The 144,179-nt window shown below is 38.4% G+C and overlaps 1 protein-coding gene across 1 annotated transcript; it reads right to left on the bottom strand.

Annotated features, from left to right (window-relative positions):
• Positions 1 to 47,684: 47,684 nt before the first annotated feature.
• LOC133096173 (protein piccolo-like) lies at positions 47,685 to 125,849 on the bottom strand. Its single transcript, XM_061197658.1, has 7 exons — positions 125,648 to 125,849; positions 124,347 to 124,444; positions 54,213 to 54,306; positions 52,909 to 52,980; positions 51,169 to 51,349; positions 49,384 to 49,585; positions 47,685 to 48,101 (listed from the first exon to the last, which is right to left on the bottom strand). The coding sequence occupies exons 5-7, from the start codon at positions 51,262 to 51,264 to the stop codon at positions 47,950 to 47,952; spliced, it is 450 nt and encodes a 149-aa protein (XP_061053641.1). The 5' UTR covers positions 51,265 to 51,349; positions 52,909 to 52,980; positions 54,213 to 54,306; positions 124,347 to 124,444; positions 125,648 to 125,849; the 3' UTR covers positions 47,685 to 47,949.
• Positions 125,850 to 144,179: the final 18,330 nt, after the last annotated feature.

Here is a 144,179-nt window from a genome sequence, read left to right as displayed (position 1 = left end):
GAACCCATGTCACCTGCATTGGCAGGCGGATTCTTAACCACTGTGCCACCAGGGAAGCCAGTATCCCAATAATATCATCTTTTTAAGGTAAGATGAAGATCATGTTCCTAAACATTTTATTATAAGTTAATCATCTTTGTTATATTATGATTTATAATCTTGTTTTAATATAAAGGAATTGCTGTATCTATGACTGCATATCCCTCATCCTGCAAAACAATATCTTTTTTAAAAGCTGAAATATAAGCTGATTTACAATATTGTCTTAGTTTCAGGTGTACAGCAAAGTGATTCAGTTATACATGTATATATTTTTTCACATTATTTTTCACTATAGGTTATTACAAGATATTGGATATAGTTCCCCATGTTGTACAGTAAATCATTTTTGCTTATCTATTTTATATATAGTAGTGTGTATATGTTAATCCCAACCTACTAATTTATCCCTCCCCCCCCTTTCCCCCTTGGTAGCCATAATTTAGTTTTCTATGTCTGAGTCTATTTCTGTTTTGTATATAGATTCATTTGTATTAATTTTTAGATTCCACATATAAATGATATATAATGTTTGTCTTTCCCTGTCTTAGTATGATATTCTCTAGGTCCATCCATATTGTTGTAAATGGCAATATTTGATTCTTCTTTGTGGCTGAGTAATATTCCATTGTGTGTGTGTGTGTGTGTGTGTGTATCACATTTTTTAAAGCAATCATCTGTTGATGGACATTTAAGCTGCTTCCATGTCTTGGCTATTGTAAATAATGCTGCTATGAACATTAGGGTGCATGTATCTTTTTGAATTACAGTTTTCATCTTTCTCAAATATGTGCCCAGGAGTGGGATTGCTGGATCATATGGTAACTCTATTTTTAGTTTTTTAAGGAACCTCCATACTGTTGTCCATAGTGGCTGCATCAATTTACATTCCCACCTACAGTGTGGGAGGGTTCCCTTGTCTCCACACCTTCTCCAGCATTTATTATTTGTACACTTTTTGATGATGGTCATTCTGTCTGGTGTGAGAGGATACCTCATAGTAGTTCTGATTTGCATTTCTCTAACAATTAGCGATGTTAAATGTACCTGTTGTCCACCTGTATGTCTTCTTTAGAGAAAGATCTATTTAGGTCTTCTGCCCATTTTTTGATTGGGTTAAAACAGCATCTTGTTTACAATAAAATAATGTTTTATTATTATTATTTTTTAAATTTTTCTTAACCATAGGTACAGGCTATGTCAGTTTTAAGAGGACTGATAATGCAGTGCATCCAAGATTGTAAATCTACTGTGGTGATATATGTTTAGCAAGCAGAAGCCGAAATAAAAAAGAGTAAAATGTTGAATTTCTGGAAATAGTCCCCATGCCACATTTGAAAATGATACGCTAAATGAATTATCCATTAATACTTGATGAACTTTGAAACTTTTTTCACGTTATTATAGAATATCAAAACACATTTCAGAAATTTATTCTAGCCCTCTGTTCTGTATTTCATTCCAAGCAAAACTCTTCTACCGTTTCTATGTAATAAGTAGTTATCATACTTATTTTTATTATTATTCTCATTAGTTATATTCTTTATCTATTTAAAAAAATTCCCTTTAATACTTAGTAGAAAATTTTCTAGCATCTATTTAAGAGGTTTTTTTGTGTGTGTGTGTTTGTTTGGCCATATCCTTGACTGCTCCATTCCGATTCATGGATTTCAGTACATTTTTGAAAGTATACACAGATATATTCTAACATAAATCTCTTATTTTATCTTTCCAGTATCCCTTGTCTTCTTCTATCACTACACTGGGAATGTCTGCCCCCAAATCCAAATGGGTCTGTTAGGTTGAAAACCACCATATTTCATTTTCTTTGCCACAGTGATTGTTCCAGAGGTGGTCATCTGACCCACGTAGGAAAAAGCAGAGTCCTTCACTGATGATATTTGAGACATATTCTCTCTTTCCTTTCAGTCAAGAGCTTAAAAGTGGGTCCCAGAACAGCTGGGAGCTCTGTCCCAAGCCTCATGGAACAGCCTGAGTACAAGGCTAACTTGCAGAGAAAACTGAGAAAAGAGTTGAGAATCTAGAACAGGCTGGAGGCTGGTATTTCCTGAGGATATTTCCAGCTATGAATTTCTCAATTATAGCAACCTATAAACATTCTTTTCTTTTAAGTTAGTTTGTGTTGTTATCTGTCTCTCAACAGTGAAAGATACTGCCTTATATAGGTATAGTTGAGGAAATATCATGTTAAAAAATTGCACCCTAGATGTAATGAACAAATAAATGTCAAAATTACTCAATATTGTTTTCTAAAAATTTAAAATACTTAGGTAGGTTTAATGGAGTATCAATAATACATAGTAAGCAGTCATGTAATGACAGGCCAGCTTAAGAAATAAAACATAAATTCTGATGAAGCCAATTATGGAACACTTCCCCAATTGCATCTTTCTCCACACATCCCCAAAGTAATCATTATTAATTTGATGAGTATATTTTAATACGATTACTATGTATACATGTATCATCTAAGCACTTCTTACTACACTGGACCCTAAACCTGGTCTGAGACATCATCATCTGTTCCCTGGATAACTGCAATAAATACCCATCAGTTCTTCCTTCTTCTGCTTTTCTTCCCTGCAGAATAGTCTCAAAAGAGTAGTTGGGATGAACCTTTTAAAACTTAAGTCAGACTGTTGCATTCCTTGGCTCAATACCCTCCAACAATGTCCCGCACCACTTTCAATAGGAGACAAAGTTCATGTTGTGTTCTCCTAGGCTCCTGTTCCTCCTCTGAACTCCTCACCTCTGCTCTTCCTTGCCACACTAGCCCCCTTTTCATTGGATGTGTAGGGCTCATTTCTCCTTAAAAACATTTTGTTCTGCCTGGACAATTCTCCCCCCAGGTATCTGCATGGCTCTCTCTTTCATCTCCTCCAGTGTTGACACAACTGTCTCTCAGTTAAGCTTTCCCAGAAAATACTATTCCCAACTTTTTTTTTTAACTCTAGGTGCCCAGAACTGAGCTGCTCACACTCCTCAACTCATAGCCCACAAGTACTCAATCAGCATTGTCTCTGCCAGGATCCTTCTTTGTTTGATATTTAATTATCTTTAAAGTTTTCCCTTTCATCCCAATAACTTCAACTCATCACCCTCCTAACCACAGCCACCCAATCTTGTGTATTTACTACAATCCTTTCAATCCAACTTCCATATATTTGTTTACATGAATATTTACATAATGATGTAGCTATAAAAAATCTAGTATTACTTTGTATTTATTTATTTCTAATGGAAATAATATTGTGTCATAAATCTCTTTCTTATGACAAATTATATGCCAACAAATTTGACAACCTAGAAGAAATGGACAAGTTTCTAGAAACATACAGCCTAGAAGAGAAATAGAATCTGTAATTCAAAAACTTCCTACAGACAAAAGTCCAGGACCAGAGGGTTTCACAGGTCAACTCTACCAAACAAGCAAAGCAGAACTTATATCGATCCTTCTCAAACTCTTCCAATATCTTTAATGAATATAGATGCAAAAATTCTCAACAAAATATTAGCAAAACAAATTGAACAACACATTAAAAAAAAGTCATACACCACGACCAAGTGGGATTCATCTTAAGGTCACAAGGATGGCTAAACATACACAAATCAATCAATGTGATACACCACATAAACAAAAGAAAAGCCAAAAACCACATGATCCTCTCAATAGATGCAGAAAAAGCATTTGACAAAATTCAACATCCATTCATGATAAAAACTCTTACCAAAGTGGGTATGGAGGGAACATATCTCAAGATAATAAAAGCTGTTTATGACAAACTCACAGCCAATATAATACTCAATTGTGAAAAGCTGAAAGCCTTTCTGCTAAAATCTGGAACAAGACAAGGATGTCCACTCTCACCTCTTCTACTCAACATAGTATTGGAAGTCCTAGCCACAGCAATCAGACAAGAAAAAGAAATAAAAGGTATCCAAATTGGAAGGGAAGAGGTAAAATTGTCATTTTATGCAGATGATATGATACTATATAAAGAAAACCCTAAAAACTCCACACAAAAACTACCACAACTATTAAATGAATTCAGCAAGGTAGCAGGACACAAGATTAACATACAGAAATCAGTTGCATTTCTTTACACCAACGATGAAATATCAGAAAGGGAATGTGAAAAAACAATGCCTTTGAACTTCCCAGGTGGTGTTGTGGTTAAGAATCCGCCTGCCAACACAGGGGACATGGGTTCGAGCCCTGGTCCGGGAAGATCCCACATGTCATGGAGCAACTAAGTCTGCCTGCTGCAACTACTGAGCCCATGCACCGCAACTACTGAAGCCCGCTCACTTAGAGCCCGTGCTCTGCAACAAGAGAAGCCACCGCAATGAGAAGCCCATGCACTGCAACAAAGACTAGCCCCCGCTTACTGCAACTAGAGAAAGCCTGCGTGCAACAATGAAGACCCAATGCAGCCAAAAGTAAAATATAGATAAATAAATAAATTTATTTTTTTAAATGCCTTTTAAAATCAGACCCCCCAAAATAAAATACTTAGGAATAAATTCTCTGACATAAATAATATCAATGTTTTCTTAGGTCAGTCTCCCAAGGCAATAGACATAAAAACAAAAGTAAACAAGTGGAACCTAATCAAACTTACAAGCTTTTGCACAGCAAAGGAACCCATAAACACAATGAAAAGACAACTTACAGAATGGGAGAAAATATTTGCAAATGATGAGACCGACAAGACCTTAATTTCCAAAATATGCAAACAGCTCATACAACTCAACAACAAAAGAACAAACAATCCAATTGAAAAGTGGGCAGAAGAACTAAAGAGACATTTCTCCAAAGAAGAAATACAGATGGCCAACAGGCACATGAAAAGATACTCAACATCGCTAATTATTAGAGAAATGTAAATCAAAACTACAATGAGGTACCATTTCACATCAGTCAGAATGGTCATCATTTAAAAAGTCTACAAATAACAAATGCTGGAGAGGCTGTGGAGAAAAGGAACCCTCCTACACTGTTGGTGGGAATGTAAGTTGGTGCAGTCCCTGTGGAAAACAGCATGGAGGTTCCTCAGAAAACTAAAAATAGAATTACCATATGATCCAGCAATTCCACTCCTGGGTATGTATCCAGATGAAACTCTAATTCAAAAAGAGACATGCACCCCTATGTTCATAGCAGTACTATTCACAATAGTCAAGGTATGTAAACAACCTAAATGTACATCAACAGATGAATGGATAAAGACGTGGTACATATATACAATGGAATACTACTCAGCCATAAAAAAGAACGAAATAATGCCATTTGCAGCAACAAGGATACAACTGGAGATTATCATACTAAGTGAAGTAAGTCAGAAAGAGAAAAACAAATACCATATGATATCACTTACATGTGGAATCTAAAATATGACACAAATGAACCTATCTATGGAACAGAAACAGAATCACAGACATAGAGAACAGACTAGTGGCTGCCAAGGGGGAGAGGTTTGGTGAAGAGATGGAGTGGGAGGTTGGGGTTAGCAGCTGTAAGCGTTTATATATAGAATGGATAAACAACAAGGTCCTACTGTATAGCACAGAGAACTATATTCAGTATCCTATGACAAACCATAATGGAAAAGAATATTAAAAAAGTAGAATGTATATATATATATGTATAACAATCACTTTGCTGTTCAGCAGTAATTAACACAACATTGTAAATCAACTATACTTCAATAAAAAAATCTCTTGTTACTCATTTCCTTCCCACTCAAAGTTATGTTTTTGAAATCTACTGATTTTCTTATATGTAAATCTAGGTCATTTTTTTCTGACATAGTATAGCATAGTATTCCTTTACCTGCATATCATGTGATTTATTTATGCATTCTTCAGCAATGTACACATATATTGGCTCTAACTTTTCACAGCCACACACACACACACACACACACACACACACTACACACAAACTGGAAAACATTACTTTACTAATGCCTTTGTAAGTCTTTACATAGCAAATAACTTATGTTTCATCAGTAGTATTTAATGTTTTATTTTTGCCTTTAGCTTAAGAAAGCAATTATTCTTAATTGTCCTTGAGGAAAAAAAAAAACCTTCAGTGACATAAGCTAAGAAATGCTTCCATGTATCTCTCTAACCCTCCGTCTCTTCACCTCAGTCATTTCAGCTCACAGTCTGGTGAGGAGATAGAACTTAACAAGATCATTACAATACAATTTGGTTAATGCGATGATAGGGGCGCTGAGGGTACAAACAGGAGACTTCCCTAACAGGGCCAGTGGGAGTGTGTGCCACAGATAGCTTCTTGGAAGAGGTAAGGTGAGGAGTGGACCTCAAAGGATGAATAGATGTCTTCCGAGATAAAGCCATTTGAGAAGCGGTGATCAAATTAAGTAAAGAAAACAGCATGAGCAAACGTAAGCAATTTTGATATAACAGGATATAGAGTGGGAGAGGGACCATGCCAGGAGATAAACTGGAGAAGTAGAAGGAGGGGCTTGTTGTATTAGAACCTTGCTAGGGTCAGGTAGCCAATAGGGGTCCCCAGAAATGTTTTATACTGAAGAGTGACAAAGCCAGATTAGACAGTGCCATCAAAGATGATTTTGAAGATGATGATACTATAGGCGAAGAGAACAATTAGGAAACTAGGAAGTTCTCTGGGTGAGCTGTGATGAAAACCTAAAATTGGGCAGTCATTGGGATGGAAAAGAGGGAAGACATTTAAAAACTACTTAAGAGGTAAAATCTTCAAGAATTTGGCAATTGCCTAAGTGAGGAAATGAGAAAGTGATTGGAAGACTAATGCAACCAAACCTGAACTATAAAATATAGAAAGAGGAAGAGTTTATAGGTTAAGAGTTGTAGTCTTCCATTCTATCTTCTAGCAAAACAAAACAAAACTACACTAAAATCTGATACATTGGGTTGGCCAAAAAGTTCGTTCGGGTTTTCCATAGCATCTTACGAAATATATTTTGCGTAAACATTCACCTCAATTTCACAGGTGTATTACTAGGCTTGATTTATCCTTTAGTCTCTTGGAGTCTTAATGTTTTGATTCAAAAAGTATTTATTGTGTGGGTATTTTGTAGAAGTCTCAGTGCTAGACATTGGGAATATCATAAATATTATAATATCTATTTTAGAGGGTTATTGTGAGAATGGAGCTGCCAAATTTTTAAAGATCCCAGCAAAATGTTTAGCAAATAAATGTCAGTTGTAATGTTGCTGTGGTTATTGCTGTTAAGGAGGATGTGTTGGGTTTTTTGAGAGGATGAGTCATCAAGTAGAATGAATAATATGTATATGTATATATATTTATTTATTCAATAGCAACAATGTCGCAATAAAACATGTAAGGTAAAGCCCTGTTACTGCTACTTAGTATTTCATACACCAGTGATAGTTGTCTGCGCTTCAGAGGGTTATGTAAATTACAGAAATCACAGTGGTATGTTATTTAATGGATAAGAAGCATCTTCTGTGATAACAGTCTAAAATTGCATTTGCTTGGTAGAGGAAAATACTCAAATGCAAAAGATGACTTGAGTAGATAGCAAAGCATATTTTTAAAATTAAAGATTTAAACAGGCAAATGCTTCTTTTCTACAATTGTATTGTCGCAAAGCAAACAGCAGAATATATTGATTTTTTTAGAGACTAACAGTCACTTAATAAAGAAGCAGTGTGGACTTTCCTCAGAGTGTATTATCTCTTGTCTGGGTTACTTTCTTATCTGTAAAATTGGTTCCTTTAGGCAAAGTGTTACTTGGTTGAGCAAGGGCTACTTTTGTGAAATGTGCTGTTTTTGTGGGGTTTTTTTTTTGTCAGTTCTACTCTTTTTTACTTAAATGTAGGGTTTTTTTTTTTCCTGTAGAAAGTTATATAAATTTCCAAATGACTTTCTGGATAAAATAAATCAGAATGTTTCAGTTAGAGAAAGTAACTAATAATCTAAATGGTAGAAAAATGAATTATCTTCAATGAATTTTGCATTTTCCAAAATTCTGAAATTTATTTCTTGCTGGGCATTTAGAAAATTCATTCCGACTTTTCAGTGAAGTGAAAAAAAGGTTAAAACTACTTGGTAGTTTGAATTCTACAGCATTTTTTCCCCAGAGATTTTGTATTTTATTGTTATTGGTTACAGTTAAATTTCTTAAAAGTGAACAAGCTCCCTGTGTATAGCACTGGTGCTATCAGAATATCTTTAATGAGTATGTTAAACAGAGTACTTAGTTGCAATAACTATTACTAAAAAAGTTTTAAGAGAATGGATATTCATAATCATTTAGGGTAATAATAGGAAATTATTTATTACAAACTGCCACTTTTTTTCTCATACTTGTTAACACTGTTTGATCATTATCCCTCATTTTTTATTTCCTCATATATCAAAAGATTGAATCATTTTACATAATTTTATGACTTCTTTTTCAAAAATCAATTCTCCCTTGGCCCAACTCTTCATTTCCCCAAACCCTTAATAAAATTGCCAAGAAAAATCTACTGTCAACTCTTTTTATCTGTTTCTCTGGTTCTTTATATTCACATTTCTCAGAATAATTTTGTGTTGCCTTCATAATTTATTGATATTTAAATTTTGGTAGATGAAGAGTTAGCCTTCCTCCTCCTTGACATATAGTTATGTTACAATCTTGATTAAACTAATGTTTGGAATTTACATTAATGTGACTAATATTGTTCACTTCTGAGACCACTGGGTATTTCATGGAGTTGTTTACTTAAAGATTTCTTTTGTGTTTTATCCTCAAGTTATTAATTACTGTGTTTTACAATTTGCTTTGATTTCTATGTACCTATTCCTAACTGTTCTCAAAATTTCCAAGAGTACTTAACCGCTCTGAAGACCATTTTTCACTTGGCTAGATACTGACGCCAATCAATTCCTCTTTTCCTTCCCACACTAACACCTCACTCGTCATCCTCTTGCAGCTAGAACTCACCATATCTGATCAGATTTTCCCACGTGTTCTCTCTGCCTGCTGCATGACTACTGTCCTTAGAATCTCCTCATTTCACCATTGACGTCCCCTCTTCTTTTCTCTACCCTTCTTGTCTCTTGGCTCCCAAGTTGTGTGTGTGTGGGGGGAGAGGGGTCAGTGTGTGTTTGAGTGTGGTTTATTCTCTATGTTGGTGGAACATACCCTCAAGTAACTTCCAGATAGGTAGCATGGAGACCTAAAATTTTTTGAGACCTAGACATCCCAAAATGATTTTATTCAACCCTTATACTTAATGGGTAGTTTGTGGATAGAATTTTAGTTTATACTCTCTCCCACTTGGAATTTCAAGGGCATTACCCATGACCCTCTTTTAAGTGTCTATTATTGCTGTTGAGACATCGTATGGATTCTTAACCTTCCTTTGTATGTAATGTATTTTAATTAGGTTTATAGGAATATTGGAATCTTCTTTATATCTCTTGCTGTTTTGAGTACAGTAATTTTATGGACATTTTTAATATCAGATAGAACAAGATTTAAAATGGTTTTATAAGCTACATAGTACCTATAATGTAATTGATATTAATCTTAGTTAACTGGCCATAATCATCAACAATGTTATTTTTCTTTCCAATAGTTGCAGCTAGTTTTATAAATTTATTTTTCATGCAATAGCACTGTAACCATTAATGTTAAACAATCTTGGAAAGTACAGCAGGCAAGAGTCAGTTGATATTAGATTATATATCTGTAGATTTTAACCCACACTGTTTAATTAATTGACTCTGGGTGAATGGTGTCATTGTTCTACGTCTCTGTTTCCATAACTTTAAAATCGAAATCATTATTCTATATTTATATCCCCTACTGTTTTGTGACAATGACCCGGATAATGTAAAGGCATTTAGAACAAAGTAGAACTATATATCTGTAATATTTATGTCTTGTTTTGTTAATTTTCTACAACTATGCTAAGAGAATATTCTTAGTTTATATTCATTCACTACCCTTTGTTATGTTTTAATGTCCTTATCTTGACTCAAAAGCCTCTCTCCCATAAATAAATCAGAGCACCAACTCCCAACGCAAGCAGTTTGGGGACTTCTAGGCAAAGAAGACATTTTCAAAAAATATTAAAAACTGCCATTAGAGATATTAATCCCTAAAAGTCTAAAATATTCTGGGCTTAAATTTAGCAATTGCCGATTCTTTGATGTGCGCTTAAGGCTAAGAAACAGTCAAGATCTATTCCAGAAATTTAATTCATTTAATTCGTTTTTAGTGGTCAATTAATAACCTCCACTGATGAATCTGGCTCACAGTAAAGACCTAGAATTATTTTTTATTTCAATAATAGACAATTTTTAGGATATGCTTTCAATGTTAAATTCCCAGTGAGTAATCAAGGACTAGAAATCAGTAGCACTGAATTTTAAACTCAGGCTATTTAGTAAAGCATAATAAGGTCTAGAAAAGACATCCTTCATAGAGGGGAGGCATTACTATACAAGGGATCACATCAGATATATTCTGGGAAGAAGAGTAGTTTGAAATACTGTAATAAATATATGTATCATCTTTTCAAAACAAACTGGAAAATGTAGGACCTTGAAAACGTCTTTTCTGGTGGAATGCCAAAGGCAGAAAAAGAAACCATTTTAGAAAACATGAGTTTAAAAGTCTTGGGGAAAATCAGGTCAGAAGTATTCACTTACATGATATAGGCAATGACTGGGACAATGACCGCTAGCATTTATTGACTACGTGCCAGCCACAGTGCCTAGCGCCTTACACTCGTTATTTCCATGAATCCTTGCAACACACTGATAAGGTAAATACTATTGTTATTTTTACTTTTGTAGACTAGGAATCAGAGACTTAGAGAATATGAGTAACTTGTCTAACATCATACATATAAAAATTGTCATGTGCACATTGGCATATAAAGATATACCATGTCCATGAGTAAGAAAATATTTTATGTAACGGTGTCAATTCCCTCAAAATTATATTAGAATTTTAATACAATTTCAAGAAATATTCATGTGGAACTTCCTTTGCTTCTCAACAAAGAGAGTTTTAAAGTTTTTAAAAATTATTTATTTATTTTTTAACATCTTTAGTGGAGTATAATTGCTTTACAATGGTGTGTTAGTTTATGCTGTATAACAAAGTGAATCAGGTATACATAAACATATATCTCCATGTCTCTTCCCTCTTGCATCTCCCTCCCACCCTCCCTATCCCACCCCTCTAGGTGGACACAAAGTACCGAGCTGATCTCCCTGTGCTATGCAGCTGCTTCCCACTAGCCGTCTATTTTACATTTGGTAGTGTATATATGTCAGTGCCACTCTCTCACTTCGTCCCAGCTTACCCTCCCCCCTCCCTGTGTCCTCAAGTCCATTCTCTACGTCTGCATCTATATTCCTGTCCTGCCCCTAGGTTCTTCAGAACCATTTTTTGTTTGTTTTTAGATTCCATATATATGTGTTAGCATACGGTATTTGTTTTTCTCTTTCTGACTTACTTCACACTGTATGATAGTTTCTAGGTCCATCCACCTCATTACAAATAACTCAATTTCATTTCTTTTTATGGCTGAATAATATTCCATTGCATATATGTGCCACATCTTCTTTATCCATTCATCTGTCAATGTCAAGTTACTTCTATGTACTGGCTATTGTAAATAGAGCTGCAATGAACATTGTGATACATGACTCTTTTTGAATTATGGTTTTCTCAGGGTATATGCCCAGTAGTGGGATTGCTGGGTTGTATGGTAGTTCTACTTTTAGTTTTTTGAGGAACCTCCATACTATTCTCCATAGTGGCTGTATCAATTTACATTCCCACCAACATTGCAAGAGAGTTCCCTTTTCTCCACACCCTCTCCAGCATTTATTGTTTGTAGATTTTTTTGATGATGGCCATTCTGACCGGTGTGAGGTGATAACTCATTGTAGTTTTGATTTGCATTTCTCTAATGATTAGTGATGTTGAGCATTCTTTTGTGTGTTTGTTGGAAATCTGTATATCTTCTTTGGAGAAATGTCTCTTTAGATCTTCTACCCATTTTTGGATTGGGTTGGGTTTTTTTTGATATTGAGCTGCATGAGCTGCTTGTATATATTGGAGATTAATCCTTTGTCAGTTGCTTCATTTGCAAATATTTCTCCCATTCTGAGGGTTGTCTTTTCATCTTGTTTGTGGTTTCTTTTGTTGTGCAAAAGCTTTTAAGTTTTATTAGGTCCCATTTGTTTGTTTTTATTTCCATTTGTCTATGAAGTGGGTCAAAAATTATCTTGCTGTGATTTATGTCATAGAGTGTTCTGCCTATGTTTTCCTCTAAGAGTTTTATAGTGTCTGGCCTTAAAGATTTTTCTTCAATATTAAAAAAACAAATGGGTAAAAACAGTCTAATTTACAAAAAAACTGAAAATAAAGTGAGAATAACAATGAGACTGGCACTGACAGATACAAATAGACTGAAAGGTCAATGAAATATTCCATAAAGTTCATTACCAGCCATGAATATTCTTGAAAATTTTGAGTATGATTGATATGGTATTTCATATTAGTGAGGAAAGGAAATCTTATTCAACAAATGTTTCCAGAAAAATTTCTTGACTATTACCTCATCACATGGAATAAGCAAAATTTATTTAAATAATTCAGTATTACTTTTCACTCCACAAAAAAGCTAGAAGAAAATAGAAATCATTATATACCTAATATCTTCTGTGTGTGTAAAGAATATCTAAACAAATGATTAAAGAAGAAATGATAAATAAAATTACATATAAGTTTGATCCCTCATATTTTTGTATTTAAGTTTAGGGATAAAAGTCAGGGATTTAAATTGTCATTTTAAAAGGACTGGACGCAAGCTTTTGTTAACATGTTATATTACTCACACCTTGGACTGAACAAACGCCCTCTGCACTGTTCATTCTTCTCAGTAACTTCAACAACTTCTAACTCCTGGGAGGCAGCACTGTGCTGGTTAAAAGTATGGACTTTAGTATCAGACACAACCGGGTTTGGGTCTTGACTTTGCCCCTAATGGCACTAAAATCCTCTGATTTTCAATCTCCCTGTATGACTTGCAGGGGGAAAAAAGTCTATTAGATGTTACTGAGATTTTTCTTGTATTGGTGGTTGCAGCTTGGAAGGGATAATGCTCCTCTCTGCTCCTGGTTCATGTTAAGTGCTCCACAGATGTTACTACCTGCATAATTGAGACCTATATCCTGAACTCTAGATTCACAGTCCAACTATATAATATGCATTGTTTCTACTTGGATAGCCTATATTTACTTCAATCCTTGAAAAGTCCTAAGAGGGGATTTGAATAAAAAAGAGGTCTACATTTGTTCTTCCATAGAAAATTCAATATTGTTAAGTGTTGATACTGTCTAAATTCCTCATTAACATTTAATAGTTTCGCACTTTCATAGAAGCATTGAACTCCCTTGTCTGATCTAACTTTGTACAAGTTAGATCCAATTTCTCTGCTCTCCCTGGCACGCTTTGCTCCAGTTGCACTGAATTACCTTTCCCCTACATACCCCTAATCCTTTCTTCCATTTGTATCTTTCCTCAGATTGTTCCCTCAGTCTGGAATTTGCCTCTCCCATTGCCACATGTTTAGAGCTTGTCCACCTTCCAAAGCAGTCACCACCTGTTACCTCTCTCACAAAACCATGCCCCCTGACTCCTACAGGTTTAGCAATGCTTTCAAATCTCAAAGCACATAATTTGCTCTCTCACTTATGAATTTTCATCCTAATTCTTCCTTGCATTGCTGTTATTAAAGGTGATAAAATAGTTAACAAGGGGTATGGCACAGTGTCCGACCAATGCCATTGCTCAATGACTGTACACACTGGTTAAGCATGCATGCCTACTGGTTGATGATGAGACAGGACCACACTAGATCGTAAGCTCCCTCAGATCCGCGTATACATTAAATTGACCTCTGTAGCATCCAAATTTTTAACACAATGTCTTGCACATAATAGACATATTGATCACTAAGCAACTTAAAAAATATAAAAAAGAAGATGACGTATCAGTCAAATTAGGGCAACAAACTCACAAACAACTAAACATATTCAGTCGATGGAAAACAATTTTACAATATAATGTGCACGGTGGTTGGTTTTTAAAGACAATATGTGTAGGACAAATAATCAAATGACACAAAAGAATCCACTAATCACATTGTTTTTGACAATATCCTGACCTCAAAATTGAGGTAAAAATCAGATAACATCACAATTCCTTGTTAATTTTAACAACACATCTACAATATAAATAGGTTGTCAATAAATTTTATCTATTGTCAGCTTTAGTAAAACGGAACAAAATACAGATACTTTTTAAGTTAAAAATTAACTCCTTGAAAGAGCATTCTTGACCTCGGTAAAATGAAGAGAATTAGGAAACTTCCAAAATGATAAAAGGGGAAGTGATAGAAGACACAAAAAAGGCATTACTATTTAATTTGAAAGTTCCTTGATTTAATTAGAAACAGAGCCTGAAGAAATGGGAATGTCTGGAGTCGTCATGAATTTTTCTTCAGTAACAAGAGTGTTAACTATAATCTGAGTTGTGGGAACTCTGCTGGAAGCTTCTGGAGGCCAAGGATTATGCCACATTCCAAACTGCATCCCCAGGGCTAATCCTAGTGCCGTTAGCCACAGCATTTGCTGAGGGACTCTCTGGATGCCCTAGTAACAGTTGCTATTCTGTTCTAGTTGGGGGGTCTTCCAGAATGGTTTTGTATTTTTGCCTTTGCAAGCTAATTTTTAAACAACCCAGTTGGACAGGGAAATGAGGAAATTAAATGAGTATTTTACATAGAGCACTTGGATATTCCAATCTACAACCCCCTAGAGAGATAACTATCATTTACTCCATTTTCTTTTCCCTATTTAAAAAGAGAAAATACTTGGAGAAAATACTTTTAAAAACCTTTCTTTGTGTATTTATCAAAACAAGACAACAAGATAGAGGACTCCAATCTTGGGGCCTAGATTTTTCTTGGTTTAATTCAGGAAGTCATTTCTGTTGTACACTTGCTTCATGGACTTTGCAAAATATGTCCATTCACCTAACAAGGATTCAAACTAATCACTGTTAGAGCTATGTATGAAATATATACCTATATAAAATAGACTTGAGATGCCAGTTAAAATGAGATTGTTGTGGTTATTATAGATTTCCATTATTTCTACATAAATTGTTATGTTTTTTTTTAAACCCACTTCCAATAAGATATTAAATCAAATCTTGTTCTCTACCCTAAACCCCTCCACACCACATCCTTAGGTGATGTGCTTTCACACACTCAAGTATCTGAACACATGTGTGAGTAGACCTTAGCATATTTCTACAGTAGTAGAGGTTTATTTGTTCTGGCCCACTGAAAATTGAAATTGAGTAATTAAATTCAGGCTTCCAAAGATACTTAAGAGAATAAATGATGTATTAGGGTTATTTGTTCTTTAAATGCACACACCCAGGCAAATTAAGTTTCATACAAAGTCGCAATCCTAATGCCTGCTGCTAAAGCTTGTGAACACCTGGTTTAGAAGAAAAAGTGGGTCAAGTCAGTCACTGTATGTAATATACATGGATGCCCACCAGCAAAGATAACACAATTAGAAATTTTAAAAACGTGGGAAAGAACCAGATCGTCTATTTTGAGGGTATTCGAAGTTTTTAAGGTAAACTGGGAAAACACTTGTCAGACTTGGAAAGTCTAAAGGATTTGATCTAAATCTTTAAAGGAAGTGCTCTAGCTCTTCCAAGAAGTGCATATTTTGTCTTAACTAATATCACTCTTTTGGATGGGATTCAAATGGCTCTCTCTTATATCCACTTCTCATTTAATAATAGCTACAATTTAAAGAACGTTAATCACGCGTCACACATGTTCCTTACTCGCTCTTTACATTGTGCACTTACTTAAACTGTGGGCGTTCAACCACTCATTAGTAGAGATAGTCCACAAGACTATTACTATTTTCCACTACAACTTAGGTCAGAATTCCAGAACTTTTTTTTTTTTTTAATTTATGGCTGTGTTGGGTCTTCGTTTTTGCGCGAAGGCTTTCTCTAGTTGTGGCAAGCGGGGGCCACTCTTCATCGCGGCGCGCGGGCCTCTCACTATCGCGGCCTCTCTTGTTGCGGAGCACCGGCTCCGGATGCGCAGACTCAGTAGTTGTGGCTCACGGGCCGAGTTGCTCCGCGGCATGTGGGATCTTCCCAGACCAGGGCTCGAACCCGTGTCCCCTGCATTGGCAGGCAGATTCTCAACCACTGTGCCACCAGGGAAGCCCAGAATTCCAGAACTTTTGATTGATCTTATATTCTGACCCACTGAATTAATCTCATGCTAGGATTAAAATTTATAAGTCACTGCTCTGTACAGAAGATGTATCATTATTAGAGAAAATGATTAAGAGGAAAATAGATTTTTAAAAATCAGAACCCAGAATAAGTTGACTTGCTCAATAAGTAGAATAAGGACACAGCTATTTAGCATTAAAAAAAAATCTCAACGTGCTCAACACAAAATTTCAGTCCCATAAAACATTACTTTTTGCATTCTGTACACTATAATTCCAAAACAAGAATAAAAATTTTATGAAAACAGACTGTCTAAAGATGATTACTTAAAATCTATGATATATTTCTGATTTAAAGTATGACCATTCTAGGGCATATCATTGTAGATCAATTTCACTTATAGTTGACCAAGGTGTTCACAAAACAAAGTGCTTAAATGAATAACATGAAAGGCTCAAGATGAAGTGGAACATTGCCATATTTACAATCTCAAGAAAACTGTACTAATCTACAAAGAGACACTATTTTTCTGATGCTATGGTGAAGAATTAAAAGGAGGAAAATTCTGGTCAGAAAACTATACATTATGTTTAAAAACAAATTGGGGGGGGAGGGGCAAGATGGCGGAAGAGTAAGACGCGGAGATCACCTTCCTCCCCACAGATACATGAGAAATACATCTAAACGTGGAACTGCTCCTACAGAGCACCCACTGAATGCTGGCAGAAGACGTCAGACCTCCCAAAAGGCAAGAAAATCCCCACGTACTTGGGTAGGGCAAAAGAAAAAAGAAATAACAGAGACAAAAGAATAGGGACAGGACCTGCACCAGTGGGAGGGAGCTGTGAAGGAGGAAAGGTTTCCACACACTAGGAAGCCCCTTCATGGGCAGAGACTGCGGGTAGCAGAGGGGGGAAGCTTCAGAGCCACGGAGGAGAGCGCAGCCACAGTGGTGCGGAGGGCAAAGCGGAGAGATTCCCGCACAGAGGAGCGGTGCCGACCAGCACTCACCAGCCCGAGAGGCTTGTCTGCTCAGCTGCCGGGGCAGGCGGGGGCTGGGAGCTGGGGCTCGGGCTTCGGTGCTAGCCGGGAGGGAGTCCGGGAAAAAGACTGCAGCTGCAGAAGAGGCAAGAGACTTTTTCTTGCCTCTTTGTTTCGCGGCGCGCAAGGAGAGGGGATTCAGAGCGCCGCCTAAATGAGCTCCAGAGACGGGCGCGAGCCGCGGCTATCAGCGCGGATCCCACAGCAACAGGGACGCAGAGGGGAAAACGGAGAGATTCCTGCACAAAGGCTCGGCACCGAGCAGCACTCACCAGCCCGAGAGGCTTGTCTGCTCACCCGCCGGGGCGGGCGGGGGCTGGGAGCTGAGGCGCGGGCTTCGGTTGGATCCCAGGGAGAGGACTGGGGTTGGCTGCGTGAACACAGCCTGAAGGGTCTAGCGCACCACAACTAGCCGGGAGGGTGCACGAGAAAAAGTCTGCAGCTGCCGAAGAGGCAAGAGACTTTTTCTTGCCTCTTTGTTTCGCGGCGTGCAAGGAGAGGGGATTCAGAGCGCCACTTAAACGAACTCCAGAGAGGGGCGTGAGCCGCGGCTATCAGCGCGGACCCCAGAGACGGGCATGAGACGCTAAGACTGCTGCTGCCGCCACCAAAAAGCCTGTGGGCGAGCACAGGTCATTCTCCACACCGCCCCTCCCGGGAGCCTGTGCAGCCCGCCACGGCCAGGCTCCCATGATCCGGGGACAACTTCCCCGGGAGAACGCATGGCACGCCTCAGGCTGCTGCAACGTCACGCCGGCTTCTGCCGCCGCAGGCTCGCCCCGCCTCCTCTGTACCGCTCCCTCCCCCCGGCCTGACTGAGCCAGAGCCCCCGAATCAGCTGCTCCTTTAACCCCGTTCTGTCTGGGCGGGGAACAGACGCCCTCAGGCGACCTACATGCAGAGGAGGGTCCAAATCCAAAGCTGAACCCCGGGAGCTGTACGAACAAAGAAGAGAAAGGGAAATCTCTCCCAGCAGCCTCAGAAGCAACGGATTAAAGCTCCACAAACAACTTGATGTGCCTGCATCTGTTGAATACCTGAATAGACAACGAATCATCACAAATTTAGGAGGTGGACTTTGGGAGCAGGATATATTAACTTTTCCCCTTTTCCTTTTTTTGTGAGTGTATATGTGTATGCTTCTGGGTGAGATTTTGTCTGTATAGCTTTGCTCTCACCGTTAGTCCTAAGGTTAGGTCCGTCCGTTTTTTTCTGTTTTTTTTTTTTTTACTTAAAAAAATTTTTTTTCCCTAATAAATGTTTTCTTAATAATTTTTTCCTTATTTTCTATTTTTAAAAAATTAAAAAAAAATTTTTAATAAGTTTTTTCATATTTTTTATTTTTAAAAAATTAAAAAAAATTTTTTTCTTAATAAATTTTTTCTTAATAATTTTTTCTTATTTTTAGCATAAAAATTAATAAATCTATTTTTAAAAATTAAAAAAATTTTTTTCTTAAAAATTTATTCTTAATAATTTTTTTTCTTATTTTTTATTATAATTGCTTTATTTTATTTTATTTTATCCTCTTTCTTTCTTTCTTTCCATTTTTTCTCCCTTTTATTCTGAGCTGTGTGGATGAAAGGTTCTTGGTGCTCCAGCCAGGCATCAGGGCTGTGCCTCTGAGGTGGGAGAGCCAACTTCAGGACACTGGTCCACAAGAGACCTCCCAGCTCCATGTAATACCAAAGGGCGAAAATCTCTCAGAGATCTCCATCTCACCATCAAGACCCAGCTTCACCCAACGACCAGCAAGCTACAGTGCTGGATACCCTATGCCAAACAACTAGCAAGACAGGAACACAGCCCCATCCATTAACAGAGAGGCTGCCTAAAATCATAATAAGGCCACAGACACCCCAAAACACACCACCAGACGTGGACGAGCCCACCAGAAAGACAACATCCAGCCTCATCCACCAGAACACAGGCACTAGTTCCCTCCACCAGGAAACCTACACAACCCACTGAACCAACCTTAGCCACTGGGGACAGATACCAAAAACAATGGGAACTACGAACCTGCAGCCTGTGAAAAGGAGACCCCAAACACAGTAAGATAAGCAAAATGAGAAGACAGAAAAACACACAGCAGATGAAGGAGCAGGGTCAAAACACACCAGACCTAACAAATGAAGAGGAAATAGGTAGTCTACCTGAAAAAGAATTCAGAATAATGATAGTAAGGATGATCCAAAATCTTGGAAATAGAATAGACAAAATGCAAGAAACATTAAACAAGGACGTAGAAGAACTAAAGAGGAACCAAGCAACGATGAAAAGCACAATAAATGAAATTAAAAATACTCTAGATGGGATCAATAGCAGAATAACTGAGGCAGAAGAACGGATAAGTGACCTGGAAGATAAAATGGTGGAAATAACTACTGCAGAGCAGAATAAAGAAAAAAGAATGAAAAGAACTGAGGACAGTCTCAGAGACCTCTGGGACAACATTAAATGCACCAACATTCGAATTATAGGGGTCCCAGAAGAAGAAGAGAAAAAGAAAGGGACTGAGAAAATATTTGAAGAGATTATAGTTGAAAACTTCCCTAATATGGGAAAGGAAATAGTTAATCAAGTCCTGGAAGCACAGAGAGTCCCATACAGGATAAATCCAAGGAGAAACACACCAAGACACATATTAATCAAACTATCAAAAATTAAATATAAAGAAAACATATTAAAAGCAGCAAGGGAAAAACAACAAATAACACACAAGGGAATCCCCATAAGGTTAACAGCTGATCTTTCAGCAGAAACTCTGCAAGCCAGAAGGGAGTGGCAGGATATACTTAAAGTGATGAAGGAGAAAAACCTACAACCAAGATTACTCTACCCAGCAAGGATCTCATTCAGATTTGATGGAGAAATTAAAACCTTTACAGACAAGCAAAAGCTGAGAGAGTTCAGCACCACCAAACCAGCTTTACAACAAATGCTAAAGGAACTTCTCTAGGCAAGAAACACAAGAGAAGGAAAACACCTAAAATAACAAACCCAAAACATTTAAGAAAATGGGAATAGGAACACACATATTGATAATTACCTTAAATGTAAATGGATTAAATGCTCCCACCAAAAGACACAGACTGGCTGAATGGATACAAAAATAAGACCCATATATATGCTGTCTACAAGAGACCCACTTCAGACCTAGAGACACATACAGACTGAAAGTGAGGGGATGGAAAAAGATATTCCATGCAAATGGAAATCAAAAGAAAGCTGGAGTAGCAATTCTCATATCAGACAAAATAGACTTTAAAATAAAGACTATTACAAGAGACAAAGAAGGACACTATATAATGATCAAGGGATCGATCCAAGAGGAAGGTATAACAATTGTAAATATTTATGCACCCAACATAGGAGCACCTCAATACATAAGGCAAATACTAACAGCCATAAAAGGGGAAATCAACAGCAACACAATCATAGTAGGGGACTTTAACACCCCTCTTTCACCAATGAACAGATCATCCACAATGAAAATAAATAAGGAAACACAAGCTTTAAATGATACATTAAACAAGATGGACTTAATTGATATTTATAGGACATTCCACCCAAAAACAACAGAATACACATTTTTCTCAAGTGCTCATGGAACATTCTCCAGGATAGATCATATCTTGGGTCACAAATCAAGCCTTGGTAAATTTAAAAAAATTGAAATTGTATCAAGTATCTTTTCCGACCACAACGCTATGAGACTAGATATCAATTACAGGAAAAGATCTGTAAAAAATACAAACACATGGAGGCTACACAATACACTACTTAATAACGAAGTGATCACTGAAGAAATCAAAGGGGAAATCAAAAAGTACCTAGAAACAAATGACAATGGAGACACGATGATCCAAAACCTATGGGATGCAGCAAAAGCAGTTCTAAGAGGGAAGTTTATAGCAATACAAGCCTACATCAAGAAACAGGAAACATCTCGAATAAACAACCTAACCTTGCACCTAAAGCAATTAGAGAAAGAAGAACAAAAAAACCCCAAAGCTAGCAGAAGGAAAGAAATCATAAAGATCAGATCAGAAATAAATGAAAAAGAAATGAAGGAAACAATAGCAAAAATCAATGAAACTAAAAGCTGGTTCTTTGAGAAGATAAACAAAATTGATAAACCATTAGCCAGACTCATCAAGAGAAAAAGGGAGAAGACTCAAATCAATAGAATTAGAAATGAAAAAGGAGAAGTAACCACTGACACTGCAGAAATACAAACGATCATAAGAGATTACTACAAGCAACTCTATGCCAATAAAATGGACAACCTGGAAGAAATGGACAGATTCTTAGAAATGCACAACCTGCCAAGACTGAACCAGGAAGAAATAGAAAATATGAACAGACCAATCACAAGCACTGAAATTGAAACTGTGATTAAAAATCTTCCAACACACAAAAGCCCAGGACCAGATGGCTTCACAGGCGAATTCTATCAAACATTTAGAGAAGAGCTATCACCTATCCTTCTAAAACTCTTCCAAAAAATTGCAGGGGAAGGAACACTCCCAAACGCATTCTATGAGGCCACCATCACCCTGATACCAAAACCAGACAAAGATGTCACAAAGAAAGAAAACTACAGGCCAATATCACTGATGAACATAGATGCAAAAATCCTCAACAAAATACTAGCAAACAGAATCCAACAGCACATTAAAAGGATTATACACCATGATCAAGTGGGGTTTATTCCAGGAATGCAAGGATTCTTCAATATACGCAAATCAATCAACGTGATACATCATATTAACAAATTGAAGGAGAAAAACCATATGATCATCTCAATAGATGCAGAGAAAGCTTTCGACAAAATTCAACACCCATTTATGATAAAAGTCCTGCAGAAAGTAGGCATAGAGGGAACTTTCCTCAACATAATAAAGGCCGTATATGACAAACCCACAGCCAACATTGTCCTCAATGGTGAAAAACTGAAACCATTTCCACTAAGATCAGGAACAAGACAAGGTTGCCCACTCTCACCACTATTATTCAACATAGTTTTGGAAGTGTTAGCCACAGCAATCAGAGAAGAAAAAGAAATAAAAGGAATCCAAATCGGAAAAGAAGAAGGAAAGCTGTCACTGTTTGCAGATGATATGATACTATACATAGAGAATCCAAAAGATGCTACCAGAAAACTACTGGAGCTAATCAATGAATTTGGTAAAGTAGCAGGATACAAAATTAATGCACAGAAATCTCTTGCATTCCTATATACTAATGATGAAAAATCTGAAAGTGAAATTAAGAAAACACTCCCGTTTACCATTGCAACAAAAAGAATAAAATATCTAGGAATAAACCTACCTAAGGAGACAAAAGACCTGTATGCAGAAAATTATAGGACACTGATGAAAGAAATTAAAGATGATACAAATAGATGGAGAGATATACCATGTTCTTGGATTGGAAGAATCAACATTGTGAAAATGACTCTGCTACCCAAAGCAATCTACAGATTCAATGCAATCCCTATCAAACTACCACTGGCATTTTTCACAGAACTAGAACAAAAAATTTCACAATTTGTATGGAAACACAAAAGACCCCGAATAGCCAAAGCAATCTTGAGAATGAAAAATGGAGCTGGAGGAATCAGGCTCCCTGACTTCAGACTATATTACAAAGCTACAGTAATCAAGACAGTTTGGTACTGGCACAAAAACAGAAATATAGATCAATGGAACAGGATAGAAAGCCCAGAGATAAACCCACGCACATATGGTCACCTTATCTTTGATAAAGGAGGCAAGCATATACAGTGGAGAAAAGACAGCCTCTTCAATAAGTGGTGCTGGGAAAATTGGACAGGTACATGTAAAAGTATGAAATTAGAACACTCCCTGACACCATACACAAAAATAAACTCAAAATGGATTAAAGACCTAAGTGTAAGGCCAGACACTATCAAACTCTTAGAGGAAAACATAGGCAGAACACTCTATGACATAAATCACAGCAAGATCCTTTTTGACCCAGGTCCTAGAGAAATGGAAATAAAAACACAAGTAAACAAATGGGACCTAATGAAACTTAAAAGCTTTTGCACAGCAAAGGAAACCATAAACAAGACCAAAAGACAACCCTCAGAATGGGAGAAAATATTTGCAAATGAAGCAACTGACAAAGGATTAATCTCCAAGATTTACAAGCAGCTCATGCAGCTCAATAACAAAAAAACAAACAACCCAATCCAAAAATGGTCAGAAGACCTAAATAGACATTTCTCCAAAGAAGATATACAGATTGCCAACAGACACATGAAAGAATGCTCAACATCATTAATCATTAGAGAAATGCAAATCAAAATTACAATGAGGTATCATCTCACACCGGTCAAAATGGCCATCATCAAAAAATCTAGAAACAATAAATGCTGGAGAGGGTGTGGAGAAAAGGGAACCCTCTTGCACTGTTGGTGGGAATGTAAACTGATACAGCCACTATGGAGAACAGTATGGAGGTTCCTTAAAAAACTAAAAATAGAACTACCATACGACCCAGTAATCCCACTACTGGGCATATACCCTGAGAAAACCATAATTCAGAAAGAGTCATGTACCAAAATATTCATTGCAGCTCTGTTTACAATAGCCAGGACATGGAAGCAACCTAGGTGTCCATCATCGGATGAATGGATAAAGAAGATGTGGCACATGTATACAATGGAATATTACTCAGCCATAAAAAGAAATGAAATGGAGGTGTTTGTAATGAGGTGGATGGAGTTAGAGTCTGTCATACAGAGTGAAGTAAGTCAGAAAGAGAAAAAGAAATACAGTATGCTAACACATATATATGGAATATAAGGGAAAAAAAAAAGGTCATGAAGAACCTAGTGGCAAGATGGGAATAAAGACACAGACCTACTAGAGAATGGACTTGAGGATATGGGGAGGGGGAGGGGTGAGATGTGACAGGGTGAGAGAGTGTCATGGACATATATACACTACCAAATGTAAAATAGATAGCTAGTGGGAAGCAGCCGCATAGCACAGGGAGATCAGCTCGGTGCTTTGTGACCACCTAGAGGGGTGGGATAGGGAGGGTGGGAGGGAGGGAGATGCAAGAGGGAAGAGATATGGGAACATATGTATATGTATAACTGATTCACTTTGTTATAAAGCAGAAGCTAACACACCATTGTAAAGCAATTATACTTCAATAAAGATGTTAAAAAAAAAAAAAAAGTGACCCCAGAGAGCTCCCTCGCCCCTTCTTCCATGTGAGGACACAGTGAGAAGTTGGCCATGTATGAACCAGGAAAGGGCTCTCACCTGACTGTGCTGGTGCCCTGATCTTGGACTTCCAGCCTCCAACTGTGAGCAATAAATTTCTGCTTATAAGCCAAAAAAACAAAAAAACAAAAAACAAAAAAACAAAAAAAAAACAAATTGAACTAACTGTTTTGTCTGTTCTTTGTTTTCCCATGAATTGGATGTTTATGTTGACTGACAACAAAAGGAACTGAAAGCAATCCTCTGGATCACTCAAAACTGACAATATTTACATTATACATATACCTCAAGTCCAAGACAAGGTTGAGTCCATATTTCTATGGGGACAAAACAAAATCTTACACTTTAAATTGGTATCTTCTTCTTATCTGCTTAGAACAAATAAATTTCTGTCTGATTCAATAATTTTCTCCCCAACCTCTGCCCATTTATTCTTCTTAATGTAAAATTGTTTGTAAAGGTTTTTTTTAAAATATCTTTATTGGAATATAATTGCTTTACAATGGTGTGTTAGTTTCTGCTGTAAAACAAAGTGAATCAGCTATATGCATACATATATCCCCATATGCCCTCTCTCTTGAGCCTCCCTCCCAACATCCTTATCCCACCCCTATAGTTGGACACAAAGCACCGAGCTGATCTTCCTGTGCTATGCAGCAGCTTCCCACTAGCCATCCATTTTAAATTTGGTAGTGTATATATGTCAATGCTACTCTCTCACTTCGTCCCAGCTTCCCCTTCCCCCACTCCCGTGTCCTCAAGTCCGTCCTCTTCATCTGCGTCTTTATTCCTGCCCTGCCACTAGGTTCATCAGTACCGTTTTTTCAGATTCCATACATATGCGTTAGCATATGGTATTTGTTTTTCTCTTTCTGACTTACTTCACTCTGTATGACAGACTCTATGTCCATCCACCTCATTACAAATAACTCAGTTTTGTTCCTTTTTATGGCTGAGTAATATTCCATTGTATATATGTGCCACATCTTCTTTATCACACTTGTAATAAATGTTTAACATTTACTCTTCTCACTAGATTGTAAGCTCCATGAGGGCAGTCTGTCTTAATCATTGTATGTAGCACAGTACTTCGCACATAGTATTTGCTCAGTAAATATTGTTGTCTGACCATAGTTTAAAAGAAAACTATGTTGAAATATTATTTTAGATTTCTTTTTAAAATTTACTAATGATATGAAAATTTTATTACATGAAGAGCATAGTGAAAAGGTCTTAATGAAATGATTTATAAAATGAATCTATACTAAGTGTTTTGTCTCCTTACTTAGCTATTTCCTTTGATATGATCAATACCAATTTGTTTTGTGTTTTTGTTATACTATTTCAAAGTAGGGGACTTTCTAGTGCATTAATTGTAAGTGTACACACTACACCCTGTGAAAAATAATACAGAAAAACAAAGGAAGGTGAAAATGAAAAAGAATTTTTTCATAGATTTTGAAGACTCGACTAAATAAGTGGAGAAATTTTTGTTCCATTTTAAAGCTCCTACAAGTATAATGTATATTTACTTGGTATCTAAGTAAAATTTCTTCACTTGGGACTTTAATCATCACAGTACTTCACATGGTACTTTTTTGTTTGTTGTTAGACATGGATGCTTTCTGACTCTGGCACGTGGCTAGGCCTAACTGAGATACCCCTCTCTGTTGTATGCTACTGTTCACGCAGGGGCAGGGACCCTGCTGCAGCCAGGGCACTGCTAGCCCACTGGCAGCCTCTCTGAGGCCAGAATATCCCTGTAGCTGGTCCAGGATATACCTGCTGGATTTTGAAGTACAACTTTCCTATAAAGGTTTAATATTTATTGCAGTTTTCTTCTCCATATTATTAGCAATCTCTTATGTATCTCTTATAGAACTACTCATAACTTCACATAAATGTGTTACTTGTAAATTTGCTTATTGTCAAAATGTCATAAGTAACTCAGTCAAAAATAATTTGTCCAAAATATTGCTGCCAAAAGGGCATGACTCACATTACATTACATATTCCATATGGTTCCCATCCTCAACTCCCACCCCTCTGCTCAGTAACTAATCTGAGATTAACTGTTGATAAGGGTCAGTTCACTAAAATATAAACACATTGACTCATAAGTTTAAATAAAATATAAAGTAGCCTACGACTGGCTTCTTCTTAGAAAACAAGCATGTTTTGTGTGAGACTGATAGGAAATAAGAAGGCAGCATTAGGATGAACAATTTCTATTCTTTTCTAATGTTAACATCTATACTAAAATAATTTTATTTATAAACTTTAAGGTTAAGAGAAAAATGAAGTTAAGTAGCTAAAACTTTTGGGGGAAAGCGCCCATGAATTGCTTCTCTGTATACATGAATTATAGAGTCAGATGAAAATCAATGGCCATTACTTTAATATAAGATTATATTGTTTATTCATTCACTTAAACATTCTTGAAGCAACTTTATGGGCAAGGCTTTTTGCTAAGTGTTGGGACACCAAGATGAATAAATCATAGCTCTGGTCTGAGAGTTGTTCAGCCTTATGAAGGAGACAGGCATAGAAATGGGTAAATTTAAGTCAAAGAACAATGATAACACAATATGAAAATTATGGTATAAATAGGCACAGATTTTGTGAGTGATAGATGAGTATAGGAGGAGAAGGAGGAAAAATTGAATTCAGGGCATATGTAGTTTGATGCATCTATGGAATTTCCAGGTAAAGTATTGTACCAGCCTTATGCCTGTGCGCCCTTGGATGCATCTTTGGTCTTTCTCTGCCCTGCTTTCAGAAGAGCTGCTCCCTAGCATGTTTTCCAGGCTCCCCTGTTAGTTGGCTTCCAGCTGATTTGACCAGGCCCTGGCAAAGGCTGGAAAAGGGGAGGAAGGGAGAAACTGGGATATTTCTCCCCATCCTTGTCTATCTCAATATATATTTCTATCTTTTGTTGTGTTTCTTCCTTACCTCCTGATCCCAGCAGACAGGCTTATCTTGGTTTCAGTGCTCCCTGTCCTCCAGCCTTTAGGGACAGTAGCTTTCTTCTGCTACCTCTCTACCCCCTGCTGGGTTTCTCAGCATCTTCTACATGTATATAATAATTGTCAGCCATAAATGTCCTATTTTTAAAATACGTATATTTTCAATATGGTTTCTATTTTCTTGGTTGGGCACAAATGCCTGGTGGACATTTGAGTCTGAATTCCAGTGAGCTTGGATGGCAATCAACATGTAGACAAGAGTTGATGAGTTTATGCCTAGTCCTACGCCTACTCCTGGCTGTTTTATAGGCTCTTGCCCATTCTGCCCCATCTTTCCTCTGTTTAAAAAGGAAATAAAAGTTTACATATTCAATTATGATCCTAAATGCAAATGAGGAGTCCAAGTTTGAAAAAATAGAATGACATCATATATTCAGACCTGCAACAAATTACTTGAATGGCAAATGTTGTACAATAAATCACTCTATATCATGTTAATTTTAAAGTGGAAATTTGTTTATCATTCCTATTTAGTCCAAACATAGTACCTCAAAATTCAGTGTCCTATTCATGGACTCATTTATCAAAGACACGACCATCATGAAATCTTCAAATTTTGTTTTAGAATTGGTTTTTTTTTTTCCTGCCATTTTTAACTCAAGAAGGAGAAGGGTTTTTTATATCTCCACACTTTGTTATGATGAGTTGTACACATCCTTTGGTGAGAAGGGAAATTTTGAATTGAATAATTTATAAATATAATATTGTAATTACATGGATTATTATTTCTTTCAGATCCTTCCTGTGTTTTCAGCTGTGTGTAGCACATTGACTTTTGAAGTCATACAGCTTGGTTTCTACTTCTGCCTTTGCTCCTTTATGCTATAGGTCATGTAAGGTAAATCTTTTAATCTGGTGAAGACTATTTCTTCTTTTGTAATTTAAGGACAGTAACATGAGCTACCATTTGGTTACGGGAAAATCACATGGAAAATGTATGTAAGTGCTTAGCATAGTGTCTGAAACATCACAATATTCAATAAATATAAAATACAAATAGGTACATATGTACATAACAGCTTTAGAATTCAGCCAAAGGCTGCAAACCATTTTTAATTTCAGCCTTAAACTTCTTGGAAGGCCAAACAGATGAACAATTCATTATACTCTGAGCCTTGTGAGTTCAGAATATTGATAACGTAAGAGCCAAAAGATTATAGGTCACTTCTTATTTCTTCAGAGAAAAAGCTACATGGCGTACAAAAGATTTGGAAGTTGCCTTTATATGTAGTTATATAAGACGTTCTAGAAAAATGGAATAAAAATACTTAAGTGTTAAAAATAGTGCTTGAACAAAGGAATGTCTTGATACTATACTTTCTAGACAATAATTCAAACATAGCAGTATTTACTAACAATTCATTCATACTCTCACAAAAATATTTAGTTTGCCCAACCAGCTGAAAATGTAACCATACTTATTTCTTAAGACTCCAATTAGATCTTACTTGAAAACTGCTCTAAAGATCCTCTCATTTCATTCTACTGAAATGGTTCTTCACATAGTGAAAGAGGAACTGATGTAAATTCAAAAATCATTTTATCTTGAAAGCCATTACACTGTTCCAAGATGACAATTCTAGGTCAAAGTTTTAAACACAAATTTTTATTAAGTGATTATGTGAAGGATAAAGTGCATGAAGAAATGTTATAAATTATATATATAATTATATATAGTTTGCATCTGAATATATACAAAAAAGACTTGATTAAGCAATGCACAAAACTTCAATTTGTGTAATTACTTCAATGAGATTCAAGACAAAGAGTTGATAAATTAAAAAAAATTAACTTTGTCTGCCAGGATTAGACATGGAGAAAGCTTAATAACTTAGTAGCAATCTCACCTTTAGCAGTACACTATACAAGCAGAGCGGGCCAAAACACATCCAGTTACTGAACCAAACTCAAATGAAAGTGAGGATCATTTTAGTAGTGCTAATCGAGTAGATGAGAGTACTGAAAAATTACTATCCTATACTATGCCAAACTTTAACAAAATAAGTATAATTTTTAGTAATTGTAATAAAAATTTTTTTGATAATTTTTATTTGATCTTGAGGCCTACATTTCATATTTTAATGATGCTATTCAGCTGCAGTATTTGCTTCTAATGAAAACTGATCTTAACATTTGGTATTTAGCCAAAATATGTATTAGGTGCATTTCTAAGATTATACAGAAAACTTGCTGCACTGTGAAGCTAAATGAAGTACAAAGGAAATGTAACTGTGGGTCATAAAGGATGCAGTTTTTCTGAATTCCCAATAAATAATCTTAATCTCAGAACATTCTGACTGCACAGGTTATAATTTATCTTTGTTAAACAATCACCAAATAGTTATTGAACACTTATGCTAACCCAAGCAAAACTGTGTTAGATACAAAGAGAGATAGAAAAGAACCACCAAATACTGCTTTTTACTTATATCCTGTAATGCTTTAGAAAAGAGAATTTTCTTTGTGCTCATATGGCAAAAACAATAGCCTCCTACGCAGTTCTAAAAGCTTTTGATTTACAAGAGAAACAGGAAAATGGGATAAAGCAAAATTGAAATGTGGTTTGTATGTAAAAAGAAAACAATCTACTTCTACTTCAGACATTCAGATATTGAGGAAATAATGTATTTTATGCTCTGAAAGTTATAACTTTATCATCAGTGTTAGGTTATATATTTTGAAAGGTACAGATAAATTGGAAGGATAGTAAGTGATGTGTGGTGCAAAATCTTTACAAATTTATATGATATTCACAGCTTGGAGAGAGAGGAATGTAATGAATTTGTAGAAATTCTCTTCAGTTAAATTAGATCATCAGAGTCTGCGGACTAATGAGATCACACTCCTTTTAGAAATAACTGCCAATAAAAAAAGAACTGATTAAATACAAATAACTCCATTGAATCCACAGCCTAGATCTCAAAAAAAATAGACAGATAATCCAATAATTAGTCAATTTAAGTAGGAAAAATGTAACCCGAAAATCACAAAATAAACATAGTTTTCACCTTACAAATCCATTTTCCCCATTATTTTGCTTTTATAAACTTGAGCCATTATCTAAATATTAGAACTATTCTGGAGATCAAAAGGAAAGATTCATAAAAAACTGTGATATTAAAACAAAGAGAAATAGAAGTTCCACTCCCAGAGATGGTTTCACTTAACAGAGAAAATGAAAAAGACCCTCTAACAAGGGCCCAGACCAGGGATCTTCAAACTCACTTTGCAAAGGGCCAGACAGTGAATGATCTGAATGGTCCCTGTTGTAATTATACAAGTCTGCCCCTAGAGCACAGACAACATTAGGCAACACATAAGCAAACTGGTGTGGCCGTGTTCCAATAAAAGTTAATACATGGACACTGAAATTTCAAATTCATGTAATTATCATGTGTCACAAAATGCTATTCTTCTGGGTTTTGGGGAAACATTTAAAAATGCAAAAGCCATTTTTAGTTCTTCACAGACCTTACAAAACCAGGCAGCAGGCTGGACTCACCCTGGGCTAGATCCTGGAGCTGCATGGCCCAATGGTGTTTTTGAAAACTTAGAAAACTAGTTACTGGGGAAAGTCAGGAAGTTTAGATATTGATATTGGAATAGAGATAACATATTTATCTTGGATTTATCTTGGATGCTGCTAGATTTTGCCACCGATATGACTAAACCCATTCTAACACATTTTAAATACAGTCTGCTTTAGTTTTGCATTTTATTTGCAATATGATTTTCTCGAGGCTTAACGTATTATAAATTAACTTTATTCCAAGAGTATCTATTTGGGGACCTATGTACTGCTTGTTATTTGTTCTAGAAAATAGGGATCCACTTCAAAACCTTCCATTTTAATGGTAGAGGAATTTATAGTTGAAAAGTCTATATGAGTAGCCCAATGTGCTATTTCAAATGTGATATATGAGTTCTTTAAATATGTTTAAATATCTCCTGATTCAAAATCAATTAATCTATGCATTATACGATTAAAGCATCCATGCATTACTGCTGCTGAACTTGATTCAGGCATAGCTAAGTTATTATTATTTTAGCAGTTTTTCTATTAAATACAGAATGCACTGATTAAGTAGTCCTGGTGGTGACCAGCATTCATGCTTAGAATTCACTAAATTAATCCAATCTTTCCTGAACAGTCTATTTTTTACATAGGCATAAACAGTTGAAGAGCTTCAGGGACACTGACTCACACTTGGATAATTATCTAGTTATTTCCTTTTCAATGTTAAGAAAAGCTTACTCATGATGCTGTTAACTTTCCAGTGGGGAAAAAAAAAACCCACCACTTACATCCTTGGAATAGGAAATAGATTAGTGTCCCCTGCAGTGCTGCTGCTTCCTTCACTGTCCACGCTATACCCACTGCCAAAGCTGCTGCCCGAGGAGCCAGTGGACACGGAGCTTTCTGCAGGCCGGTGATTGGTGGGCTTGGCTGCATGGTGTGGGAAGAGTCAACACCACAGTCAATCAATGAACCTCCCATTGATCTCCGAATGCATACTTATATGTTTTCTTCATTTACGTGTGTAAAGAAACAGCTCTAGCAAGAACTCCACATCTCTTAACCTGCCTTTCATTTTCTTTTCCTTAACCAGTAACTCTCAGTGGCAACACTGAAGCCCTTGATTGTTTTTGTTGGATATAAAAGAAAAAAAAAATTAATTTCTAGGAATCAACCATCAGATTTTTAGACTGAGTTAAATAGTATTATTATTACTTGTGATTTCTTTATAGAGTATTGCAATAACGATATGGCAAACAAATAAGAATTGTGGCTATTTCATGGAGAAAGGAATTTAGGAAGACTTGGGTAGATAGAAATGATAGAATATGTGAAAATTGCTTAATTATTTCCCATATTAATAACCAGTACTTTGTTTTTCTCCCGAGAAATGAAGATGCAAAATAGAATAGATAATTTCAGGAAATGACTGAAAATCCTGGACTTGTTTGTATGTAGCTCTACCAACTACCTCCAGCAGGTTTTTAAATTTGAAGATATTTGTTTCCCCTTAGGCATGTCCTAGTTTGTGACTAGAACTTGTTTTAAATAACCCATGAGTTTGATTTTTTGTATATAAAAATCCATATTCCCATAGAAGAGTTATGAATTTGTGTTATAAATTATGCAATAAGAGAATGGTAATATTGTTAGCAGAGTTCTAGATTAGAGATTTGGGAGGAAATTCTGATGCAAAAGGAATGAAAAGAAGGCAAGTGTAGGCAATTGGGATTGACATGTATACACTGATGTGTATAAATAAAACAAATAAAAACAACTAATACTAAACTTTCTTTGGGTTATTTGTATGGAAATATGTTAATATAAATGTTTCAGACATTACATAAAATCTCTAAAAATCTTATATGTTCTGGTATAATGTTATAAATCATAATTCTAGTTATTACTTTAAAATGTATATCTCAGAAATAACTAAAAAAAAAAAAAGAAGACAAGTGTTTCCTCTTTTTTTGTGGGGGTGGAGATTCTCTAGGCAAATTTTTGTAATTGTCGTTTGTCTTCTGCCACATGGTCAGAGTTTAAGAGCATGAGGTCTGATCACACGGATCTGGTTTTGAATCCCAACTCCTGCTGAAGTTAACTCTAGGTGGTCTCAGTTTCCTCATTTGAAAATAATGGGGTCAGTAAAGCCCCCCTCATAAGACTGTGATTATGAGGAGTGAGATAAAACAGGAACTCAGTAACTCACTCTTCTTTGTCTTGTGATTTAATTTGCTGTACCCCCAAGCTCTTCTTCAGGGCTTTATTGTCAATGGCTGTTCCTCACTGAACAGCGCACCTAGTCCCGGACAATGAATTCATCTTGATTCTCTTCTAATTTTAGGTGTATTCTAGGCTGCAAAGTACTTAAGAGTCTCTCTCCTCCATAAATACTCTCCTCCTGTTCACTCAGGAGTTTCTCAAGCAGTTGGACAGATCCACACAACTGGGTAAAGAGTTGATAATCATTTAATGATTCTAAATTATCAACATTTTTCTTAAGGAAATGTATAAAAACACAATGACAATCCGGTGGAGTTTTAACCAATATACCCAAATAAAGTGAAAAGCGTAGATACTGTGAGGGAAATCATCTGAGGGCAGGAAACTCTCCATCAGATTAGCCAGGATCAAGTCTTGCAAAGGCTTTAGCTTTTCCTCACTTCTTCCCTTCTATTTCTGAACTAGCAGTTTCTCTAAAGCCACCAGAAATTTTCATACTATCTATTCCAGTGATAGTAGGATTCCTTTCCCAGAATAGAGAAGGAAGAAATGTTTGATAATTAGTTATATATCAGGTATCTATAAATTGGGAATAGCTAGTTAGAAAAGGGTCTGAATCCTGTTAAATAGCCAGTCACCAGTGAATTAAGAGTAACTCATAGGACTAGATTTCCAGGAAAAGAATAATAGTCATAATGTTTGTTTAATATTTTCTTCAACTTATGTAGAAGAGACCCAGCTGACGTATTTAGTGTTAAAGACCTTTTAAAAGGATAGTTAAAAAATGTAAAGGTAATATGACTGATATAAAATTATGAACATTATAAAGAAGATTAAACTGTATAACCAACCACATAATGAGTCAGATAAGTCAACTGATTGTAAACAAGGAAAAGCTATCATACATTTTGATTGTCATTATATAATCCAACCTACTAGATTGTTATAATTTTTAGTATGATATTGAATGTAAAAATTTAATTTCATCAACTGGAAAATCTCAATTTACCATTTTCAAAGACAAACCTTAATTTAATAGACATTAATTTTAAAATCAATTTATGTTTACTAATTTAAAACTTTTTCTTTATCCCAGAGCAATCTCACAATATATCAAAATATCCACATTATAGAAATGTGTCTTCTTATTTACATATCAAAATATCCAATCTTTTCTTTTGCAAACTTTGATTTTACCTGATTCAATTTCTAGTTCTATTCATCTTCTGGGAAATTTGAGAAATGTGAACAGAATGTAAAACAATATAATAATAGAAAAGGAACAAGGATAGAAATAAATTTAAGGAAAGCCAGTTTTGTCATACTGCCTAGGTGAATAGAAATTTCATTTGGAAAACCTGTGCAAGTGTTGTCAATATTTTAAACGCAAACAAGTAATAGTTTATAAGAAATATTACAAGAAAGAAAACTAAATATAGGGAACATATACATATTTCAGAATAAGTCTAAGTCTACCTTAACACCTTTGCAAAACAAAATTACATGTAATGTTTAATCTAAAGAAATTTTGGGCGGTTAGGTGAATAATTTAAATGAGTCTAGATATTTGGCATTATCTCAAAACATCTGGTGCATGACTGAATTTTTTTATACTTAACCTGGTATGTAAGCGTAGAGATAGATAGCCTGACATTTAGTTAGTTTCTGAAAATGACTTAAACTAAAATGCAGAGTGGATCTTCCCTGTACAGGGCCATATATACATAGCATAAAATGAGATTAAAAATACAGAAATGATGAGGTTTTGATAAGCTGGTGCTAAGAGTCCAAATATTTTTAAAGTTCTTTTTCAGTTACTTGAAACAACACGTCTATTTGCTAATTTCTTTTAATTGAATCGACCCCCACATAAGAAACCATCAACTCAATTAAACTGAACTAAATCTGTATTACTGCAAACTTCTTAATGAATAAAGTGCTTTTAGGATTTAATATTGGAGGCCAGATCGTATGCAATTTTAAGACATCTCACGATTTCAGTCAAATTCTTTAGTTTGCCTCTCGAAGTCCTTTATCGTCTGCTCCTTTCCATATGTACTTCCCATAATTTTCCTTTGTATACCCTTCATTGAAGCCCATTCAGACTACTCACTCTGAATCCCTATGGTTTGGCTTTTTTTCTCCTGAGCTCTAGCCAAGCCTCTTCTTTCCAGTTTTGTTATACCCTCCTCTGACCCTGTCACTTTCTCATATCTAAATTATACTCATCTGGAAAGGCTCAGCTCAGATAGAACCTGCTTCATACATTTTCCTCATCTTTACAATCAGAAGTGAACTTCTATACCTAGACTCTCATAGCACATAATTTTTGTCTTTTATGACAATTGTCACTTTCTATCTTTAATTGTAGTTGTTACATTCATGTGGCTATTGGAAACAGAACCTACCTATGTTTGCTCCATGGTAGCCTTCTTAAAAGCTTAATCCTGGGACTATGCTTAAGCAATATTTAATAAATTGATAGTAAAATTATAATAATGATAACATATTAATAATTCTTTCCTTTAACCAAACAACTTAAAACATCTGAGTGATTTAGTAGATTTTTCATTTTTAATCCAGTTCTGTTGATACAAATCAAAAAAATCTCATCAAAGATGCCACAATATAGGTTTATTTAACCCCACGTTCTTTGTCAATGAAATTTTGGGTAACCTAGTTTTTTTTGGTAGCTTTTAAAATCAGAGATTCAACTTTAATCTGTCATAGTGTATATAAAAATGTGATCACTCAACCAGATGTTCTGTTATCCCAATTCCCTCAAAACTGGTTTGACTGAAAAAAATATTTTATGATAATACATGAAACATGGGAGAGCATAGACTTATGAATTAAAAAAATCCATAACAGACCATGAATATTATATATATATTTCTAAATTGAAGTGACAAAATAATTTGTATGGTAACATTCCATGGGAGGCACTAGATGGTGCTAATACAGATACTAGTACTTAGGCTGATTGCACCTCTTGGTATACAGACAGGTGGTGAGCTCTGGTTTATATTTCAGTGTAATGTCTCTTTTTCTATGTTCTTGTAGAAAATATTATTTTAAAACATTAAAACTAAATATGACTTTCCATAATTTTATGATTTCAAAATTAACAATTTAAAAATATTCTATCTGCTTTATTTTTCCAAATCTTGAAATCAGAATTTCAGAAATCATGTATTATGCACCTGTGTATTACATATGAAAATATTTATTTTACATTAGAATTGAGATTTATTTAATAATGAAAAACATGTTTGGAGCCATTTTCTTAAAGAGTTACATTTTGGGGGGCCTACTTTCTTTTTGAATTTTTATTTGTACTATTAAGTACCAACTAGAGAAAAGAATATATCATATAAATATGTGATGGAAGAAGTCCACTCCTATAGAGAGGGTCCCTATACGCTAGAAGAATAAATACTAGCATGTTGAATCATTTTCTGACTCAGTTATTGAGGGGGCATTTCAGGTAAACAAATTTTATTTTCTGTGAGGCAATTCAATCTGTTTTAAATTATTCTTTGACCTCTTCATTTTCTGCGGCTGCTAAGTGGTTAGAAAACATTTTGTTTTATTACTCCTCTGTGGCTAACCTTAATTAAACCTGGTATTGTCTCTTTGACTGCATATCTGTCTTCAATTAGTTTGCTCTGTTGATTTTTCCCCTCTACTATATATACATACTTAAAAAATGCAGAACTATCACTGTGCCTACCACGCGATGGCAGCACCATGCGCAAAGTCTCGGATCAGAATTGTAGATGATTTTATAATTGTGGAATCATGGAAATTAAAAGCTGGTAAGGACTCTAAAGATAACCTGTTCCAGAACCATCATCTTGCTTATAGAAAAACTAAGCTCTGGAAAGTTTAAGTGACTTGTTCCAGGTCACAAATCAAAACTAAAAAGTGCTCATCTACTTTTCTATCATATTGAATTGTCTCAAATTAAGAGAGGTTGCCTACCTTAGAATTCAGTGCTTGGAATGTATGAAGCTTCACTTCCATTGGTTTTATATCTTTGGTCTAGCTCAAAGGTATTTCCAAATATTTCAGGAGTAATTTATTATGTAGGTAACCTGTAATTTCCCAAATTACTTGGTTGATGCAGTATTAGTATTATCTTCATAGATACAATGTATAGGATTTTAGGATCAAATGCTTGAAATTAAGAGAAATCAATCAATAACTCTTTTGTTTATTCCAATAGTATAATGATGGAACTGAAATAATTACCTGGTTATTTTAGAAATTATATACTTATAGCATGCTTTTTTTTGGTTCTTTAGCTAGTTTAATTTAGCTGGTATTAACTTTAGTGACCTTTTCTACTTTATCTCCTTTACCTTTCACTCTTTCTATTTATCTATCTATCTACCTTTTATTATTGCTGTTGTTTTAGTTGTTGTATTTACTAAAGGGATTTTACAGTTTTATCTCATTTGTTGATTGGATTTGGATGTAGCCCTGAAAAATGTCAACTTTTGGTTTCCACTGTTACCAGTATTGTTGGTAGGTTTCCCCTTGAATTATGTGCAATAACATTTTTAGGTTTTCTACTATCATCCAGGGGTATTAAGAAGGGGTGTTGGGCTTCCCTGGTGGCGCAGTGGTTGAGAATCTGCCTGCCAATGCAGGGGACACGGGTTCGAGCCCTGGTCTGGGAAGATCCCACATGCCGCAGAGCAACTAGGCCCGTGAGCCACAACTACTGAGCCTGCGCGTCTGGAGCTTGTGCTCCACAACAAGAGAGGCCGCGATAGTGAGAGGCCCGCGCACCGCGATGAAGAGTGGCCCCCGCTTGCTGCAACTAGAGAAAGCCCTTGCACAGAAACGAAGACCCAACAAAGCCAAAAATAAATAAATAAATAAATAAATAAATAATAAAAATAAAGGAATTCCTTTAAAAAAAAAAAGAAGGCGTGTTGCATCTTACAAGGACTTTAGAAATTTAATATACTTTATTTCTGAATTTACTTCAGTATATTCATTATCCAATTTGGAAAAATTTAAAGGAAGACACTAGAAAAATGGCATAGGTAGCTTCAATACAACTATTTGTAAGAGTGTTCACATACCTCCAAATTACGAGTTTTCACAAATAAAAGTATTTAAAATAGACAACTCTGATTTCTACAATATATCAGTCATTTGTAAACCCTTGCATGGGGTCAGTGAAAGGAAGGATGTCATTGAAATATTTTTTAAATGAAAAATTATTGGTGATTATATTACTTCTCTCCCAGGGTCGTTGAGGATGAAATTAACACTAACACTGGGCTTGGTCACTCAGAAAAAATAATTATATATATCAGAAAGTTATAACAAACTTATAAAAATCAAAATATGTCCCTCAAGATATTCCATATTATTCACATAGTAGCTTCTTTCAGAGAGGGAGATGAAGATGCGATGCCTCTATTTTCTATGTCCTGGGAAAGGTGGTAAAGCTTTAAATCATGTTCGCACTCTTCCCTCTCCATCCACATTGGCCTTACAACTGACTTTTTCAAGACATTTTAATAATCAGTTCAATCTTTTTTGATCTAATGCATCACCATTTTGCAGCTGTCTCCCATTCACTCCCTAGCTTTACAGATAATAGGATCAATATCACTTTAGGGAACAAAAGTAATAGCATATAACTTCAGTACAACACATATTTGAAATGAGAGTAAAGTTAGCTTAATAACATGGTAGAGAGGATTTTTTTCTTACATAAATACAATATGTGATGGCTCAGTGTACTATAGTTCTTGCATTTATGCTATAATGTTGCCTTTTAAGTGTGTCTTCCTTTCTAAAGGTGTTTTTGGTTCAGAACTTATTTTGGAAGAAGACACTTAAAATAAATACAGTTTAAGTGGGGATGAAAATTTCAGAGTAAATAATGGATAAAAGTTTGATTAAGACATCATAAAGAAAGTAAATTCATTTTATCTTTAATAAGTTTAGTTTATAATTCCAGTTATGTCCAAATAAATAGAATGAACAAAGAGTTTATCAAAGACCAAGTTTTGGTTTTGTGCTAAAAAAATGCTAACACAATTAAGATCTTTACCTTTAAAAGATTAATAGTAAGGAGAATCATATTTGAAAGAAAAATATATTCAAGATCTACATCAATTTTTCAAGGGCAACTCAACTTTTCAATATTTATTTCACTCTCCTTTGAAACTGAAATATTCTCTCTCACAGTTTGCTTGCAAAACAAGTGGTCCTGTTTGAGTGAAAGTAATTATAAAAACAGTTTTGAAAAATGTTCTTACATAATCCTGAAACTGATCACCTAGATCATGAATACTAAGATAACAAGGATGTTATCTTTAAACGGAATCCAAATAATTTGATTTATATAAAAATCCTGCCCAAAGGAGACATTTCCAGTGTAAACAAATACAAATTAATAATAGCATACTAATTTACATAGCTAATGCTACAACAAACACTGAGTATTATTTTTTATATCATTCAAATGTAGTCAATGTCCATAAAGTAAAGAGGAATTTGGACAATTATTTGGTAAACACATGTCGAGTCCCATGGAATCCAACATCTCTAATTAATTTCATTAATATTCCTACCTTCTCCAAACAGATCATTTTCAAACACTTTCTCTCCTCCTATACTTGGTTATATCCCAGTGAACTGTAAAGATTACGAGAGAGAACCAGACCAGAACAAATAACGAAATAATTCTGTTTTCAGATATTTCTAAACATGATGGTGTCTGTGCATATAAACTTATCAATGACTAATTGCAATGTTCTACTTCAATTTCAGTTGAAGACAGACAAAACTCATGCTTTTGTCATTCTTCAAATTTTTCCCACATATCTTTAATTGGTTATTTGATAAATATTACTAGGATGGGAGATTTATGGGGACAGTGATTTTTGTCTATTGTGTCCACTGCAGAATCACTAACACTTTGAAGATTTTCTGAAACATACTATTCATTTAAAAAAATGTGTGTATGAATGTGAATAAATGATGAGCAACTAATATGGGTAATTCAGATAATATTTTCTGTAAATGATAAATACATATTTTCAGAATTCCCTTTTTAGCTTTAATTATTTAAAAACACAATAAATTACATGTTTGAAATTAAGAATCAAGGATTAGGTAAGAGGTAAGAAACTTAACGTTTCCTCAAATTTGAATCAAAGTGATGATCTTCAGTGTTTCTATTGTTATTTATGCTAACAATGAATTTGCAATGTATAGGACCAGTAATATAGATAATACAATAGAAGATTAAAGAAACAAATAATTTATAAATGTTTTTCCAATAAATTTTATCATCAAAATAAGGACACAAATAAAATGTATTCTACCTTTGTAATACTCCCTCTCATTCTACCTTAGGCTAGGAACAACTTGATTAAAGTTGATAGACAACTTACCAGTCAAACTGCAAATGTAAATAATGAATATGGGCATATAATCATAACTTAATCTAAATCATGCCCAATAAAATATTTAAAATAAGAATATAAAATGAAAAATCATTTGTCAATCTTAAATTATAAATTAACATTAAATAAGAAAAGAAAGTAAGGGTTCCAAAATGCAATACAAGATATAAAAGGCATAGAAAGTTTAGAGGCAAATATGATAATTATATCTTGTAAGAAATTTCTAATTATCCAACATCATTGACTATTGGAAAAATTATGATTGTGCCCAGGTATAGATCAGTGGCTCTTAAATATTTTGGTCTCAAGACCCCTTTTCCAGTCTTAAATATTGTTGAATTTCTTAAAGAACTTAGCTTTATGTGTGTTATATCTATCAATATTTATCATATTCAAAATTAAGAAAAATTTAACATAAGTAGTTGAGAAATACATATTCCATTAGCCATCAAAGCAATGATGTCATGACATCTCATGGAAATGTGGGAAAAGTCCACTGCACACTAAGGAAGGAATGAGAGTAAAAAAGGCAAATAACATCTTAAGAGTCTTAAGAATTTTTTGACCTTGTAGAGTCCTGAAAAGCTCTCTGGGACACCTAGGGATCAATGGACATACTTTGAGAATCACTGGTCTACATCTACAGTGATGAAAATGAAGTATGAACTGTGAAAATGAAAAAAAAAAAAGAAACAATTAGCACCAGATTTTTTTGACCATCATCTTAAACCAGTATATACATGACAATCATTCTATGGTGTCTTTTATTTTTTATTTTCTGCACTAAAAAAATCAAGTTCTAACACCTTACTTGAAAAGATTTATTATTATTATCATCATCCTTTTAATTTCTCTAAGCTTCTTCAGAATTTGTTTCACCCAGAACTTCACAACTCTAGAATTATAAGGTCTAAATTAAATATTATATGTATCATAAAAATTTGTCTCTTCTATTTTTGCCTTAAAAACCCCACAAAAAACTATATTACACAGAAATCCAGAGTAAATAATGAAATTTGGCAGGCATAAAACAATGCAAATTCTTCCCAAAACAGCTTTTCTCTACATTAAGTCTCTTCAATTTTCTTGTACATTAATAGTTGGATGGAGCCAAAGTAGTTATTTACTTGAAAAATGTCAGTAGCAATGAGAATGCTTTACAGTAAACTAAAAGTATATATAGAAAGTATATATATATCCATATAGAAAGAAATTTGAATTGTGTAGTATAAAAATTACATCTTCTCTCTCTCTAGATTCCGACCTCATTTTACCTAAAGTCAGATAAAAATATAATGTGACCTGTATGTATAACTGAATCACTTTGCTGTATACCAGAAACTAACACAACATTGTAAATCAACTATACTTCAAAATTTTTTTAAGAGAAATAAAAGCTATAAGATCTCTGAAAAAAAATTAATGTGACCTATAGAACTTAAAATAATGTGGTTTTTAGTTTCAAATGTCTTAATGAGGAAAAGTAGATTTTGCTTCTGTGTTCTTTTAAGAACAAATAAAGTAGAAGTAGAAATTTTATTCCATTGTCTTTCTTATGTTTAGAAATAGGGACTTACTTCCTGACTTTTTCTTATTTTTTTAATTTTTTTTTTTTTTTTTTGGCTGCACTTTGAGGCTTGTGGGATCTTAGTTTCCCAACCAGGGATTGAACCCGGGCCCTTGGCGGTGAGAGTGTGGAGTCCTAACCACTGGACCACCAGGGAATTCCTACCTCTTGATTTTCATCAAGCATTTTCTTCTTAAAAACTTACCTGTTCTTGTTTGATTTGTAATATTAATATTTTGATTAGTTTCTGTTCAAATGATCATTTAATTAATTTTATCTTTCAGTATTTTAAAACACATTGAGGTATAAAGCTATGGTTCTATCTACATTATTTCTCTGTATACATCTGAAAACCATAATACCCCAATCAAAATATTGCTGAAATGTTTTCATTTGAAATCCGAAAGTTTTTTTTGTCACCTCAATGATTAAAATATATATTTACAGACTTAACAAAGTAATAAAATAAAAAAGGCTATTTTTCACAGTCTGACTCATTATACATAAAGATTCCTTTCATCCTATCCCATCCCCATATGTCCCCCTCCTTCCCAAAGATTATCTTGCACAACAGAGAATGGGTGAAATATCATGATTTTACATAATGTAGTACATTCGGATGAAAAGTGGGAAAAAAATCAAGTAATTCATGGATAGATATCTGGAATTAGGCAATGTTGTTAAGTAGCTACCTATTAGCCTTTGGCATTCCTCCACCTCTCCCCAGGTGGCATTTCACCCAGTTCCAGGATCCTTCCTACCCAGCTGATAACGTTCCCAGCCCAAAGCTCAGATTGTACCCTCTGTCCATGGTCCCGCACTGTGTCCCCATCAGCCTTCTCATGCTCCATGCTTCTCATTTCTTTCCTCCATCAGCATTTACTTGCCTGTCTCATTTGCTCTGGGTCCTGCTCTCTGCTGGTAATTTGATAAATTAACATTTTGAAAATAAATTTGTTTACACCTAAAATAAAATAATTTGCAATCCAAAAAGTAAGTTTAACTTTGTTAAAGACATGTCATAAATAGCATTTAAGGGACTTTGACATGTTAAAAATGAGGCCTTTCTCTTCTCGGATCATGTATTAATAGTCCCGCTCAATCATATAGGCCCATAGTTAGATCACGTGACAAAGGCACAGCAATACTGAAGCCAAGTTTGATACTTAGATAGGCCAGTTGGTCCTGCTATTCATGTCAGATGAAATGAACATAGAAGTCCTCAGTATGAACCAGTACTTCTTTACGTTGAAGGCTTGACACACTCATGGCTACTACTAGAAAAGAACAAAAGTATCGATTGATGATACGTCAGTGAATTCACCTTTGGGAAGGAAGGTGCATAAACAAGAGACAGTATCATATGTTCAGAGCTATATATTTACTGTCTGTGCCTCTGCATGTGCAGCAGAGATATTTCTGGCAATGAATGTTAAATGACTATAGAAAAAGCATAACCAATCTTTCTAAGAAAATATGGAAACTCTTAAAAACCCAAAACTTTAGAAGAACACTTTAATTTTCACAGACAACAAAGAAATACAACCCTTGCCCTCAGAGAAATAGGCAGAAAACTTTGAAAGCTGAAATCCAATTTGATTCTCTCAGATTTTTACTGGCTATTTGCTGTGTTCGCATCATTACAGCTTGTTTTCTTTTTATTTTAAACTATCCAAAGTTTCCTTTTTAAAGCTTTTCTCTGCTGCCTTTCTTTTCTTTGCACAAACACATTGAAATGAGGAATGTTAAGTCTGTTTTTATTAACCTCTTACACACATTCCAGAAGACTTCACCTCCAAATGATCTCATTCTGATTTCTTTCCCTTTTGAACCCTCTCCTTTCCAGAAACAGAGAACACCAAATTCCTTCTGATCAAAAGTGACCGTCTGCTTCCGGTCAGAAGAGAATGGACCACTGATCAGCTACTGCCTTTGTAACTATCACTTCTCTCCACTCCCAGTGCCCGCCCTGTTTCCCAACCCAGCCACCCATACCACTTGCCCAAGACAGCAGCTCTCACAGAGAGATGGCTTAGTCAGAGTTCACCACGGCAATATGGAGAGGAAACTCTTCTTTGACAGGTGCCGCAAAGGAGCCTTACGGAAAGTGGAGTTTCCAGCAGCGGTCTGTGGAAGTAGCTTCAGGACCTTTTCCTACAATTCGGCCACAACAAGGGACCTTCAGTCATATTTCCTCACACAACTCAGACAATGATTCATCTTCTTACTAACCTCTCCAAGCTCTCAACTTATTGCCCAGGGTGGAGGGATACTTCTATCCATCCTGTATGAGTGTTTCTAAACTTAAAGCTTACCTAAAATCTCAGCATCAAACAAAAACAGCTCAGGAATTTAAAAATGCCCTTAATATACATATAAAATGTAATATATTCCATAGCAACTAAATTAATTTTCAAGATTTTAAAAATACTTCAATTTGTTTTAGTTTGGGTATGGTTTTAAAAAACAACCTATTTTGAAACTCTTTTCCCTGGTTGGCGTTACCTTCTAAAACAGCTGGGCCTATAGTCCACCAAACCAACTGGCTTGGAAAAAAAACATTTCCAGGGATTTCTAAATACAAACGGAGAGTTGTTTAGGTATCAGGATGATCTGGCACAATCTGTCTAAATCCTGTCCTTCAGGTTTCCTAGCATGCAACTAAACCCTGGAGGGAGAGAAAAAGTTCCTCCTGGCTTACTCCATAATTCTTACCTGACCCATATTTTCTTTTTAAATTTTTTTTTTAATTTTTTTTTATTTTTTATTTTTTTAATGCTATTCTTGTCTGCTTACATTCTTTTTATGTATGTATGTATGTATGGCTGTGTTGAGTCTTCGTTTCTGTGCGAGGGCTTTCTCTAGTTGTGGCAAGCGGGGGCCACTCTTCATCGCGGTGCGCAGGCCTCTCACTATCGCGGCCTCTCTTGTTGTGGAGCACAGGCTCCAGACGCGCAGGCTCAGTAATTGTGGCTCACGGGCCGAGTTGCTCCGCGGCATGTGGATCTTCCCAGACCAGGGCTCGAACCCGCGTCCCCTGCATTGGCAGGCAGATTCTCAACCACTGCGCCACCAGGGAAGCCCTGACCCATATTTTCTGCTACTTCAAGCAGAAATCTGCTGAAAAGCTCACCAAAAGAAAAAATATATATATATGAAAAGCTCTTTAGGGACAATTTCGTCACCCTTGATAGAAATGACTGCAGATGTACACACAGCCTCCTCTACAGAGCCTGCTTACTGCTGCACTCGGCTTGTGCAGTGGGAGGGTTTTACTCCCCTGGTTTGTGGCAGCTTAATTATCAGCCTTCAGAAAAGAGGATCAAGTAGGTAGACCAAGTCTAAATTGTATTCCGCCATAATTTCTAGCAACCTCTAATCATTTGTAAGGACTGGAGTGTAAACAGCAAATTAGTAAATGACAATTGTTTTTAGTGAAATCAGGAGAGTTTGATTTCAAAGGAGCTAACGTATTTAAAAAGCAAAGGCTTATTAGGTGCAGTCATAAACACGGGTTAGATTGCCGATTCTGACAATTTCCAGCTATGTGTTCTTCATCAGTCATGCTGCCACCCGCACACCCCGACTCTCTGATGGCTCACTCAGAAAACAGAAATGAAAATATCTGCAACGAATCCCTCATCCACTAGGTGTGACAAAATGAGAAAATGGGTGATGAAACACTTTGCACAATGTGAAGAGCTATTCTAAATGTATGAGAATATCCATTAGAGCATTATTCAAAGAAAGGGAGTTAAATGCATTTTGCTGCACATTTTAAGACCCACACCTAGGAAAACTCAGACAAAGTATCATAGGAATACTTAAATCATGATAATTAAAAATAGAGTGAAATAAGAGAAGCATTTGACTACTGTGATATTTACAATTATGAAATATTTGCAGTAAGAAAATGAAGTAAGAAATCAACTGAACTTATTTGATGGAAAAAAAGGTGAGAGGTGGAATTTTAAGTACTCTTGGACAGTACTAGTAAGGCTAACTAGAAAAGGGAAACTGCTTTGGTGATAGTCTATAAACTGGGCTGAGTAAATGCATATTCACAATTATCTTAATATTTAAGCTGTTTCCTTAACTGCCTGCTACTTCAAGGAACATCACAGTGGTTTGCCCTTTGTACTGCCACATACATCCTCCATTGCTCCTAAATATCTGATTAGTTGGGACAAAAGCATATTAAATTTTAAAAATTTCTGAGAATACAGAGAAATGCAATAAGAAAGTACAAGTCTTAATTTTAGTTTTGTGGAAAGTATAGAATCATAGAATCAAGTGTTTTAGGGCTGGAAGGGACTTAAGGGGGCAAACACTGCTATCGTTTTTTTTTAATCCTTTCTTTGATATATGTTTTTGAATTAAAATTAAAACTAAATTTGAATTACAATGAAGATAATTTTATAATCACCCTGGTTTGATCCCTGTCACTGGCAGTGAGTGGCATTCTTTCTTGGGGAAAATTCCACAAATTGTTGGTGTCAAGTTAGGGACAGATATTAACTTGCTTTCCTTCCTAACAAAGCCATGGAATCAAGTCTAGGTGCCTGTCCGGAGCAAGACTCATTGGATTTGTCTTCGTCTATCCAGAAAGCTGAGAAGATTGTGAAGTAGATCACATGTGCAAGAAAGGAAGAGTGGAAGCATTGCCTAGGGTAGCCCAAACCCATTATTTATTTACGTTTATGTAAGCTCTGGTCCTTTTACTTGGTATAATTCCCCATCTATCTTATGCTTCCGACATGAAACTTTGTCCTGCAACTCAATATTCTATCATTATAGCTCGCACTAGCAACGAACTAGCAACTTTAAATTCTCTATTGCGAGGAATCAAATGAGAAAGCAAAAACTGACACACTCATTTTAAGCTGTATCATATAACAATGGCTCAGAACCCAGTGGTTTATGAATGAAATAAAGATAATTTATTTATTACACAGGCACTTGGATATTCACATGCCCAACACATGATACACTTGACAACTACAGAAACATGAGTGGAAAAAATGTGTTCGTAGGATCAAGAAAGAACTTTCACCATGTAAAGGTGAATGAGTGCATTAACAATTTTTTCCTTTACTTTCCTCTAAGAATTTCCAAAATCTACTGAATTTTTTTTAAAAAGTTACACTTGAAATAATATTCAACAAAAACTGATCTACATTCCAACTGGTATGCTAACTCGAATTGTGAGCAGTTTAAACTTTTATCACAGTGAAACATATTTATAGTCATGCTTGAACAGATTAACAGTATTCATATTGCAGAATGGAACGCATGCTACTAACCTAATCTATTTCCCAACAAAAGTCAAAAGATGCCCAGTGCGTAGAAAAATACAAATCACTGTAGCCAATATATTATGGGACTGATCTTGGGACTTACATGGTGATGATGAAGTCCTGAAATGCCATGCCCGCAAAAGCACATTAAAAAGTGGATAAACATACTTTATCAGACAATCTCTAAAAATTAAAAGATGAGGGCTTTAAATTTGGGGGATGTTCTTGCTGTGTGCTTTGAATAGTGCCTTTCTGCTCACCTCCTTCTGGCTTGACTGGTCCATCAGACATCACCTTCCTGAGGGCTAGCTGGCTTTGGTCTTGGTTGCCATTAGCTGGTGGAGGCAGATTATCAGACTGAGTTCTTTGAATGGGGAGGACTCCTGCTATGCTGTGTCTGTGCTGCTTCCTGGCATGATTAGACTGACCGCTTTTATGTGCTGCTGTGGTAGTGTGGGTGAAATGGAAACCCAGAGCATGTATCCTCAGATGGAACCAGCTTGAATGTTATTCATGCAAACAGAAGTGATCTTTTGCTCTATCGAAGTAAGTTGTGTTTTCAAATGCCAAAATGACACCACATGCACAGCACTAAAGCGGGTTAAAACTGGCTGTTTCTTTGGAAATGATGACTTTGGGAGATGGGGAGAACATTCATCTATCTCCGTTGTTTGGCTGATGCCTCTTGGAAGTAACAGTGCCCCTACATTTTTAAAGTCTCTGTACTCACTAAGTTCTTATATAATTCTATCAATTGAAATTACAGCAGTTAAGATGGGTGAATTGTTATGCTTTGATATCTTAACTTCCAAAGGATTTCCAATGGTTTGAAAAAAGAATAACCCTATAAATTCTCTTGTATCATATACACAGTGTGATCCAACAGAATGGACCCAACTGTGCTCCTTAATGAGGTAACATGGCCTCATCGAATATGCTTAGACATATATTAATACTACATACTTTTTGGAGAATATGAGAAACATTATTTTCTTTACAGATTTTTTTTCCCAAAAGACTAGAAAGTTTCTCACACGGAAAGCTTCATTATTTCACATGCATAATTTATTAAAAATTTTAAGTGTAAATGGTTTTTCCATTTCCCCTAGGTTCTAGAACTTGACTGTTGGTTACATGACTCTTCTGCCTAAAATTTTTTAGTGTTTTTCAGAGGTGAGACTCTCATTGCTAATCTGCTCAAAATGCTTATGTGTGTGCCTTTTTTTGGTGTAATGCCTGGAAAACCGGCAGCCACTTGTGCTTGTAATTCCTGTATTCTAAAGGATATTTAAGTGCACACAAAAAGGATACACAACATAGTTTTGCCTGCACGCATCACAGACACAGCTACCAAATACTATGAGCCAGGTTGGATGGATGGTGGAGACAAAGGAGAAACAGCCAGTTTTATTTCGTTCTATGTAAATTAAAACAAAAAAGAACTAAATGAGAGAGAGCATATTTATGTATCGATACTGTTCCTACACAGACAAAGGGACAGAGAACAGAGGGAGCAGGGAATGCACAAAACAAAGCAAATGGGGAAGGACAGCAGGAAAGAAAGGCAACAGATGAACATTAAGCTGCCATGCTGAGGAATTTATTTGCGTCTTTTACTTGGTTGAAGGCGGAGTTGTTGCACGGCGGCTTCGGCAGCGGCTATAGCAGCCCCTGCATCTTCCAGGTGGGTCTGAGTGACGCTGGTTTTGCTTTGACTGCGAGATGGTCCATGAGAGCGGAGATGAGGAGCGGCCTTCGGATGAGGATTTCGAGCTACCGGGACTACTATGGGATTTCTCAATGGTGGGAACCTGCATGTCTGGTTAAAAGGGTAAAACATGAGTTAAAGTTGCTCCAGCGTTCCTCCTGTCAAGCTGGGTCTCACATAATTTGAAACCGTCTAAGATTTATGTTAATTCTGTTTCTTTTTTGGCGCGTTTATGCAACTGCTCACCATACAGCAATGCGATTCAACATTTGGGAGGAAAGGCAAGAGGATGATAATCTTGAGAAGAGAGGGTTGAGAAGAGGAATACATTCCAAGTAGTCTCATATAAATGAATATATTAACTTATAGTTTCACCAAGCAACTCTGCTAATTCTGGTAGGGACCAGGTAAGAAACAATAGGCTGACACTGCCACAGGAGGAGTTTTAAGTAAAATTCCTGGAGGAAGGTGTGTGAGTCACTGGGATACATGGAAGTGGAGACTGTATTATATCATTATCTCAGGTGATTTTACAGAATGTATATATAAGATCACACATTTACTGTGATAGTCATAGAGAGAGAGGTCTTTATACCAATCATCTTCCAGAATGTTAATTGGTGAAGAGTTGATCTGGTTAAGTGGAATCCAGAAATGATCTATACAACTCATAAGTAATCTATAGCACTTATTGTAGTCAGTGGTTTATTGTATCAACTCAGTGGCCTCCTGGACATGACCTCAGTTTTTCATCTCCTAGAACACTTGCATTTCCAATCCAAATTGCAAAGAACCACTTTTCAATTAGCTGTACTTCCTGAGAAGAGGTGAAAAGGAAGGAATACTCAGATCCAATATAAAAATTTTTATTTAATACTTATAAATAGCTCAGCATATCCTGGAAAGATACTACATGGTTCTCTCATACAGGCAGTAACTCATTTTATGATGAAGATTACTGTTGTGTTGTAGGATAACTGGTTAATGAACCTCCCAAAGGAAAAGCTCATTCCAATGGGAAAGCTGTGCATATTGCCAAACACAATGTATGATGCTGCAATTTAAAAATAATAATAGTAGTTAAAAAATATCATAGAGTTAGTTTAAATGCACCATTTAGGAACGGTTTAAGTAATTTTCAGCATACCAATTGTTTTGATGACATGAGGAAAATGTTTTTGATATAATTAAAAAGCAGAATGCAAAACTGTTTATGTTCATATATTACATATATGATTTATGAGTAAGAATATACATATGAAAAAATAGGGATTTAAACAGAAGAAACATGCATAAATGGTAATGATGATTATGTCTAGTCAATGAACTGTTGAGGATTTTTATGTTTCCTTTATGAAATACCCCAAAGTATTTTATAAAATCATATTAACCTAGATTTTGAGAGATGAAAAAGACCCAGTAGCTCATATAACCCAACCTCCTCCATTTTATAGGTTGAAAAACAGAGAAGCAGAGAGGTGAAGATCACAAAGGCATCAACCTAATTATGGGCTGATCTGAGACTAAAGCCCTTTTCTCCTGATTCCATATCCATTACTCTTTGCATGATATTATATTAAATATTTCCCAATATAATACCTTTCAAAAGATATTAAATATACAGGCACTCATATTCAAGAAGATACTGAGTGAATAAACAGACAAAAGCTTTTTCTACTTGAAATATCTCTTACCCTTGGATGGGTCAGGGAAGATACCATGGCTTCTGCTTTTGATGACAGACGGCTTTGGGGACTGCTGGCTGCTTTGACTGGAATGGGACTTGCCATGATCAATGCTTTCAGTCTGTTCTTTGAGAGGATACCACCTAGGCATGTTATCGAGGTGAGATGTGCTAGATTAATCAATCAATACCTGAAAACAAGTGCAATAAGTGAATAAAATTTATGGATTAAGCTGTAATTCACTTGTTGTTTGTTTCTGTGATCTGAAATTTATTCAAGGACGTAAGTCAAAGGATATAGTATAACCTTTAAGATGATGAAGTCTTCCTCATTTTTCTTCACCCATGATACTGAGAATGTCTTGTGCATACCAGATGCTGTATAAACGTTTGGTTAAATCGAACTGTATGACATCTCTATTAATTAAATTATTGGGAGATGATGCAAAAAGGTAGAGTCACAAGTCAATCTCTTTATGAAATAAAGTCTTCTTTTGTTAAATGGACACATGATATTCTTAAACTGGGCTAGTGTTTTTTTTGCAGATTGTTTGATTTTAGTTACAAGAGGGACAAAATGAAAAAGAATGGCTAATTTTCAATTACTAACTTATTCCCTCTATTTTAAAACATACTTTAGTTCACATTTGAAACAGAGATATTACCAACAGTTTACAATAAGAAAGTGCTGTGTCATGGTTTAATTGGCAATATTTTTTCTTTCTTAGTGGTACATAAACAATGGTGCATTTTACAGTAGTTGGCATCTTAAATTTGAGCAGATATTAAAAAATAAAACCACACAATGGATATATGTTTTAGGTTCATGTGAACAATAAATTATAAGGACTTCAATAAATCAGATTTTTGAAATAGGACAATAAATCAGATATAACCATACTCTAGAGTAGTTCTGTCTAAGACCAAGATTAGTCCAAGTGGCTATACCACATGGAGCCTGCAGGTGAAGTTCAAATGATCTAGTTTTGATGGGAAAGAGGTATAGAGTGTAGGAACCAAACAAGGCCTCATGTCACCCAGACTACTCAACTGTTTTCTATTGTCTCTATCAAAAGGATATTGTATTTTCTAGGTGTTATATATTTTTGGAGATTTATTTTTTTAACATTAATTCATAACTTCAGCTTTAAGCAAAGATCACTAAACCAAATATGTATTTTTGGAATATGATAGATGAAAGATATCACAGAATCTGACCATCCTGCCATATTTCATAATTAGGTTACATTCCTTGTGAATTTATAAAAATTGTTTTTACTGTTTTCTCCTACTTCTAGTTTTGCTTCTTAAAATATTTTGAGATGTTTTGTGGGACACTTAAAAGAAATAAGAATGTAAAATGTCACATCAAGTCATTCATACGTGCAATGAGGAATAGCAATTAAACTGAAAATGCATTTGAAAAAAATCCAGCTCATTTTATAATACAATAAATTTATCTCAAATCTTTTACATAATCATTTGGATTCACAGCATGATTATATAACTTTCTATCAAAACAATTAATATTTCATCTTGCAAATTAATTATAAAGTACAAGTGGTAAAGTGAAAATTATTTCTTCAGTTGCTATTCATCTATTCAAAGAGTCATTCATAAATAAATTCTATCCACCAAAGAATTTCATCCAGAAATAGTTATCTTATACACTTAAGAAATATGTTTTCCATAAAGATTTAATTGATGGTTTATAATGAAGCAAATAAAAAAAAGGAAACCATAGGCTCACCTCACCAAGAAAATCATTGGAAGAAAATCTATCATAATCCCAGACTGTCACCTCCAGTGTTTTCTTCTTGAGCTACAGTTCAAATCAAAATGTCATTAACCTCATTTCTCATCATAAATTTTCATTATACTCATATAATAGACTCATTTATATTTTCATTCCTTGAACTCTTTCCGCTTATGTAAAAATACTTTAAGTTTATATAAAACTGTACACTTACATTCAATATTATGTAAACTGTCAATCATTTTGTGGTCCAACCAAGTATTTGATCATAAGATACCTCACCATTTTACAAAAAAAAAGGTGATTTTTACTTATTTCCTGTTATTCTACCCCTGCCCATTATTAAAAGTACCAAGCAGAATCTATATATACTCTTTAAATACATGAAATTCATAGGTTGCAAAAATGTCTAGGTTATTCAGGGTATTTGGATTATAGTTTTTCCTTTCAGTAAATTGCCAAAACACATTAGTATCACTGTCTTATTTCTGCAGGTGAATTTAACGTATTTTAAATTCAAGAACCCAGATCACAATTTATATCCAGCTTCAATTTCATAGTCAAATTAGAAATCTTCCAAAGGATAAATTAGAAACCTCATTTTGAAAGACAACTCATCTGTACATTGTTTTCATGGATGTCTTCTTCCTATTCTATTTGTATTCTTTTCTCTCTGAATTCATCTTTATAAACCATCAGTTGTTTTCTATTATTGATACAAAGTTATGACATGAAGATTTTCAGAAACACATTGATGTAACTTTGCTTAGAGTCATCTATTTGTTGTGATAATCCTTTACACTAGTCTTCTTCATGCTTTCTTCTGTACAGTTTAGTTGCACAATGCCAGATCTGTAGGAAGCCTCAATTTAGAAAAGAGATGTTCCCTAAATTGTTGCCAGGAGGGGTAATTCATTTCAGTGCATCTGAATCTTGTTTCTTCTTTGTTTATGAAAGTCAAAATACAGCTAGTTGGAAAATATTTTCCCTCAAAATATGATAAACAAAGCCCAGTCTATTGAAATATTTAATTTTGAAATAATCAGGGGAAAATGTCCCACTAGTCTTACTCATTTTGTTTATTTTTTAGCTGTTTTGTCAAAATGTGCACATTTTCTTTCAATGTACCTTCGAACTGCACCCAGTTCCTTTTACTGGCTATATTTCTTGCATGTATTTTACTTAATTTTTTTTGTTTGTATGGAAAAATTGATATGAATCACAATCTTTCAATAATTCTGTCATCACTATTTTTATATTAGCCTGAATCTGTCATATAGAAAATAATCATTGCATACCTGTTCCATGGAGATACTTTTATAAATTACTGTTTGATTCCACTCAGGATTAAGACTTTTCTGAACATATTTAGTCCTTCTCTTGTACTCAGCACTGAATTGGAAAAAAAGAAAGAATTACCCTGATTATTTACCTTGACCGATGACTTCATAGTCAACCTGAAGGGCATGCAGACATCTAAAGGTATTTTTTTTTAAACATCTTTACTGGAGTATAATTGCTTTACAATGGTGTGTTAGCTTCTGCTTTATAACAAAGTGAATCAGTTATACATATACATATGTTCCAATATCTCTTCCCTCTTGCATCTCCCTCCCTCCCACCCTCCTTATCCCACCCCTCTAGGTGGTCACAAAGCACCGAGCTGATCTCCCTGTGCTATGCGGCTGCTTCCCACTACCTATCTATTTTACGTTTTGTAGTGTATATATGTCCATGCCACTGTCTCGCTCTGTCCCAGCTTACCCTTCCCCCTCCCCATATCCTCAAGTCCGTTCTCTAGTAGGTCTGTGTCATTATTCCCGTCTTACCACTAGGTTCTTCATGACCTTTTTTTTTTTTTCCTTAGATTCCATGTATATGTGTTAGCATACTGTATTTGTTTTTCTCTTTCTGACTTACTTCACTCTGTATGACAGACTCTAACTCCATTCACCTCACTACAAATAACTCAATTTCGTTTCTTTTTATGGCTGAGTAATATTCCATTGTATATATGTGCCACACCTTCTTTATCCATTCATCTGATGATGGACACTTAGATTGCTTCCATGTCCTGGCTATTGTAAATAGAGCTGCAATGAACATTTTGGTACATGACTCTTTCTGAATTATGGTTTTCTCAGGGCATATGCCAAGTAGTGGGATTGCTGGGTCATATGGTAGTTCTATTTTTAGTTTTTTAAGGAACCTCCATACCGTTCTCCATAGTGGCGGTATCAATTTACATTCCCACCAACAGTGAAAGAGTGTTCCCTTTTCTCCACACCCTCTCCAGCATTTATTGTTTCTAGATTTTTTGATGATGGCCATTCTGACTGGTGTGAGATGATATCTCATTGTAGTTTTGATTTGCATTTCTCTAATGATTAATGATGTTGAGCATTCTTTTGTGTGTTTGTTGGCAATCTGTATATCTTCTTTGGTGAAATGTCTATTTAGGTCTTGTGCCCATTTTTGGATTGGGTTGTGTTTTTTTTTGTTACTGAGCTGCATGAGCTGCTTGTAAATTTTGGAGATTAATCCTTTGTCAGTTGCTTCATTTGCAAATATTTTCTCCCATTCTGAGGGTTGTCTTTTGGTCTTGTTTATGGTTTCCTTTGCTGTGCAAAAGCTTTTAAGTTTCATTAGGTCCCATTTGTTTATTTGTGTTTTTATTTCCATTTCTCTAGGACCTGGGTCAAAAAGGATCTTGCTGTGATTTATGTCATAGAGTGTTGTGCCTATGTTTTCCTCTAAGAGTTTGATAGTGTCCAGCCTTACATTTAGGTATTTAATCTATTTTGAGCTTATTTTTGTGTATGGTGTTAGAGAGTGTTCTAATTTCATACTTTTACATGTACCTGTCCAGTTTTCCCAGCACCACTTATTGAAGAGGCTGTCTTTTCTCCACTGTATATGCTTGCCTCCTTTATCAAAGATAAGGTGACCATATGTGTGTGGGTTTATCTCTGGGCTTTCTATCCTGTTCCACTGATCTATATTTCTGTTTTTGTGCCAGTACCATACTGTCTTGATTACTGTAGCTTTGTAGTATAGTCTGAAGTCAGGGAGCCTGATTCCTCCAAATATTTTGTTTTGAATCACTATGTAATCGTCTCATCATCCTCATGTCTTAAACTGTATTTTAAGTTGAATGCACAATGACAATTTAAAAATATCTTGGATGCCTTTAGTTTTATTTTCCCTAAGGTATTTTTTTTAAAGAAAAGCTTTTAGGTGTTCTAACTAGAATACAGTTTTAGAAATCTTAATCTCTCCTGAATGTGTGAGATAATTACATGAACTATACAGTAACATCAATATCTTCTTGTCCTCTAAATAATAATTTGATATTTAACTTTCCAATAGTTTTGCAACTGATCATGTCAGCAAAGCCAAATGGTCTTTCAATTCATTTTTTTCTATAAAAAGCTGAAATAACTGTACTGACTGAGGAAAGGATGAAAAATGGCTGTTGCTATAGCTGGGATTCCATGAACATTTGTTACCTTATATTTATAGTAGATTTTGACACTCTTCGTAAAGTAGAATACTTAATCTAGTTATGAAACAATCTTAATTAAATACAAATTCTTGGTTTATGTCAATAGCTTATGTTACAAATGATGAACCAAATCAAAACTTTTCCTCATTCATTATAACTTGGGGCATTTCAGTTTATCCTTGACTCTTCCATGCCCTCTGGTCACCAGTTAGAAGCTTATATCTTACACGTTTAAGCATAACTTATTTTCAAAACTTATTCTAATTAAGTCTGACAAAACATTTATAACTGGCATCAACCAGCTAATGGGGTTGGAATTATTGCTACTTGCTATGAGCCAATGGTGCCCACATAGACAAAGCTTTTCTCTAACACTCACTGGCTTTTTCCAAATTTTCTGCCTAGAAAACAAACCTACTTGTTTGGGGTCCATTCATGTGCCTGGACTTCATAAACTGCCTTACCCTAAAGGTACTGCATCCTGACCCTGGACCTGTAGTTCTATTCCCAACTGTCGGCAGACCAACTCTTGTTATATTCCTGGTCCCAAGCACTGCCAAATTCTGGAATACCTACTATTGTTCCCCAGATGCTAATTTACTTATTCATTCTAGATAAAACTATTAAGAATCAAGCTCCAGTTCACCACTCACTTTTAGAGATGGGTCTACAGCCCAGTATCTTTTTTTCTCCCTCTGGCTTTATTCTCTTTCTTATCAGACATACACAAGGGCAATAATTTCCAACATTGACTGCATATTAGGATCATTTTGGGATCTGAGTTCCAAGGGTGGTAGGTGGGGCAACTAGCACGGCACCCACATCCCCCTGCCCTTCACCCCCAAGGAGAGTCTTATTTAACAGGTCTGGGTTGAGACTTGAACATCAGAATTTTAAAAATGATCTAGGAAAATCTAAAGTATTGCCAAGATTGAGAACCACTGAGAACCACTGAGCTCATGTCTCCTAAGACCTCACATTTCAGCCACTGTGAACTGAATCCAATTTAAGAAATGAAGCAGCACTATTCTCATTTGTAACCAACCTATCTGAATGTACAAAAAAAGAGAGTAGGATTTGACAATTTTGTCATTCAGCACAAAGTGCAAATAATTCTAGGGAAATGTATAGGCAATGATTCAAAGACACAGGAACTTTCATAGACTGTGGACAGAAAGTATACATTTGTACATATACTTTTTAGGTAAATTTGTCTGTTTAGTGAAGTTTATGCACTCAAGTACCCAGAAAATTCCACTTTGACTTAATTCCACTTCTACTTTAGAGAAATTCTCCCACATGTACAAAAGGAATTTGTTAAAGAACATTCATTGTTGGAGGGAGGGGCAAGATGGCGGAAGAGTAAGACGCGGAGATCACCTTCCTCCCCACAGATACATGAGAAATACATCTACACGTGGAACTGCTCCTACAGAACACCCACTGAACGCTGGCAGAAGACGTCAGACCTCCCAAAAGGCAAGAAAATCCCCACGTACTTGGGTAGGGCAAAAGAAAAAAGAAATAACAGAGACAAAAGAATAGGGACGGGACCTGCACCAGTGGGAGGGAGCTGTGAAGGAGGAAAGGTTTCCACACACTAGGAAGCCCCTTCATGGGCAGAGACTGCGGGTAGCAGAGGGGGGAAGCTTCAGAGCCACGGAGGAGAGCGCAGCCACAGTGGTGCGGAGGGCAAAGCGGAGAGATTCCCGCACAGAGGAGCGGTGCCGACCAGCACTCACCAGCCCGAGAGGCTTGTCTGCTCAGCCGCCGGGGCGGGCGGGGCCTGGGAGCTGGGGCTCGGGCTTCGGTGCTAGCCGGGAGGGAGTCCGGGAAAAAGACTGCAGCTGCCAAAGAGGCAGGAGAATTTTTCTTGCCTCTTTGTTTCACGGCGCGCAAGGAGAGGGGATTCAGAGCGCCGCCTAAACGAGCTCCAGAGACGGGCGCGAGCCGCGGCTATCAGCGCGGATCCCACAGCAACAGGGACGCAGAGGGAAAAACGGAGAGATTCCCGCACAGAGGCTCGGCGCCGAGCAGCACTCACCAGCCCGAGAGGCTTGTCTGCTCACCCGCTGGGGCGGGCGGGGGCTGGGAGCTGAGGCGCGGGCTTCGGTTGGATCCCAGGGAGAGGACTGGGGTTGGCTGCGTGAACACAGCCTGAAGGGTCTAGCGCACCACAACTAGCCGGGAGGGTGCACGAGAAAAAGTCTGCAGCTGCCGAAGAGGCAGGAGACTTTTTCTTGCCTCTTTGTTTCGCGGCGTGCAAGGAGAGGGGATTCAAAGCGCCACTTAAACGAACTCCAGAGACGGGCGCGAGCCGCGGCTATCAGCGCGGACCCCAGAGACGGGCATGAGACGCTAAGGCTGCTGCTGCCGCCACCAAACAGCCTGTGGGCGAGCACAGGTCATTCTCCACACCGCCCCTCCCGGGAGCCTGTGCAGCCCGCCACGGCCAGGCTCCCGTAATCCGGGGACAACTTCCCCGGGAGAGCGCACAGCGCGCCTCAGGCTGCTGCAACGTCACGCCGGCTTCTGCCGCCGCAGGCTCGCCCCGCCTCCTCTGTACCGATCCCTCCCCCCGGCCTGACTGAGCCAGAGCCCCCGAATCAGCTGCTCCTTTAACCCCGTTCTGTCTGGGCGGGGAACAGACGCCCTCAGGGGACCTACATGCAGAGGCGGGTCCAAATCCAAAGCTGAACCCCGGGAGCTGTACGAACAAAGAAGAGAAAGGGCAATCTCTCCCAGCAGCCTCAGAAGCAGCGGATTAAAGCTCCACAAACAACTTGATGTGCCTGCATCTGTTGAATACCTGAATAGACAACGAATCATCCCAAATTTAGGAGACGGACTTTGGGAGCAGGATATATTAACTTTTCCCCTTTTCCTTTTTTTTGTGAGTGTAGATGTGTATGCTTCTGGGTGAGATTTTGTCTGTATAGCTTTGCTCTCACCTTTAGTCCTAGGGTTAGGTCCGTCCGTTTTTTTTTTTTTTTTTTTTTTTTTTTTTTCCTAATAAATGTTTTTTTAATAATTTTTTCCTTATTTTCTATTTTTAAAAAAATTTTTTAATAAGTTTTTTCATATTTTTTATTTTAAAAAATTAAAAGAATTTTTTTCTTAATAAATTTTTTCTAAATAATTTTTTTCTTATTTTTAGTATAAAAAATTAATAAATCTATTTTTAAAAATTAAAAAAAATTTTTTCTTAATAAATTTACTCTTAATAATTTTTTTTTCTTTTTTTTCTTATTTTTTCTTATAATTGCTTTATTTTATTTTATTTTATCCTCTTTTTTTCTTTCTTTCCATTTTTTCTCCCTTTTATTCTGAGCCGTGTGGATGAAAGGCTCTTGGTGCTCCAGCCAGGCATCAGGGCTGTGCCTCTGAGGTGGGAGAGCCAACTTCAGGACACTGGTCCACAAGAGACCTCCCAGCTCCACGTAATACCAAACAGCGAAAATCTCTCACAGATCTCCATCTCAACATCAAGACCCAGCTTCACTCAACGACCAGCAAGCTACAGTGCTGGACACCCTATGCCAAACAACTAGCAAGACAGGAACACAGCCCCATCCATTAACAGAGAGGCTGCCTAAAATCATAATAAGGCCACAGACACCCCAAAACACACCACCAGACGTGGACGAACCCACCAGAAAGACAACATCCAGCCTCATCCACCAGAACACAGGCACTAGTTCCCTCCACCAGGAAACCTACACAACCCACTGAACCAACCTTAGCCACTGGGGACAGATACCAAAAACAACGGGAACTACGAACCTGCAGCCTGTGAAAAGGAGACCCCAAACACAGTAAGATAAGCAAAATGAGAAGACAGAAAAACACACAGCAGATGAAGGAGCAGGGTCAAAACACACCAGACCTAACAAATGAAGAGGAAATAGGTAGTCTACCTGAAAAAGAATTCAGAATAATGATAGTAAGGATGATCCAAAGTCTTGGAAATAGAATAGACAAAATGCAAGAAACATTTAACAAGGACGTAGAAGAACTAAAGAAGAACCAAGAAACGATGACAAGCACAATAAATGAAATTAAAAATACTCTAGATGGGATCAATAGCAGAATAACTGAGGCAGAAGAACGGATAAGTGACCTGGAAGATAAAATGGTGGAAATAACTACTGCAGAGCAGAATAAAGAAAAAAGAATGAAAAGAACTGAGGACAGTCTCAGAGACCTCTGGGACAACATTAAACGCACCAACATTCGAATTATAGGGGTCCCAGAAGAAGAAGAGAAAAAGAAAGGGACTGAGAAAATATTTGAAGAGATTATAGTTGAAAACTTCCCTAATATGGGAAAGGAAATAGTTAATCAAGTCCTGGAAGCACAGAGAGTCCCATACAGGATAAATCCAAGGAGAAACACACCAAGACACATATTAATCAAACTATCAAAAATTAAATATAAAGAAAACATATTAAAAGCAGCAAGGGAAAAACAACAAATAACACACAAGGGAATCCCCATAAGGTTAACAGCTGATCTTTCAGCAGAAACTCTGCAAGCCAGAAGGGAGTGGCAGGATATACTTAAAGTGATGAAGGAGAAAAACCTACAACCAAGATTACTCTACCCAGCAAGGATCTCATTCAGATTTGATGGAGAAATTAAAACCTTTACAGACAAGCAAAAGCTGAGAGAGTTCAGCACCACCAAACCAGCTTTACAACAAATGCTAAAGGAACTTCTCTAGGCAAGAAACACAAGAGAAGGAAAACACCTACAATAACAAACCCAAAACATTTAAGAAAATGGGAATAGGAACATACATATCGATAATTACCTTAAATGTAAATGGATTAAATGCTCCAACCAAAAGACACAGACTGGCTGAATGGATACAAAAACAAGACCCATATATATGCTGTCTACAAGAGACCCACTTCAGACCTAGAGACACATACAGACTGAAAGTGAGGGGATGGAAAAAGATATTCCATGCAAATGGAAATCAAAAGAAAGCTGGAGTAGCAATTCTCATATCAGACAAAATAGACTTTAAAATAAAGACAATTACAAGAGACAAAGACGGACACTATATAATGATCAAGGGATCGATCCAAGAGGAAGGTATAACAATTGTAAATATTTATGCACCCAACATAGGAGCACCTCAATACATAAGGCAAATACTAACAGCCATAAAAGGGGAAATCGACAGTAACACAATCATAGTAGGGGACTTTAACACCCCACTTTCACCAATGGACAGATCATCCAAAATGAAAATAAATAAGGAAACACAAGCTTTAAATGATACATTAAACAAGATGGACTTAATTGATATTTATAGGACATTCCACCCAAAAACAACAGAATACACATTTTTCTCAAGTGCTCATGGAACATTCTCCAGGATAGATCATATCTTGGGTCACAAATCAAGCCTTGGTAAATTTAAAAAAATTGAAATTGTATCAAGTATCTTTTCCGACCACAACGCTATGAGACTAGATATCAATTACAGGAAAAGATCTGTAAAAAATACAAAAACATGGAGGCTACACAATACACTACTTAATAACGAAGTGATCACTGAAGAAATCAAAGGGGAAATCAAAAAATACCTAGAAACAAATGACAATGGAGACACGACGATCCAAAACCTATGGGATGCAGCAAAAGCAGTTCTAAGAGGGAAGTTTATAGCAATACAAGCCTACATCAAGAAACAGGAAACATCTCGAATAAACAACCTAACCTTGCACCTAAAGCAATTAGAGAAAGAAGAACAAAAAAACCCCAAAGCTAGCAGAAGGAAAGAAATCATAAAGATCAGATCAGAAATAAATGAAAAAGAAATGAAGGAAACAATAGCAAAAATCAATGAAACTAAAAGCTGGTTCTTTGAGAAGATAAACAAAATTGATAAACCATTAGCCAGACTCATCAAGAGAAAAAAGGAGAAGACTCAAATTAATAGAATTAGAAATGAAAAAGGAGAAGTAACCACTGACACTGCAGAAATACAAACGATCATAAGAGATTACTACAAGCAACTCTATGCTAATAAAATGGACAACCTGGAAGAAATGGACAGATTCTTAGAAATGCACAACCTGCCGAGACTGAACCAGGAAGAAATAGAAAATATGAACAGACCAATCACAAGCACTGAAATTGAAACTGTGATTAAAAATCTTCCAACACACAAAAGCCCAGGACCAGATGGCTTCACAGGCGAATTCTATCAAACATTTAGAGAAGAGCTAACACCTATCCTTCTCAAACTCTTCCAAAATATTGCAGAGGGAGGAACACTCCCCAACTCATTCTACGAGGCCACCATCACCCTGATACCAAAACCAGGCAAAGATGTCACAAAGAAAGAAAACTACAGGCCAATATCACTGATGAACATAGATGCAAAAATCCTCAACAAAATACTAGCAAACAGAATCCAACAGCACATTAAAAGGATCATACACCATGATCAAGTGGGGTTTATTCCAGGAATGCAAGGATTCTTCAATATACGCAAATCAATCAACGTGATACATCATATTAATAAATTGAAGGAGAAAAACCATATGATCATCTCAATAGATGCAGAGAAAGCTTTCGACAAAATTCAACACCCATTTATGATAAAAGTCCTGCAGAAAGTAGGCATAGAGGGAACTTTCCTCAACATAATAAAGGCCGTATATGACAAACCCACAGCCAACATTGTCCTCAATGGTGAAAAACTGAAACCATTTCCACTAAGATCAGGAACAAGACAAGGTTGCCCACTCTCACCACTATTATTCAACATAGTTTTGGAAGTGTTAGCCACAGCAATCAGAGACGAAAAAGAAATAAAAGGAATCCAAATCGGAAAAGAAGAAGGAAAGCTGTCACTGTTTGCAGATGACATGATACTATACATAGAGAATCCAAAAGATGCTACCAGAAAACTACTAGAGCTAATCAATGAATTTGGTAAAGTAGCAGGATACAAAATTAATGCACAGAAATCTCTTGCATTCCTGTATACTAATGATGAAAAATCTGAAAGTGAAATTAAGAAAACACTCCCGTTTACCATTGCAACAAAAAGAATAAAATACCTAGGAATAAACCTACCTAAGGAGACAAAAGACCTGTATGCAGAAAATTATAGGACACTGATGAAAGAAATTAAAGATGATACAAACAGATGGAGAGATATACCATGTTCTTGGATTGGAAGAATAAACATTGTGAAAATGACTCTGCTACCCAAAGCAATCTACAGATTCAATGCAATCCCTATCAAACTACCAATGGCATTTTTCACAGAACTAGAACAAAAAATTTCACAATTTGTATGGAAACACAAAAGACCCCGAATAGCCAAAGCAATCTTGAGAACGAAAAATGGAGCTGGAGGAATCAGGCTCCCTGACTTCAGACTATATTACAAAGCTACAGTAATCAAGACAGTTTGGTACTGGCACAAAAACAGAAATATAGATCAATGGAACAGGATAGAAAGCCCAGAGATAAGCCCACGCACATATGGTCACCTTATCTTTGATAAAGGAGGCAAGCATATACAGTGGAGAAAAGACAGCCTCTTCAATAAGTGGTGCTGGGAAAATTGGACAGGTACATGTAAAAGTAAGAAATTAGAACACTCCCTAACACCATACACAAAAATAAACTCAAAATGGATTAAAGACCTAAGTGTAAGGCCAGACACTATCAAACTCTTAGAGGAAAACATAGGCAGAACACTGTATGACATAAGTCACAGCAAGATCCTTTTTGACCCAGCTCCTAGAGAAATGGAAATAAAAACACAAATAAACAAATGGGACCTAATGAAACTTAAAAGCTTTTGCACAGCAAAGGAAACCATAAACAAGACCAAAAGACAACCCTCAGAATGGGAGAAAATATTTGCAAATGAAGCAACGGACAAAGGATTAATCTCCTAGATTTACAAGCAGCTCATGCAGCTCAATAACAAAAAAACAAACAACCCAATCCAAAAATGGGCAGAAGACCTAAATAGACATTTCTCCAAAGAAGAGATACAGATTGCCAACAGACACATGAAAGAATGCTCAACATCATTAATCATTAGAGAAATGCAAATCAAAACTACAATGAGGTATCATCTCACACCGGTCAGAATGGCCATCATCAAAAAATCTAGAAACAATAAATGCTGGAGAGGGTGTGGAGAAAAGGGAACACTCTTGCACTGTTGGTGGGAATGTAAATTGATACAGCCACTATGGAGAACAGTATGGAGGTTCCTTAAAAAACTAAAAATAGAACTACCATATGACCCAGCAATCCCACTACTGGGCATATACCCTGAGAAAACCATAATTCAGAAAGAGTCATGTACCAAAATATTCATTGCAGCTCTGTTTACAATAGCCAGGACATGGAAGCAACCTAGGTGTCCATCATCGGATGAATGGATAAAGAAGATGTGGCACATACATACAATGGAATATTACTCAGCCATAAAAAGAAATGAAATGGAGGTGTTTGTAATGAGGTGGATGGAGTTAGAGTCTGTCATACAGAGTGAAGTAAGTCAGAAAGAGAAAAAGAAATACAGTATGCTAACACATATATATGGAATCTAAGGGAAAAAAAAAAAGGTCATGAAGAACCTAGTGGCAAGATGGGAATAAAGACACAGACCTACTAGAGAATGGACTTGAGGATATGGGGAGGGGGAGGGGTGAGATGTGACAGGGTGAGAGAGTGTCATGGACATATATACACTACCAAATGTAAAATAGATAGCTAGTGGGAAGCAGCCGCATAGCACAGGGAGATCAGCTCGGTGCTTTGTGACCACCTAGAGGGGTGGGATAGGGAGGGTGGGAGGGAGGGAGATGCAAGAGGGAAGAGATATGGGAACATATGTATATGTATAACTGATTCACTTTGTTGTAAAGCAGAAGCTAACACACCATTGTAAAGCAATTATACTTCAATAAAGATGTTTAAAAAAAAAAAAAAAAGAAAAAAAAAAGAACATTCATTGCAACATTGTTTCTAATAGTGTGTTAATAGTATAATAAATAAATACATTATGATATATTTATTCAATGAAATTTAAGCAGCAGTTAAATTAAATGAAATACACCTTCATTTATCAAGACAGATAAATCTTAAAAAAAGTCTTGAGCAAATTATTTGCAGAAGAAAACCTATCGTAAATTATCATGATATAAAGTTAAAATTACATGAAATAATACTGTAAATTATTTATGTCTACTTGTATATATGTATGACAAACATTAATATCATAAGACAGCTTGGGAATTATAGATGTTAAACTCTATTTTGTGGTTATCTCAGGAGGACAGGGGAATGGTTTCAGAGGACTTCAGGGGTACCTGTAATATATTTTTTATTAAAACATATCTGAAGCCAATATAGCAAAATGTTATGATTTGATAAAATTGGATAGCAAGAACACAAGTATTTGTGACAGTATTTTCTATAATTTTCAGTAAGTTTAAAATATTTTATAACAACATTCAAAACTATTTTAGCAAATTATGTCCCTTTATACTTTATGATTTTGATTCTTTAAATTAATGACATAAGAAGAATGAATATGACCACTTTTAAGTTAATATCCAACTTTGGTTGCTACTTTAGAGTTCATGGCTATTCCTGTAGTAGGTATACTAAGAAAAAAACACATTGTGTAGTATGAGCTTTAAAGTTTCTATTTGTTTTGGACTTAATTATCCAAGTGGTGAGATCATGGGAAAAACATATTAGGGATAAGAGTCATAATACAGTGAACAGTGGTAAAATTGTTATTTTTTTCAAATTCTGAAAAATTGAATGCACAAAATTTTAAAATAAGATTGAAGATGGAAATTAATGTCAAATGCAAACTCATGTGTTTTTACTAAAATTCTAGATATGTCAGTATATATTAAAATACTCTGAACTATTGAAATGTCTTCAAAAAGATGTATTAGTCAACATATTTAATTTATAAATACTAATAATTGTTGTATTTCACATGCATACTTTAGTCATTTTTTCACCCATATGTAGCAAAATTATTGAATGCCAGCTCTGCACCAGGAATTATGCTCTATCAAAATGTACAACTGCAAAACTCTTAATTGTACTGACATACCATTATGTCATGAGAAGCACTTTATAAAGTAAGCACATTGAAATAATAACAGCTAACATTTACGAAATGCTACTTTTCCACAGGCAGAGTTCTAAGTGCTTTTCATGTGTTACATTATTTAATCCTCAAGGCAACTCTCTGAGTCCAGTATTATTTATTATCCTATTTTATAGCTGATAAGAACTGAAGCTCAGAGGAATTCAGGCATGTTGGCAAGGTTGCATAGTTATTAATTCATAGGACCAGGTTTCAAACACAGGGAAACTAATTTCTTGCTCTGAAACATGAGCTATATGAACTCAATTGATGAGGCCCATCATAAAATTTCTTAATTGCAGGTTTCATTAGCTGAAGTGTCTAGTTTGTCTTCTTTATTTTACAGTCAAAAACTGTACACTTCAAATTAAATGTTTTATATATACAACATAAATTATTTATAGTGTGTGTATATATACACATATCGAAAATGAGGACAGCTTTAGAGTTGCCTAGGGAAATATTGAATGGTATATCCTAAGACTAAGAGAGTGCTGTGGAACAACTAGGGATAATTATAAAAATTTACTTTTGCTCCGATACACTCACATATAACCCCAATTAGTTGGGAAAAATCTAGATGTTCACTTTACTAGGTTACCTTAATCTTACTAATAAGTTTGAATCTCTAGTTCTCTCAAGACTCAAGGTCTGTGTCCTTTAGGGTTAACGAGGGTAAACACACCTTTCTCCTGATCCTGCCTCTACCAGCCCTGGTTGACCTGTGTAAGTGTCAATGAGATCCTTTGCAACCTTTTCTCACTTGAATTTCCTGACACGCAGAGATGGCCACACAAAGCTCTTCCTTCAAGAACCCTTGTTTCATAGCTACCATGTACTGACCATCTTGGGCATGATGTCAATGGGCTGTGTTCCCACTTTACACAATTGAAAACTCCACAGTTCTCATTGCCATATCAAAATCTGTGGATTTACAAGTTGAAGGTGGCCAGGTAAGCAGAGGGATTCTTGAATGTGAGCAGAAATCCAGGCTGAGAAATAAGTGGAGTTCCTTTTCCTTTCCTACCATGTCTTTTAAACACACTACAATCCCTCATGGGAAGACTGCAATAATGACATTATTTTAGGACAATTAAGCCATATGTAATAATCAGAGTTTTTTAATAAGGGAAAATAAAAAGTCAATTAATCAAGATGGAACACGGTGATTATCAAACAAAAATCTAGGGACTTCCCCGGTGGTCCAGTGGTTAAGACTTTGCCTTCCAATGCAGGAGGCGTGGGTTCGATCCCTGGTCGGGGAACTAAAATCCCACATGCCGTGGGGTACGGCCAAAAACTTAAAAAAATCTAAACCTTTATTTCCTTAAAGTTTTGACTAATTTCTTTTTTCTTTCTTTCTCTTTTTTATTATTGGACAATCATTTTCTCATAGGTAGACATGATTTTAAGGCTGGCAGAAAAAGGTATTTAAAATTCAATTACCCTCTCCTAAACCAGCAGAAAAAAAAGTTCTCTGAGTTTCTCTGTAAAAAAAATTGAGAAAGAAGAATGGAATGTAATGGCTTGGCTGTTCTTAACCTTCATAGAATTATCTAAAGTACTGAAGGTCTTCATTTCTTTTGTTTTTTCTTGATTGGAAAAAATACATATATATTTCTTTATTGAAAAAATATATAATGAGTCCAATAAAGATATATATATATGTGTGTGTGTGTGTGTGTGTGTGTGTGTGTGTATGTGTGTAGTTTTTTCAAAATTACTCCTCTGAGGATGTTGCCTTTAATTTAGAAAGAAGCACAGAGCATATCCCATTTTATAAGCTCTGTTTCTCTGTGTGCAATAGTGCATTTATGGGCTGTCACTTGATTGTCCTCTGTGCTCCTTGAGGTCTGACACTATGGCTGTGTTCTCAATTCCAACCCCAGCACAGAGTCTGGAGCAGTCTGTGCTAAATAAATAGTTTTTGGATGGATCTTTAAAACATGTTTGTACTTCTCTTCTTCCTTTAAAATCTATTGAAATAAAATGTTTTGGCCTTCAAATTGTAAATACATACAACACCTGAATCTGCTTTACATTCTTTCCAGAGGAAATAGTTTGAGATGCTAACAAGGGTGTTTAGAGAAAGTCCAGCCAGGAATTAGGCTTCCAGGTATCATGACAGCAAAAATCAGCTTCAGTCATGGCAAAATCTCATTAGTGGGAAAACAATCTGTACTTTGTCCAACAGTGTAATGAGAGAAAACCACAACGAAATCCTTCAGATATGCTCATTTCCATTTCTTAATTATCCGGGGACAAGTTTTGAGTTCATGGACTCTTCAGGCTATTTCCTTGTCTTTCTTTCACCTCATCTCGGCTGACATTTGGGCTGTCAGAGCTTATGAGTATCTTGATTAAATGATGGCAAGAGGAAATGAAAGGAGACAAGAAAACTGGACCAGTGAAATTCTTTTAGTTAACACGACATTTTTAAAAAAATTTTAAGAATGAAGGATGTATTACACTTATTATTGAAGAAAAGTTGTTTGATTTTCTATACAGTGTTGTTAAATAATTTGGTGTAGTTCAGTAGCCCAAGCATTCTGCATTTCTTTTTTTTGCAGGGATAACTGACCATTGGCTACATGAAGTTTATTATACATATTTCTAGCAATAATAGCAACTGCCATTTATTGAGAGCTTATTACGTGCCGGACATTATGCTTATCATTTTTGGTGCATTCTCCCTGTGTTTCACAAAAACCCTGGGAGGGGGGCTATTATGATTCCTAGGTGGAAGAGGAAATAGTTTTAGAGAAACCTCACAACTTCTAAGTGGCAGGGCTGAAATTCAAATCCAAGTTCTTAAGGACTTCGCTTATTGGCCTCCTCAGCTTAACTTACAATGTCAGTACCTCATCAGTATAATTCCTTTTCACATTGACAATTCTCGAAGAGATGATGAAAGTCATTTCAAGATGAAAGATATGATGAGAAAGTGACTCTAGATCTTCTAAATTGTAATCTAATACATCTCAGATTATTCTGACCATTATTTACATTTACAGAAAACATGTTCTCTTCTAAGTTAAATATAGACAATCATTGTCATTCTGACAATTTCCCCCTGGTTTCTCTGGATAAAAGAGAGGAAGCTTCTGAATAAAGTGACTGATAACGTCTGTTGTAAAATGACACTATTTCTTTGAAACAAAACTCATTTCGCGTATCAGTCTGAGAGATCTGGAGATGAGAGAGCCAGTCATAACAAGCAACCTTTCTCAGTAACAAATTTTACTGGTTGCCATAATTATGTGGTTTCAAAGAAACAGAAAGTTTCTGGGCACCAGAAACGTTGTAGTGACTAATACTATTCTTTGAGATATTTAAATATCTAAGCCTTTACAAATCAGAAACTGCCTCTTTTGGGCAACAGCTTGTCAGGTTTAGTAAAGATGATGAATTTTAATGTCACAGACAAAAATCCTGTACCACTAATATTCTGGGTGGGACTAAAATTCCCATCACCCTGTTGCTACAGGTGGTACAAGATTCACCTCCCCAACTAAATAACACATTTAATTTATAATGCAATGAGATGTGCAAAAAAATGCTTTTGGCTATGTGTTAAGAAATATCCTTAGCTGACAATGTAATGATGCAACATGCTCTAGAAGAAAACAGACAAACCAAGGAGGTTGCTCTTATGCTGCTGCTAACACCCTAGAGCAGGCAGATTATGGCATCCTATATTACACAGCAATAATTTTGTGGTACAGAAGGTATAAAGGCATGAAAATGTTTCAATATCAGGTCTAAGTGAGGGTAAAAGACCAGACAGCTATCATCTTTAAGATGAGATACACACCTAGTACTGGTCATCCAGAAGATCAGTTAATTCCTTTTGAAAATGACTAGATTTTTTTGTTTGGTTGTCATAGAAGACTCAGAAAAATCTGAGCCATGATTTTTGCATGAGAAGCTAAATGAATTTTAGCAGACAAATTATAAATGAAAAATTTAATTATATCTAATTTCAAAGTGATAGTTCCTTATTCATACCTTCCTATGTTTTTACTCTTTTCTACTTTTCTGGACTCCAATGCACATACCTGCTACACATATTTAGTAATGCTGTGGTCAGAATAGTCTGCTATTAGCCTAATTCAATTGATACCAACATGTAGAAAAATAAAAATTATAGTCGAAGTTGAACTGCAGGTGAATGTACTTAAAAGAGAAACAAGAGAACTCTAGACATTTCATTGAAGTGTGACACTGAAAGAGAACCAACTCAACCTTGCATTCTGGACAACCATGACTTGACTGCATTGATTCCAAGAGCGAGAATGAAGGATAAAGCAGAAAAGTCGGAAAGACAGGAAGAAAAAAGTTAGGAACAGAAATAAGGAAGAAAATGTGAGAATAAAAAACTAGAGGAGCTATACCATAATATATTAACAACATGAGGCAGAAAATAATCTTAGAACTAAAGGGAAAATAATACCTCACAAGTGTAGTAAATTCCAAGGTCTTGGCCACTGTAATAATTAGGAGTAATTTAATGAAAGGGCTAGGAATTGAATACGAGTAGCACATTAGCCTGCTTTTTGGTCAAATTCCACCCAGAAGGCATGTTTTGTTTGACAAATGGCATGGGGATAGCTTTAGGTGGGACCTCACTCTTCATTTCACTGTAGTTCCCACCCTTCTTTCTCTGTTACCTACTGCGGAATGGACTGACATATTCATGCCACCTGCCTGACCTTTCCGGTTATTCAAGTTTGCAATAGTCTAATTGAAACATATTCTGTAACAAATAAAAGATAACGACTCTCTTATAGTATAAAAAGGTGATACTAAAGGATATTAAAGAAGATAGAAAATAGAAGACAGTGCTTTATTTTCATTCATTCATTAGCAAAGGCTGATTAGAGATATACCCTTGGCAGTCATTTCCTCTTGTCCCATAATACTGTCATTAGATAACACTGAAGGTCTAATGACCCAAATCAAAGGCAGAATGAAGTTATCAGTTTGTTATATTCATGTTAAAAAAAATAGTGGTGGGATGAGGGATAAATAAGGAGTTTGAGATTAGTAGATACAAACTACTATATATAAAATAGATAAATAACAAGGTCATACTCTGCAGCATAGGAAACTATATTCAATATCTTCTAATAAACTATAATGGAAAAGAATATGAAAAAATATACATATATATGTATAACTGAATCACTTTGCCGTATACTACAAACTAATGCAACATTATAAATCAACTATACTTCAAAAAAGTAGACAAATTACAGTTATAACTACTACATAAAGACATAAACTAACATAAAATAAAAACTTCCCTTTCCTGTTCTATATGGATAGTTGGTAATGTCTGAATTAAATTCATTTCTGCCTGCAGAATTCTCTTTGTATTTCTCAAAGGGCAGTTCAGCTGGGAAAAATGTTTCTCAGATTTGTTTTCCTGGCAATGTCTTATTTATTTATTTAACATCTTTACTGACACAGGCTGACAATACTACACTGCAGCACTATTTACCCTAGTCAAAACTTGGAACAACCAAAATGTCCATCAACAGATGAATGCACAAAGAAGAAGTGGTCCATGTACACAATGGAATATTACTCCGATAAAAAAAAAATTAAATATAAAAAACAAACATAGGTAAGGAGACATATGCTTTGGGGGTTTATCCGGGCACATTCCACTCTAATTTACAACCAAGGTACACTACTTCCAGGAAGGTACTGTTTCCCTAGTAACCAGTGTGGAATGTAGAAATGCTGCCGCCCTGTGGCCGATTGCCGCAACAGCAGCTTTAAAACCCGTGCTAAAGGTCACTTCATATTCACAAGGACTGCACGGTTATAAATGACACCTGCCAACAAAATGTGTTGAGGGAGGTAATGGCCAAAAACATTCAAAATATGATGCATACTTCAAGAAACCATTTAAATAGGTAAGCTGTACTCACTCTTTAAAAAACAATAAAAAAGTACAGGGCTATAAACTCAATATAAGGAATTATTAGACATATGCAAATCCAGCCACAAAAAGGTATCAGCTCACACCGGTCAGAATGACCATCAGCAAAAAACATACAAACAATAAATGCTGAAGAGGTTGTGAAGAAATGCATACCCTAGACTTTAAGTGGCTCATAAACTGGTAAGTGCCGCTAATGAAAACAGAATGGAGGTGCCTTTAAATGGTAAACAATGAGATACCATATGATCCCACAGGCCCACTCCTTTGCCTATAACCCAGGAAGACAGAAATGGAAAGACACAGGCAGGCAAAACTGCACTGCAGCAATATTACAATAGCCAAGACATGGAAACAACTAAAAAGTCCATCAATACACAAATGGACAAAGAAGAACTGGTACGTGTACAGATGGAAAATTAGCCATGGAAATAAAATGAAACAGTGCTGTTTGCAGCACCATAGATGAGTCTAGAGGTAATCACAGCTTGAAGTAAGTCAGAAAGTGAAGGACACACATCCTACGATATCATTTAATGGTGTTACCTAAACATTGATACAAATGAAGATTTTTCACAGAGAAAGGCAATCATAGATTCGATCAACAAACTTATGGTTAACTAAATAGAAAGTTGTGAGGATTGGATAAATTAGGATACTGCGGTAAAGAGAGATGTACCAACACATGTGAAATATATAAGCACCAAATACCTACAGAAAACCAAGAGAAGACTACTCAACGTTGTGTCATAACCCACATGGGAAATGGATCCGAAGATGAATAGATATAAGTATATGTGTAAAAGAACCACATCTTGCACACCTAAAACAAACAAAACATTGTAATCAAATTTGCTGTGATAAAAATTAAAATTAAATTAAGAAAATCAACAAGAAGTAATGAGACATAAACTTATGGGAGTTTCTACTGGCACATTCCATTCTAACTTACTGGTTGGAACATTACAGCCAGGAAGGCTCTTTGCCCTAGTAACCAGATTTGGGAGTGCAGAAATGTCACAGACTTGTGACCGTCTCCTGCAAAAGCAGTTTTAACAAAGGGCTAAGGGTCACTTAATCTTCACAAGAATTGCAGCTCTGTAAATGACACCTGCCCTCAAAAAAAATACTGGGTTCGAATATCGAGGAAAAAATTCAAAACAGGGCAACCTTTCAAGAAAACAATTTCAAGAGACATCTTTAACTCACAATTTTTTTTCCTTCATTTTTTTTGTTTAACAAAAAAGGCCATGGAAAAAGCTCAACATCAGAAATTAATAAAGACATGCAACTCCAATCTACAAAAACTTCTACCTGACAAAAGTCAAAATGATAATCAGCAAAAATCTGGAAACAATAAATGCTCAAGGGATTTTAGAGAACTGGGTACCCTCTAGCTGCTGGTGGGATGTCAAATGGTAACAGCAAGTAGTGAGAAGAGAAAGGAGGTACGTTTAAAAGTAAAAATAGAGCTACCATATGATTTCGTAGGCCCACTACTGGGCCTATCACCTGAGAAGACCAGAAACAAAAAGCCACAGGCACGCCAACGTTCAGTGCTGCTCTGTTGACAACAACCTCGACTTGGGTACACCTTAAATATCCCAGGAAAGAGAAAAATGGATAAAGAAGTGGGGTACTTATATACACTGGAATATGACTCAGCCATGAAATCAATGTCATAAGGCTAGTAGCAGCATAATGACTGGATTTAGGTACGATGATTCTAAGTGAAATAAGTCACATGGAAAAAGAAACTTATCATAAGATATCACTTAGAGAGGGAAGGTAAAAATCGCTACACATGAACTGAATTCCAAAACAGAACAGAGTCACACATTTAGAAAACACACTTACGGCTGCTAAAGGGGAAAGGAGTGGTGGTGTGATGCATAAAACAAGAGTTTAAAATTAGCACAGACACCGTTCCATAAACCAAATATGCAATACACAAGACCTACTCATGGCTAAATACACTGGACTCAACACACTCTATTCTCCGCAGAAGCATATATCTGACTAGTAAGAATCTTAAAACAGTATTTATTGATATCTCTATGTAAGTGAATCAAGTGGGTACAAAGCGGCATAAACACAGCAGTGAAAATCAGCTAAACCCCATTATAAAAATAAATTACAAAAAAAAAAAAAGACTGTGAAAGAGAGAGAACTTCTTACAAAATTCGTTCAGGGGATGTGATGCAAACAGGATTGAGCACATCTAGACCCCCAGCTGGATGAGACATAAGGCTGGACACTATTGGGGCTGAAAGGATTGTTGAGGTTGCGTGAGCAAATGCTGACCATTTAAAGTAATACTGCGTGGTATCCATTCCAAGGGTCCCAAATCTCCAGGTTCAAGGGAATCTTCCTACAGCGACAACATGCCTGGGAAACCCAGAGGATGGTACACCGTGTGATCGGGAAAGGTTTCTAAAACGCACGTCATTTTTCATCTCCTGTTGCTCGAGTTCGCCATTCCAGCTGCCTTACTAACAATCTCCCCACTTGGAGAATCAGCACCTTTAACCTCCTTTTTCGTACAGTTTGCAATTTGTCCGGAGAATGAAAGGGAAGAGGGGGAACCCATGAGAGACTAGCTCTAGGTGTTGGGACAGGCACAGGTCACTCTAATTTCCCATCAGGAAGAAGAATTAACCACAGGTTCAGCCTGCCCCCCGGAACCAGAATAGGGCCTGAAGCAATCCTGCGGTTTTGCGGCCAGCTCCCAAAAAAGCGAATTGAAAAATGGAGCTCAGGAGCACTGCAATTCACAAACCTGCAGAGTTATAAATGATAACTATCATCCAAAAAAATATTGAGGGAAGGCAACGAAGAGGATTGGAAAGCAAGGCAGAGTTGCAGGAAACCGATTTCAGGAGGTAGATTCGACTCGCCTTTAAAGCACATGAAAAGCAGGAAAACGTCGACAATGATGCCCTTGGCCAAAAAGGGCGTATGCGTTTTTTCCTGAATATATTCAGGAAAAAACGCATACGCCCTTTTTGGCCAACCAAACAAGCCGGAAATGCAAATCAGCACTACAAAGAAGTCTCACTTCCCATCGGTCAAAAGGGGCATGCTGAAAAAAGTGTAAAAACCAGAAATGCAGGACAGGCCATGAAGAATAGGGAGCCTTGTTACGCTGATGGGCGGGATGTAAATGGCCAACGGCCACTCTGGAGAAGTGTATGGTGTGTCCTAAAACATCTAAAAAACACAGATAGAGAGCATAGGGCACTTCCACTCATGGGCGTATCAGTTGGGAAAACTAAAAATCAACAAGACACAGGCACCCCAAAGTTTAGGGCTGATCTGTTTACAAGAACCTCCACTTTGGTACACCTTAAATATCCCAGGAAGGAGAAAAATGGATAAAGAAGTTGTGGTACTTATGTACAATGGAATATCACTCAGCCATGAAATAAATGTCATAAGGCTAGTAGCAGCATAATGAGTGGATTTAGGTACGATGATTCTAAGTGAAATAAGTTACACAGAAAAAGACACTTATCATAAGATATCACTTATAGAGGGAATGTAAAAATCGCTACACATGAACTGAATTACAAAACAGAACAGAGTCACACATTTAAAAAACACACTATGGCTGCTTAAGGGGAAAGGTGAGGTCGGGTGATGCATAAAACAGGGGTTGGAAATTAGCACAGATAGCGTTCCATAAACCAAATATGTAATAGACAAGACCTACTCCTTGCTCAATGAACTGGACTCAGCACCCCCTATTCACCGCAGAAGAATATATCTGACTAGTAAGAATCTTAAAACCTATGTATTGATATCTCTCTGTAAGTGAATCAGGTGAGTGTAAAGCGGCATAAACACAGCAGTGAAAATCAGCCAAACCCCATTATAAAAATAAATTCCAAAAAAAAAAAGACGGTGAAAGAGAGACAAATTCTTACAAAATCTTTCAGTGGATGTGATGCAACCTGGATTGAACACATCTGGATCCCAGCTGGATAAGACATAACGCTGGACACTCTTGGGGCTGAGAGGATTGTTGAGGTTGGGTGAGCAAACGCAGACCCTTTAAAGTAATACTGCATGGTATCCATTCCATGGGTCCCAAATCTCCAGGTTCAAGAGAATCTTCCTACAGCTAAAACATGCATGGGAAACCCAGAGGATCGTACACCGTGAGATCGGGAACGGTCTCTAAAACGCACCTCATTTCTGATCTGCTGCTGCTGGGGTTCGCCATTCCAGCCGCTTCACTAACAATCTCCCCACTTGGAGAATCAGCACCTATAACCCCCTGTTTCGTACAGTTTGCAATTTGTTCGGAGGATGAAGAGGAAGAGGGGGAACCAATGAGAGACTAACTCTAGGTGTTTGGAAATGCACATTTCACTCAAATTTCCAATCAGAAAGAAGAATTAAGCAAAGGCTCAGCCTGCCCCCTGGAACCAGAATAGGGCGTGAAGCAATCCTGCGGTTTTGCGGCCAGCTTCCAAAAAACCGAGTTGAAAAATGGAGCTCAGGCTTACTGCAATTCACAAAGTTGCAGGTTTATAAATGATAACTATCGTCCAAAAATATATTGAGGTAAGGCAAGAAAGAGGATTTGAACGTAAGGCAGAAATGCAGGAAACAGTTTTCAAGATGTAGATTGGAATCGTCTTTAAAGCACATGAAAAGCGGCAAAACGTCGACTATGATGCAGTTGGCCAAAAAGAGCGTATGCGTTTTTTCCTGAATATATTCAGGGAAAAACGCATACGCTCTTTTTGGCCAACCAAACAAGCAGGCAAGGAAAATCAGCACTACAAAGAAGTCTCACTTCGCGTTGGTCAAAAGGGCCATCCTGAAAAAGTGGAAAAACCAGAAATGCAGGACAGGCCTTGGAGAAACGTGAACCTTGTTAAGGTGATGGGCGGGATGTAAATTGCCAAAGGCCACTCTGGAGAAGTGTATGGTATTTCCTAAAACATCTAAAAAACAGAGCTACAGAGCATACAGCACTTCCACTCATGGGCTTATATCTTGTGAAAACCAAACATCGAGAGGACACAGGCACCCCAATGTTTAGGGCTGCTCTGTTTACCTGAACCTCGACTCGGATACCCCTTAAATATCCCAGGAAAGAGAAAAATGGATAAAGAAGTTGTGGTACTTATGTACAATGGAATATTACTCTGCAATTAAATCAAGAAATAAGGCCAGTTGCAGCAACTCGTGGAGACTTAGGTATGATCATTCTACGTGACATAATCAGACATAAAAAGAGACGTATCATAAGGTATCACTTATAGATGGTATATCAAAATGGCTAGAGATGAACTAAATTACAAAACAGAAACAGAGTTACACATTTAGAAAACACACTTATGTCTGCTAAAGGAGAAAGGTGGGGTGGGGTGATGCATAAACCAGGAGGTTGAAAATAGCATAGATACGGTTCCGTAAACAAAAGAGGTAATAGACAGGACCCACTGTATAGCTCAAAGAGCTGGACTCAGCACACTGTTGTCAATGGAAAAGGATATATAAGACCGGTAAGAATCTGTAAAATAATTTATTGATGTCTCTCTTTAAGTGAATCAAGTGGATAGATGTAGAGCAGGAAGAAACACAGTATTGCAAATCAGGTATACCCCATTACAAAATTAAATAACAAGAACCAAAAAAAAAAAGACAGTGAGAGAGAGAGAAATTCTTACAAAATTTGTTCAAGGGCTGTGATGCAACTTGGACTGACCACATCTAGACACAAAGCTGGATGGGACCTAAGGCTCTACACTCGTAGGGCTGAGAGGCTTGGTGAGGATGGGACACCTAATGCAGCCCTTTTAGAGTAATAGTGCCTGGTCCCCATTCCATGCGTCCCATATCTCCAGGTGCAAGGGACCCTTCCTACAGCTGAAACATGAATGGGACATGCATAGGATGGTACACCGTCTGTTCGGGAAGAGTTTGGAAAAGTCACCTCATCTCCACTTCTCCTGGTATTCGGTTTCCCCCTCCAGCTCCTTTCCTTAGAGTCTCCCCACTTTGGGAAGGCAGCACACTCAACAGCCGGTTCTGCACAGCTTGGAATTTTCCGGGTGAAGAAGGGGAATGGGGGGATGGAATGAGACACAAGCCCTAGATGTTTGGACAGGCATATGCCACTCTACTTTCCTAATCTGGAAGAAGAATTTCCCTGTCCTTCAGGTGCCCCAGAAACCGGAATGGGTCTGTAGAAATCCTGCCCCTTTGTGTCTGCTTCCCAAAACAACAAGTTGAAAACTGGTGCTCAGGGGCACTGCAATACACAAACATGCAGGGTTGTAATTGACACCTCGAATGGAGTCATTTCTTGAGCCAAGTATTCGTAAAGGACTTGTAAACAAGGCAGAATTGCAGGAAAGGGATTTCAAGAGGTACTTTGCGCTCGCCATTAAAGCACATGCAAAGCTGCTGAACATCGCCAATGATGCAGTTTGCCAAAAAGGCCGTATGCGTTATTCCTTAATATATTCAGGAAAAACCCTTACTCCATTTTTCGCCAACAAAACAGGCGGGCAATGCAAATTAATACTACAAAGGGGTATAACTTCGCACCAGTCAGAATGGCCAACCTCACAAAGTGTAAAACCTGAAAGGCAGGACAGGGCATGGAGAAAAGGGAACCCTGACAAGTTGATGGTGGGAATGTAAATTGCTAACAGCCACTCTGGAGAAGTAGATGGTGATTCCTTAAAAATCTAAAAAAACAGAGTTTCAGAGCATATGGCGCTTCCACTCTTGGGCCTGTATCTTGGAAAAAACGTAAATTGACAGCACTCAGGCACTCCAAAATTTATGCAGCCCTGTTTACAAGAGCCTCTACTTGGAAGGTACCTAAAAGTCCTTGGAAGGAAGAATGGATAAAGAAATTATGCTAGATATGTACAATGGAATATTACTCACTCATGAAATGAATGAAATAAGGCCATTTGCAGCCACTCGGAAGGACCTAGATACATTCATACTAAGTGTCAAAAATCAGACAATGATAAATATCATATGATATTACTTATTGGTGGAATCTAAAAATTGATACAAAGGTACTATCTTACAACACAGAAACAGAGTCCCAGACTTAGAACATAAACTTATGGTTAAGAAACTGGAAAGGTGTGTTGGAGGCATAAATCATGCAGTTGGAGTTAGTATATACATATTTACAGAGAGAAAACTTGTAATCAACATGGACCTGCTGTAGAGCACTTGGAACTCTTCTCAACACCCTTTAGTAACCTCAATGGGAAAATAATTCTAAAAAGAAAATATAGTCATCTCTGTATAAACGAATCATGTTGGTGTATATCAGAAACGAACACAACATGGTAAATCAACTATACTCCATTATAAATTTAAAATTAAATTACAGAAAAGAAAAATGATCACTAAATTCGTTTAGTCGCGGTGAGCGTGCTAGGGTCACATCCTTGGACACAGACCAAATTTGGTCCCAAGGCTGGACTGTTGTGGGCCTGAGGACCTCGGGAGGATATGCCAGCTAATTCGCCTCCCGTGAACATGTACTACCTGGTCCCCTCTGCATGGAATCACAATCTCCAGATCTAAGTGTGCCCTCATACTACTAAACCAACCCTCTGACACCCAAAGGATGCTGGACTCTCTGGGCTGGATGACATTTGGAAAATCACCTGCTCTCAACATATCCTGGTGTTTGGGTTCCAACCTCCAGACTCCTTCGTTAGGGTCATCCCACTCTACAAGACAGCACCCTCAACAGGTGATTTTGCAGGGGTTTATACTTGTTCGGGGGATGAAGGGTAAGGGGGAAGAAGGAATGGGACAGAAGCCCTTACATGTTTGGTCAGGCACATTCCACTCTAATTTAAAACCCAGGAACAGGCCTTTCCCTACATCTAAGGTGGTGTCAGTAACCAGAGAGGGACAGTAGAAATCCTGCCGCCTTCTGTTTCCCATAACAACAACTCTAAAACTGGACCTTATAGGCACTTCATATTCACAATGCCTGGGGAGCTGTAAATGACAACAGCCTTCCTAAAATGTCTTGGGGTAGGTAATCGAAATAGACTTCAAAACAAGGCAACCTTTCAATAACGCTTTTTCAAGGGGTAAATTTTACTCACACTGTTTAAGAAAAAAAAAGCACATATGAAGATGCTCACCATTGCTTTATGTTGGACAAATGCAAATCAGACGTACAAAGAAGTATCACCTGGAACCACTCAGAATAGCCATCATCACAATGTCTGCAAACAAGAAATGATTCAGAGGGTGTGGAAAAAAGAGAAACCTACTACTTATTATTATTATTTTTTAATCTGCGTTGTGTCTTCATTGCTGCACGCGGCTTTGCTCTAGTTGCAGCAAGCGGGGGCTACTCATCGTTGTGGTACGCAGCTTTCTCTTTGCGGTGGCTTCTCTTTTTGTGGAGCACAGGCTCTAGGCACACAGGCTTCAGCAGTTGTGGCACGTGAGCTCAGTAGTTGTGGCTCGTGGACTCTAGAGCACAGACTGAGTAGTTGTGGCGCATGGGCTTAGTTGCTCTGCGGCATGTGGGATCTTCCCGGGCCAGGGCTCGAACCTGTGTCCCCTGCACTGGCAGGCGGATTCTTAACCACTGCCCCACTAATACTACACTATTGGTGGCAATGCCAATTGGTAACAGCCACTATGGAGCACAGAATGGAGGTTACCAGAGTAAGGAGAGCCAGCAGGGATAAATTGGAAATTGGGATTGACATATACACACCACTATATATAAAAGAGATAACAAATAAGGGCTTACTGTATAGCACAGGGAACTCTACTCAATACTCTGTAATGACCTGTATGGGAAAGGAATCCAAAAAGGATTGGATATATGTATAACTGCTTCACTGTGCTGTGCAGCAGAAAGTAACACAACATTGTAAATCAACTATACTCCAAAAAAATTGAAATTGAAATGAAATGAAATAAAATAAAATAAAATAGAGCTACCAGATGATCCAGCAAGTTCACCCCTGTGCACATATCTGGAGGAAAGCATAAATCGAAAAGAAACATCTTCCCCAATGTTCACTGGAACACTATTTACAATAGTGAAGAAATGGAAGCAACCAAAATGTCCATCAACATACGGATATAGGTAAAGAATACGTGGTACATATAAATAATGGAATATGACTCAACCATAAAATAGAAGAAAATAATGCCAATTGCAGTAACATGGATGGACCTAGAGATGATTGTACTAAGTGAGGTAAGTCAGACAGAGTAAGACAAATATTGTATGATATCACTTCTAGGTGGAAGCTAAAAATTGATACAAATGAACTAAATTACAAAACAGAGACACACTCACAGACTTGGAAAACAAACTTATGGTTACCAAAGGGGAAAGGTGGGGGGGTAGGGATAAATCAGGAACTTGGGGTAAACATACAAATACTACTATATATAACATAGATAAGCAACAAGGACCTACTGTATAGCACAGGGAACTCTACTCAATATTCTGGGAATACCTTTATCAGAAAGGAATCTGAAAAAGAATGAATATATGCATATGTGTAACTGAATCACTTGCTGTGCAGCTGAAACGAACATAACATTGTAAATCAACTATACTCCAATAAAATTTAAATTAAAAAATAAAGAAAATCACCTATATTTCAAAAGAAAAAAAGAATTCCCATATATTTTTATGGCTTGATAGCTTACTTTTTTAGTGCTCAATATTATCCTATTCCCAGAATATATTAATACTATATCATTTCTTTCACCTATTGGAGGACACCTTAGTTTCATTCACATTTTGGCAATATTGAATTAGGTGCTATAAATATCCATATGCAGGTTTTCGTCTGGACGTATGTTTTAAACTATTTTCAGTAAATATCCATGAGAACACTTGCTGGATTGTACAGTAAGGGAATGTTCAATATTATAGCAAGTGTCAATCAGACTACCAAATAGCTGTATTATTTTTCATTTCCACAAATAACAAATGACATTTCCTATTGTTCCACATCCACTACAGAATTTGTTCTTGTCATTTTAGCCATTCTAAGTGTTACATAGTGGTATGTAATTATATTTTTAATTTGCTTTTTCATGGCAGCATGTAATCTGGATGATTCTTCTGTATACTTATATGCATATGTCTATTTTCTTTGGTGAGGTGTCCATAAAGTATATTGGTCCACATTTTATTTAGGCTGCTTTCATTTTTTTCTACCCAATCTGTATTTATTTTATTTATTTTCGTGCCTTATTGCATTAGCAAGGACTTGGAGTAAAATATGGGAAAGGAGTCATGAAAGGGGACATCCTTGCTTTTACCTGAACTTAGTGGAAAAGCTTCATGTTTTTGACCATTAATCATGATTTAAGATAAAAGTTTCCTGTAGATCTTTCTTATCAACTTGAGAAAGCTCCAGTCTATTTCTTTAACTGACAGTTTTTATGAAGAATGGGTGTTAGATGTTTTCAAAGGTCTTCTGAATCTATTGATATGCTAATGATTGTCTTTAGGGTGTTCATATGATGGATATAATTATTTCATTTTAGAATGTTGAACCAGCCTTGCATACCTGGGATTATTCCCTCTCATTCATGATATAAAATTCTCTCAAAATATTGTTGGATTACATTTGTTAATATTTTGTTGAGGATTTTTGCATTGATGCTCCTGAGAGATATTGGTCAATTTTCTTTACTATTCATATTTTCCTCTAAGTTTGGATGTTGTGGTTTTAGTGTCAGACATTCATTTGGGGGGATTCTCAGTCATTTTTTAAAAAATATTTTCTGTTCTTTGTTATCTTTATTCTCCTCCTGTTATACCCATTACATATAGGTCACAACATTTTTCATTGTTCCACAATTATTGATTACTCTGTTCTGTTGATTTCTTTCCTGCCCATTTTCTCTTTTCTTTTGAGATTTAAAGGTTTCTCTTGATATGTCTTCAAGCTCACAGATATTTCTCCTCAGCCAGCTCTTTGACTGCTAAAACAAAATACGAGAGACATGGTATTTTATAAACAACAGAATTTTTTTTTCCCATAATTGCTGAGGCTGAAAAGTTCAAGAACAAGTTACCAGGGGCTTCCCTGGTGGCGCAGTGCTTAAGAATCCGCCTACCAATACAGGGGACACGGGTTCGAGCCCTGGTCCGGGAAGATCCCACATGCCATGGAACAACTGAGCCTGTGCTCTAGAGCCCACAGGCCACAACTACTGAGCCCGTGCCACAACTACTGAAACCTGCACGCCTAGAGCCCATGCTCCGCAACAAGAGAAGCCACCCAATGAGAAACCCGCCCACCACAACAAAGACCCAACGCAGCCAAAACATTAATTAATTAATTAATTAATTAATTAATTATTTTTTAAAAAAGAACAAGTTGCCAGCTGACTTAGTGTCTGGTGAGGGACCAATTTCTGATTCATAATGTGGGTCTTCTGTCTCGGCAATGAAATCATGTAATGCGCATAAGATCTTCTGTGTGCTCCATTTATTAGGTCACTAATCCCATGTTTGAGGTCTCTGGCCTCATGACCTAATCACCTCGCAAAAGCCCCACCTCCTAATACCATCAACATGGGAGCTGGGTTTCAAAATTTTAAAATTAGAGGTACAAAATGTTTACATTATAACAGTGACCACAGAGTTAATTGATTTTTCCTTTCATGTTAAAGGTTTGCACATTTATATTTATTATATAATCCCCAAAGCCTTGGTTTTTTTTTAAGATTGTTTTCCCGTATAGGCCAGTACAGACCATTGAGTAGAGTTCCCTGTGCTATAAAGCAGGTCCTTATCAATACTTATCTATTTTATATATACGAGTGTGTATATGTCAGTCCCAATCTCCCAATTTATCCCTTCCCCACTTATTCCCTGGTAACCATAAGTTTGTTTTCTATATCCATGACTCTATTTCTGTTGTGTAAATAAGTTCATTTGTACATTTTTTTTTAGATTCCTCATATAAGCAATATTATATGATATCTGTCTTTCTGTGTGACTTTCTTCACTCAGTATAACAATCTCTAGGTCCATCCATGTTGCTACAAAACCATTAATTGTTAAAGATAAGTCTCAATTTTTTCCAGTATCATCAGCAATTCTTTCTGGCAGACATGTGATAACACTTTTTAAACAAGGATATTGAGACCAAGGCTACTGACCTGCAAACAAACAAAACATCATTCATATAGTGAAAACTTTGCACATCAAAGGATGAAAGCACTTGGTCTAAATGCCTTTGCATCCACTGCTGACAGAGGGCAGAGGAGTTTGACTCACTAATCTTCCTTACGTGCACTTCTTCCTAATGGGGTATTCCATCTAAAACTTATAAGAAGCGGGAATGCATCATGGAACACACCAGCCTCTACTACAGATTCTGAAGCAGCAAAAAAAAAAAACAAATAAAAAAATACATGATGAATCCATCCAAAGGGTTCTGTCCACATTGTTACAGGAGTTTCCCTCGCACTGTGAACCCTTTTCAAACCCTATCACTTGAACCTATTTTTATTTTTTTTCAACAAAAATAATGTTAATCTGCAGTCACATGCTCCAATAATATTACACTATCCCTTGTGCAAGTATGTAGGTATTTGAGGAGCTATGTGAGGCCATCATGAGAGGTTGCCTAGAGTAATTAGGACATTTCATTTAATGTTGGCTCTTCTCCCTAAGACGTCTGCTGCCCTCTTCTTTTTGTAGTTACTAGCATTGAGAAAGTGACCAAGATAAGGCCCTTCTCTTTTATTGCCCATGAATGCAGCTGTGATTAACCCCACAGACCTTGGTGCTTCCAAAACCCCTGAACCTACTGACCCTCCATGCATGGCATCACATAGATAAGGATGGTGACGTGTATACTTGTATAAAGCATGCTATAAAATTTTCGACTCTTCCCTTCCTCATAATTCCAAAGAATAGATTTCTTTGGATTTCTGCTTAATGCTGCTGGTGTTGGTATATAAGTTGAGGGAGGTATCAGGGCACACCAAAAGAGAGGGTAACTGCACAGAAAATACAAGCAGGTACATTTCTGTGTAGTTTCAAGTAGCTTATTTGCTATATCAACCATGGTGACATGTTGACCCTTCCTCTTTCTACTAGTAGTACAACAAACAAACATAAAGGATATTTAGGCTGCTTGTTTTATCCCCACCTCTCACAATTGATCTGCATTCATATATAGGACAATGAAGGGCCCTTTCTACCATCTTCACCAATACTTGAGAACTGGAGAATGTCCAGATTTTTCTGGGGATTATTTTCATATTCCCCAATCAGGCCTATGAAGGAATCTTACCTACTGTGTTTAATGAAGTCATATCTCTGACGGCATCCCATCATCAACAAAACTGGAAAGAAATTTGAAGGGTCTTCGATTTTACCATATTTGAAATTCCAATATTTTAGCCTGACACGCTTTTGGATTTTAGAAAAAAATATTTTAAATGAGACAAAAAATCATTTTTATGACACAAAAAGACAGCAATAGTTTTATATTTTTATCTGTTCCACTTGCACACAAAAGTCTCATGCGGTTATGTAAAGCAGTCCTGTTGGGTGCTGTGCATGGTGCAAGTATGGATTAAAGTTTAGGAACCTTAAGCTTCAGTCACCTGAAACTCTTAAATTAGGATGCAAGCAATCTTGTCCAACATTTGAAAAGAGCAAGACACTGTCTTTATTTTATTTGTCAGGTAATTAATCTGTCTTTTGCCCCAAGGAGAGAAACAACTGGCATCTTCAATCAATGTGTTATACAAAAATCTTTAGCAGAGAGTGCAAGCAGAGGCTGTTACAAGATGTAAAAAAAAAAAAAACAAATGAGAGACCCTTGTGGCATTTTCTCCTAACCTATGAAATCTCCCATTTAAAATGTGGGAATAATCAATCTTCTGAGGAAAAAGGCCCAGGGAAGGTTTTTGCTTTCGTGGAATAATGGGATTGCTAAAGCTTTCAGGACGCAAGAAGAATTAGTGAGAATGACCATGAGAAATCAGAGAAAAGTCAGATCCATGGATGAAGTGATGTTTACCTCTGTGAATCAATGAGAAGTGGGAGCAAATGAAAAGAAAGCTGAATACAACATTTTCTGAATAAATGTAACCTTTCAGCTGTCATAGAAAAATTAATATTCACTATGATACAACATATTTAGTTTAGAAAGTTAACTTAAATTTAAAGCTTAATAGTTAGATTTATTGAAGAAATGAAAACATATTTGTGGTTTAGAATAAATAATGTGTTCTGCTACAGATAAGAAGACTACATAAATAAATAGAAATAAGACTAAATAAATAAATAAATAAAGAGGAAAATAACAAATTAGATGTTATTAACATTAAAAACTGACACTCATCTAAAGAAAGAGAAGGAGAGACAGAAAGAGAGAAGAACTCCTATCAAGCATATATTTAAAACTCCTAAATAAGAAGTCTTCAGATGTTAAAAAAAAAAGAAGTCTTCAATAAGAAGATAACGTAATAGCAAAAATGGGGAAAATATACCAAAAGATATTTCAAAAAGAGAGTACAGAATGTTAAATAAACATATCAAAAGATGCTTGGCTTCTTAATAGTCAATTAAATGCAAAAAAGTGATATCTGGAATTATCACTCACCAACCAGAAAGCTCAACAACCAAAGCTCAAGTTCTAGAATTTATATACCAGTGCTGTTCTCAATAGACACAAACTGAAAATCACTCATATTGTAATACACATTGGAATAAATTAATTAATAGTTAAATATTTAGACTATGGAATCCTATGCAACAGTGGCAATGCATGACCACAACTACAGGCAACCATATACGCATATTCACAAACAACATAAAATAAAAAAGTCCAATCCAAAAGTGATTTTACTGTGCCATAACATTTATATAAAATACAAAATACAGGTAAAGTGATGTTTTTGTTAGATACTAAAACAATATTAAACCTTAAGGGGAGTCACTAGAATGGGACCAGGGGATCTCTGAGTATCTGGCAATTTTCTGTCTTTATCTAGAAGCTATGTATAGAATGTATTCAGATTCTGAATTTTCTGTAATTTATCATTTCCTTACAAACCATGCATGTTTTTAGTTGTTTTTTATACATAACAAAAAGGAAGAAAGATAGACTAGGGAAGGTAATTATATTAGCACTTTAATATCAATCCTTTTCAAGGCGGAAGTGAAAGGTATTAAATACTTAACATTGTGATTACTTCTTAAAAGTAAGGTGAAAATTTGAGATTAATAAATAAGACATACTTCTTCATATATAATCCTCAAAGAGGAGGGGTAGAAAGGAGTATTATTTCTTTTTATTTAATATAGAATAATTAAGATAGAAAATAATGAAAACAGACTAGGTTTAAAAAAGAGCACACTGGACTTTCCTGGTGGCACAGTGGGTAAGAATTTGCCTGCCAATGCAGGGAACAGGGGTTCAATCCCTGGTCTGAGAAGATCCCACATGCCACAGAGCAACTAAGCCCGTGTGCCACAACTACTGAGCCTGCGCTCTAGAGCCTGCAAGCAACAACTATTGAGCCTGCATGACACAACTACTGAAGCCCACGCACCTAGAGCCCATACTCCACAACAAGAGAAACCACCGCAAGGAGAAGCCCGTGCACCACAACGATGAGTAACCCCTGCTTGACACAACTAGACAAACGCTGTGCAGCAACAAAGATGCAACACAACCAAAAATAAATAAAATTAAATCTTTTGACTTCTGAGATGACTCATTCACGTGGCTGTAGGTAAGAGGCCTCAGTTCCTTGCCACATGTATCTCTCCTTAGGGCTGCTAGAATGTCCTCATGACATGGCAGCTGGCTTACCCCAGGATGAGTGGTCCAGCAGAAACCAAAGCAGAAGCTACAATGTCTTTTATACGTTTGGAAGCTGCACTTTGTCATTTCTGCAATGTCTTATTAGTTAAACAGTCAGCCCTTTTCAAGTGCAAGGAGCCACACAGGTGCATGAAGACTGGAAGATAATTAGGGGATAATTAGGGCCATCTTGGAGGCTGGCTACCAAAGTGGCTGACTAGCCAAAGACTAAATTTTGTTTTCTTCACTGATGGAGCGAAAATGGTCAGTGAATCTCATTGGTGGTCTTTGAGATGTACCAAGGCTACCTCTTGCTCTCACCCCCAGCCGTGTGGCTGACAGGGTCTTGGTGCTCTGGCCGGGTGTCAAGCCTGTGTCTCTGAGGTGGGAGAGCCGAATTCAGGACATTGGTCTACCAGAGAACTCCGGCACCTTGTAATATCAAATGGCGAAAGCTCTCCCAGAGATATCCGTCTCAACGCTAAGACCCAGCTCCACTCAGAGACCAGCAAGATCCAGTGCTGGACATCCCATGCCAAACAACTAGCAAGACAGGAATGCAGGCCCACCCATTAGCAGAGAGGCTGCCGAAAATCATAATAAGGTCACAGACACCCCAAAACACACCACCGGATGCGGACCTGCCCACCAGAAAGACAAGATCCAGACACACCCACCAGAACACAGGCACCAGTCTCCTCCACCAGAAAGCCTACACAACCCACTGAACCAACATTAGCCACTAGGGGAAGACACCAAAAACAACGGGAACTACGAATCTGCAGTCTGCGAAAAGGAGACCTCTAACACAGTCCCCAAAGCCAAATGAGAAGACACAGAAACACACAGCAGATGAAGGAGCAAGGTAAAAACCCACCAGACCAAACAAATGTAGAGGAAATGGGCAGTCTACCTGAAAAAGAATTCAGAGTAATGATAGTAAAGATGATTCCAAATCTTGGAACTGGAATGGAGAATAGACAAAAAACGTTTAACAAGGACCTAGAAGCACTAAAGAGCAAACAAACAATGATGAACAACACAATAAATGGAATTAAAAATTCTCTGGAAGGAAACAATAGCAGAATAACTGAAGCAGAAGAATGGATAAACTACCTGGAAGATAAAATAGTGGAAAAACTACCACAGAGCAGAATAAAGAAAAAAGAATGAAAAGAATTAAAGACAATCTGAGACACCTCTGGGACAACATTAAACGCACCAACATTCGAACATAGGGGTCCCAGAAGTAGAAGAGAAAAAGAAAGAGACTCAGAAAATATTTGAAGAGATTATAGTTGAAAACTTCCCTAATATAGGAAAGGAAATCTTTAATCAAGTCCAGGAAGCGCATAGAGTCCCATACAAGATAAACCCAAGGAGAAACATGCCAAAACATATATTAATCAAACTATCAAAAATGAAATACAAAGAAAAAATATTAAAAGCAGCAAGGGAAAAACAACAAATAACATACAAGGGAATCCCCATAAGGTTAACAGCTGATCTTTCAGCAGAAACTCTGCAAGCCAGAAGGGAGTGGCAGGACCTATTTAAAATGATGAAAGGGAAAAAGCTACAACCAAGATTACTAGACCCAGCAAGGATCTCATTCAGATTCGACAGAGAAATTAAAAGCTTTACAGACAAGCAAAAGCTAACACAATTCAGCACCACAAAACCAGCTTTACAACAAATGTTAAAGGAACTTCTCTAGGCAGGAAACACAAGAGGAAGAAAAGACCTACAATAACAAACCCAGAACAATTAGAGAAAATGGTAATAAGAACATACATATCAATAATTACCTTAAATGTAAATGGATTAAATGCTCCAACAAAAAGACATAGACTGGCTGAATGGATCCAAAAACACGACCGGTATATATGCGGTCTACGAGAGACCCACTTCAGACCTAGGGACACATACAGACTGAAAGTGAGGGGAAGGAATAAGATATTCCATGCAAATGGAAATCAAAAGAAAGCTAGAGTAGCAGTTCTCATATCAGACAAAAAAGACTTTAAAATAAAGACTATTACAGGCGACAAAGAAGGACACTACATAATGATCAAGGGATCAATCCAAGAAGAAGATATAACAATTGTACATATTTATGCACCCAACATAGGAGCACCTCAATACATAAGGCAAATGCTAACAGCCATAAAAGGAGAAATCGACAGTAACACAACCACAGTAGGGGACTTTAGCACCCCTCTTTCACCAATGAACAGATCATCCACAATGAAAATAAATAAGGAAACACAAGCTTTAAATGATACATTAAACAAGATGGACTTAATTGATATTTATAGGATATTGTATCCAAAAACAACAGAATACACCTTTTCTCAAGTGCTCGTGGAACATTCTCCAGGATACGTCATATCTTGGGTCACAAATCAAGCCTTGGTAAATTTAAAAAAATTGAATTCGTATCATGTATCTTTTCCGACCACAACGCTATCAGACTAGATATCAATTACAGGAAAAAATCTGTAAAAAAATACAAACACGTGGACGCTAAACAATAAACTACTTAATAACCAAGAGATCACTGAAGAAATCAAAGAGGAAATCACAAAATACCTAGAAACAAATGACAATGAAAACATGATGACCCAAAACCTATGGGATGCAGCAAAAGCAGTTCTAAGAGGGAAGTTTATAGCAATACAATCCTACCTCAAGAAACAAGAAACATCCCAAGTAAACAAGCTAACCTTACACCTAAGGCAATTAGAGAAAGAAAGAAAAAAAAACCCAAAGTCAACAGAGGAAAGAAATGATAAAGATCAGATCAGAAATAAATGAAAAAGAAATGAAGGAAACAACAGCAAATATCAAAAAAAACTAAAAGCTGGTTCTTTGAGAAGATAAACAAAATTGATAAACCATTAGCCAGACTCACCAAGAAAAAAAGGGAGAAGACTCAAATCAACAGAATTACAAATGAAAAAGGAGAAGTAACAACTGACACTGCAGAAATACAAAAGATCATGAGAGATTACTGCAAGCAACAATATGCCAATAAAATGGACAACCTGGAAGAAATGGACAAATTCTTAGAAAAGCACAACCTTCCAAGACTGAACCAGGAAGAAATAGGAAATATAAACAAACCAATCCCAAGCACTGAAATTGAGACTGTGGTTAAAAATCTTCCAACAAACAAAAGCCCAGGACCAGATGGCTTCACAGGCAAATTCTATCAAACATTTAGAGAAGAGTTAACACCTATCCTTCTCAAAATCTTCCAAAATATAGCAGAGGGAGGAACTCTCCAAAACTTATTCTATGATACCACTATCTCCCTGATACCAAAACCACACAAAGATGTCACAAAGAAAGAAAACTACATGCCGATATCACTGATGAACATAGATGCAAAAATCCTCAACAAAACACTAGCAAACAGAATCCAACAGTGCATTAAAAGGATCATACACCATGATCAAGTGGGCTTTATCCCAGGTATGCAAGGATTCTTCAATACATGCAAATCAATGTGATACACCATATTAAAAAAACTGAAGGATAAAAACCATATGATCATCTCAATAGATGCAGAAAATGCTTTTGACAATATTAAACACCAATTTATGATAAAAACCCTCCAGAAAGTAGGCATAGAGGGAATTTTCCCCAACATAATAAAGGCCATATATGACAAACCCACAGCCAACATCGTTCTCAATGGTGAAAAAGCGAAACCATTCCCAGCAAGAACAGGAACAAGACAAGGTTGCCAACTCTCACCACTGTTATTCAACACACTTTTAGAATTTTTAGCTACAGCAATCAGAGAAGAAAAAGAAATAAAGGGAATCCAAATCAGAAAAGAAGAATTTAACCTCTCACTGTTTGCAGATGACATGATACTATACATAGAGAATCCTAAAGATGCTACCAGAAACGTACTAGAGTTAATCAATGAATTTGGTAAGGTTGCAGGATACAGAATTAATGTACAGATATCTCTTTCATTCTTATACACTAAACATGAAAAATCTGAAAGAGAAATTAAGGAAACACTCCCATTTACCACTGCAACAAAAAGAATAAAATACCTAGGAATAAACCTACCTAAGGAGACAAAAGACCTTTACTCAAAGAACTATAAGACACTGATGAAAGAAATCAAAGATGACACAAACAGATACAGAGATATACCATGTTCTTGGATTGGAAGAAGCAACATTGTGAAAATGACTATACTCCCCAAAACAATCTACAGATTCAGTGCAATCCCTATCAAACTACCAATGGCATTTTTCAGAGAACTAGAACAAAAAATTTCACAATTTGTATGGAAACACAAAAGACCCCGAACAGCCAAAGCAATCCTGAGAAGAAAAACAGAGCTGGAGGAATCAGGCTCCCTGACTTCAGACTATACTACAAAGCTACAGTAGTCAAGACAGTATGGTACTGGCACAAAAACAGAAATATAGATCAATGGAACAGGAGAGAAAGCCCAGACATAAACCCATACACATATGGTCACCTTATTTTTGATAAAGGAGGCAAGAATATACAATGGAGAAATCACAGCCTCTTCAATAAGTGGTGCTGGGAAAACTGGACAGCTACAGGTAAAAGAATGAAATTAGAAGACTCCCTAACACCATACACAAAAATAAACTCAAAATGGATTAAAGACCTAAGTGTAAGGCCAGACACTATCAAACTCTTAGAGGGAAACATAAGCAGAACACTCTATGACATCAATCACAGCAAGATCCTTTTTGACCCACCTCCTAGAGAAATGGAAATAAAAACATAAATAAACAAATGGGACCTAATGAGATTTAAAAGATTTTGCACAGCAAAGGAAAACGTAAACAAGATGAAAAGACAACCCTCAGATGGGAGAAAATATTTGCCAATGAAGCAACTGACAAAGGATTAATCTCCAAACTTTACCAGCAGCCCATGCAGCTCAATATCAAAGAAACAAACAACCCAATCCATAAATGGGCAGAAGACCTAAACAGACATTTCTCCAAAGAAGATACACAGATTGCCAACAAACACATTAAAGAATGCTCAACATCACTGATCATTAGAGAAATGCAAATCAAAATTACAATGAGATATCACCACACACAGGTAAGAATGGCCATCATCAAAAAAATCTACAAACAATAAATGTTGCAGAAGTGTGGAGAAAAGGGAACCCTCTTGCACGGTTGGTGGGAATGTAAATTGATACAGCCACTATCGAGAACAGTATGGAGGTTCCTAAGAAAACTAAAAATAGAACTACCATATGACACAGCAATCCCACTACTGGGCATATACCTGGAGAAAACCATAATTCAAAAAGAGTCATGTTCCACAATGTTCATTGCAGCTCTATTTGCAATAACTAGGACATGGAAGCAACCTAAGTGTCCATCAACTGTTGAATGGATAAAGAAGATGTTGCACATCTTCAATATAAAATGGAATATTGCTCAGCCATAAAAAGAAATGAAACTGAGTTATTTGTAGTGAGGTGGATGGACCTAGAGTCTGTCATACAGAGTGAAGTAAGTCAGAAAGAGAAAAACAAATACTGTATACTAACACATATATATGGAATCTAAAAAAAAAGAAAAAAAATGATTGGGAAGAACCTAGGGGCAGGACAGGAATAAAGACGCAGATGTTGAGAATGGACTTGAGGACATGGGGAGGGGGAAGGGTAAGCTGGGACGAAGTGAGAGAGTGGCATGGACTTATATATACTACCAAATGTAAAATAGATAGCTAGTAGGAAATAGCTGCATAGCACAGGGAGATCAGCTCAGTGCTTTGTGACCACTTAGAGGGGCGGGATAGGGAGGGTAGGAGGGAGACGCAAGAGGGAGGAGATATGGGGATATATGGATATGTATAGCTGATTCACTTTGTTATAAAGCAGAAACTAACACACCATTGTAAAGCAATTATAGTCCAATAAAGATGTTGAAAATAAATAAATAAATAAATAATTTATGCCCCTCCCAAATTAAATCTTTTTAGAAAATAAATAAAAAAGAGCACTCTATAACATGGTAACACTAAACCTAAGTATTTTCAGTACCATAGTAAATGTAAATGGATTAATATCTCCTATTAAAGTAATTTTTTATATTATGTGCAACTAAATTTTTTTCCCAATATACAGGTAGAATAAAAGAATTACATTAGAAAGGAGAAAACATTCCATGTATTTAACAACAATAAAATGGTAAGCATATAATATGCATCTTAGATAAAGTAGTCTTTAAGTTCAGAACAATTTGTCATTATTGTAATTAGTATTATTATCCCAATTTCTTAAAAATATTTCAATGCTTTTTCTATTTGAGAAAATATTTCAATACTTTTTTCTTTGCTCTTTTGTGGTCTAATACATGATAAGTATTTAGGTACTAACATAACCTAAAAATATATGTTGTTTTTTACAGCCGAACAAAACTGAATCAAGAAGAAATAGATAACTTGAACAGACTGATCACTAAAAGCAAAGTAGAATCTGTAATTTAAAACAACTCCCTACCAACAAAAGTCCAGGATCAGATGGTTTCACAGGCAAATTCTACCAAATATACAAATCAGAACTTACAGTGATTCTTCTCAAACTCTTCAAAGAGATTGAAGAGTAAAGAATACTTCCAGAGACATTCTATGAAGCAACCATCACCCTTATATCAAAACTAGATTGGGGGGACTTCCCTGGTGGCACAGTGGTTAAGAATCCATCTGCCAATGCAGCGGATATGGGTTCGAGCCCTGGTCCAGGAAGATCCCACATGCCGCAGAGCAACTAAGCCTGTGTGCCACAACTACTGAGCCTGTGCTCTACAGCCCATGGACCACAACTACTACTGAGCTTGATAGCTACAACTACTGAAGCCCGTGCACCTAGAGCCCATGATCTGCAACAAAAGAAGCCACTGCAATGAACAGCCTGCACACCACAATGAAGAGTAGTCCCCGCTCGCCGCAACTAGAGAGAGCCCGAGCACAGCAACGAACGCCCAATGCATCCAAAAATAAATAAAGAAAGAAATTTACTTAAAAAAAAAAACAAAATAAAACAGATGGGGACTTTTCTGGTGGTCCACCAGTTAAGATTTCGCCTTCCAGTGCAGGGGGTGCGAGTTCGATCCCTGGTTTTGGAGTTAAGATCCCACATGCCTCACAAAGAAGAAACCAAAACATAAAACAGAAGCAATATTGGAACAAATTCAATAAAGACTTAAAAAAAAAAACACAGAGAAAGACACTACCAAAAAAGAAAACTGCAGGCCAATATCTTCGATAAATATAGATGCAAAAATTCTCAACTGAATATTAGAAAACCGAATCCGACAACACATAAGAGGATCCTACACCATGACCAAATTTGATTCACCCCAGTGTCACAAAGTTGTTTCAACATATGCAAATCAATCAACATGATACACCCCAACAACAAAGGAAAAACACAAAACAAACAATCATCTCAATAGATGCCAAAAAAGCATTTGAAAAACTTCAACATCCATTCATGATAAAAACACTTACCAAAGTGGGTATAGAGGAAACATATCCCAACATAATAAAAGCTATTTATGACAAACCCACAGCCAATATAATACTCAATGTTCACAAGCTGAAAGCCTTCCTGCTAAAATCTGGAACAAGACAAGGATGCCCACTCTCACCTCTTCTCTTCAACATAGTATTGGAAGTCCTAGCCACAACAATCAGACAAGAAAAAGAAATAAAATCTAACCAAATTGGAAAGGAAGAGGTAAAGTTGTCATTATATGCAGATGACATGATAATATATATAAAGGAAACCCTAAAAATTCCACACAAACACTACTAGAACTGATAAACAAATTCAGCAAAGTAGCAGGATAGAATATTAAAATACATAAATTGGTTGCATTTCTTGGTTTTTCTTTCTTTTTTTTTTTTTTAATTTATTTTGGCTGCATTGGGTCTTCATTGCTGGGCATGGGCTTTCTCTAGTTGTGGCCAGTGGGGACTAGTCTTTCTTGTGGTGCGCAGGCTTCTCATTACAGTGGCTTCTCTTTTTGTGGAGCATGGGCTCTAGGCACGCAGGCTTAAGTAGTTGTGGCACATGGGCTCAGTAGTTGTGGCTCACTGGCTCTAGAGTGCAGGATAAGTAGTTGTGTCACACAGGTTTAGTTGCTCCACGGCATGTGAGATCTTCCTGCATCAGTGCTCAAACCCGTGTCCCCTGTATTGGCAGGCGGATTCTCAACCACGGAGCCACCAGGGAAGTCCCTGGTTGCATTTCTTTACACTAACAATGAAATATCAGAAAGGAAATGTAAACAAGCAATCCTTTTTTAAATGGCATCAAAAAAATAAAATGCTTAGGAATAAACCTCACCAAGGAGGTGAAAGACTTATATGCTGAGAACTACAAAACATTAGTAAAGGAAACTGAATATGATTCAAAGAAATGGAAAGACATCCCACGCTCTTGGATGGGAAGAATTAATACTGTTAAAATGGCTATACTACCCAAAGCAATCTACAGATTTAATGTGATCCCTATCAAATTACCCATGACATTTTCCCCAGAACTAGAACAAATAATCCTAAAATGTATCTGGAAGCATAAAAAGTCAGAACTGTCAACACAATCCCCAGGAAAAAGAACAAAGCAGGAGGCATAACCCTCCTAAACGTCAGACAATACTACAAAGTTACAGTAATCAAAGCCGCATGGTATTGGCACAGAAAGAGATACATGGATTAATGGAATGGAATAGAGAGCTAAGAAATAAACCCACACACCTATGGTCAATTAACCTTCGACAAAGGAGGCAAGAAAATACAATGGAGAAAAGACAGTCTCTTCAGCAAGTGGTGTTTTGAAAGTTGGAGAGCCGTATGCAAATCAGTGAAGTCAGAACATACCCTCACACCATACACAAAAATAAATTCAAAACGGCTTATATGCTTAAATATAAGATAGGACACCTTATAACTCCTAGAAGAGAACATTAGCAAAACATTCTCTGACATAAGTCATACCAAAGTTTTCCTAGGTAGTTCTTAGGCAGTACAAATACAGTAAGTCACCTGCATACGAACCTTCAAGTTGCAAACTTTCAAAGATGCAAACGTCCATTCGCATGTCCAATCATGTAAGTTAGTTCACGTGTCTGGCATACATTGTGCGTGCTTCCTCTATATGTGGTTGTGCTTTTGTGTACTTTACAGTACTGTATAGAGTACAGTAGTACAGTACCTTTATTTCAAACCCAAGATGTCTGGAAGCAAGCGTAAAAGCAGAGGTGATGTAACTGGTACTGTTAAGAAGCGCCAAGCGATAATGAAGGAAACAAAAGTGAAAGTAATTGAGAGTGGAGTGAGGCAAAAAGATGTTAGACATCGCTCATTCTTATAACATGAATCATTCAATCATTGGCATGAATCTAAAGAACAAGGACAAGATCATGGAACATGTGAAGTCTGCTGTGCCGACAATGTTGACAAAATATCCAAGAAGCATGGAAAAGTGATGGAGGAGATGGAGAAACTTCTCAGTGTGCGGATGCAGGATCAACATCAGCTCTGAGTCCTGCTCAACTTAATGCTGATTCAAGAGAAAGCTAAAAGCCTTTATGAAGACTTGAAGAAGAAACACGGCAAAAAATCAGAGGGCGCATCTTTTAATGCCAGCCATGGCTGGTTTCATCGGTTCAAGGCTAGAGCCAACCTTCACAATGTAAAAGTAAGTGGAGAGGCAGCAAGTGCAGATAGGGGAGCTGTCCAGGAACTTCCAAAAACACTTTGAGAAATTGATGATGGTGTGTATTTACCCAACCAGGTTTTTAATATGGATGAGACACAACTGTACTGGAAGAGGATGCCAGACCGAAGTTACATCAGTAAGGAGGAAAAGTTGATGCTGGGCTGTAAAGCAGCAAAGGATAGGCTAACCGTTGTTTGGTGGCAATGATTCCGGTGAATTGAAGCTGAAACCTCTCTTAGTTTATTATTCACAGAACCCAAGAACCCTTAAAAACATAGCCAAGGGCTCTCTTCCTGTTGTGTGGAAGTGTAACCCCAAATCCTGGATTACACAGGCCACGTTCCAGGATTGGTTTTGCCACCACTTTATCCCAGATGTAGAGAAATATTGCTTGGAGAAGGACGGCCCAGCAAAACATTCTGTTGCTGCTCGACTATGCTCTGGGCCACCCCCCATTCATGGATGACTTTCATCCCAACGTCAAAGTACTGCATCTGTCACCGAATACTATGTTGTTCATCCAACCTATGGACCAGGGAGTTATAGCAACTTTCAAGAAATATTATTTATGTCACACTTTTTGTCAGGCAGTAAAGGTAAGTGACAAATCAGGAACAACCTAGGGACAATTTTGAAAGGACTATAACATCTACAAGACCATAAAAAACATTGACTTTGCATGGTGTGAGGGTATGGCGGTCACCATGAATGGGGTTTGGAAGAACTTTTGCCCACAGTTTGTTCATGATTTTTGTGGATTTGAGAAGGTAGATCAGAAGTCCGAAGAGGTCTTCAGCAACGTAGTGACCCTCAGCGAGAAGCTGGAGCTAGATCTGCAAGAGGACGATTTCGCTGAACTCCTTGCTGTGCAACATGAGGAGCTTACTGATGGAATTGGAGGCCCAGAGAAAGGATGAAGAGGGACAGGAGGAAGAAGAAGTAACTGAAGAACTGAAGAGATTCACGACACAGAAAATGGCAAGGGAATCTTCGTTATTTGAGGAAGCACTGTTAGTTTTTGAGGCACAGGACCCGAACCTAGAATGGGACCCAAAGGTGGCAGCAGACATTCAGAATGCAATCCAGTGCTACCTTGTCATCTATGATGAGAAAAAAAGAGCTACTACCCAGACATCAATGGATCATTCTTTCAAGAGGGTAGATAGAATTAAATCCAGCAAGGAACCAGAACCTTTGCCATCAACGTCAGGTATGAGTGAAATTGCAGCTTGCCCTCTGTCTCCTACTGCTGATAATCCTTCACCTCTACCATCTCCCACCTCCTCTCCCTCCTCCAATCAGTAACTCTTCTCACCTGTTCCCTCGATGCCAGCCCGAGTATCCCAGCTGTTGTACTGTATTACTGTACTTTTCAAGTTACTGTACTGTAAGATTAAAAATGTTTTCTTTGTTTTTGTGCTTGTTTTTTATGTATTGTTTGCATGAAAAGTATTATAAACCTATTACGGTACAATACCATATAGCCGACTGTGTAAGTTGGGTACCTAGGCGAACTTTGTTGGACTTACAAACAAATTGGACTTACAAACGCACTCTTGGAACAGAACTTGTTCATATGTAGGGGACTTACTGTAAAAGCAAAAAAGAAACAGGAACTAATCAAACTTATAAGCTTTTGCACAGCAAAGGAAACCATAATCAAAATGAAAATACAACCTATGGACTGGGAGAAAATATTAGCAAATGATGAGGCTGACAAGGGCTTAGTTTCCAAACTATACAAACAGCTCATACAACTCAATAAGAAAATAACAAATAACTCAATGGAAAAATGGGTAGAAGACCTAAATATACATTTCTCCAAAGAAGACATACAGATAGCCGATAGGCACATGAAAAGATGCTCATCTTCACTAATTATTAGAGAAATGCGAATCCAAATTACAATGAGGTACCACTTCACACTGATCAGAACGGCCATCATTAAAAAAATCTACAATTAACAAATGCTGGAGGGGGTATGGAGAAGAGGGAACCCTTTTACACTGTTGGTGGCCATGTAAGTTGGTGCAGCCACTATGGAAAACAGTATGGAGGTTCCTCAAAAATACTATAAAGACAGTTGCCATATGATCTAGCAATCCCACTTGTGGACATATATCTAGACAAAACTATAATTCAAAAAGATACATGAAATCCTATGTTCATAGCAGCACTATTTATAACAGCCAAGACATGGAAACAACCTAAATGTTCATTGAAAAATGAATGTATAAAGAAGGTGTGGTATACGTATACAAAAGATATTACTCAGACATAAAAAAGAATGAAATAATGCCATTTGCAACAACATGGATGGACCTAGAGATAATGATACTAAGTGAAATAAGTCAGAAAGAGAAAGAGAAATACCATATAATATCACTTATATGTGGAATCGAAAACAGGACACAAATGAACATGTCAGTGAAACAGAAACAAACACACAGATATAGAAAACAGAGTTGTGGTTGCCAAGGAGAGAGTGAAGAAAAGATTGGGAGTTTTGGAATAGCAGAAGCAAACTATTCTACACAGGATGGACAAACCACAAAGACCTACTGTGTAGCACAGGAAACTATATTCAATATCCTGTGATAAACCATAATGGAAAAGAATATATATATACATGCATATATATATATATATATATACACATATATATGTGTATATATATATAACTGAATCACTTTGTTGCACAGCAAAAATTAATACAACAATGTATAAAGGCTGCAGAGGGTGTGGAGAAAAGGGAACCCTCCTGCACTGTTGGTGGGAATGCAAACTGATACAGCCACTATGGAGAACAGTATGGAGATTCCTTGAAAGCTGAAAATAGAACTACCGTATGACCCAGCAATCCCACTACTGGGCATATACCCGGAGAAAACCATAATTCAAAAAGATACATGTACCACAGTGTTCACTGTAGCACTATTTACAATAGCCAGGACATAGAAGCAACCTAAATATCCATCGACAGATGAATATATAAAGAAGATGTGGCACATATATACAATGGAGTATTACTCAGCCATCAAAAGGAACAAAACTGAGTTATTTGCAGTGAGGTGGTTGGACCTAGAGTCTGTCATACAGAGTGAAGTAAGTCAGAAAGAGAAAAACAAATACCGTATGCTAACACATATATATGGAATCTAGAAAAATGGTACTGACGAACCTAGTGACAGGGCAGGAATAAAGACACAGATGTAGAGAACGGACTTAAGGACACAGGGGGGAAGGGGAGACAGGGACGTAGTGAGAGAGTAGCACTGACATATATACACTACCAAATGTAAAATAGCTAGTGGTAAGCTGCCGCATAGCACAGGGAGATCAGCTCGGTGCTTTATGTCCCCCAGAAGGGTGGGATAGGGAGTGTGGGAGGGAGGCTCATGAGGGGGGGATATGGGGAATATATGTATACATATAGCTGATTCACTTTGTTGTAAAGCAGAAATTAATACAATGTTCTATAGCAATTATACTCCAATAAACATGTATTCAAAAAACCCACAACATTGTAAATCAACTACACTTGAAAATATTTCTTAAGTGAAAAAAATTTTTTGAATGTAAGTTTTATTGTGTGTGTGTACCACAGGTTCAATATATATGAATTATGACAAATTGATTACATTGTTGTTCAAAATAAAGAATTTTTGATATTTTATATCAGCTTCATAATATAAATGCAGAAAAACTATATTATTTTTTTCTAAATTTCAGAAATAGCCATTTTGCTCATTCGGTATACTATAAACCACTAACTTTATTAAAAAGGGATTCGTGACCTCTTCCTTCCAAAAAATATTTCTCCACTCACCCAAGTTTAATAGAATGTTGCGCCATGAACTGACTTCCCAATTTAGAGACACGAGATTTGCATCCTGAAATCACTTTCTTGCAAAAATGTCCAACTAGCATCCTAGCATTACAGAAAAGAAATGCTTTTTTCCAGATCTCAAATTCCATACAACTTTAGTCAAGACATCATGTATGTTTTTTTCACACACACACACACACACACACACACTGTATTTTATTTTTACAAGAGATAAATAAAGTGACACCAAACATTGTAAATGGATGACCACAACAAAAGTAGCAATGATTGCAGTTACCAGACACAAAACACACTCATACTATGTCATAATATTGACATTCAGTCCAGTAATCCTCCAATGTAACAGATCCTTTACTTTGCAGTGAAAGACATCATGTATTTTTAAATAATCAGCACTCACCTGAGGTCTTTAAAAATCAATGAAAACATAATTTTGTGTTCTCTTTCATTTATTCTGGTTCTAAGTGGTCATTTCTAAACGAAAGTATTTAAGTATGTTAACGTCATCTTATAACATCATATTTCAAATGACTACCGTCTCTCCAAAGATGAAATATGAGGAACTCATAATTAGGCTCTCCAAAGTTTTACTCTCTGAATCTGTATGACCCTTCTGCTGAACTCCACACTGTTCATTATTCTCTGAGAATATTCTTTTTCTTGTATGGCCATCTCACATGCTCTTTCATTTCATGATTTTTTTCCTACAATTTTATGCCTAGTTTATTTCTGAGAAAATGCATTATTTCAGATTGATATTTATAGACACAAAGACTTCCCTATAATTCCCTGAGAGTTTCAAGAATTCCTTCTTCTTTTTTTTTCTTTTAATACCTAGATTCTGAAGCTCTCCACAAAGCATTACTAAACTTGCATTTACATAAGTATCTACATATTAATCACACATTAATGCATTTACAATTGTATTATGATTTATTGCTAATTTTGGAGCATAAATGTAGCTGTCTTATTAACCACCCTCTTGGAAATCACTTTAATATTTGCACTTAGGACTTGAAAGTGAATGGATAAATAAAAACCTGAAGAATATGCAGATACAATTTATATATTTCTCATAAAATCAGGTGATTATCTAAACTTTATCCAGAAAAAAAGAAGAGTCCATATACTCTGCAGGCATGGTACTCGAGAATGTATGGTCTTCCAGCAGGAAAACATGCAGTAATCCATGTGGCAGAGTTTACTTGTGACCAGCTGGGGTTAGTGATCTATGCATTCCTTACATGCAACATATCAGGAGTGGAAAAAGGGAATTTGTCCGTTGTGGCAATAAGTATAATGAAGTTTTGTAGCAGGTCATGCTCATATATTCAACACAGGTACAATCAAAATTTTGCTCAATTCTGGTAAACCTAAGTCTGTATCTGTTACCTTGTCTTTAACGAGGAAATGTCAGAACTGACTTACAAAAAAAAAAAAAAAATATATATATATATATATATATATATATGTGTGTGTGTGTGTGTGTTTTGTTTGTTTGTTTTTTTAAATTACAGTCACGGTGAGTAAGACATAGCTCAGAACAGCTAATGTGACTTAGTGATTCTCTCATCAGGAAATACAGTTCCTACTTCCTTGTTAATTCTCCACATCCCGTAGTAAGTAAAGTTTCAATGAAAGATAAATCTACAGGGCGAAAAGGAAAGAAAACTTACATGTGTTGATAAGATCATTTTGACAGGTTTTACCACATATGTCAGTGTTTCTGGGGATGGACACAAGCCAGAGCTCCGTACTCTGACATTTTCACTGATGTCATTCCCCTTGATCCTCGATTTGAAAGCGGATAAAAATGTTTTCTATATTTTCTTCTTTAAGAAATTAAATAAAGAATGCTTTCTAGACATGATCCTCTAATGATTTTCAGTCAGTGGCCATCAACAGAGGAAAAGCACAGAATCTCATCCTCACAGAAGGACGACATTCAGTTAGGTAAGAAAATTCTTCCTGAAATCAGAGCTTCCTCTTTAACATGCAGTCAAAGGCTTTCACAGGTTCTTCATCACTCTGCACTCAGCCCTACAATATGGGATTGGCTCTGAGAATCGCACATCAGATGACTGACAAACATGTCATAGTACACTGATCTGGTACCAGATCCTGCCTCTCTTAATGATCTCCTGCAGGGACATTGGAATATTCTAGCATATTTCCTGGAGCCCTCTACTCTATACAGGTACACTTCCAAATAGAAACAGAAGCTTTGATTCTCACTGGGACCCCTGCTCTGTCCAACCAACCTCTCTAGAAATATGATGTTCTAATCTCTCCTGATTAGAACATTTGAGGTCTCACGCTGTGCTAATTTAGTAAAGGTAAAAGAGAAACAAGAAAGAGCAAACTATGCAGGGAGCAATATATAAGATTCCTTTACTTAATGTATTTATCTGATATACCCAAATATTGAGAAATATAGATTCATTTCATAATGGTCAAGAAAAGAGGAGGAGGAACCTCCATGCCAACAGTATATATAAAATGGAATCAATATTGCATAAGCTCCAGCTTAAGCTTAGCTACGAGGTACTAACTCTTCTCATAAAGAAGCAATAGTTCTCCATCATTTGAAGCACACTGAGGACTCAGACAGCTGGACACTGAGGGTGTAGTCTCCTCACTCGAATTCTGTACCTGCATCACAGAGCAATGAAATATTCCCAAAGAATGATTAAGGATGAGGTGGGGAGCCGAAATATAAAAGATGAATCCATAGTCTGCCCTACCATCTGTTCTGCTGGATATTACCACCATCTTGGCCCATTATGACCTTCCCACTTTTCTCTGGGCCTCCCTAATTTCCACCTCCATCGTCTCATTATAACTTACCTACACTTGGAAACGACTCTAGTTTTTCCACTTATTTTTATCAACAAGTAATCCAAATAGCAACTGTGTATATAACTCCTTAGAAACCTCAGGTCTGACTCATTAATACATGACCTTCGAAGTCCAAAGTTTTCCTAATTCCCTTTATTATTTTTTTCCACTAATTTCCATGTACTCACACTCTCAGGACCTCCACTGTTCTCAAGTTCGTCTTCCCTGCAAAATCTGTCAACCTAGACATAGACTTAAGTACCACCCTCTAATTATCTCCTAGGGAATCCAGTTTTTAAAAAAGCCTCAGCAAGCCTTATGGACTTTATTAAAGACTCTTTAAGATAACCCATGGGAGATAGCAGCACACCCACAGATATCTATCTAATACACCCTCAGAGTAATTTTTTTTTAAATAAAATCTCTTCTGGCCAATGAAGACTCTCAGCTCTTCTTCTTCAACACATGCAGTGTCTCACCCTTCTAATTACTCTCTGCTCTATCCCAGGTCCACTCCCTTTCCTGATATTACATTCTTTCCCAATTTTGTATGTTGGTAAAATCAAATAACCTAAAATATAACATGTTAATTATTATAAAGTGCACCGTTCAGTGATATTAACTGCCTTCATATTATTGGGCGATCAACATCACCATTTATCTTTCTAACTCTTTTCTATGTTTTAAAACTGTAACTCTATATCCTTTAAACATAACTTTCCTTTTTGTTCCATAACCACCTGAAAAGCATCATTACCCTCCCAATTTCTATGGTTTTGACTACACTAAGTACCCCATATAATTGAAATAAGGAGTTGTATTTTTATGACTCACTAAAAGTCACAAAAATGGCATTTTGGGTAGCTAAATTTCCTCAAGACTCATCCATGTTGTAGCATATTCCTAGATCTTTTCCTTCTTAAGACTGAATAATATTGTATTATATGGGTATACCACACTTTGCTTATCCAGGAACTAGTGGATGAACACTTAGGTTGCTTTCATATTTTAGCTACTGTGATTATTACTGCTCTAAACACTGGAGTACAAATATTTCTTTAAGACCCTGATTTCAATACCTTTGGGTATACCTCATAGTAAAATTCCTGGATCATGTAGTAATTCTATTTTTCAATATCTGAAAAATTGCCATACTCTTTTGCAAAGCGGCTGTATCATTCTGCTTTCCCTCTGACATAGCACAATGGTTCCAACTCCCTCACATCCTCACCAATAGTTGTTTTCTGCTTGTGTATGTGTGTGTGTGCTTGTGTGTGTATGCATGCACACACACATATAAACATGCATTTAGTGATATGGAGCATCTATTCAAGTGCTTAGTCATTTGTACATCTTTTTGAAGAACCATCTATTCAAGTCTTTTATCCATTTTGGAATCAGGGTGTTTGCTTTTTGTTCAGTTGTAGGAGTTCTCTGTATATTCTGAATAGAAATCTCTTGTCAGATAGATGGCTTTCAAATATTTTCTCCCATCTTGTGCGTTGCCATTTTATTCTGTTTACATTTCTTTGATACACATTTTTTTTAAAATTATGTACTGCAAATTGTTTATTTTTTTGTTAGCTGTACCTTTGTTGTTCCTTCGTTTCATATTGAGGAAAACACTGCCGAATCCAATGTCATGAAGCTCTTGTCCCGTATCTTCTTCTAAGACTTTTTATTTTATTAGGTCTTATATGTAGTTTCTTGATACGTTTTCATTAATTTTTGCATATGATGTTAGGTAAGGGTCCATCTTCCTTCTTTTGCATGTTGACCACAAGACTTCTCAACACCATTTGTTGAAAATACTATCCTTTCTACTTTGAAAAGTCTTGGCAACTTGTCAAAAATCATTTGGCCATATATCAGGGTTTATTTCTGGGTGTTCTATTCTATTCTATTGGTCTTGAATAAGGGAGAAAATAGGATAACCTACCCAGGTTGATGAAGAACATAAAGAAAGACCAGGACTGAGAATTAGGAGGGCAATATAAAACAGCAGGGAGTAAAAGACAGTGTGAGAGAAGATCTTGTATTTGCGAGTTCATGGAAATAGGATCATGCTAAAACCACTAAACGCCTGACTCTGAACAATACGGTAAATGTGCCAGCAAGAAACATAACACTTACCCATCTCTGGGAAATATAGTATGGGCATAAAGATAAACTACCCACAAATATATTAAAAAGGGAAGGGTTTTCATGGTGTGAGAATATTGTGGCATTTGAAATACAATTTACTTCCGTTCTACCATTGTCTCTAAAATTTATCAAAGTGTATATACAAGCAATTCCAATTCTGGTAATGTGCTTGACAGGTTTATATATGAACTTCAGTAGAGCAGTAAATGTACATTCATAGTAGGACTGTTCCCTAAACCAAAAAACAAAACACAAAAACTGCAAAGACTAGAGTTCACTTTGTCAACACACATACAGATGCAATGATGGTTAACGGTCCGAAGACAGAAGGTGAGCATGGGTGCAAGAGGTTAATCCCCAGGCTGGGGTGGGGTGCAGAGTTTGAGGGTAACACAGGTAGAAAAGGCTTTTGTCCTATCCTTGATTTTTGAGGTATGGAAATTCGCAGGTCACTACCTTCATTTCAAACTGAATGAATGCACTATTCAATTTTTTTAAACAGGCGAAGTAAACATGAGTGACAATAAATTTCAAACTGTCGTTAATCAAATAAGATACTAAGAAAACTTAAATGATATGATTTAAGAATGAAGTAGAGAGATTGTCCAACATGGTAGCATTCAAAGACCCAGAGCTTGATGCCCCTCATGGGCACACCCAAGTCACAACTGTTTACAGAACAGCAATTGATGAAAAAGGCCGGGACCTATCATAAAAGATGTTTTACAGCTAAAGATATAAGGAAGGCACCTCGACAAGACAGAAAGGAAGGGCAAAATCTCAATAGAGTCAAGACACATACCACCAAGTGGGTGGCCCACAAATGGGAGAATAATTACAATTTCAGAGGTGCTCCCAGGTAGCAAGGGGTATGAAGCCAACATCAGGCTCCCAAGCCCAGGGATCCTGTGCTGGAAAGAAGAGTTCCTAGAAAGTTGGGCTTTGAAGACCAGTAGTGCTTATTTTCCAGAGAGCCAGAGGGTTGTGGGAAATAGAGATTCCACTCTTAAAAGATGCTCACAAAATCCCACATGATCTGAGAATCAGAACAGAAGCAGTCATTTGAAAGGATCCCGGGTCACACCTACCTCCTGATCTTGGAGAGTCTCCCAGAGAGGCAAGAGGCAACTACAGCACAGCCTCAGGGACAGAGACACTGGCAGCAGCCATTCGGGGGAGCTCCTTCTACCTCGTGGACGCTGGTACCAGCAAGCATAATTTCAGAATCCTCCCTCTAGTTTATCAGCCTCAGGACCGAGCCCTACCCATTTCCACCAGACTATAGACACAAGTACTAGGACGCTGCAGGCCAAGCAACTAACTGAGCAGGGGCATAGCCCCATCCACCAGCAAACAGGCTGCCTTCGATCCTCTCAATACACAGCTGCCCCTGGACATGGGCCCAGCCACCAAAAGCCCCAGGACCAGCCTCCACACCTCAGTGGACAGGCACCAGCCCCAGAGTCCCTGGCCCCTCTGACAAGTGAGCCTGCTCTGGCCTTGGAGTCAGCCTCACCATCGGCAGGTGATAACTGCACAGGGACTGGATGGAGCTTGGACCTACCCAACAGCAAACCTGCTCTAGCAGTGGGATCAGCCTCATACACCAACAGGCACACACCAACTCCAGGAATACCACAGCCCAGCAGCCTGTGTAAGCAGGCCACTTAATTGCAGGCCAGACGCAGCCATGGACTCAGCTGGGTCCTGACCCTGCCCATCAGAATGCCAACACAAGACTAGAGATACCCCCGACCCTGCAGAGAGCTGTGTCAGGAACAGTGATCCAACACCAACTCTGTGACTCCTGGGCCCTGCAGCCAGAACGCAGGACCTGTCTCTTCCTCCCAGTAGCCAGCATAGCCCCAGAACCAGTGACTGGGCACTAGCCCTGATATCACCTGGACTGCAATTCTACCCATAAGTGAACCAGCACCAGATTTGGTGTCCCCCAGAGTTGTGCAGCCAGCTGCCTTATGATTTAGTCTCACCACGCCGCACAGACAGCCTCCATACAAGGCAGAGCCTGGCAAACAAGCAGTCTGGGGGCAGCCAAGCCTACCAGACCACCCACAGTAGTCAGCCCACCACAGCAGAAGACCCCAAGCAGCCCACATAGGGAGTACACCTAGAATATATAGCTCTAGTGACCAGGGGAGAGGGGGCTGCTGGGACCCATAGGACATCTCCTACAAAAGGCCACTTCCCCAAGGTCAGGAAATGTAGCAAACCTACTTCATACATAGCAATAAGAACAGGAAGTTAAGAAAAATGAGGTGACACAGAAACACGATCCAAATGAAGGACCAAGATAAGAATTCAGAAGAAGATCTAAGTGAAGTGGAGATAGCCAATCTCCTCAACAAAGAGTTCAAGGTAATGACTGTAAAGATGATCAAAGAACTCAGGAGAATAATGGACGACCAGAGCAAGAAGTTAGAATTTTTTAAAAAAGAGTTAGACCATTAAAGAACAACAAAACAGAGATGAGGAATACAATAACTGAAATGAAAAATACATTAAAGGAACCTACTGTAGTCTAAATAATACAGAGGAATGAATCAGAAAACTGAAGGACAGAGTACTGGCAATCACTGAAGATGAACGGTAAAACAATAGATTAAAACGAAATGAGGAAAGTTGAACAGACTTGTGAAACAACATCAAGTGTACTAATATTTGCATTATACTGGTCCCAGAAGCAAAAAGGAAAGAGAAAGCAGTGTAGAACATACCTGAAGACATAAGAGCTGAAAACTTCCCTAACCTGGGAAAGAAAACAGACATCCAAGTCCAGTAAACACAGCAAGGCCAAAACAGTATCAACCCAAAGAGGACCACACCAAGACTCATTGTAATTAAAATGGAAAAAAAAAATAAAGATAAAAAGACACTATTAAAAGGAGCAAAGGAAAAGCAACAAGTTACAAACATGGGAAAATGCATAAAGTTATCTGCTGACTTTTCAGGATAACCTCTGCATGCCAGAAGGGAGTGGCATGGTATATTTAAAGTCATGAAAGGGAAAAGCCTATAAGCAAAAATACTCTACCCAGCAAGGCTCTCCTTCAGATTTGATGGTGAGATCTAAAGTTTTACAGAGAAGCAAAACTAAAAGAGCTCAGCATCGCCAAACCAGCTTTATGAGAAATCTTAAAGGGACTTTTCTAAGTGAAAAAGAAAAGGTCACGATTGAAACATAAAAATTAGGAAAGGAAACTTACTAAAGGAAAAACCTCATTGGTTAAGGCAAATATTCAACAAAGGTAGTAAATCAACCATGGACACAGCTAATAGGAAGGATGAAAGAAAACAGTAATAAAATCATCTATATTCACAATAAGAAGTTAAGGGACACACAAAACAAGTAGATGTAAAATATAAGGTCAAATTCAGTAACTGTGGGGGAGCAGAGTAACAATGCAGGGTTGTTAGTGTCCATGTGAAATTAAGAGCTCAGAAACTTAAATAATCACACTCACACACACACACACATACACAAAAAGGAAAGAAATCCAAACATAATATTAAAGATAGTCCTCACATCACAGATGAAGGGAATAAAAGGGGAAGAAAGGAACACTGAAGAAATTAAAGAGGGATTCTAAAAATACCCAAGACAAATAAAAATGAACGCACAATGATCCAAAATCTATGGGACACAGCCAGCGCAGTTCACAGGGGGAAGTTATAGTGATACAAGCTTATTCTTAGGAATCAAGAAAAATATCAAATAAACAACCTAACATTACACCTGAAGGAATTAGAAAAAGAAGAAAAAACAAAACTGAAAGCTGTCAGAAAGAAAAATTAAGAAAACTATACCATATGCAATCACATCAAAAAGAATAAGATACCTAGGAATAAACACACCTAAGCAGGTAAAAGACATGTGCTCAGAAATCTATCAGCCATTGGTGAAAGAAGTTGAAGACAACACAAAAAGATGGAAAAATATAGCATGTGCATGGACTGGAAGAATTAATACTGTTAAAATAACCATACTACCAAAGACAATCTACAGATTTAATGCAATCCCTATCAGAATACCAAAGCATTTTCACAGAACTTGAAAAAGTAATTTTAAAATTTGTATAGAAACACAAAGACCCCAAATAGCTGAACAATCTTGAGAAAGAACACAGCTGGAGGCATCATGCACCTTGACTTCAGACTATACTGCAAAGCGACAGTAATCAGAGAGAAAGGTACCAGAGCAAAAACAGACACAAAGATCACTGGAATAGAATAGAGATCCCAGAAATAAGCCCACACACTTATATTTAATTGATTTATGACAAAGCAGGCAATATGGAGAAAAAACTGTCTCTTCAATAAGTGGTACTGGGAAAACTGGTCAGCTACATGGAAAAGAATAAAATTAGATTATTTTAGCACACCATATATAAAATAAATGCAAAACTGAATAAAGACCTAAATGTAGGACCAGAAACCATAAAACCCCTAGAGGAAAATATAAAACATTCTTCAACATAAATGATAGCAGCAGTTTTAGGTTCAGTCTACTAAGGCAAATGAAACAAAAGCAAAAATAAACAAATGGGACTTCACTAAACTTAAAAGATTTTGCACAGCAAAGGAAACCAAAGACAAAATGAAAAGACAACCTGCTGAAGGAGAGACAATATTTGCACATGATAAGAGGTTAACATCAAAAAAGATGACCAAGCAAGGGTTCATATCTAAACTACAGAAACAGCACATACAACTCAATATCAAAAAAACACCCACAATCTTTTTTTAAAAAATGAGAAGACCTAAATAGACATTTTTTCCAAGGAAAAACTACATATAGACAGCCAGAACTCACAAAGATGCTAAACATAGCTAATCGGCAGTAAAATGCAAATCAAAACTATGAGATATATCACCTCAGTCTTGTCAGAATGGCTGTCATAAAAAAGATCACAAATAACAAAGGTTAGTGAGGATGTGGAGAAAGGGAAACTCTTGTACACTCTTGATGTGAATGTGAAGTAGTGCAGCTACTGTGGAAAACAGAATGGAGGTGCCACAAAAAACTAAAAATAGAACTACCATAATATCCAGCAATTTCACTGTTGGGTATATCAGAAGAAAACAAAAACACTATTTCAAAAGAAATAACTGCACACCAATGTTCATAACAGTGTTATTTGCCATAGTCAAGATACAGAGTCAAACTAAGTGTTCATCAATAGCTTAGTGGATAAAAAAGATTTTTTATGATGACTTCAGCAAAAAATGAAATTTTGCCATTTGCAAGAACATGGATGGATTTGGAGGGTATTATGCTTAGTAAAATAAGCCGCAGAGAAAACAAGCATGGCATGTTATGAGAAAAAAAGCATGGTATGTTATGAGAAAACAAGCATGGTATGTTATCACTTACACGTGGCATCTAAAAAATTGAATACAACAACAACAAAAAAACAGACTCACAGATTAAAGAACAGACTAGTGGTTACCAGCAGGGAGAGATAGGGTGGAGGAGCAAAATAGTGGTAGGAGATTTTGAGGTACAATCCACTATGTATAAAATCAATAATCTACAGTGATGTACTGTATAACATGGGGAATATAGCCACTCTTTTATAATAACTATAAATGGAGAAGAACCTAAACATTTATGAATCACTATGTTGTACCTCTGAAACTAATATAATAATGTAAATTAACTATAGATCAATAAAATATAAAGTAAGAAACAATAAAGGGGAGACACAGATTATTAGATAGAAATCAATTAAATAAACACAAGTTTTGGAAATCAAGGAATTAAAAAACAACACGTAAGACACAACATTGGCATTTAAAGTGTACAATCTATTCATTTAAAAGAAATCATTTAAGTGGTAAAAAATGGTACCCATTCTCACAATTTTGTATATCTAGGATAAATTATTATCTACAAAAATATGTTACAAATATTCACTCACAAAGAAAGAGAAAATTGGGATAAACCCATTTTAGTATACAAATTTAATATCAAAGTCTCTATGTAAAACTGATTTGAATAAGTTCTGTTAGCCACTTCTAGTTTCCTTGTGATGTAAAATCTTTTAAAGCATAAAAATCAGCCTTTCTACATTATTCCATTAGACATACATAGAAGTTAAAAGAAAGGAGAAGACAGAACAATCAACCAGGAAGGTGAATTTACTGAGAAACAGTCATTCATTCTCCCTCCTCCTTTTCTTTTCCTCCTTTTCCAGGTCTCTTTCGGTTCCGATCAAGAGAAGTCTTGAGGCCCACCCCGGTGGCTGAGCAGACAAGCCTCTCGAGCTGCCGTGTGGATGAAAGGCTCTTGGTGCTCCAGCCAGGCATCAGGGCTGTGCCTCTGAGGTGGGAGAGCCAACTTCAGGACACTGGTCCACAAGAGACCTCCCAGCTCCACATAATACCAAACGGCGAAAATATCTCAGAGATCTCCATCTCACCATCAAGACCCAGCTTCACTCAACGACCAGCAAGCTACAGTGCTGGACACCCTATGCCAAACAACTAGCAAGACAGGAACACAGCCCCATCCATTAACAGAGAGGCTGCCTAAAATCATAATAAGGCCATAGACACCCCAAAACACACCACCAGACGTGGACGAGCCCACCAGAAAGACAACATCCAGCCTCATCCACCAGAACACAGGCACTAGTTCCCTCCACCAGGAAACCTACACAACCCACTGAACCAACCTTAGCCACTGGGGACAGATACCAAAAACAACGGGAACTACGAACCTGCAGCCTGTGAAAAGGAGACCCCAAACACAGTAAGATAAGCAAAATGAGAAAACAGAAAAACACACAGCAGATGAAGGAGCAGGGTCAAAACACACCAGACCTAACAAATGAAGAGGAAATAGGTAGTCTACCTGAAAAAGAATTCAGAATAATGATAGTAAGGATGATCCAAAATCTTGGAAATAGAATAGACAAAATGCAAGAAACATTAAACAAGGACGTAGAAGAACTAAAGAGGAACCAAGCAACGATGAAAAGCACAATAAATGAAATTAAAAATACTCTAGATGGGATCAATAGCAGAATAACTGAGGCAGAAGAACGGATAAGTGACCTGGAAGATAAAATGGTGGAAATAACTACTGCAGAGCAGAATAAAGAAAAAAGAATGAAAAGAATTGAGGACAGTCTCAGAGACCTCTGGGACAACATTAAACGCACCAACATTCGAATTATAGGGGTCCCAGAAGAAGAAGAGAAAAAGAAAGGGACTGAGAAAATATTTGAAGAGATTATAGTTGAAAACTTCCCTAATATGGGAAAGGAAATAGTTAATCAAGTCCTGGAAGCACAGAGAGTCCCATACAGGATAAATCCAAAGAGAAACACACCAAGACACATATTAATCAAACTATCAAAAATTAAATATAAAGAAAACATATTAAAAGCAGCAAGGGAAAAACAACAAATAACACACAAGGGCATCCCCATAAGGTTAACAGCTGATCTTTCAGCAGAAACTCTGCAAGCCAGAAGGGAGTGGCAGGACATACTTAAAGTGATGAAGGAGAAAAACCTACAACCAAGATTACTCTACCCAGCAAGGATCTCATTCAGATTTGATGGAGAAATTAAAACCTTTACAGACAAGCAAAAGCTGAGAGAGTTCAGCACCACCAAACCAGCTTTACAACAAATGCTAAAGGAACTTCTCTAGGCAAGAAACACAAGAGAAGGAAAACACCTACAATAACAAACCCAAAACATTTAAGAAAATGGGAATAGGAACATACATATCAATAATTACCTTAAATGTAAATGGATTAAATGCTCCCACCAAAAGACACAGACTGGCTGAATGGATACAAAAACAAGACCCATATATATGCTGTCTACAAGAGACCCACTTCAGACCTAGAGACACATACAGACTGAAAGTGAGAGGATGGAAAAAGATATTCCATGCAAATGGAAATCAAAAGAAAGCTGGAGTAGCAATTCTCATATCAGACAAAATAGACTTTAAAATAAAGACTATTACAAGAGACAAAGAAGGACACTATATAATGATCAAGGGATCGATCCAAGAGGAAGGTATAACAATTGTAAATATTTATGCACCCAACATAGGAGCACCTCAATACATAAGGCAAATACTAACAGCCATAAAAGGGGAAATCGACAGTAACACAATCATAGTAGGGGACTTTAACACCCCACTTTCACCAATGGACAGATCATCCAAAATGAAAATAAATAAGGAAACACAAGCTTTAAATGATACATTAAACAAGATGGACTTAATTGATATTTATAGGACATTCCATCCAAAAACAACAGAATACACATTTTTCTCAAGTGCTCATGGAACATTCTCCAGGATAGATCATATCTTGGGTCACAAATCAAGCCTTGGTAAATTTAAAAAAATTGAAATCGTATCAAGTATCTTTTCCGACCACAACGCTATGAGACTAGATATCAATTACAGGAAAAGATCTGTAAAAAATACAAACACATGGAGGCTACACAATACACTACTTAATAACGAAGTGATCACTGAAGAAATCAAAGGGGAAATCAAAAAATACCTAGAAACAAATGACAATGGAGACACGACGACCCAAAACCTATGGGATGCAGCAAAAGCAGTTCTAAGAGGGAAGTTTATAGCAATACAAGCCTACATCAAGAAACAGGAAACATCTCGAATAAACAACCTAACCTTGCACCTAAAGCAATTAGAGAAAGAAGAACAAAAAAACCCCAAAGCTAGCAGAAGGAAAGAAATCATAAAGATCAGATCAGAAATAAATGAAAAAGAAATGAAGGAAACAATAGCAAAAATCAATGAAACTAAAAGCTGGTTCTTTGAGAAGATAAACAAAATTGATAAACCATTAGCCAGACTCATCAAGAGAAAAAGGGAGAAGACTCAAATTAATAGAATTAGAAATGAAAAAGGAGAAGTAACCACTGACACTGCAGAAATACAAACGATCATGAGAGATTACTACAAGCAACTCTATGCCAATAAAATGGACAACCTGGAAGAAATGGACAGATTCTTAGAAATGCACAACCTGCCGAGACTGAACCAGGAAGAAATAGAAAATATGAACAGACCAATCACAAGCACTGAAATTGAAACTGTGATTAAAAATCTTCCAACATACAAAAGCCCAGGACCAGATGGCTTCACAGGCGAATTCTATCAAACATTTAGAGAAGAGCTAACACCTATCCTTCTCAAACTCTTCCAAAATATTGCAGAGGGAGGAACACTCCCCAACTCATTCTACGAGGCCACCATCACCCTGATACCAAAACCAGACAAAGATGTCACAAAGAAAGAAAACTACAGGCCAATATCACTGATGAACATAGATGCAAAAATCCTCAACAAAATACTAGCAAACAGAATCCAACAGCACATTAAAAGGATCATACACCATGATCAAGTGGGGTTTATTCCAGGAATGCAAGGATTCTTCAATATACGCAAATCAATCAACGTGATACATCATATTAACAAATTGAAGAAGAAAAACCATATGATCATCTCAATAGATGCAGAGAAAGCTTTCGACAAAATTCAACACCCATTTATGATAAAAGTCCTGCAGAAAGTAGGCATAGAAGGAACTTTCCTCAACATAATAAAGGCCGTATATGACAAACCCACAGCCAACATTGTCCTCAATGGTGAAAAACTGAAACCATTTCCACTAAGATCAGGAACAAGACAAGGTTGCCCACTCTCACCACTATTATTCAACATAGTTTTGGAAGTGTTAGCCACAGCAATCAGAGACGAAAAAGAAATAAAAGGAATCCACATCGGAAAAGAAGAAGTAAAGCTGTCACTGTTTGCAGATGACATGATACTATACATAGAGAATGCTAAAGATGCTACCAGAAAACTACTAGAGCTAATCAATGAATTTGGTAAAGTAGCAGGATACAAAATTAATGCACAGAAATCTCTTGCATTCCTGTATACTAATGATGAAAAATCTGAAAGTGAAATTAAGAAAACACTCCCGTTTACCATTGCAACAAAAAGAATAAAATATCTAGGAATAAACCTACCTAAGGAGACAAAAGACCTGTATGCAGAAAATTATAGGACACTGATGAAAGAAATTAAAGATGATACAAATAGATGGAGAAATATACCATGTTCTTGGATTGGAAGAATCAATATTGTGAAAATGACTCTGCTACCCAAAGCAATCTACAGATTCAATGCAATCCCTATCAAACTACCACTGGCATTTTTCACAGAACTAGAACAAAAAATTTCACAATTTGTATGGAAACACAAAAGACCCTGAATAGCCAAAGCAATCTTGAGAACGAAAAATGAAGCTGGAGGAATCAGGCTCCCTGACTTCAGACTATATTACAAAGCTACAGTAATCAAGACAGTTTGGTACTGGCACAAAAACAGAAATATAGATCAATGGAACAGGATAGAAAGCCCAGAGATAAGCCCACGCACATATGGTCACCTTATCTTTGATAAAGGAGGCAAGCATATACAGTGGAGAAAAGATAGCCTCTTCAATAAGTGGTGCTGGGAAAATTGGACAGGTACATGTAAAAGTATGAAATTAGAACACTCCCTGACACCATACACAAAAATAAACTCAAAATGGATTAAAGACCTAAGTGTAAGGCCAGACACTATGAAACTCTTAGAGGAAAATATAGGCAGAACACTCTATGACATAAATCACAGCAAGATCCTTTTTGACCCAGGTCCTAGAGAAATGGAAATAAAAACACAAATAAACAAATGGGACCTAATGAAACTTAAAAGCTTTTGCACAGCAAAGGAAACCATAAACAAGACCAAAAGACAACCCTCAGAATGGGAGAAAATATTTGCAAATGAAGCAACGGACAAAGGATTAATCTCCAAGATTTACAAGCAGCTCATGCAGCTCAATAACAAAAAAACAAACAACCCAATCCAAAAATGGGCAGAAGACCTAAATAGACATTTCTCCAAAGAAGAGATACAGATTGCCAACAGACACATGAAAGAATGCTCAACATCATTAATCATTAGAGAAATGCAAATCAAAACTACAATGAGGTATCATCTCACACCGGTCAGAATGGCCATCATAAAAAAATCTAGAAACAATAAATGCTGGAGAGGGTGTGGAGAAAAGGGAACACTCTTGCACTGTTGGTGGGAATGTAAATTGATACAGCCACTATGGAGAACAGTATGGAGGTTCCTTAAAAAACTAAAAATAGAACTACCATATGACCCAGCAATCCCACTACTGGGCATATACCCTGAGAAAACCATAATTCAGAAAGAGTCATGTACCAAAATATTCATTGCAGCTCTGTTTACAATAGCCAGGACATGGAAGCAACCTAGGTGTCCATCATCGGATGAATGGATAAAGAAGATGTGGCACATATATACAATGGAATATTACTCAGCCATAAAAAGAAATGAAATGGAGGTGTTTGTATTGAGGTGGATGGAGTTAGAGTCTGTCATACAGAGTGAAGTAAGTCAGAAAGAGAAAAAGAAATACAGTATGCTAACACATATATATGGAATCTAAGGGGAAAAAAAAGGTCATGAAGAACCTAGTGGCAAGATGGGAATAAAGACACAGACCTACTAGAGAATGGACTTGAGGATATGGGGAGGGGGAGGGGTGAGATGTGACAGGGTGAGAGAGTGTCATGGACATATATACACTACCAAATGTACAATAGATAGCTAGTGGGAAGCAGCCACATAGCACAGGGAGATCAGCTCGGTGCTTTGTGACCAGCTAGAGGGGTGGGATAGGGAGGGTGGGAGGGAGGGAGATGCAAGAGGGAAGAGATAGGGGAACATATGTATATGTATAACTGATTCACTTTGTTATAAAGCAGAAGCTAACACACCATTGTAAAGCAATTATACTTCAATAAAGATGTTAAAAAAAAAAAAAAAAGAGAATTCTTGAGAGTTCTGAGAATATTTCTTTGAGGGCTTCAAATCACCATACCTACATCCTCTGCCACAACTACACACACGGGAACGAAAATAAACCTCTGCTATCTACTCATGTAGGAGGGATTCATGCAAAATAAACTCCTACATGGAGACCAACAGGTGAGTTTTCTACCTGTTCTTTATAATGTCCTTCCATTATAGTAAATCCCACACATTATGAGGAAGAAACGGTTATGTGAGCTTTTCCTTGAAGTCAAAAAACTTGCATTCATTTCAAGTACCTGCTGATCATAGGGTACAGCCAGGGAAGGTGCCATCCCCCTTGGGGGGGAGGGGCGGTGAATGGGCTCCCGCACCCATGCACCTCCTGATGTACAGATTCTGGAGAAACAAAGGGCGGTCACACCGCAGTCAGCCCGTCGGGCTGTCGGGCCACTGGGCAACCCGACCAGCCTGGAAGTGCCCCATCAGTTTGCTGAAAGCAAAACTCTGTCCCCCCTGTGAAGCCAGGCAATTTGGGTCAGAGAGTCAGAGGAGACCGGTAATCAACTCCTCCTCTCTGCTCACCTCCTTGGGGTTACAGCAACCCCATCTCCAAACCCAAATCTGACCCTGGAGTGCCAAACTGGGAGTGGCAGTTGGGCTCTGCCGGTGCTTCAGCGCCCTCTGGAGGTTGTCTGCTCTAATGGCAACTCTCAGCCCTTCCTCCTCCTCCTTCCCTAGTCCTGGGGGCTGCCTTGGCCTCCCGCAGCTGCTGGCCTGATTTCATTCTTCATTTTTCTCCAATTACAATGAAGTGTCTTACAGAGGTCTGGAATCTCTTGAAGAAGGAAGATCTTTTAGCCAATACACCTTAACCGTGAGAAGTTGGTTTCAAGAATGAACCTGAAATACTGTATTTTTCTCCTGATGATTCCAAGGAGAGACAGCTCAAGTTTTCTAAATCATAAGAAAAACCAAGGTAAATATGATATTCTGAGCCAGAGATGAAAAAGCAGTTTTTAGCACCCCCTCCCCATGTCATATGACCGGGATTTAAATCAATCAACTGCCACTGGTTTTTAAATCACATGACCCAACTTTAAATCAATCAGCTGCTTCCCTGTAACTCGCGTGACTTGGCTTTGAATAGTAAGAAATGCAGAGGTATAAAAATGATGTTCTGAACAATAAATGGAAAAACAACATTTTAGAAAGTTGTTTTCTTTTCGAATGGACCATTCATTGCCTACAGAATAAAGGATTCCCTTGTGGATTTCTTGAACTGTAAACACATACATTGTCTCCGTTGGCTTGATTGACTTAGATTTGGTGTTTTTGTTGTTGTTGTTGTTAACATCTTTATTGGAGTATAATTGCTTTACCTTGTTGTGTTAGCTTCTGCTGTATAACAAAGTGAATCAACTGTTCGTATACATATATCCCCATATCCTCTCCCTCTTGTGTCTCCCTCCCACCTTCCCTATCCCACCCCTCTAGGTGGTCACAAAGCACTGAGCTGACCTCCCTGTGCTATATGCAGCTGCTTCCCAATAGCTATCTATTTCACCTTTGGTAGTGTATATATGTCCATGCCACTCTCTCACTTCATCCCAGCTTACCCTTCCCCCTCCCTGTGTCCTCAAGTCCGTTCTCTACAGCTACGTCTTTATTCCTCTGCAGCGACTCCTGCTAGGGACGGATACTTCCTTTTATGCTCAGGGAAATCCCCTAGTTTGAATATGATTTGAGTTTGATCCTGTGAAACCATCAGAACTTCCCACCAGAGATAAATGAGGAGATTCTGGCCTTTATTAGTATGCATGATGAACACGGGTGTCCTGGCTGTACTTGCCAACCCTCCTATTTTACCCACCTATTTTTATCCACCTTCCTCCCTGTGAGTACCTTTGACCAACCCTGAGCTCAGACTCCTGACCTATTCCAGTGACTTTGTCAGTCTTTCTTTAAAAATGGACAGGTAATAAAATGAATTTAACCTAGAAGCAGCAGCTCAGTAAGGGAAATAAAATCATCAGAAATTATCTAATCACAGCCACAGCCATCCAGGGCTCTGTCTTACCTGCTGGGTCATAAGAATGGGACCTTCCTAAACTTGAAGGGCATCCAATCAAATAAGTAAAGGTTGGCTCACCTCTGGCTCTTGGAGGGATTGCTAGGCAGTCTACCCAGTGTATACTAACTGCAAAACACTGTCATGGTTGTGAAACACCTATGTTCCAGGAAAGCTTTTTGGGGTGCATGGGGAAGGTTTCTTTTTGACATCAAGCAAAAAATAAATCACCAAGCTCTTTGAGCACAGGGGTTCTTAAGAGGGCAGTAGAAGGAAGGAATGGGCAGAAAAGACGATCTCCAATGAAGTGAAGGCCGTTTTTCCAAAAGAGTAGGATCTAGTCTCAGTTTAAGGAGAACACTTTTAAATAGCTGGGACAGCTCCAAACTGCAGTTTAGGGAACGAGTGCTTCAAAAGAACAGTGCTTTAAAAGTCCTGGCAAGGCAGCTAGAGGATGAAGAGTTGGTTTTGCATAGTTTTGAACACAGGAGTAAAGAAGCAGAGGCATCTCTGACTAAAAGGCCCTGAGATCCTATGGCATCAATGGGTCAGTCGCAGGGGCAGGGGGTGTGGGGGGTGATATTTCTCTCTCAACGTCTCCCAGGGCAGCCACCCCTCCCGACCCCACCCCCCCACTCCCTTCACCCTTCCTCCCTCCACTGTTGGGTCCCCAGGGACAGCACTTCTCAAGCTGGAGCGCTCAGGCACCATCTCTGCAGTCTGGATTCTTCCTGGAGCCTGGCAAGTTCTGGGACAGGAAGGCGGGTCTGCAAGGCCGCTGCGGTGCAGTCGTACCTGGAGGCCTGGAGGGGAACTGGAGCCCTGAAGCCCACCCACGTCCTTGAAGCCGAGGGAGGAACACATCCTCCTAACAGTACTTCTCAGGGGTCAGCGTGCTCCCCACCCGACGGTGATCCATACTCACTTGAGGCAGCAAGGACTGCCTCTAACTGGCCCCCTCGATTCCGCCTTAAGGGTCCTCGCACATGTGTGATAGCGCAGACCCCGGATCTCTTTAGTCAGCTGAGGCCAGTGCTGCTGGGATCCCTCCAGTCCCATCCCCCAGCCCCTCCCTCTGGGACTGTACCTAATAGAAGAAAGAGCACAGAGGAATTGGCTGAATCAAGGGACCTGGGAGCCTGGGTATGAGTTTGAAGACCGAGAACCTAAGGCGCAATTACATATTATTGGAAACTCTTGTGGAGTGTGTGGGGGGAGGTTAGGAGGCTGAGAGGCTGAGTCGACCTGGTGAGTCCAGCCCCAGGACACCACACAGCCCCGTCCCCCTTTCCCTGCCATCAGACAAGGGGTGCCGCAACTCCAGCCAGGACTCTGCACTTCCCCCTCCCTGATTCTCCAGAAGAGCAGGTAGCCCCCCTCTGAGGGCAGGGGCAAGACAACGGACCAAGTCCCCCTGCACTAAGGCGCTACTGGAAGCTCTTCCTGAACAGCAGTGCTGGCTTGGAGCGAACCCGTGCACCGCCAAAGTTGGTCTCGTCCTGCAGCTGAGGGACGCAGGCTTTAAGTCAGCTGCCTTGGCTTTAAATCAATCAGTCCCCCCTTTAAGTCAGGTGACCCGACTTTAAATCACTGTGTGCCCCTCAAGCCTGCAACTTCAAAAGTTGGGAACTTCACTTTGATCCCAGCACCTCACACAGCTGAATGCACACTCTAGTCATCCCCAAGCCTGGCTTACAGGCAGGATATAAGGTAAGGGGATGGGCTGCACACATGGTGAGGAGGGTGCACTTCATGTACCAGAAGGGTCCAGGTACTCTGGGTACAGCAAGCAGTGCACGATACAGCAGCTCCCTGGCAAAGCTGGTGATGCACAGGGGCAGCAGGCACACCCAGGCACGCAGAGGTTCCAGGCCGGGAGCTGGGGCACAGCCAGCCGGGAGGGTGTGAAAGCCAAGGATCTGAGCCTTCTTGAGAAAGGCAGACACAGAGGATGGATGAGAAACAAAGACCAGATGAAACATGGATTTGGAAAACACACCCTGCTCTTGAAATTGGGGTGGGGGGCACCCCAGATTTGAGTCTTCTTACTCCCCAGTACCTAGTGCTTTGGCATTTGCCCAATTACTTATAAAATGTGACTGATAATATCTAACCCATAGAATACTGCATTTGCAGTGGTTTTGCGTGTTTATGTTTCTATAGTGGAATAATCTTTTCTACAAGAAAAATGTACACAATCTGAAATAAATTAAAACCCCTCTTTAAAAAGTACTATATCGGACTTCCCTGGTGGCGCAATGGTTAAGAATCTGCCTGCCAAGGCAGGGGACATGGGTTCGAGCCCTGGTCAGGGAAGATCCCACATGCCGCGGAGCAGCTAAGCCCATGCGCCACAACTACTGAGCCTGCAGGCCACAACTACTGAAGCCCGCGTGCCTAGAACCGGTGCTCCACAACAAGCGCAGCAAGAGAAGCCACCGCAATGAGAAGCCCGCGCACCGCAACAAAGAGTAGCCGCCGCTTGCCGCAACTAGAGAAAGCCTGCGCATAGCAACGAAGACCCAACGCAGCCAAAAACAAATTAATTAATTAATTAGTTAACTATTTTTAAAAAGTACTATATCCTTCTGTACAGCTTCTCTGGGAAGAACAGAGAGATGGCGTAGGAGAGTGAGAAAGACCAATATTTAGTGCACATCCCTGATGCAGGTGCTCTGCTGGCTCAGATAGATTTATCCCCACTTTACAAAGGAGGAAATAATCTCAGAGACGTTTAGTAATTTTCCCAAAGCCAAACAGCTATTGAGTGGCAGAACCTAGATCTGAACCAAGTCTGTTACCTTCAAAGCCTAAGTCCTCATCACAACAAAACTCAATTAATATTTACATTTATCGAATTACATTGCAACCTGGGGAGTTCTTGGCACAATCCTCAATAAGAGTGAGAAAGAAAGAAATAGCATTGTTCCTACAGTCAACCAAAATTTATGGAGCAGCTGCTAGATGCCTGGCCTTTTTTGGGGTTCAGCAGTGATCAAGACAGGAAGAGTCCTGCTTTCATGAACCACGTAGTGGGGAGGAGAGACGGGTGCAACTTGGGTGAGGGATTTCACCTTGCTGGACCTCTGTTTTCTCATCTGGAAAATGGAATGGGTGTTCCTCATTTTCTGGGATTGTCCAGCCCTCACATTCTCTGATTCCATAAGAAGCATTTGTTTTCCTGTTTCTTTAAAATTCATTCAGGCCGTGAGCTGTGATGAATGTTGTTAGCTGCTCCCCAAATCACTCTATTCCCACCCTTTTCCTGTGATCAGGTCTTTCCCGAAACATGACTCACAGTCAGTCAAGTCACAGAACCTCAGGGGCACCCAGCAGAAAAATTCCAACCCTTGCTTCCCAGGAGCTCTGCGGTCTACCTGCCAGGTAAACTTAACTCACCTGGCACAAGGTGGCCATCCCTGGTTTCACATCAACATGATCTCAGGCACAAACCTCCTTGTTTTTCCATTTTGTCTTTAAGTTACTTGCTGAAACAACTGCACAAATATGAAAAAGATATAAAATCAGGCATCCTCTGCCTTCAGTGCCTACTAATACATGATTTTCTGCCACTTTAATGAAAAAGATACAACATTTCAGCATTCCGCTGCCCTTATTATTTTTCATTTTGTTGATATTTCTACTAAATACATCTTTCAATATTTTAACAATGGAACATGTATTTAGGTTGTTCCACACACAGCCTTTAGTGGTAAGGGTTTTGTTGTTATATTTCTATTATGTTTCCTTTAAAAATCATTATCCTATTTAAATGGATTACGTCAATTTTATAGGCATTTATCATGTGATATTGATGAAATTAATACATAGGGGGCAGTAGTACAAATTGATTGGAATTGAGAGCCTCCATCAGCACACTTAAATATAAATATTATATATATATGTATATATATATATATATACATATATATATATATATACACATATATATATATAAGCCAAATTACATGCTGAGTGAGATTCTCCTACTCTTTTTCACTCTCTGCGCCTCAAGCCTGTGAGAAATGGAATATTTCTTGCCATATCAGTAAAAAAAGGATGTCACAGTCATGAGCACTTGCAGCCCTCCAATGTGAGCGGGCGGGCCCTGAGGAACTCAAGATATGCAAATACAGAATGCAGGCCCCAGAGAGCTGAGATGCACATCAAATGAATGATTTCAGTGAGCCCAGACTCTTGCATCTTCCCATACAAAGAAAAGCGCTCCATTCCTCACCTTGGGAGAGCTGGTTTTCCTTAGTTAACAATCACCTTTTGATGTTCCCCATTACCTGCGCCATTGCCCTCCCTTGTCCCCCCCTCCCGGTACTTTAGCTCAGGGAGGAAGGAGCGCAGAGAGACTCGGCTGAACAAGGGGCCTGCGAGCCTGGGGATGCGTTTTCAGCCGCTTTCCCCGCAGTCAGGAGGAGGGGCGCTGACGCTCCAACCGGACCCTGCGCCTCCCTTGCCCCGTTTCCCCTCAGGACGCTCAGGCCGACCCCCTCCCCACGCCCACCAGGCCCCGCGAGCCAGGCCGAGGGCAGGGGCGAGAGGAGGGACCGAAGTTCCCCGGGACCAGACGCTGGGGGCCGCTCTTCCTGCACAGCAGCAGCGGGTGGCAGCGAACCCCTGCTCCTCAGAAGCTGGTCTTGCGCTGACGCCTGGGCACCGGACCAGGAGGAGGGTTGGTGCCCACTTACCCGGCCCGCGGTCCCCAGGACTGTCGCGGGTTCGGCCGCCGGGGCCCCTCCAGAGCCGGCAGCCTCAGTGAGGCCGCCCTCCCCTCGGGCTCCGGGGCACTTCAGTGACGGCGGAGGGAAGAGACCCTGAGCCCGGAGTTCCAGCTCTGCAGAAACACGGGCTCCGTTCTGGGCGAGGAGGTGGGACAGCTCTGCCGCGAGGCCTTCCGGGAGGGAGGGCGGCGCCTGGGGAGGAGCCGCCTGGAGCAGCCAGGAGCCCTTCCGGGGGTCCTGGAGGGGCGGCCCGGCCTGGGGGCCCCACCCACTGTGACCGCAGCCCAGGCCTTTTTCCTGGAATCCTACACAAAAAAGAAAGATACACAGTCTATAGTAAATATTCACAAATGATTGTTGCTGCTGTGCTTACTATTCTATTAAAGGTGTAAAATCCATAAAACACTTTAAGTTCAAAATTAAATATGAATTTTTACCTTTCTAATTATGTCTCTGCTATTCCCAACTGTGGTTAATAAATCAGAGACTGTGGCATCACTAGTTAAAAATGAGCTTGAGAAAAAAATAGAGCTCAGGCCCACCAGACCTACTGAATCACGATCTGCACTTTTACAATCTCCCCAGTGTACTTGTGTACCCATGAATAGTTGAAAGGTACATTTCTACCTCGACATGTCTTTTCTGTCTGAGAAATACACACATTTTATCCAGTTTGATATAAATAAAACAGTCAAAAATGCATATGCCTGTGTTGAAACCATCATTTTATCATTTCTTTTCCAGATAAGTATAGTCTCTACACTGGTTTTGTGGATCACATGCCATACTCTTTTCTTGTAGTTAGAAATAAGGTAGAGGAAGTTACTTTGTAAATATATATATATATATATATATATATTAGTGGATAATTGAATTAGTGGATAATTGAAGACAGTCTTCTAAATTAAAACCAGTTCTCTTAACTTGCTGTTTTCTTCTTGGGTCACATTATGAACTCTTCCCGTGGCCACATGGCATGTGTACTTTTAATTTCAGGGACTGCTGACATTCCAGGATGTGGCCATAGATTTCTCTCAAGAGGAGTGAGAATGCCTGGGCCAAGATCAATGGGAATTGTACAGGGATGTGATGTGAGAGAAGTATAGGAACCTGCTCTCCTTGGGTGAGGATACCTTCCTTCCAGAATTCCTTATCCAACCACAGGGTTTGGAGTCCTTCATTTGTAGAATGTCTCCTGGAATCTTCTGCTTCCTACAATAGGGTTTCAGATTGCAACGTTTCAGGAAAGATTGGGAGTTTGTGGGTATAATTTTTCTTATTCTTTTAAAATTGCAGCCTCCCTTTTAATATACTTTGTAACTGCTTGGGATGTGTCTATATGAACTGTGTGCTATATGCTTCTGTTATAGTCCTTAAAATATTTTATTGTCTTATTTTCTGTAACAATTTTCCACGGATTCTTTGGGCTTAAGGTATATTAAAAGGGAGACTGCAATTCTGGGACTTCTCTGGTGATGCAGTGGTTAAGAATTCACCTGCCAATGCAGGGGACAGGGGTTCGATCCCTGGTCCGGGAAGATCCCACATGCCAAGGAGCAACTAAGCCAGTGGGCCACAACTACTGAGCCTGCGCACCACAACTACAGAAGCCGGTGCGCCTTGAGCCCGTGTGCCATTTATTTTTTGGAGAATAAAACCGCCTCTGAGTGATTAAAATTTAGACCAGCTAGTCAAAATGCTTTATCACCTGTTCTTCTAAAACACTGATCAATGGAACAAGTTTTACTAGGGATAACAGTGTAATTGTATTCTGGAGTTCATATGGGCAATATGGTTTATGACCTTGATGCTGGATCACATTTCAATGGTATAACTGCTATTAATTGTCTGTTTGTTCAACGATTAAAGTCTCACGTGATCTGAGTTCAGACTGGAGTCATCCTGGTTGGTTTCTGTCTATTGCAGATTTCTTCCAGTATGAAAGGACAAGAGCAATACGGCTTACTTTACAAAATGTCTTCAAACTAAATGATGATATAATCTACATTCAATTAATTTATACATACCCTACTGTAGAACAGGGTTCGTTACGGTGGCAGAGCCCGGTAATTACGTAAAACTGAAACTTTTTCTGCACTGGTTCAAGTCCTCTTCCTAAGAATATGTTTATAATCAACATTCTTTCACAAATTACCCAATTTAATTCACCATAGCATTCCTCATATTAACTAAATGGAAAATCCTAGGCTATATACAAATCCAGAAAGGGCCAAAAATCATCAGCCCCCATGGATTATTACAACCCATTGCTGAGGCATTCAAATTACTTATTAAAGAACCACTATGTCCATCAACATCATCAATTTATATATTATTGCCCCAATGCTAGCCTTAACCCTGGCTCTCACAACATGAATTCCTCTTCCCATATCTTATCCACTAATTAATATAAATGTAGGCATATTATTTATATTAGCCATATCACACCTAGCCATTTATTCCATCCTCAGATCTGGATGAACTTCACATTCAAAATACTCACTCACTGGAGCTCTAGGGACAATAGCACAGACAATCATCTCATATGAAGTAATGTAGCAGTTATTCTATTCTCAGTCTTACTGATAAATGGATCATTTACACTTTCAACAGTAATTATTACACAAGAACACCTATGACTAATTTTCTCCTGACCCCTACCCAGAATTTGATTATCTCCGCAGTAGCAGAAATCCAATGAAGCCCCACTTGATTTAACAGAAGTAGAATCAAAACCTGTATATGTCTTCAATGTAGAAAATGTAGCAGGCCCATTCACCCTGTCCTTCCTAGAGAATATGTCAATTTCCCTATGATAAACATTTCCACAACAATCTATTTTTAGGAGCATTCGACAATCCCTAAGTGCCAGAATTATATACAGCCCAAGTCATCATTAAAACACATCTAACAATCTCCTTTCTATGAATTTGAGCATCCTACCCACAATTTTGATATGATCAATGCATACATCTCTTATAAAAAGTTTTTTTACTACTAACATTAACCCTATGTATATGAGAGTTTTCACTACTTGTCATCATACCAGGCAACCCACCACAAACTTAAGAAATATGTCTGACAAAAGAGTTACTTTGGTAGAGTAAATCATAGAGGTTTCAATGCTCTTATTCCTGGAATTGAATTCTTCCTAATAATTTTACATTCTCCATGCTACCTACCACATTACACCACATGCTATATAGTAAGGTTCTCTAAGTAAGCTTCAGGCCCATACCCCCAAAATGTTTTTGTATATCCTTCCTGTGCTAATAAACTCTCATTGTTTTTACCATTATTCTACTGACCATTTTCTCAGGAAATATAATTGTATAACAAGCTCACACTGGTTAATGGTATCCCCATTCTAATAAAAAACATGAACCCATAAGCTACAGAAGCATCCAACAAATATTTCCTGAAACAGTCCACCACATCAATACTACTTATAATGGCTATTATCATTAATCTAATATACTCTGGTCAAAGAACACAATGAATAACAAAAATCTTTAATCCAGCAGCATCCACCCTCATGACAATTGCCCTTGTCACAAAAGTAGGACTTTCCCCATTTCACTTCTGAGTGCCTGAAGTCACACAAGGCATCCCATGAACAGCAGACCTGATGCTATCAACATGACAAAATTGCACCCCTATCAGTTTTATACCACATGTCACCATCCATCAACCTAAATACACTATTAATCATAGTGATATTATAAATCATAGCTGGAGGCTGAGGCAGACTTCGCCATACTCACCTGGAAAATATTACACCCTCCTCATCAATTGCCCATATAGGATAAATAACAGCTATTATAATGTATATTCAGATTATAACAATCCTAAACATACTAATTTATATCATAACAACACTATCTTCTTCTTATTTATGCCCAGATCATGTACTACAAGAGTTCATTATCACACACATGAGATAAAACACCTCCCATCACAATCATTTTCCTCACCATTATAGTACCATTAGGACATCGTCCATCACTATCAGGGTTTTTACCCAAATGAATAATTATCCAAGAGATAACAAAAATGACAACATCATTCTACCAACACTAATAGCCATCATAGCAGTCCTCAGCACATATTTCTACTTGCAGCTAACATACTCCACATCACTAACTATATTCCCTTCATTAAACAACACAAACACAAAGCAATTTGAACATACAAAGAAATAACCTTCCTATCATTACCAATCATAATACCCACACGATTACTACACACAACACCCATTCTATTGGTGCTGGACTAAGAATTTAGGTTAGTTCAGACCAAGAGCTTTCAAAACCCTAAACAAGTAAAATTTACTTAATTCCTAAAAATAAGTATTGCAAGACTTTATTCTACATCAATTGAATGTAAAGCAAACACTGTATTTAAGCCAAATCTTTACGAGATTGATGAGTTTTAACCCCAGGAATCTTTAGTTAACAGACAAATCCTCTAGTCAACTGGCTTCAGTCTACTTCTCCTTCATTTGAGAAAGAAAAAAAGAAAAAAAAAGGCAGGAAAATCACCGGCAGAATTCAAGCTGCTTCTCTGAGTTACAATTCAATTTGTTAATTCACCACAGGGTTTGCCAGAAAGAGGGCTCAGTCTCTGTCTTTAGATTTACAGTCTAATGCTAACTCAGTCATTTTACCTCTGTTCATACACTGCTGATTATTTTCAACAAATCACAAAGAGATCGGCATTTTATATTTACTATTTGGTGCTTGAGCTGGAGTAGCAGGCAGCACCTTAATTATATTAATCCAGGCTGAACCATGCTGACCTGGAGCGCTACTTGGAGATGCCCAAATCTGTAAAGTAGTCATAACAGTCCCTGCACTTGTAATAATTTTCTTTATAGTTGTACCCGTTATGATTGCAGGCTTTGAAAACTGACTTGGGCCACTAATAACTTGGACACCTGAAGTAGCATTTCCCCAAATAAATCATATAAACTTTTGACTACTTCCCCCATCATTCTTACTCCTACTCATATCACCAATAGTAGAAGCTGGTTCTGGTACCAGTGGAACCGTGTATTCAGCTCTAGCCTGCAATCTGGCCCATGCAGGAGCCTCTGTCTACCTAACTGTTTTCTCCTTACATTTAGCAGGTGTCTCTTCAATTCTTGGTATTATTACTTTTATTACTATAGCCTTTAATACAAAACCAGCAGTCATATCCCAATACCAAACACCATTATTTGTTTAATCTTCCCCAACTATAGCCATATTACTATAATTACCAATCTCAGTCCGAGCAGCCAGAATTGCCATACTGTTAAGAGATAGAAATCTAAACACTACTTTCTTTGACCCTGCAGGAGGAGACCGAATCCTATACCAACACCTATTTTGATTCTTTGCTCACCCTGAAGTCTGTATTCATGGCCTAACAGGGTTTGTTATAAACTCACATATCATTACATACTATTTAGGACAAAAAGTGCCTTTCAGCTATTTGGGAATAGTATGAGTCATGTCCACTGGCTTTTTAGGATTTCTCTTGTGGGCCCATCTCATGTTTACCATAGGGATAGCTGTCGACTCAGGGGCATACTTTGCATCAGCTACCATAATTACTTCTATCCCTACAGGAGTAAAAGTATCTAGCTGATTAACAACCCTTTATTTAATTTTTCTTTTTCTTTTCATTTTTTTTTTGGCTGCGTTGGGTCTTGGTTGCTGCGCGTGGGCTTTCTCTGGTTGCGGTGAGCGGCAGCTACTCTTCGTTGCGGTGTGCGGCCTTTTCATTGCAGTGGCTTCTCTTGTTGCAGAGCACGGCCTCTAGGCGCGTGAGCTTCAGTAGTTGTGGCTTGCGGGCTCTAGAGGGCAGGCTCAGTAGTTGTGGCGCACGGGCTTTTTTGCTCCGCGGCATGTGGAATCTTCCCAGACGAGGGCTCGAACCCATGTCCCCTGCATTGGCAGGCGAATTCTTAACCACTGCGTCACCAGGGAAGTCCCTGGTCAGCAACTGTTCACGGAGGTAATATTATATGACCTCCCACTATATTATGAGTTTTAGGCTTTAGTTTTTCTTTTTACAGTAGGTGGTTTGACAGGAATCATCTTAGCCAACTCATCCCCAGACATTGTTCTCCAGGATACATACTATGTAGTAGCACACTTCCATGACCTAATGTCCATGGGAGCAGTCTTCACTATTATAGGAGGCTTCCTACACTGATTCCCACTATTCTCAGGTTATACAGTTAACTCAGCATGAGCAAAAATTCACTTCACAAGTATATCTGTAGTAGTAAATATGACTTCCTGCAGCACTTCCTTGGCCTCTCAGGGATGTCACTACGTTAGTCTGAGTACCCTGAGGCACACACAACATGGAATATTTTGCCTTTAGGCTCATTCATCTCAGTAGCAGCAGTAATGCTAATAATCTTCATACTTTGAAAAGCATTTGCGTCTAAACAAGAAGTCTTAGCAGTGGAAATTGCTACTCCTAACCTAGAATGGTTACACGGATGTCCTCCACCATATCCTATGTTTCAAGATCCTACCTATGTAAATGTAAAATAAGGAAGGACTCAAGTCCTTTTCAACCAGTTTCAAGCCAACACCATAACAATTATGTCTTCCTCAATAAATGAGATAAAAGTAAAAAGTGATGTAACTTTGTCAAAGTTAAATCATAGGCTAAAATCCTGTATATCACTAAGGCATATCAATTTCATCTAGGCTCTCAAGATACAACATCACCGATTATGGAAGAACTTTTACATTTTCATCATCACACATTAATAGTGATTTTTAAAATAAGTTCTCTAGTCCTCTGTATCATTTCCCTAATATTGACATCTAAACTAACTCACATGCATAAAATAGATGCACAGGTACAGAAAATGTGAACAATTTACTAGCCACTATTGTAATCTTAATTGCCCTATCATCATTGTGAATCCTTTACATGATACATGAAATCAATAACTCTTCCCAAACCATAAAAAACTATGGGTCAGTAATGATACTGAAGCTACAAATACACAGATTATGAAGATTTAAATGTTGACTCCTCTGTAGTCCCCACATCAGAGCTAAAACCAGGAGAATAATGACTAATAGAAGTCAACAACCAAGTAGTTAGATATAGTCATTGAATATTAGTTTCATCTGAAATTGTTGTACACTCCTGAGTTGTTCCTTCTCAGGCCTAAAAAGAGCTGCTATCCCAGGACGCCTAACTTAAAGAATCCTAATACCAACAGGACCAGGCCTATGTTGTGGACAAGAGAGCTCGTTTTCCTGAGTTCAAAGACAGGACAGAGGGATATGGCTGAGATATGGGGTGAATCTGGAGCCCATGGGGATGCACTTTCCAAGCTCCAGTATAGGAATGGGGCCTCTAGGGTCCCAGGCCACCCACCACACCCTCCCAAGCAGGATCTGGGCAACATTCTCTGTCAGTGATGAGGCAGCCCTAGCACTTGTCACGCCCCGATGTTGTGTCCTATGTGGGCCCCATGCTCTTGGGACCACACCCCACACTCTGCAGGTCCATGCTACAGGGTCCTTCGTGCCTCAGGAGTAGAGACCACACAGCAAGCAGTTCCCTCCCCAACCAACAGGAGGAGAGGAGGAGAGCAGGGGCACCAGGGGAATCTCACTCAGACAACAACACCCCAGGGGTGCCAGCGGGGACAGTGATGATGCAGATGAGGCACAGACCAAGAGATGGGACCAGAGGAACCAAAAGGCAGCTGGTCAGGTCCTGGCTCATCTGCACCCCGGACACCTTTGTCCCTCATACACCCCCTTCCTCATACACCCTCTCCTTAAATGCAGAATCTTCAGATGCAAACAGGCAGAGCTTCAGACTGAAAGTCAGCTCTTCCAAAATGACCCGTCAGCAAACACTGCAGGATTCCACTCCAGTGGGTGCCCTGGAGTCGACAACTCAGGGACTGAAGTGGATATCGGTGCCAGGGGCAGTGGGAGGGAATGGGGAGTGAGACTTTCATGGTTGTGGAATTTTGGTTTTGCAAGATGAAAAGTTCTAGGGGTGGTGGTGATGGCTCCACGAGAAAGTGAATATATCTGATGCCTCAGAAACGTGCACTTAAAATGGTGATGATGGTAAAGGGTATGTGACGTGTGTTTTATTTCACTTAAAATAAATTCTTAAAATAATGTCTTGTTAATTGAGATTCCATTTCGACTCCCCTTCATCACAAATGTCGGAGGCCCAGACACAGTCCCCTACCTTAGGGGTCATCACGGTACCCTCACAGAGCACGGGGGAGACCATTCTTAGGGGGGGCTAGTCTGTGCTCACCTGACCTCTGTCCAGGGGGACCCAGGCAGTGGTGACCCCCATAGATGAGACATATGATATGCTATGATATTAATATGATACCACCAAGTGTTGTCACTCACAAGAACACAGAGCAGCAACCCACTCAAACATGCCTGACCTCATATGATTGTGACAAGATTAAGAGAAGAAAAGGAACCACAGGTTAATCAGGACAACACCCGTAACGCAGAAGTTGGAAATCTCAAAGGGGACAGGACACACTGTAGGCAAAGAGCGCATATGTGGTCTCCCCATACATGTGATCCTGACCCATGCAGGTGTGGTGAGACCCACACAGTCCCTGCACCCTATACCTGGGGTCACACATCCACACTCACCAGGGTGACCCACCTCCCCAGACCCCTCCACCTGGGTCACATGTCCACAGTCCCAGGGTGACCTCACCTCCCCAGACCCTGCACCTGGGGTCACACGTCCCCTTGGTCAGGACACCATAGCTCTGCAGGGGGCTCCCCCAATGTGGAAACAAGCTGGGTCCCTGGGACCTCCTGGGATGGGAAAAAGTGTCAGGTGGGTCTCCTTTCCCCACACTTGTCCCAGAGGAGTCTTCCTCTTCTCACTTTGGTTCTGTGTGATTTTAACTGTTTTTAAAGCTTTCATGCTAGAGTTGAACACACGACCTTGGTGCTGGCAGGCTCAGTCTTTTCTCGTCTCACTTACATGTTGAGAAAACTCAGAGGACAGCAGGGCTGAAAGCTGAGGGGCAGCTCTGGACTCTGCTGAGTAGGGACGGTAGACTGGAAGGAGAGCTCAGCAGCAGCCTCAGCTGTTACCCATCGGCCTTTTGCCCGATCTGCGTGCCCTGCAATCAATTCACCAGCTAAACCTGCCTCCCTATGCACCATGCACGTGCTGGTAAATTGGAATTATTGCCAGGTAGCCCTCCTGAGGATTCTCCAGGAGCCCCAGGGAAGCTGAACCTTGCAGGGATTAACACTAAGGCCCCGACCATAGCACTGACCCTTGGGAGGACCAGGTCACCACACTCAGAAGAGAGGCTGTTACGTAGACAAGCCCACCTCAGCTCCAGACCCCAGACATCTAAACACTGACATTCAGATGCAGGCACGGAGCTTCCCAGTACTGAGGCCAGGCCAGGTCTCTACCCAGGTCCGCATAGTCCTAGCGTACACAGAACATGGTCAGGTCTAAATCTTCTTATTATAGACAACACATGGTCAGCTCTAAACATAATCAGTAGACAGGACATGCAGAGGTCTAAATCTACCGTGTAGACAGAACTTGATCATGTTTAAACTAGCTTAGGGCTGATCTCATAGGAGGTACAGATCACACACATGGGTGTCTCATCTTTGGACACCCACATCAGGAAACTGAACAAAATCTTTGTCATTAAACATTTCAACAGGCAAAACAGAAATGTTCCCAATTTCTCTGGCCACCTGATGGTCAGGATCCACGGGTGAGCTACGAACTTCTTAGAGTGCAGCCCAGTCTGTTGCCAGGACAGACAAGAAGTGGCCTGATTCCAGCCTCCCAGGCTTCCAGAAGGAGGCGGCCACACTGGAAGCCCAGGCAGGAGAGTCCTGCATGGTCCGGGCCAGGAGATCCGGTCTGTCCATTCCGCTGGCCGATTCCGGGCGGGGCGCTCAGGGCCGCTGAGAGCCCTGCACTCAGGTCCTGCTTCCCTGCAGCGTGTGCTTGTGTGTGTGCGTGTGCGTGTGCGTGTGTGTGTGTAGAGGGGGCGGTGGCTGACGGCTCCCATGGCTCCCGTCCCGGGCACCGCGCTGTCTTCGAGGGGAGGCACGGGGAGAGGAAGGGGCACAGAAGCCGTTGGAGAGGAGAACCCACCGCGGAACTCCTTGCACACTGGCTCGCCCCACCCGGAGACCCGCCTGTCCACTGTGGGCCGCATGTCACCCCCCAGCCCCCCACCCCCGAGGGCAGGGTGCCTGCTCTTTCAACAGCACAGGGTCTCACATGAAGGAGACCCAGTGGGGACTGTCACCCCCCCCCTCCTGATGCTGTGTTTGGGGAGAATGAACCCCCTTGACTGGGCGATGGGACCCTGTGAGGAAAGAGGTGGCGGCCCCATCCAAGTCGGGGCCTGGCTGAGAGATGGGAACACAGGAGCCAAGTGCAGGGCCTGGAGGCCAGGCCAACAGGAGGGGCACCCCCAGCCTTGGCCGGGCTCTCCAACGGTGACATTGTTGCTTTAGGGGACCTGGGGCAGGTGACTGAATGTAATGGGAGTCTAAACTGGACCCTGAATGGGGCTTAAAGAAAGTGTGAAGGATGTTACTGAGACAGTGACAGTCATTGGAAGACAGACTCTGTGTCAGGACATCCTGCTCCATCCATTTAAATCCCTGAGATCTGTGACCTTTACGTGGCTACGCAGGATTGTTGGAGCAGCTGCGTGCGGATATATCTGGGGCACAATTCAGTCTGCAGCCCACTTGCAAGTGTTTCCAGCAAACACACAGGTGTGCGCACAGGCAGGCACAGCACACACACAAACATGCACGTGCCCAGCACAAATATATTCACACACTAGCATGTGAACACACATGCACGCATATGCCCATGCACACACTAATGTGTGCAAGTGCACATACCTATGCACATGCACAGCATATGTAGGCAAACAGGCACATGCACACGCATAGCACACACACAGGGAATAAAGTGAATCCATAAAGCATTAATTCCTGAACACAAGTGAAGCTGACATGTATTTTTCCCTTTTCTTAGCCTTGATGTTTTTCACAATAAAAAGTTTAAGAAAAAAGTTAATGGCAAATGACTTTTGATTCATAGGACTTTCTGATGTTATTCCACAAATATTATGACAGGAGAAATGAATATAGATATTAAATGTGTCCACTAATGGATGAATGGAGAAGAAAAACACGGTCCATCAATACAAGGGAATGCTATTCAGCCTAAAAAGGAAGGCAATTCTGACACAGGCTGCAGCAGGGATGAACCTTGAGGGCATTATGCTCAGTGATGTAAGCTAGACACAAAAAAACAAACAGTGCTTGATCTTCTCATACAAGGCCCCTAGAGCAGTCGGAAACATAGAGACATAAAGTAGGATGTTGAGTGCCAGGGGCTGAGGGAGGGACAATGGGGAGTGAGTGTTTAATGGAGACTGTTTCAATTTTGCAAGATGAAAAAGTTTTGGAGGACGAAGGCGGTCAGGTTTGCACAACAGTGTGAATTACTTCTTGACCCTGAAATGTGCACTTAAAAATGGTTAAGATAGTATATTTTATGTTATGTGTATCTGACCACAATTTTTAAAACTTTTAAAAAAACAACAGGAAATAGTCCATGAATACCACAAGATGCACAACTTCACTAACAACCGAGGGGTTAAAGCCATAAGAAAAATACTGTGCATACACCTACCAGAATGGCAGACATGAAAGACATAGTATCAAATATCAGCAGGATGTGGAGCAATGGAAAGCCTGGTACGCAACGGGGGGATGCAACCACTTCTGAAACAATCGGGCCTCAGATAGCGAAGTCCGTGCACAGAGACCTACAGTGCTCCTCCCAGTTGAACACAAGCCCACCAGCCCTGCACCAGGACACACGGACATGGACTCTGCAGCCACAGAAGCCAAACCTGAAAGAAACTGAAGGCCATCACAGGCGGATGCAGAAATGAACCATGCACGCTCCTATGAAGGAATATTACACAGCAATGGAGTACATTTTGTTTAAAGGTAGTAAAACTATAAAAATTATTTAAAAAAAACTATATTTACAAGATGAAAGAATCTATAATTCTGGCACCTAGGGATTGTGGAATGCTCCTAAAAATAGATTGCTGTGGAAATGTTTATTATAGGGAAATTGACATATTCTCTAGGAAGGACGGGGTGAATGGGCCTGCTACATTTTCTACATTGAAGACATATACAGGTTTTGATTCTACTTCTGTTAAATCAAGTGGGGCTTCATTGGATTTCTGCTACTGCGGAGATAATCAAATTCTGGGTAGGGGTCAGGAGAAAGTTAGTCATAGGTGTTCTTGTGTAATAATTACTGTTGAAAGTGTAAATGATCCATTTATCAGTAAGACTGAGAATAGAATAACTGCTACATTACTTCATATGAGATGATTGTCTGTGCTATTGTCCCTAGAGCTCCAGTGAGTGAGTATTTTGAATGTGAAGCTCATCCAGATCTGAGGATGGAATAAATGGCTAGGTGTGATATGGCTAATATAAATAATATGCCTACATTTATATTAATTAGTGGATAAGATATGGGAAGAGGAATTCATGTTGTGAGAGCCAGGGTTAAGGCTAGCATTGGGGCAATAATATATAAATTGATGATGTTGATGGACATAGTGGTTCTTTAATAAGTAATTTGAATGCCTCAGCAATGGGTTGTAATAATCCATGGGGGCTGATGATTTTTGGCCCTTTCTGGATTTGTATATAGCCTAGGATTCTCCATTTAGTTAATATGAGGAATGCTATGGTGAATTAAATTGGGTAATTTGTGAAAGAATGTTGATTATAAACATATTCTTAGGAAGAGGACTTGAACCAGTGCAGAAAAAGTTTCAGTTTTACATAATTACCGGGCTCTGCCACCGTAACGAGCCCTGTTCTACAGTAGGGTATGTATAAATTAATTGAATATAGATTATATCATCATTTAGTTTGAAGACATTTTGTAAAGTAAGCCGTATTGCTCTTGTCCTTTCATACTGGAAGAAATCTGCAATAGACAGAAACCAACCAGGATGACTCCAGTCTGAACTCAGATCACGTGAGACTTTAATCGTTGAACAAACAGACAATTAATGGCAGTTATACCATTGAAATGTCGTGATCCAGCATCAAGGTCATAAATCATATTGCCCATATGAACTCCAGAATACAATTACACTGTTATCCCTAGTAAAACTTGTTCCATTGATCAGTGTTTTAGAAGAACAGGTGATAAAGCATTTTGACTAGCTGGCCTAAATTTTAATCACTCAGACGTGGTTTTATTCTCCAAAAAATAAATGGCGCACGGGCTCAAGACACACCGGCTTCAGTAGTTGTGGCGTGCAGACTCAGTAGTTGTGGCCCACTGGCTTAGTTGTTCCGTGGCACGTGAGATCTTCCCGGACCGGGGATCGAACCGGGTCCCCTGCATTGGCAGGCGAATTCTTAATCACTGCATCACCAGGGAAGTCCCAGAATCGCAGTCTCCCTTTTAATATACCTTAAGCCCAAAGAATCCATGGAAAAGTGTTACAGAAAATAAGACAATAAAATATTGTAAGGACTATAACAGAAGCATATAGTACACAGTTCATATAGACACATCCCAAGCAGTTACAAAGTATATTAAAAGGGAGGCTGCAATTTTAAAAGAATAAGAAAAATTATACCCACAAACTCCCAATCTTTCCTGAAACGTTGCAATCTGAAACCCTATTGTAGGAAGCAGAAGATTCCAGGAGACATTCTACAAATGAAGGACTCCAAACCCTGTGGTTGGATAAGGAATTCTGGAAGGAAGGTATCCTCACCCAAGGAGAGCAGGTTCCTATACTTCTCTAACATCACATCCCTGTACAATTCCCATTGATCTTGGTCCAGGCATTCTCACTCCTCTTGAGAGAAATCTATGGCCACCTCCTGGAATGGCAGCAGTCCCTGAAATTAAAAGTACACATGCCATGTGGCCACGGGAAGAGTTCATAATGTGACCCAAGAAGAAAACAGCAAGTTAAGAGAACTGGTTTTAATTTAGAAGAGTGTCTTCAATTATCCACTAATATATATATATTTTTTTTTCTTTCTTTTTTTTTTTACAAAGTAACTTTCTTTACCTTATTTCTAACTACAGGAAAAGAGTATGGCATGTGATCCACAAAACCAGTATAGAGTCTATACTTGTCTGGAAAAGAAATGATAAAATGATGGTTTCAACACAGGCATATGCATTTTTGAGTGTTTTATTTATATCAAACTGGATAAAATGTGTGTATTTCTCAGACAGAAAAGACATGTCGAGGTAGAAACGTACCTTTCAACTATTCATGGGTACACAAGTACACTGGGGAGATTGTAAAAGTGCAGATTGTGATTCAGTAGGTCTGGCGGGCCTGAGTTCTATTTTTTTAACAAGCTCATTTTTAACTAGTGATGCCACAGTCTCTGATTCATTAACCACAACTGTGAATATCAGAGACAAAATTAGAAAGGTAAAAATTCATATTTAATTTTGAACTTAAAGTGTTTTATGGATTTTACACCTTTAATAGAATAGTGAGCACAGCAGCAACAATCATTTGTGAATATTTACTATAGACTGTGTATCTTTCTAACTTTTTTGTGTAGGATTCCAGGAAAAAGGCCTGGGCTGCGGCCACAGTGGGCGTGGCCCCCAGGCCGGGCCGCCCCTCCAGGACCCCCGACGGGGCCCTGCGCTCCTGGCGGCTCCCTCCCCCGCCGCCCCGCTCCCTCCCGGAAGGCCTCGGGGCAGAGCGGTCCCACCCCCTGCGCGCTGAACAGAGCCCGCGTTTCCGCAGAGCTGGAACTCCCGGCTCGGGGTCTCTTCCCTCCGCCGTCACGGAACTGCCCCGGAGCCCGAGGGGAGGGCGACCTCACTGAGGCTGCCGGCTCTGGAGGTGCCCCGGCGGCCGAAGCCGCGACAGTCGTGGGGACGGCGGGCCGGGTAAGTGGGCGCCGACCCTCCGCCTGGTCCGGAGCCCGGGCGGCAGCGCAAGACCAGCTTCTGAGGGGCAGGGGTTCGCTGCCACCCGCCGCTGCTGTGCAGAAAGAGCGGCCCCCGGCCTCCGGTCCCGGGGAACTTCGGTCCCTCCTCTCGCCCCTGCCCTCGGCCTGGCTCGCGGGGCCTGGTGGGCGTGGGGAGGGGGTCGGCCTGAGCGTCCTGAGGGGAAACGGGGCAAGGGAGGCGCAGGGTCCGGCTGCAGCGTCAGCGCCCCTCCTCCCGACTGCGGGGAAAGCGGCTGAAAACTCCTCCCGAGGCGCGCAGGCCCCTTATTCAGCCGAGTCCCTCTGCGCTTCCTCCTCCCTGAGCTAAAGTACCGGGGGGAGGGGACAGGGCAGGGGACTGGCGCAGGTAATGGGGAACATCAAAAGGTGATTGTTAACTAAGGAAAACCAGCTCTCCCAAGGTGAGGAATGGAGCGCTTTTCTTCATATGGGAAGATGCAAGAGTCTGGGCTCACTGACATCCTTCCTTTGATATGCACCTCAGCTCACTGGGGCCTGCATTCTGTATTTGCATATCCTGAGTGCCTCAGGGCCTGCCGGCTCACAGTGGAGGGCTGCAAGTGTTGAAGACTGTGACATCCTTTGTTTACTGATATGGCAAGAAACATTCCATTTCTCACAGGCTTGAGAGGCAGACAGTGAAAAAGAGTCGGAGACTCTCACTCGGCATGTACTTTGGTTTACATATAGATAATATTTATACTTAACTGTGCTAATAGAGGTTCTCAAGTCCAATCAACTTGTACTACTGCCCTCTATGTATCAATTTCATCAATATCATAAGATAAATGCCTATAGAATTGACTTAATCCATTTAAATAGGATAATGATTTTTAAAGGAAACATAATAGAAATATAACAACAAAACCTTTACCACTAAAGGCTGGGTCTGGAACAACCTAAATAAATGTTCCATTGTTAAAATATTGAAAGATGTATTCAATAGAAATATCAACAAATATGACAAATAATAAGGGTAGCAGAATGTTGAAATGTTCTATCTTTATCATTAAAGTGGCAGAAAATCATTTATTAGTAGGCACTGGGGGCAGAAGATGCCTGATTTCATTTCTTTGTCATATTTGTGCAGTTGTTTCAACAAGTAACTTAAAGACAAAATGGAAAAACAAGGAGGTTTGTGCCTGAGATCATGTTGATGTGAAACCAGGGATGGCCACCTTGTGCCAGGTGAGTTAAGTTTACCTGGCAGGTAGACCGCAGAGCTCCTGGGAAGCAAGGGTTGGAATTTCTCTGCTGGGTGCCCCTTAGGTTCTGTGACTTGACTGACTGTGAGTCATGTTTCGGGAAAGACCTGATCACAGGAAAAGGGTGGGAATAGAGTGATTTGGGGAGCAGCTAACAACATTCATCACAGCTCACGGCCTGAATGAATTTTAAAGAAACAGGAAAACAAATGCTTCTTATGGAATCGGAGAATGTGAGGGCTGGACAATCCCAGAAAATGAGGAACACCCATCCCATTTTCCAGATGAGAAAACAGAGGTCCAGCAAGGTGAAATCCCTCACCCAAGTTGCACCCGTCTCTCCTCCCCACTACGTGGTTCATGAAAGCAGGACTCTTCCTGTCTTGATCACTGCTGAACCTCAAAAAGGGCCAGGCATCTAGCAGGTGCTCCAAAAATTTTGGTTGACTGTAGGAACAATGCTATTTCTTTCTTTCTCACTCTTATTGAGGATTGTGCCAAGAACTCCCCAGGTTGCAATGTAATTCGATAAATGTAAATATTAATTGAGTTTTGTTGTGATGAGGACTTAGGCTTTGAAGGTAACAGACTTGGTTCAGATCTTGGTTCTGCCACTCAATAGCTGTTTGGCTTTGGGAAAATTACTAAACGTCTCTGAGATTATTTCCTCCTTTGTAAAGTGGGGATAAATCTATCTGAGCCAGCAGAGCACCTGCATGAGAGATGTGCACTAAATATTGGTCTTTCTCACTCTCCTACGCCATCTCTCTGTTCTTCCCAGAGAAGCTGTACAGAAGGATACAGTACTTTTTTAAAAATAGTTAACTAATTAATTAATTAATTTGTTTTTGGCTGCGTTGGGTCTTCGTTGCTATGCGCAGGCTTTCTCTAGTTGCGGCAAGCGGCGGCTACTCTTTGTTGCGGTGCGCGGGTTTCTCATTGCGGTGGCTTCTCTTGCTGCGCTTGTTGTGGAGCACCGGTTCTAGGTGCGCGGGCTTCAGTAGTTGTGGCCTGCAGGCTCAGTAGTTGTGGCGCATGGGCTTAGCTGCTCCGCGGCATGTGGGATCTTCCCTGACCAGGGCTCGAACCCATGTCCCCTGCCTTGGCAGGCAGATTCTTAACCACTGCGCCACCAGGGAAGTCCGATATAGTACTTTTTAAAGAGGGGTTTTAATTTATTTCAGATTGTGTACATTTTTCTTGTAGAAAAGATTATTCCACTATAGAAACATAAACACGCAAAACCACTGCAAATGCAGTATTCTATGGGTTAGATATTATCAGTCACATTTTATAAGTAATTGGGCAAATGCCAAAGCACTAGGTACTGGGGAGTAAGAAGACTCAAATCTGGGGTGCCCCCCACCCCAATTTCAAGAGCAGGGTGTGTTTTCCAAATCCATGTTTCATCTGGTCTTTGTTTCTCATCCATCCTCTGTGTCTGCCTTTCTCAAGAAGGCTCAGATCCTTGGCTTTCACACCCTCCCGGCTGGCTGTGCCCCAGCTCCCGGCCTGGAACCTCTGCGTGCCTGGGTATGCCTGCTGCCCCTGTGCATCACCAGCTTTGCCAGGGAGCTGCTGTATCGTGCACTGCTTGCTGTATCCGGAGTACCTGGACCCTTCTGGTACATGAAGTGCACCCTCCTCACCATGTGTGCAGCCCATCCCCTTACCTTATATCCTGCCTCTAAGCCAGGCTTGGGGATGACTAGAGTGTGCATTCAGCTGTGTGAGGTGCTGGGATCAAAGTGAAGTTCCCAACTTTTGAAGTTGCAGGCTTGAGGGGCACACAGTGATTTAAAGTCGGGTCACCTGACTTAAAGGGGGGACTGATTGATTTAAAGCCAAGGCAGCTGACTTAAAGCCTGCGTCCCTCAGCTGCAGGACGAGACCAACTTTGGCGGTGCACGGGTTCGCTCCAAGCCAGCACTGCTGTTCAGGAAGAGCTTCCAGTAGCGCCTTAGTGCAGGGGGACTTGGTCCGTTTTCTTGCCCCTGCCCTCAGAGGGGGGCCACCTGCTCTTCTGGAGAATCAGGGAGGGGGAAGTGCAGAGTCCCGGCTGGAGTTGTGGCACCCCTTGTCTGATGGCAGGGAAAGGGGGACGGGGCTGTGTGGTGTCCTGGGGCTGGACTCACCAGGTCGACTCAGCCTCTCAGCCTCCTAACCTCCCCCCACACACTCCACAAGAGTTTCCAATAATATGTAATTGCGCCTTAGGTT

The sequence above is a fragment of the Eubalaena glacialis genome, chromosome 8 (assembly GCF_028564815.1).
Source record: "Eubalaena glacialis isolate mEubGla1 chromosome 8, mEubGla1.1.hap2.+ XY, whole genome shotgun sequence".
Taxonomy (NCBI): domain Eukaryota; kingdom Metazoa; phylum Chordata; class Mammalia; order Artiodactyla; family Balaenidae; genus Eubalaena; species Eubalaena glacialis.
Note: the sequence above shows the minus strand (reverse complement) of the source record. Positions and strands in the feature narration are given on the sequence as shown.

Bases quoted from the DNA above. Each gene is read 5' to 3' on its own strand.
- LOC133096173 (XM_061197658.1), bottom strand. From the start codon at position 51,264: ATGGCAAGTCCCATTCCAGTCAAAGCAGCCAGCAGTCCCCAAAGCCGT. The intron at 49,586-51,168 runs GTAAGAGATATT...CCTTTTAACCAG, and splicing joins CTTCCCTGACCCATCCAAGG to ACATGCAGGTTCCCACCATT. The intron at 48,102-49,383 runs GTAAAAGACGCA...TGCCTCCACCAG, and splicing joins ACAACTCCGCCTTCAACCAA to CTAATGGCAACCAAGACCAA.